Below are 116,564 nucleotides of genomic sequence, written 5' to 3' on the forward strand. Positions count from 1 at the left end.
CAAAAGTTATCAGACTGCAAGTTATCAGACTGCTCATCCCCATTCTGCCACGCAGGGAGCTCTCAAGCCCCAACAGCCATAACCAAAAGTGTTAAGCTTGGACTATTGCAAAAGCAGCACAAAGCTGGCGTTTTCATGCACGATCAATTACCAGCTTGTCTTAAAATTGCTTTGCACACCTCAGGCCCAGGGCAGTCTCTACTCAGGAAGCAGCAGGAGCACAGCACTGGAGTTGGAGGCAGTCCCTCCCTTCTGGCAGAACAGCCTTTTGTTCACCCATCCTGCTGGGATTCAGAGCTGTTCAGGAGGCTTGCAAGCTTCTAGAAGCACTGTAACATACTGTAAGGAGCTGCTTATAGAAACTCTAACCCAGCTGTGCAAAGTTTAGGTTGTATAACTAAAACCACACCTGGAATCAAAAGTCAAAGCACTCATCTCCAGTCTAGACATCCTGGAGAAATCTCACTGCTCCTGTGAGCCAGGTGAAACTCCCAGGGGGTGCTTTGCCCTTTCAGCCCTTCCTGGTCTAAAAGACATGAGTAATAAAACAGTCATCCAGTGGCCCTGAATAGCAAACAGGGGCCATTATTCTCCAGTGCTATCTTTTAGCACAGACTAAGGAAAAAAGCTTCCTTCACCATCCAAACAGCCCCCACATCCACCACAGGGAACTAACTGGAAAACAGCATTTCTGTAGCTAAGCCTGAAGCCATTCCTGCTTTACTCAGGAAACAAAGCACACCTAACAATTTCTGTCCTTTCTGTGAACCGAAATGCTTGGGCAAATACAAATACAATCCAATCAGCATCAGTCCTTCCCCATCCTTTCAGCTGTGGCCCCAGCTCTAACACAATTTCAAGACACTAACCCTATTAGAAGCCAGAAAAGCTTTTACAGTACCTTGCCTCCCAGATGGAGATTTAATTATATTATCCCCTGGACTGTTTAGACGTTTCATAATGAATGGACTAAGGGAAGCAAGATTTACATTTTTCTTAAAAGCAGTTTTATAAACAGATCTCCTGATTTTAATGTAGCTTTATTTAAGCATCTGAACATCAATAAATCCAGAGTCCAGTTAACATTGTTCATGGTTTCAGCATATTTAGTATATATATATTTCATATCTTACATCTGATGAAGAGAGCCACACTGTGCCTTATTGCCCCAGCATCCATGGGATCACCACAAGCCAGGTGATAAGCCAGGGCATTCACTGGCAGATTGTCAAGAATCACTCTGGAGCTGGATGGAGCTTCCCCCTTTGTACACATGGGAGGCCTCCAAACTTGTCATCCCCCAGCTTGCAGCACTGCACCTTGGAGCCAACCTGTTGGTCTGATGCAGAATGTTACAACCAGGACCTGTAGGTCCAGGCATCTCCTCTTCCTTCTGATGGAGGAACAAAAACCTTTGTTTCCTAGAGGCATCTCAACCACCCCACCTTAAGGACATGATAATCAGTAACTGTTACACATTATCTACCTCTGCCAGCCCAGAAGGTTGAGGGGTTTTTTGACAAATACCACCAAACAGGTTGAACTTGTTTCAGTAAAGGCTGCCCTGTTTCAGGAAGTCAGAAGAGCTCAGTCCACAGAGGATTCTCATTCTCCTCCTTAACAATGAGGGAATGAAAAGGGAAGGAACAAACAAGAGGACAAGATTTCTTTTCCAGCACCAGGTTCAATCGGCATTAGCCTCTTATTTAGGTCAAGAGGTGTAACAGGAACTGACAGCTGTTAAAGTGAGGGGAACAACAGAAGAGAACAATCAAGCAGCTCTCTAGACTGCGTCCACGAAAAACACTGGCAGAGCACTCAACAACTTAATTTAACAACTTAATTTTGGGGGAAGGCAGAATGGGGGACAAGAGGTGCAGAGGAAGCCCAAATTTCCTCTCCAGCCTCATGTGAGCCCCTGACACACTGGCCAGTTGTACATTTCTACTTGATATGCAACAAAATACCAGCAATTAAAAAGTAACTTGGAACTAAAAGCCAGAAGCAACTCAATGCTTCTGAGAGAGTAGATTAGACAGTCCAACTGCTTTTTATCCAGATCTTCCACCTGCACTATAACCATCCATTTCAGAACAGGCTAAAGCTCTGGAACTGTGTCAGTTAGTGCCTCCAGGACATCAGCTGGAGAAGGATGCTGTGATCTACTCACCCAAGCAAGTGACTTGAAACCATTACAGTAGTGCAATCTTAAAGATTTGGTTCCTTCTCCAGGGACAGAGGAGAAGGTGGGGAGTGTGCAAAGGGGAAAGAAAATTAGTAAAAAAAATTCTGCCTTCAAGCAGCTGCGAGATGTTTATCTCCCAAATCCTAATGCCAGCATCTAGATAAAATCAGCTGTCTGTGTCCTATCCCACCCCAGTCTGGGGGCTCACTGACTGAATCTGAGTCCGAGGGGAGCAGTACCAGCTGTCACAGAGATGGAGGTTCAAGAGGTTTCCTTGTCTCTTGATCTTTGCTTGCAGGACACTGGACTCCCTCGGCCCCTGACACACATAAGCCCTATTAGGAGCAATGCAGCAATCCCCACATTCATTTTCTCCTCCGTTCAAAGGTCATTTCTTCTCACCAGCACCATCCACCTCACCCCAATTCCTGTTCAGCAGAACAGCAACCCCTCTAATTCCCCCTGGGCCCTGCTCAGAGGCCAATTAATCTGTCTTGATCCTCATCCTGATCCCAAGCCTCCCCCATCCTGCATCTGAGGCAAGAAGCTGACTCATTCAGAGTCATGTTTGTCAAGTACTCCTCGGCCAGTTTCATAGTGACTGGAGTGGAGAAAGGGGAGCATCTGGGTGAAAGGGGACTGAAATGGCCTTTTGCTTCCTTCTAGTTGATCAGAGGCTTTCCCCTTTTCTCAGGGGTTCAAGCTTGCTCTTTGTCTGCCCTCCACAGGCGCTCTTTGACTTCCAAGGGCAGGGTGTTGAACAGGTCCTCCTCCACCACGAGCCCACTGCGTTTGAGCAGCGGGCACTCTCCCAGCTCCACGGGCAAGCACTCCAGGCGGTTCCCCCGCAGCTCAATCTGCGACAGGTTGGTCAGCTCTCCCACCCGCGAGGGCAGCGACTGCAGCACGTTGTTTCCCAGGTTCAAGGTTCTCAGCTTCCTGCACTGGAACAGCTCTGGTGGGAGACTCTCAATCTGAAAAAAAGAAACCAATAGCAGGCAAAGTCACCAACAGACACAGACACACCTTCACAGGTGACCAACAAGCCAACACGAAGCTCCAAGGTTTACAAAGTCATTGTTTTCAATCGTCCACTTCTCCCTTGAGCGAGTTCCTGCTTTCTGAGCTTCCTGCTTTGGGTGCTCCCAGTGCTATGATTGTATGGATTCCTCTTTCAGACGCTGCACTAGTTACAAGAGATCACCAATGATGGTGGCTAAAGTAGATATTGATGTTCTCCAAAGCCAGGATTAGAAGACCAGAAACCTGCTCACAGCTGGCCTACACTGTCAATGCTTTCATCTGTATTGGCTTCTTTCCATCACAAATCCTTTATTTCGTCATTGGATCTTAGCTCCTTTGCTTTAAGATGCCATTTTACTGCTGACATTACACTGAACAAAGACTGGATTTAATCAGGACTTCTAGTTTGGCTGTAAGGTGGCAGAGATTATATGGGTACAACCTCCTGGCCCTGAAAACTGCCAATCTTCTTCCATCATTTCTGTAGGGCTGCAAAATGTTGCAAAGACTTTCTAGGCTCTAGGGGCTTTTTACAGTGCCAAAAATAAAACAACAAAGTCAGCAGCTGTTAGCTTTCCCAGCACCACCTTCAGGTAACCATGAATCACTTATTTAGTAAGCCTTATTTCTAGCAAATCCTTGTAATAGTCCAGTCTTCCCAAATAATTTCTTTCTATGGCTAAGGTTTGCAAACACTAGGCTAGAAACTAAATGCAGCAACTCAGGATCCTCCCCTTAATACAAAGTCTCAGCTTGGAGGCTATAGTTTGCCTTTAAAAGCAAACATAACTTTTCTAAACTCAAATTATGTAGCATATCATTTGTGCTAAATTAGCCTGTAATCCATTCTGAATGAGGAGGAATCTAAGAAAAAGCCAAGATGAAACCAGACCAATTAGAAACAATTCAATGCAGTCATTGTTACTGGTACTGGAGTGTTTTGCAAACAGCAACATATGATCACAGACTCTTGAAAATAATAGTTATTTCAGGGACAAGTATTGATTTAGGAAGGAAGCAATGTGTTAGAGCAGCCTGCTTTCCAGTACAGGACAGCAGTGCCAGCCAACTCCAGAAGTCTCTATTTACTAAGACTGCTGAACTAGGAGAGGACATTTGAGATAATTCCTGGTCTTGGGAAGTGCCAGTCTCCCAGTCCTTGTGTTTCCTGCTGTCACCATTTACTGGGAATAACCTGGCTATCAGTAATTCTGGCTTGCACAGGTATCTAGTACAGGCTGGCTGTTTCATGGGGTCGTCACCACCTTTTGTTTCTGAACCCACTGGAGCAAAGGCTGCTCCAGCCTTCCTGTTGCATGTTGGTTTTTTTTCAGAGAGAAATGGGTGGTGCCACACTGTGCTGCAGGAAATGGAACTGCCTCTAACTCCACTCATCCAAGAAATGCTCCACCCCAAAACTGCAGAGGATACACTGCAGATTAACCCTTGGGAAGCTGTGCCAGGAAGGCTGCCAGAAGGCAAATGGTGTAGAATTATCTGAGTTCTGAACAATAACATACCACAAAGTTTACCAGAGCTTGGCCACCCACACAAACAGATGCATAACCCTCCAATGCCATGAAACCCCAGTGAGCAGATGTTCAGCTGGAGTTGCTGAATGACTGCCCCTTGTGTGCCCTTACTCTGCAGAGGCACAAGCCTTCAGACACCAACCTCAAATTATGGCTGCAGTTTTAGGAACCCTGTCTAATACTGAAATACACTAGCAATTAAATACTTGATTTGAGAGCACTTCTGTGAAAAGCCAAACCACACTCAAGCAGTTGTGTGCCTCTCACAAGCAATCTGGCAGTGTTCAGCCAGGAACAGATCTTGCCAATAGTAGGAAGGACCTTGATGTATGACAGTGAAAACTAGCACTGCTCCAGGACAATCCTGCTTGGTCCCAGAAGAAACCAGAAGCACTTAATTATCTGTCTGCAATTTGTACTTATGTTAGAGGCTCTTTCAACGTAAGGTGATAATAAACTCAAAGGGAAAAAGTCTCTCAGGAATTTGCAGACAGAATGAATAAAAGCTTCAGCTTTGTCAGATATGGTAAATAAAGTCTCCTTAGTCTTAAACAAAGAACTAGACATGGGTATAGTTTGCTTTAAGCAAATGAACACCCTCCAACACAAGCCAAGAAACATCTTATGGTAATCAGGCAGCAGAGCACACTTGGTCGTCCTCTCTTATCTGCCCTGCACTTAGACTGAAACAAAAAGAACATTTTATGAGACCAAACTATGGAGTACTCCTTGCAAATGCAAACTACTCTAAGGAAAGCTGTAAGCCAGACATGTATTCCCTACATGGCTGCTCCCACAGTGTATGTACATGTTTGAAGTAGACAGGTTTAAACACATAGTTTTAGATTAAGACTACAGTTCCTCAGATCTCCATTTTAAACCCAAAATTGATGACAATTTAGAGACTACATGCTTCCAACTGCAGAGAAACAACTGATTTGAAGGGTTTCTAAACGGCCTCTAATTGGCACTCGGAAGCAGCCTCACTGTTAAAGAGAGGAAAAGCAACAGGACAAGGACTCTTGGAAGACAGGCTTGCCCTGGAGCTATCTGCAATGTTTGGCCTTAGATAAACCCCTCAGAGAGATACAAAAGCAGTGCCAGTTGCATCCACAGACCATTGTAGCATGTTTAATCACACAGATAACAGAAGTGCCAGCACTATTTCTTCACACAGCAACTCAGCTCTTTGCTCACTTACCCTGTTGGCTGTCACAGCCAGATTCTGCAGGTTTTGAAGAAGTCCAACGTCTGGTGGTATGAAAGTTAAGTTGTTGTGGCTGAGATCCAAGTACCGAAGTTTTCGGCAATAGAAGAGCTGGGTAGGGATCTTTTCTATCTTGTTACGGTTCAGGTAAAGGCGTTCCAAGTTGGTCAGGTTGCCTATCTGCATGGGGATGTAGGCAATGTGGTTGTACCACAATTTAAGGCAAGTGAGACGATGTAAGTGCTGGAAGCTGATGATTTCCTCAATAGTCTTTAAGTTGTTGTCCTTCAGGTCTATTTCCTGCAGATTGTGGAGGCTAAAGATAGAGTGAGGAATGCGTTCCAAGTCACACCGGATCAGCTCAAGCTCTGTCAGGTTGACCATCTTCTTAAGGCTGTTGAGGACAATGAGCTTGGTACCCTCATTGTTGATGGAAAGCTTCTGAAGATGGACACCAACATCTGTCACCACCTGTGGCAGTTTGGTGAGGTTACTCTTCATCCTCAACACCTTCAGCCTCTTCAGCTCCCTCAGTCCATCTATCACAATGTACCGGTTGTTCTCAGCACTCAAATTCCCTGTTAGGTGAAGCTCTTCTAGTGTCTTCAGGCTATAAATCCAAAGAGGAATCTCCTTAATGTCTGTGAACTTGATGTGGAGAGATTTCAAATTCTCCCTCAAGAAGGCAAGGGCTGGGGCCTCGATTTTGGCAGCTGTGTGGTAGAGCCACAGTTCCTTAAGGCTGGTGAGCTGAGCAATGCTGGGGGGAATAGTGACATCAGGGATAAGCTCCAGCTTCAAGACCTCCAACTCAATGAGGTCAAAGACTGTGTCAGGAATGCCACTCAACATGAAAAGATGCAATTCCAGCTTATCCTGAGAGTTTTTGGTGATCCTCTGGCGTAGTTTCTCCAAAGTCCACTCATTGTTGAGGTTCAGCTGCCGCAATTTGTTCTCACTCACCTCTGACAGAAAGACAGCAAAGCGCTTGGAGTAGAGGGGGTCGTACTGATCAATCAGATGGAGCATAAAAGCAAAGTCATTTTTCACATCAGGAATGTCACTGTAACTGCTCTCCTCCCGGATGGACTCAAAGGAGTATTTCTTGAGTGACCGCCTCAACATCCACCACAGTGTGTACATGCAGATCAAACCATAGAAAATCACCAGACTGATGTAGAAAGAAGCCAAGATTTTGAAGAGAGTGGCCAAAGGATGAGCACAGCGGTACATCCTGTAGCCAGTCAAGCTCTCGATGTCCACTTTACAGTCTACATCAAACGTTATGTTGTTGACATAGTACACAGTATAGCAAATTATCAGAATGAACTTGATTACTTTGATTATGGTCTGTCTCATGTACAAGCGATAAACTATGTCTCCCTCTTCCACATGAGTACGGAACTTTTTCACTTTCTCAAAGAGTGCTTTGGCTTGCTCACCTTCCTTTTTGTCCAAGACACCAGTCTCAGACCTGTCCACAATCCCTTGCTCAATTCGAGACTTTGTTCTCTGCAGCATGGGAACGGTGGCTTCCACATCCTCACTGACCGTGGAGGATTTCTTGTCCATGGAGCCATTCATTTTTCCAAATGCTGGTTTGGTATCACTCTCTTCCACCACTGTCTCAGACAATGCTCTCGTTGTCCACGGAGAGTCAAAACACTTAAGCAAAATAGACACAAAATGCTCCAGCTTGGAGCTGGTCCTTGGGAACTTGAACCAGAAGTTGCTACAAGCCAGAAAGATGAGGGTATGTAGCAGCACCAGATAAGGAAAATACTTGGCAAACCAGTGTAGACGGTTCTCGTAACACACCGCATCCACATAGTTGTACTGGTGCCGGTCCAGATCGTATCGGATCCCTGTAGGCCCCGAATCAGCAGAGGGAACAAGACTGGTGTTGTAGTAGGGACGCTCCGGAGCTGCCACGGTCCATCCCCTGACAGAGTCATTGCAAGAGTCTTTGGTAACCCATTTACAGGGCAAACAAATCATTTTGTCCTGGGTGACCTGCAGCGTCCCTCCAAACACGGCGATCATCAGCATCACGATGGAAATGTAGTCCGTGAAGACGTCCCACCACGGCTTCAGGATGCGATAGGCTGGCTGAGTGTCAGCGAAGTAGCGCAGCTCAGTGACTGGAATCATGATTCACCTGGAACCAAACCAGAAACAGCTTAGAGAGTTTTGTCCTGCTCTTCAAGAGGGCATGAGAAAACACATGTTAAGTGCTGGCATAGCAAAACTGGGATTAGCTGAGATGCAATTTCAAGTAACTGCGAGACAAATGAATGAGGCTGCCTCTGAGTCATTTGCTACAGCCCAGGCGGTGATGTTTGTTCAGCCTCCCGTGACAGACAAATTGTCACAAAACCTCAGAACTGGTACTTATTGTTAGCAGTCTGTGGGGTAAGACACTCAAAGAAAGCTCGCAGGGCAGACTTAACTCCCTTGACCAGACCAGTACTTGGAAATTTACTGTTTTATCCAGGGATTTTATTTCAGGGATGAAGGAATTTGCCAGCACTGTTAGAAGTGATAAAATCTACACACAGACCATATTTATCATTGGTTTGTTACTGCTTCTACATAAAATTCTGCATATGGCTGGTTCTCAGATTGAAGGGGCAAGGAAAAATATCTACATACAACACAGTTATGTTTCCTAGAACCACTTCATTGATGCAAGTCATTATAACATTCATAAAGCAAGCTGGAAAAGAGAAAAAACATTGCTCAACATCATGACTTTTCCAAATAAGTAATTTTGGCTTCCTTCCTTTGTGTTAATTCTCCAAGGAAAGATTAGCTACTTGCCTTCTGAGAAATTCAGTACTGAAATGCTGTAGCAGCTGTGTTTTTGCCTTACTTACTTCAGAAACAGAAGAAGGGGGAAACATACTTCGAAGAATTTGCTTCTCTGACCAACCTAGAGTTCATCCCAGCAGGGATTTAAGCGTCACAAGGGAAATCAAAAGGTTCTGGGAAGCACAGGCCTGATGGCAGAGCTTATTCTGTCCTTTAGACTTGCCGACGAAACTTTGAGCAAGCTCTTCAACAAGCCATAGAAAGCCCCAAACCTGACTGATCCATGGATAATGGAGCTGACAAAATTCCCCTATTTGAAAGGTAACACAGAAGAACATGGAGTCACTGTAACTCATTCTAATGACAGTGAAAAAGCAGTAATACCACAGCATCCTTTTAGCAGAGTTCAGGAGCAAGACAAGCACTAGTCTTTCAGCCGTTTTGAAACTCACACAATTCAAGTATAAAGGAGAAAACAAAAATTCAAGCATGCTACCCCAAGACATAAGATTTCATTTGTACAGACAGTCCAACAAGTCCTGGAGGGCCAAAAGCTCAATATCACTGGTTGGGACAAAGCCTTCTGTGACAAGGGGGGGGTGCCCACACCACCTGCTTTGGTAGAATTCAAGTTTTTATTTCAAATTAATTTCCACCACTGAACTGCAAAGAAAGCCATTCCTAACACGAAAGCACCACATTCCCTAGAGATACTAAATACAGAACTCTATTCTTTGGTTTGCTGTTTACAACAATAAGTGGTCAAATGACAACTTTGGCTCAGTGCTGCTTGGGAAAGTTTCAAGTAACTACAGGTGGTAGATTGATAGATGAAAACCATTCCTGAAGTAAAATTTTTCCTTCTGCCCATCCAGGTCCAACACTACATTAGTCCATCACAAAAGCCAGACTGGGGAAATTCCACTTTCTTTTTATGGGTAATTTTGAGGGGAAAAAGTGGTATTACCTGTTCTACAAATTCAGTAAAACAAGGAACAGCAAATCTATAAATGATCAACCAGCAAAGTCACAAACAAGGGATGAAAACAGTGATCTAGAGCACTGTCAGAGGAAAAAAACGTCCTGTAGGACTGCAGATCCCCTGAGAAGTGTGCAGAGCCCCTGCTGACACACCTCTGCAGAAGGAACTGCACTAAACAGGGCAGGAGAATTGTGCATCCAAAGGGGAGGGAGCAGCCAAAGCTGAACGTCTTCTGGACAGCATCTGAGCAGCCAGAGGAGACTGACAAGGTGTTGAAAGCCTCCCTCCCAGCCCTGTGACTGCCTTGCTGCAAGCCCTAGGCAAGGCATTTCAGCTTCCTCCTTGGAATACATCTGCCTCAGGGAGAGGAGAGCCCACTAGCGAGATACATTTAGGAAAAGCTGTCTGTGAGTACTACAGAAATAATAATTGCAGGATAAAGCAGAAGCTCTCTCTACACATCAGAACACCTGAAATGAATCCAGCAGTTAAACAGCTATTCATGAAAGAACCTACTCCTTCTACTCCATATCAAAGGGAAAAAATATGTTTATCTCTTTCCTCTTGCCTTGATACCACTTGTCCTCAAAGGTCCTTCCTGCTTCCTCCCTCTTGGTAGAGAAACTTGTAGGAAATATCAGACTCTCCATGGTAGGATTATGAAACTGGGATGATCTCTTTTCAGGAACTGGGGTCTCGTGACACTTGCAAAAGTGTTGTAGTGCTGGGTTTACTCAATTTGCTCAATCCAGAAAATGCCTAATTCTTTCTCGCAAGAAATGAACCTTTTACTCACTTTGATTTGTAGCTCAGGATACGTAGGAAGGAAATCAAAAAGAAATTAGCACAGCTGGCTCCCTAATTCTGCTTACCAGTCACATGGGGTAGGAAATCCCCCTTTACACTGTGCACTTACAAGACAGCTAAAAAAAATCATGAGCATCCCTTGAAACCTATTACAGTTCAGTGTCAGCAATTAACAGGGTGGAGCAGGAAATCTCCTGCCTTCCAGGAACAATGACAGGGGCACTAGGGGAAGAAAAGAACATTGACAGCAAATTCCCACTTCTGGCAGCAGTGGAGACGCCATTCAAGTCTCAAAGAGGAACAATAAAACTAGGGCCCACCTTTTCAGGAGCTGGAATTTACTGTCTTATCTAATCTTATTCCCAGTATCTGCAATGAAAGGGAAAAGTACCCAGCAAAAACTTGAAAAAGTAGATGGGGAAAGTCACATCCCTCCTCAACAGATTCTCTGTGCATGCAATTCAATTCTAACTCCTGATAGTTCTACATCAAGAGATGTATCTTGTCATCAAATGTCATTTTTATTTTGTGAACTGCATCCTGTAGTGATTTTAGAACACGATTCTTGCTGCAACATTCTCCATGCTGGATCAGAACAGTTTTGCTGCTAGGGTGGATGAGAACAGCAGACTACAAACCACATTCTCAGGCTCATCTCTGTCACTTGATTCTCCCATGCACAGAAGGATTCTTACCACAAGGACTGGGATTTCCACCACTCTGTAGGGAGAAAACATCCAGGTAGCTGGAACACCAACTCTCCCAACATGGGCAGTAGAACAGAGGGATTTACATGGAGGGTATTACTCTGGCATAGGACTGGGAACAATCCTTGCATGAAAAGAGCTGGCCAGAAATAAAGTTACCTCCCTTGTGACCAAGAGCAAACCAAGATCCCCAGGACCAGAACACTGGAGATTTCAAGCTTCTGCTCTTTTTAAGAGTTGGATTCCAGGATGGTATGTCAGCAGCAAAATATTCACTGTGAAGAAGCTTTATTTGCCAAGTCACTTCTAGCACACAGCCTCACCAAGGGCTGAGCACAGAACACCTGAACTGAGTGAATGAGCTTATGGACAGGAACAGCTACAGAAAAGGAAGTTCAGTGTCAGGGCAGTGTTGGTGAAGAAGAGTCCAAGCTCTTTCATATATACTTCAAATTGCAGAGCCTCCACTTGGAGCTCAGGAACAGGCAAATTTGCAGTGTAGTTACCTCAGCCACAGAAGTCATCAATACTGAGATTCTGAAAGAGTGCTTAAGTTTAAGGACAAGTTGACTTTACTAAATTTGCATAAGCTGATACATAAAACTTCTCAGTCTAAACTCCTTGTCAACTTACCAGCCACAGTCCCTGGGCAGTCCCCAACCACTGCCCCCTTAGAAACAACTTTAACATTGTAGGGTTTCAGCTACATCAAGCAACACTACTTTGAGCTTCTCTATACCCAATAAAGAACCACCTCAGGACAGTTTAGAGCAGCAACATCTGAGATTGTTCAGTAAAAGATCTGTATGCTAAAGCCCCATTGTTATATAACAGGATCAATACAGCCAAGATAAACATGCTCCTGAAATATTTACACATTCCATGTTTGGCTACTAAATACCTCTTCAGGGCCTGCAAATTCACCTGGATCCAGATTTGCATCCCACCAGGAACCATCTCTGCCTCAGCCTGCAGGGCACAAACCTACAGCCTCCCCACTAATGCTGAACAGGCTGTCCCAAGTGAAGAAACAGCAGTTCCAGACTTACATAACCAGCCTGCCAAACCTACCCAGCCTTCAGCCAACCATAAGCATCACCAAGTACTAATCCTATGTTTTACCAAACACACCTGGAGGAGAAAGATAATCACTCATGTTGGAATAACAGGGACATTCTGAACAAACCACACCTACACAGTAAAACCAGTCAGAAACAAGATTAAATGCATCTAGCTGACAGGTATCATAAAAGCAGCAAGCACCTTAAAGGCTGACAGAGCTGAGAGCATGAATGCTTCCCACAAACCACAGGTATTAACAGAGTAGCTATTCTCTGATTTTGACAATTCCTCTATCCAAAACCATTTAATTTCAAAAACGGAAGATTGACCTATTGTCAACAGACACCTAGCTGAACAGTACTTCAAATTCCTGCCTGCAGCTGCTGGCCAGCACATTCAGCTCAGGACAGAGTGAACAGAAACAACATCACTGCTCTGTTTCACTGGCCAGTTTGTCAGCTTGACTCACCATTGCTGAATACTTTATCCAGCCTCCTCTTTCGTCCTCTTCTGTCGGCCATTCTGTTACTAACAAAGCTATTGGCCAGAAAGCACTTATATGCACAACCTCAAGACACATACAAGAATGCACAAACCCCCCTGATTTGAAGAAAATCCTCACATTTAGTCTCACAAAACAGTTCTGGGTAAGTAGACATGGATGAATTTTTATGTTGAATCTTGCAACCCTTTAGTTTCGTCTACACATTTTTAATTACCAGTTGATTTCATTTTAAAATTGTGGACTGCAAAGCACAAGTCAAACCCCACTGACAGAATTTCTTACCTTTCAGAAGCCCAGAGAAAGAGGGAGTTGTTCAGGTGCTGACAGCATCAGAGGTAGATAGAGGAAATAAAAACCTTGATGCTTTCAAGGCTACAGCCCTGATTATTAACGCGCTACAACACGTTACAGTAAGTTTTCAACAGAGCAGAGCTTCCCTCCTCAGCAAGCTGCCACCTGAAATCCTAAAGAAGGGCATGACACAGAACTCTTTGTTCAAAAATCAGGAAATGCAAGAGCTTACTAGGCAGAAATGGGACTGGGAATTTATGTTTCTCCTCCCCCATGTTTATTAGGTCCAGAATTAAGGGGGGGGGGGGAAAGGGAGGCTGAAAACAGAGCTGCTTTCAGGCACCCCTCAGACAACCTTCCAAGCTCAAGAACAGCCACATGACCATCTGAAAAAGCCCAAGACATGAGATGGAACAACTGCAGTTGTTTTGTCCTTTGCTGCTTAGAACAAAACAGCAGTGAAGCCAGATACCAAAGACCTAAATAACCATTATTCCTGCATCAGGCCCCTTCTGCTTTAAAAAGATAAACCCCTCCTGTGGGACAAAACATCTTCTGAGGCAGAGAAATCAACATGATCACTAGATGATCTTTAAGGTCCTTTTCAACCCAAACCACTCTATGTCAAGTTAAAAGGGTCACTTATCATTTTGACAGGGTGGAACAGGTAGTGAACCCAACACTGAAAGGAGGGTAAGGTGGTTTTCACAATGTTCAGCCCCACCCAAGCCACATGACACAGCAGGATAAAGTGAATCCACTGCATCACATTGTCTTTATTGAAGTTCATTAAAAAGAATAAACCACCTACATTAGGGGTAGTATTTTATCATCTTTACACCTAGCCATTAATTGACTCTGTCAGATGCAAGACTGTCAGTCTCAAGCTTAGTGCAACAGCTCCTGTTTACCATCACACAACCACGCGTGTCCTGACAAGTACAGGGAAGAACAGCTGCACCACCAGAACAATCCATGCTAGACTTAGCTTGGCCTGCCACATTTTCTGCCTCCTGACAGTGTTTTGCTCCAGCTGCACAGAACTGAGCACAGTCTGTAGTTCCCAGCATCACTGACACTTGGGGCAGGGACTGTGTGCTGGTGTTGTAAATTTAAGTCCATCAGATGACTTGCAACACTGATGTAAACCAGAGCAAAATGGCTGTGTCAGCTTATAAATTATGAATGTACATGGCCACAGGCTTCCTATCCAAAATTAATTTTCTATTTGCCATAACAAAAATGCTTCAAGGACAGGGCATTGAACCTGTCTTGGAAAAGCACAACTGACTTCCTCCAACACAATGAAGCAGTCCCTTGTGCTGCCTGATACAAGTGATTGAATTAATTCTGCTAGTAACTACTTAAGAAAACCAGACCAGCTCCAAGCACCTCACCAGATGCAGGAGAGGGCTCTTCAGCACTTAACTCCAGCACTGAGAGCTGGAAGAACCAGCTGCTCTCAGTTCTCTGTAGGAAGGGTAGACAGAGCAGAGCTTTGGCATAACTAACAACAGATAAGAAGTCAACACTAAATTCCAAGTGAGTAAAAGCAAGGATAACTTAATTCATTGATGACAGACTGTCACAACATGCACAAATCCATGGGTGTTACCACAGCTATTTTCAAGCTCCAAGAGATGAGCCAGTCAAGATGAAAGACGACACAGACAAGAGCAATGCAAGACAATTAAGACATCAACTATCAGCACACTAATATTTTGCACCAGTCTGAACAAAGAGGAGCAAGTACCTCTTCATACATTCCCTACAGGGTTTGCCCTCAGGACCACCAGCTCCAAAACTGTGACTTCCAGCTCAGAACATTTTCTGACTATATTAGTTAATAAAAAACAGACCAACTCACCCTGCATCATCAAGGCTGGATAAATCCACAACTCTAAAGGAGAGCCTGTTAACTAGTCCAGCGCACATCTTTACTGTGCACAGAAGAAGGCTGAAGCTCCAGGAGCAGCAGTCACTAGAGGAGCTTTGTGAATTGCCAAGGTAATTTTATAGCAATGTTAACAATGTTTGGTACACAAGGTGAGGGCAGCACTGTGACGTCAGCAAGGGGGCCAGGACTGAATTCACCTTTTAGTTTCAAAAGCAGCTTCACAGCAGCAGGAAGGGCAGAGATAACCCAGCTATAGCAACTGGATTTCAAGCTGCAATACAGGACACATGCACCACATCAACAGTTTAAGAAAAAAGCTGCTTGGAAGCATTCAAGAGACTTTCTCCAAAGCATATAGACTGCTGAATGCCTGTTCAGTATTAGTGTGCATAGCCTAAACTGAGGCTGGGTTTGAAAACACTTGTAGAAATGCATAAAGGGAGAGTCACAACATGGCAACTGAAGACTCTGAATTTTAACTGTTACCAAAACAATAGATGTACACATCTCTCCTCACTTTAAGGAGCCCCACACAGAAATCCTAATAAAGCCTTCTCCAGCACGACTCACCAAATAGTGCCCCTCTATTTTATGAGATACCAGTTAAGCTCAGTTAAACACAAAAAGACTTGCTTCTGAAATACTCTACTGAACAAAAACCTTCTTTAGTATCTGGAAAAAGCACATGAAGGCTTCTAAAAAGCCTGCTCTAATCAAACAGCAATAATTTCATACATGTGACCTCCACTGCTTATTTCATTTATTTTTTTTAATAGCACAAGGAACTCCCAAACCACAGACCATCTCTCTTGACTGCCTGCAGCAGCTACTATAATGTAACCAGCTTCAGAAAGTCATCAGTGGAAGGCTTCAGGCACTCACATCTCAAGCATGGCAACATTAGCTTTTAAAACATGGCTTCTGGCATGCTTTAAGGAAATATTTATGCATGTTGTCTTTGACCTACAAGAATTAAAAGAGTTTCCAAATACCACGACAAAGTTAAAAAAAGAAAAGGGTCAGTGAACTGCCAGAACACCAGATGAGCCTTAGGGGCTTCTTCTATTCTGGAATGAACACACTGCACATCCCTGCTCAGAACACAGCCAAGCTGGACAGAATTTCCCATCCTGAAGATGGGAACAGAACTCTGCAAAGCCTTTAATCACTGTCCCAGGGCACAACCAAGGAGGCTGGGAGATTCCTGCAATGAGTTTCTGTCATTGCCCAACTGACACCCACACAGGTGACAGGTGAGTGCACTGGGAAAAGCTGCCTGGAGACGCCTATACAGGAGGACAAACATCAGCCCACGGGAAATGGAAGGGCACCCACCAAACCAACAGCTCCTCCTACTTCTCAGCTGCATTCCTTTCAAGCAGCAGTCACCAAAACATTTACCAGGCAGCCTCTGTATTTATTGCTAAGTGCAGTAACAAGTCAGGGTTAATGTGGCCAGGATTTAATTTTATGAGCGACTATATACTGTTATATTCTACTTTTTACAAGGCTCAGTTCCTTTGTCATCTCCAAGCTGGCTAAGGGCTCCCAAAATTTAATTAACACTACTACAATTAAACACCACCGCTGTCTGACCAACCACCTATCCTCAATATCAATTATCTCATGCACTGTGCTTTGCATCTATGTTTAAGCAGGCCCCTGGTTTTTTTTTTTTTTTTTTTTGGCTTGACCACTCAGAGCTGGCCCAGAGCCCTCACCTTGCAGCAGGGTTCTGCTATCTGCACGTCAGTTCTCTGTGCTGGAAGTGGCTGATATTCCTACGTGCTGGACGCCGAGCGAGTGCTGAAGCGCTGCACTCCCCACAAGCCATGGGAACAGTTTCCCTGAAATGAAACACAGATTATCAGCAAAAAAGAGGGGATCAAGTTCACAGAGGGACATGTAAAAGCTCGGCAAACAGTATCTAAGAAGCAACAAACAACTCAGAGGGTCACTGGGAGCCAGAAAGAGACATGCTGATACCTAGAAATATGGCAAGAACACTAGGAGCCAAGTAAAACTCAGCAGGAAGGAATTTCCAGCATCTGTGATTCTAACAGAAGTCACCAAAAAGCAGGTGTTGCAGACTAAGCCAAAAGAGATGCTGAATACTAATATCACAACTAAGTCTACACAAGTAGAGGCAGAATAACAAATCATTGTCAGATAGGGAAAGAGATGCCTAATTTCTAGTTTGAAAAGCCTGATCCACTTTTAATGCTACTGTCAGAGTATCCGAAAACACAGATCACACTCCTAACCACTCCAGATTCAAGCAACTACCTCCTTCGCTCACAACACGGATCTTCTTGAAGTGGAAGCAGTTTAGCACCATCAACAAAAATTACAACAAGGGCTGGGTTTTTTTTCCTTGCTTCCTGCGTGTCAGCGCGGGGCATGGGAAAACAGGCAAGGGAGCAGATCTTTAGAGGATCTCTCAAGCATCCAGCCTCCCAGCCATGTAGGAGAGGACTGCAGAACATCGGAGAGCGTTGTGTTAACAACAGGGAGAAATGAGAAAGAATAGACATCATTGGGAGAAAGTCCAACCCCATAATGCTGAAGATGTCCGAGGGTTCATTCCTCTTGATCCCAAAGTTGCCATTCGGGCTGACAGATTTTGAAGCAACACCTTGCAAACCATTTTAGCCGTACCACGGTGCCGCAAAGGCAGCACCGGGAGGAGAGGACTCTCTGACCTTCTCCCCGCTCCAGGCAATGGGTACCAGCCTCAACCCAGCACACCTCGGCACCAGCCCCCGCCACTCCACCGCGGCTTTCCGGACACAGAAAAAAACATCTTCTGGGAGATATAAATAAATCCCACCGCGCTTCCGTCCGCAGGTAACAAACAGCGGCGTCCTCCCCTCGCTGGGGGGACACTGCGCACACCCCGGCCCTGCCTCACCCCACAGACGGGGCGAGGACCCCCCTGCCCCGGGCGCTGTGAGAGCAGGGACGGCGGGACACGGAGGATCCGAATCGCTGCCCAATTACTCAGCAAATCCTTCCTGCTCGCCGCTTCCGAGCCCCCTCAGCCGCGCCCCCCCCGACCCGGCGTCCCACCCCATCCCCTCCAGGACATCACCTCACAGGGGGACACATCCCCACAGCCCGCCCGTGGCGTGAGGGGAGCGCGGCACACCCACCTGCCCGCCGCGGCCGTGCCGGGAACCCACCGCACCCACCTGCCCGCGGCGCCCACCCTCCCTTACGCCGCCCCGGCGCCTTTTGTCCGCCCTGCCCGCAGCGGCCCCGCCCCGGATCTGACCTCACCCGGCCGGCGCTGCCACCATCGCCTCGTCCCACCGCCATCTTGGGGGCGGGCATGGCAATACGGGCGCGGCGCCATCTTTGTGCAGGGCGCGCCCCACAGGGGAGCGGGCAGGAAGAGCGGGGAGAGTGAGGGCGGCGGCGCCATCTTGGTGCCGGGCAGCGCTCAAAATGGCGCCAGTCTTAAAGGAACCGAAAGCATTCAGCTGCTGAGGAGTTTGTGGTGCCTGAAAAAAGTGATTCACTGGTAGTTATTTTTTACTTGTCTGACGCAATGGAGAACACTATAATTCATAATTATAGTGCAGCATAATTTCTTTTGAAATGAATAAAGGATGGTTCAAAGGCATTAGTTGTAATTTTATTAGTGTACAGCAGGCAGTTCTGAGTAGTTAAGTGCAGCCAGTTTTAACTTGTCTACATCAGTGATGTGTGTAACAATAAAGTGAGTGCATCTGTGGCTTTCTAGGAATATTATAAGTCTTAGCAACTTCCTGTAGCCACAGGCACAGGACCTATACTAGAGGAGCTGGGATCGCAGTGCCAGGACATAGAGCTGTAGACTCTTGTCAGCCTAGTGCAATAGCTAATTTTTTTTTTTAACTCAACACTAGTTAAGAATTGCTCATGTCCCAATGCCTTTGTTAAATTAAAATTACCTGAAGAAAACAAAGGTTGTGACTTTCCTTGAGTTTTACAGTTAATAGTACAAGGTCAGATGTGTCCTTTACATCACTGACCTCATCCAGAAATTTCTGCTGAATTTCAAGAGGGCATTAAAGTGAAGTTTCATTATACTGTTGGACCAATATAATGCCTAAATCCTGACAGAAGTTGGGGGCTTCTGTCGATCTCTTTTTCTCCCTACTCCTCCCTGCCCACATCTTTTTCCTTGCAGGACCTTTTGCCCTTATATCCACCCTGAACTGCTTCAACTCATGGACCTGACAGAAAATTGGCCATTTTTCTGCAAAATTGGCTTTTTGCTAATATATCTAAACAAACAAGCTCAGTTCAGGGACAAACAACAACCAGGGAAGACATAAGGCTGGTGGAGGACAGGGCAAAGAAAGCACAGGAAAAAATGCCACTAAGCCGTTTGAAAGCTCCAGATCTGACATGAACATTCTACAGAACCAAATTTTCCTTCCATCTGTTTGTTTCAGTGTTTGATTTAAAGAGAAATCTAGACAACAGAGTTTTCCTCTCCCTGCAGACATTCCCTCCTGCTTAATCACCTCAGGGATGCCTGAGGGGTGTCGCATTGGGATTGGGAACCTTTGGCACAGCGGATGCAGCCGCTTCCTTTCCCCATGGCTCATTTTTTCCTGCTGTGAAAGGGCGACAGAAATTATTCAGGAGACTTACAGGACCTGACTCATGGGTGCAGGTCAGGCCTTGTCGCTAAAGAAGAGGGAAGAGAGGCCAGTTTTCTCTCAACACCTCACTGCAGCAGCTGTCAGCTCTCAAGCACTGAGGGAGAGCTCGGCTCCCACCCACAGCCCGGGGCCGGGCAATGCCGCAGAATCGTGGCAGGAGGACCTTACACTTATCCCTTCCTTTCCCAAATAATATTCAGTCTGCAGGATGAAAGTTTTGGAAGGATTTTGACTTAGAAATTCATTTTCCAAAATGACCCAAGGCTTCGCTCAAAGGGAAATTCCCTGCCATTGCCACGCTAAAGTATTTACAGCCAAACCACCAAAAATACGCCGCTATGGTTATGCCAGCATGAGCTTCCACCTGAACACAAGCTGGGGTATTTTCCCAGGCAGCCGAACCCCCAGAGCCCGCAGAGCCCTCAGAGCCCTCAGAGCCCTCAGAACGCTTTTCCCCGCCAGGGCGGCAGCTCCACTCCCGCCTTCCTGCGGCCTCAGCGGCTCCTCCCAGGAAGTCCCAGCCGCAGATGAAGCTTTTCAGGCAGAGGAGAAGGCAAGATGTGTGCCAGGGCAGCCTGCGCGGCTGTGCCAGCCTTTGTCGCCTAAAGCAGCGCGGCCCAGCTCGATGTAAGTTGTTTTTTGTCCCCGCTGTCCCTCTGGCAGCTCCTTTGTCCCTCAGTGTCAGCTCCTGCTGGCGCTGCTGCTGCTGCTCTCGCCTGCACTCGCCCTAGTCCCGCGCCCCTCCTGGGGCACATCCAGGGACAGCCGTGTCCCCAAAGCCTCCCGGGTGCACCCCTGAGCTGCCAAGGGGGAGATCGAGGAGCACCGGGATGGAGGAGACGGCTGGGACCCGCGGGTTGGAGGTGGTGAGTGACCAGTCCCCGAGGTGACCTTCCCGCCTGTCGCCTGCCAAATCCTCTGCTCAGCCCAGTTCACCCTTCCAGAGTCACCGGTGTCCCGGTCAGCTGCTCCCGGGTGCTGCCCTCAGTCCAGTGCACAGTGCACAGCTCTTACACGGCTCTGTGTTTGCTGCTATCTGATAAAGCCTTTTTCACTGCCACACTTTGATTCTGTCCCCTGCAGGGTAGGTCTCCTCATTCCAGGACTCCTTTGCTTTGCACCCCAAAGCAGTGTCTCCCCACATCTCAGTGTCATGCAAGCACAAGGTGGAGATTTTACAGTCATAAGCAATATGATGCTCTGGCTTCCAATTTTCCATAAATTGTACTATTTTTTCCCACTTGGCGAACAGATGTGAAACTCCACTGGTCTCAGCTGGCAGCTGCTTCACACTTTTTTTAGAAATAACAAAAAATGCAGACACTGGGGACTCACATCCTGCATGTAAAGATGGAAAGTGTCCTTAGGAGTATTGAGAGCTCACCTGTGGGCTGTTCAGCTTCAAATCTGTTTTAATTAAGTTTTTGGCAGATGGGTAAATTAATTCATGGCTGGCCATAATAAAGCTGCATACATCCTCCAGCCTCATTGCTTTTATCTCAAGTACCCAACAAAACATTTACTTATTTAAGCTTAAATACTGCATGTTTAAGTAATGCTGTAGAATAGTTGAAGAAACCTGAGGTGAAGGAACAGGCTGCATTTTACACACAGAAATCAATTTGTTTGGGGCCTTGAAGGAAAGATAATCACCAAAATCACTTTAGAGATAGAAGGTGTTTTATTCCTGTTAATTGGAATAAAACTTGTAACTAAACCAGAGCTGCAGCAGCTGAGAGGCCTGATGGGCCAGGAAGGTGAAAGTGTTGCAAGGGAGGAAGGGCAGAGGCAAGAGTTACCTGGGCTCAGTGACACTGGATGGGGAGCTGATGCTAAGTACCAAATTCCCAGAGGATGCCCTCTCTGTGTCCATAGCACTCCCTTCAGTGCAGAAGAGAGCAGGGGAAGCCTGGACTGGGAGGGAGGAGGCAGAATTCATGGTTGCCCTTGTGATCCTGGTCCTGTGTGTCATGGCCACAAAGTACAGCCCCAGCACTGTTGGACATTGCAGTGATGACACACAAAGCAGCTCGCATTGCCTTTTCCTCTCTGTGGCAGAACAACCTCTGCTTTGGGTCTGGGCTTGCCTGATCCCAGCTACAGGTGTACTTTAACCCTGTGCAGCAATTGTCTCAGCCCTGTCCTCTGTCTGGGAATTGCAGGTGTGTGCCTGCAGGAGTGAGAGAGCAGGAGCCGTGGCATGCTCAGGAGAGCGGGACCGTCCCTGCGCCACTTCTTGCTGGAGAGGAACAGCAGTGCTGGACATAGCTCGTGCTCCAGAGAGGTATGGAGTGCCCAGTGGCACTGTTCCTGGCTGGCAGCCTGCCCAGGGCAGCTCAGAGCAGGCAGAACACATCAGGAAAAGCCACTCTGGTGCAATTTCCTCTATATCTGCTTATTTCCAGGGAGCGTTTAAAGGACCCTCATAAGTAAGGGGATATCCCTCATAGAGGAGAAGGCTCCCTGCTGGTGGGGTTGCTTCTTCTGATGGTCCATACTAGAGCCTCTTGGCTTGCAAAGTACTTGGAAAATATCAGCATCCCACTCAGAGATCCCAACATGCAGAGCAAGGCAGTCACACACAGCAGAGAGTCAGTGGTGGAAGACCATGGATGCCAAGTCTTCTGCACTGGCACCCAGCTCTCCTGTGTGGCTGCCAGGCAAACTGCACCTTCTGCCTGGAGACAGAACAGGCTGAAACAGATTTGAGGGCTGCATGGTCCTGAGCCTGTGTTGCTCTCTATGGCAGCATCACACACAGGCTGGGATAGGATGGGATGGAGGGGATATCAGAAAAAAAAGGTATTTATTTCTGTTCCTGAAGCAGACAAGGCCTTTCCTCAGAACTGGGAATTTCAAGGCTTAAGGCACCTTCTTCCCTCTGATCCTCATCACACTTGGTCATCTATTAAATTCTCTGACCTGTGGCCTGCAGTAGCCCCACCTTCCAAGACCAGCACTGGAGCTGTTAATTTTACCTCCAGCTATCTTTTACTTCCCAAACCATAAATCCTTCTGCTCCCACCCAAATCAGCTCAGGCACCAGGTCTTGTGACTGTAACAGCCATGAGCTTGTGCAGGGAGAGGAGAGGGAGAGAGAAAAGGGAGAGGGAGAGGCTGCCATGGATTCAGTGACTTCTGCTTGTCATTGGCTGCTTGCCTGGCACCAGCGTGGAACAGAGTCCACCTGGTGCCCTCTGAAACACAGAGCTCCTCGGCTGGGTGTTTGCAAGGATCTCCAGTAAGGGCTGAAGCTGTATAAAAATCTAAGGACCTCAGCACAAAGTATCCTTGGGGCACTGCCCAAATACTGGTGCAGTGCTGTGGAAACAGCAGAGGGGAGCAGGTAAGTCCTGTGCAGCTGAGTGTTGGGAGGAGGCTGACCTGGTATCCCCCCCACTGTCCTGGCACGGCAGAGCACAGACCCCTGCACATCCCCTCACCTCAGCTGCTTTCACATGCCTTCCTTGTGCCAGTTCAAATGTATTTTATTTGCTGTGGTGACAATGGCTTTCTTGACTCATTGCTTCAGGGCTGCCCTCCTCCTGCCCCCACACTGGCTCTTTCTGGTGCACTGAGCATCATTTGTCTCCAGTTTCCAGCCCCTTCCCTGTCTGGTGCCTTTTCCCTGCACTGCTGAGTTACTAAATTCTGTCTCTGCTGCTTTTCATCATCCTCGTGATGAATTCCCCATAAAGCACATCTAACTTTCTCCCACTGTGCTTATCCAACTGGAAGGAGGGTTTTGCTTTCAGTGTTTCCTGCTGTCTTTCTTTCCACTCCCCTGAGCCATGATGTACATGGAAATGACAAACCAGTCACAGCTTGGTACCTCAGTGTCTCTGTACATCACTGACCTCTGTGCTGTGCTCTCTCTTGCCTGTACCTAGTTACTGCTTGGGTTTAACATGAACTTTAAATAGAAAACTGTACATTTTATAGGATTTAGAGCAAGCCCCCTCACCAAGCACTTCATCAGGACAGAAGAGTATCTACTTCTGCTACTTCATAGAGCAGCATGGAATAAAATAGTTTGTTCTTCTAGGAAGAGGGGGTATTTCATGGTTTGTAGAGTAAGGAGGTCCTTCCCATGAAGATAGAGAGGTTATAGAAGGTAAAAGCCTGAGGTCTGGGGTCCTTGACCTGGCTGTTACAGCCTGGCTGAGCTTGACCCCGTGACTAATCCAAACAGGTAACGAGGTTTAAGGCACTGCTGCCTCCCCAGTGAGTGTACAAAAGCTTCTCTTGTTCATCTGTTTTCCCAATTCTTGTTGAAACTTGCAAGTGAAAGCAGAAACCACTGCAACAGTTATTACTGCTCCAAGATCAGTCAGGAACAGCCCATGAAGCAATACTAAAGGGCACACCTGGTGGGAAAAACTTCCCTGGAGAGGCCACAACCCCTTTGTGGCCTGGTTTAAAAGCTTCAAACTCACTTTTATTTTTCACTCTCTGCAGGCAAAAATGTCAAGGCCAGTGCAAGCTCGGAGGCTGGAGGGAATAGATAAAAATATCTGGTGAGTTAAAAGAATACCTGGTTTACCCAGGTGGTAGATGTGGTTTTAAGCATCCTAAAACCATATTGAAACCACAGTAGCCACACAGCACAGAGCAGAAGTTTCCCTCAACTGCTTTGCACATGTTCAGGAAGCACATCAGAGCAAGTTTGTCCCAGAAGACTTTACCATGAGTCAGTGCTGTACCTGCAGCTCTCACTTCAGCATGTATCAGGTTTTTTGCACCACTGGGCAGGCAGAAGCACCACCCTCCCTCTGACCCATCCACCCAAATGATCCCAGTGGCACCCAAATCTGAGCCAAGAGTTTGCTGCGCACTGGCTGCAGCCTGGCACCTGCTCCAAGCTCACCCTGGGGCACCACAAGCAGAGAGGCAGGGCAAGGGCTGCTGCAAACACTATTCCCATCCTGCCAGGCACAATGTGCCATTGGGAAAGTTGTGTGCTGGAAGAAGAGATTTAAATGGTCCTTCCCCAAGGCCCTGCTGTGTCTGGGCTCAAGCCACAAACTGCCAGTGAGCTGGCTCTGGTTTGGTTTGAGAAGAGCAGCAAGTTCAACCCACCTTGCCCTCTGCAGAGGCCTTCACAATGTCTAGGTGCTAAATTTTGCAGAGCTGGTATGAGCTTGAAAACCTCCAAGTCCCCTCCTGCTCAATCCAGTGTGATCTGAAACACCACAGGCTTTCAGCTGTGACTACACACAGACCGCAGGAGCTGTTTCCTGGGAGAATGAATTAAAACAGTTCCTCCAGTGCAATAGTTCATCTTATTGGCTAAATTGCAACAGGTCTGAAGTGACCTGTGCTGGGTCCTGCCTGCCTGTGAGCAGCAGGATGGCTCTGCAGGAGGGACACCAGCCCCACTCCTTCCAAAGGGATGCTGCCAGCAGACCTGGGGCCAGCGCACTGCTCACACCCTCTGAAAGTGCTTTTGTTTCCCTTCTCTCCAGGGTGGAGTTTGTAAAACTGGCTGCTACCTACTCCAAGGTGAACCTGGGCCAGGGCTTCCCTGACTTCCCTGCACCAGACTTTCTGAGAGAGGCACTGACGAGAGCCCTCAGCGGGGGGAACCACATGCTGCACCAGTACACCCGTGCCTTTGTGAGTGACAGATCTCCCTCCCCAGCACCACCCCCTCTGTCCCCACCAGCCCTGGCTGCTTCAGAGCTCACCAGGCAGCAATAAACAGCAAAAAACATGAGGCAAAACGCACATCCAGCCTTGATCCATGCCCACTGTTCCCAGTAACTCTCTGGGATGTTTGAAGCAGCCAGGCTGGAAGATCTCACAGGGCTCTTGGCTTCCCAGTCCCCTTCCAAGGGTTCATCCTTGGTTTAGGAATCTTCTGCAACCCAATTCCCACCCTCCTCTCACTCCACAGGGCCACCCACCTCTGGTGAAGGTCCTGGCCCAGTTTTTCGAGAAGCTGCTTGGACGAGACCTGGATCCTATGACCAATGTGATGGTGACTGTGGGGGCATACCAGGCCCTCTTCTGCTGCTTCCAGGCTTTAGTGGATGAAGGTGATGAGGTAACCCAAGATAAGGGCTTGTATCACTGGCAGCCTTCCCCCAGGGGACCTGCAGGCTGGTCTTCATTGTCCTTTTCCAAAGCAAAACCAGTTTTATCCCCATTCTGCAGTACTTGCGCTTCCAAAGGAAGAAATTATTTGCTGCAGGGCACTGCCTCATTTCTGCATAGAGCAAAATAACCCTTTTTGTCCTGAGTGGTGGTGTCCTTCCTGACACTCCCCACAGGCAATGCAGGTTCTCCATTACAGTAATTAGGGATTAAAATGTCCTGTCCCTCCCATTGCTCTCTGCACTCCTCAGGGAAGGCCTGAGCAGGACCAGGAGGATGCTGACATGTCCCTTTCTTCCAGGTGATAATCATTGAACCCTTCTTCGACTGCTATGAGCCAATGGTGAAAATGGCTGGTGGGACACCTGTGTTTGTGCCTCTGAGACCGGTGAGTGGGTGGAGAAGGGAAGAGTCACAGCAGTCAGCAAAGAGGTGAGTGGTAAACAAGGTGTAGAGGTAGCAAAGCAAACCAAGATTCCCATGTTCTCTCTAGAATCCTCCAAAAGATGGAAAATTGATGTCTAGTGCAGACTGGCAGCTGGACCCAGCTGAACTGGCTTCTAAATTCAGTGAACGGACAAAAGCCATCGTCCTGAACTCACCCAACAACCCTCTGGGCAAGGTAACACTGCTGGCCATGCTGGGCCCTGGAAGCTGCTGGGGTGCCACATTTGCAGGGCAGCAGTGACTCAGCCTGCCTTGCACACAGGGGAAGTGGGTGCTGTGGGAGCACCTCATGATGTGCACAGTCTCCTGGTGGTTTAAAGCCTTGTCTTAAGGCTTAAAGACAACTGTTAGACCACTGCAGCAGCTCCTGCCCCTCCCTGGCATGGGAGATGGTGCCAGGAGGACACTCACAACCTGCAGGGACAGGCAGGGGCTCAGAAATGTTCCTGCTGTGCCTCTGCTGCACTCCGTGCCTGCTGCAGGTGTTCAGCCGCGGGGAGCTGGGGCTGATTGCAGAGCTGTGTGTGAAGCACGACGTGCTGTGCATCAGCGACGAGGTGTACGAGTGGCTGGTCTACGACGGGAAGCAGCACATCCGCATCGGTACGGGGCAGGGCGGGGCTGGGCGGGGCTGCAGGGCAGGGAATGGGCATTGCTCTGGCGGCCCCTGGAAATCCCAGGAGCTGCCTGCGTGCACAGCTCTACTAGGCATGAATCCCCCACTGGGGGTATTTTGCTGCACTTCAATCTCAGCTTCCAAACCAGGTCCTAAACAGAAGCTGTGACTTCAGAGCCAGAGGGGAGGTCTAGAACGAAAAGCCACTTGGCTCCAGTGAAACTGATTTTTTCCCATGCTGTGTAAAGCCACAGTTTTCTGAGTGTCTCTAGTTCCAGGAAATCCATTTCAACACAGTTTCAGCCTGTTCTTCCAGTTGTAGTAACATGCCATCACCTTGATGCAGGGTGCTGGTGCTTGGCATCTCTGAGAGCCCCTGGGGCTGGGTACATGCCTGTGAAAATGCTTAATTAAAAGGAGATGCTCTTGAGAAACCTGGCTGCCTGCTTGGGATGTGCTTTGAGGCTGATCCAGGTGAAAGATGTGCAGTGAACACTAAAGATCACCATGGATTATGGTGACAGAGGGCTCAGCCCAGAAAGGAGCATGAAAGCTGAGCTCTGCCATTGGGGTTTCTCTCCTTTCACTGCCAGCCAGCCTGCAGGGGATGTGGGAGCGCACAGTGATCATCGGGAGTGCTGGGAAGACCTTCAGTGCCACAGGATGGAAGGTGAATATCCCATGTGGCACCTCATTGTGTCCCCATCCCTGTCCCTTTGCCACAGCACAGCACTGGGGACACTGCCCATGCTCAGCTTTGAGCCTCGGGGTCTGAAAGTACCAGAGGTGCTTCATGAAATTTCTGTCTGTAACATACAATGAAACCAGCACAGGCACAGAAAGGGAGCCTGAGCAGGCAGCCAGACTCACCATCTTCCTCCTCCTCTCCTGGCTGCAGGTGGGCTGGGTTGTGGGCCCTGACAGGCTGCTGCAGCACCTCCGTACTGTGCACCAGAACTCCGTGTACCACTGTGCCACCATTGCCCAGGTAAGGCAGCTCCCTGCACCTGGCCTTGCAATGCCCAAGCCCTCAGAGCAGGGGTAAGAGATGGTCCTCTTGCCCACAGCTGACCTGAAAGGCACACACAAGTGATTTGTGGTGCCCTGGAGAGGCTCCTTCCTCTCTCCCTACAGTTGTTCCATGTCTGGGAGGGGAGAATCCAGCCTGGGTTATATTCCTTATCTTGCATTGACAGATCTAAGGGGCAGTTCAGAGGGGCTGGTGGCAGAGAGCTCCCTAATCACCTGTGAATTGCAGGAACTTCAGTTCCCAAGAAAGCCCTGACCATGTTCCCACTGGGCACTGGCCCCTCTCTCCCTACAGGAGGCTGTGGCTCAGGGTTTCCAGAGGGAGCTCATGCTCTATGGAAAACCAGAGAGCTACTTTGTCCAGCTGCCCAAGGAGCTGCAGCAGAAGAGAGACTGGCTGATTCAGAGCCTGGATGGGGTGGGGATGAAACCCATCATCCCAGAGGGCACCTACTTCCTGGTGGCAGACATCTCCCCGTTCAGTGAGTCACCTGCAGTCCTGCCCAGGTGGGCTGGGTGTGGGGCGTGGTACTGCTGGCAGGGACAAGAACCTGCATAAACCATCATCAAAGCAGGGATGGGCTGCATGTTCCTCATCCCAGCTGCAAGGATGTGGGCTTGGGGCTCAGCTCAGGCACCTGGCAGCTGCCCCATCCTCTGTCCTGCTGTGCTTCTCCTGCAGAATCTGATGTCCCTGATGTCCCCAACTCAGATGAGCCCTACGACTCCAGATTTGCAAAGTGGATGGTCAAGAACAAGGTAAAAGGGTCTGGCCCTTCCTGCTGCCTTTACCCTGGGTGGGTTTGTGCCCACCCAAGCTCAGGGCTGGGGCACAGCAGGCTGCAGCCAGCCCAGAGCAGCACCCTCAGTTCCCCGTGCTCCCTCTGCCCAGGGCCTTGCTGCCATCCCGCTCTCGGCTTTCTACAGCGAGGCCCACAAGAACAACTACACCAATTTCATCCGGTTCTGCTTTGCAAAGGTGAGATATGGACAGCACTGAGGAGGGCAAGGTTGGGAGCAATAATCAGGGCTGGTTTAATGAGAGAAATGCCAACAAGAAATGCAGGATGCCCTGGGCATTGGAGCCTCACCATGGTGTCCCAGCTGGAGCAACCACTCCTGCAGACCCATGAGCTGAGCTGGGGGCAGCAGATGTGCCAGGGCTATCCTAAACATCCTAACTTTGTCCCATCAGCATCCTACATTTCTTGGCCAAGAAAGGGACTCTCTAGGGACCCCCTTAGCTGCCCAGTGGCTGTGCCTGTCTCAAACTGAACCTGCAGTGCTCCAGAATGAGAACAGGATTTTTGTATGAACAACGGCTGCAGTGAGGGGAAATAGGATTTTGCTGGGAGCCACTGACCAAACCTGTGGTATTTTTTAGGAGGAAGCTACACTGAAGGCAGCAAGTGACATATTGCAAAAATGGAAACAGGAGAAAACCAGCTCCTGAATACACTGAGAGAGCCAGGCTCTCCTTGGTCCTCATCTCCCCCAGCAGCTCTTCTTCTTCACTTGTCTACAAACTTTGGTATGTTCTTACTTCAGTGCTTTCAACAGCATTTTCTGACAGACAAATGGTTACGTTTTTCCAGGCCCAGGGTCTGGGGGACATTTTCAGTCACTGTGAAATTATTTCAAGAAGTGAGACTTTGTGTGCACTGACAGCATTTGACATTTCTTACATGTGAAAACTTTGCTAATCAGTTCTGGGATGCATCCAGCAACACACAGGATGAGGATGGCTCCTGGGCTCTGTCTCACCACCAAATTCTGAAAAAGTGTTTCAGGACTTACCTTTAAGGCTGTGCTGGAGGATTAGTGTGGCTTGTCTTGCTCCACATTCCCACTTAGGGCAGCATTTCACTGGCACCCATGTTCCCACAGGACTAGACAGCATCACCAGCCATCAGTAAGGTGATTCCTATGATCCCGATGATTACAAACCCAGTGAAATGACATTTCCCATCATAAACTATTTTCCCACCTTTTTCTGTCCATCTCTGGAGAAGATGACCACACAATTGGTTTTCCCCAGGAAACAAGATTTCAGCAGTAGCCTGGCTATTGTCAAACCTTCCAAATTACTCCTGGCACTTTCTCAGGGCTTGGCAGCATCGTCCAGGCTGCAGAGCAAAATCTGGCCTTTGACAAGTGCCCACAGTGGCTGGGGAGAATGGGCACCGTGGCTTTGGCTGCTCCTACTGCTGGTGGCCACCACAACCTCCCACCCAATGAGCTGGTGGGGTAACATGAGCAATTCTGGAGAGGTAATTCTTGCATCAGTATTGATTTCAGCCTGGATAAGATGTAAACCATCATCATCAACCACCTGGGAGTTGTGTGCAACAGACTGTGCGATGAGTGTTTGTAGCAGTTAAATTATTAAAGTGGAATTACTGCAATCATGGAAGAGTATCTCTGTAATGACTGCAGGACTGATGGAGCTCTCCTTGAGAGCTGCCTCATCTGTGCTGGGTCCTGTGATGGTGGCTACTTGTCCCACTCAGGCTGGTGAGGAGAGCTCTGTAGGTTTTCTGTATTGGGCTGGAGCTGGTGATGCCAATCCCCTTGGAGCAGAGCTGCGTGGGCCAGCAGGAGGGAGGGAGAGAGGGAAGGAGGCAAAGAGCCACCTGCCCTTCCTGGTGTCCCATCTCACCCGCTCAGCCTGGGTGGGTGAGGGTGCTGCTGAAAGCCCTTTTGCACCCATGTAAGTACCAAACATGGGGAGAGTCGCAGTCGCTGAAACAGAGAAAGAACCGAGCAATTAGATTGTTAATATGAAGATTAATTACAACACCCTCACATGCGTGGGCTCTTATCTGGGCCATGACACAACCTGCAAAGGGCAGGGTGCATCTACATATCGTCCAGAACACACACAGAGCTTGTGCAAAGACTCACAGACACGAGTACTCGGATTTTACACATACAACCACGCGGGAATCGGGATCTTCCTCGGCGCCCGGGCGCAGCGCCCCTCTGTGCTTGGGGTCACCCATCTTCCCGCAGAACGCGCCCGACCCTGCTTAGCTCCGCTGCCGCGCGGGCCGCTCAAACACCAACCACATGACCTTAGGCTCCTCCCTTCCGTGGGCGGAGCCTGCACCCTCCGGCCAATCAGCAGCGCGGGGGCGCAGCCGGCAGCGCGGGGAAGATGGCGGACAGGGAAAGCGGCGTGGGGAAGCGGCCCCGGGGCGCGCAGGTGGGCACTGAGGGGGGCCCGGGTCCAGCCCGCGACCCTGAGGGGAGCCCCGGGCCTTCCCCAGGTCCGGCTCTGAGGGGAGCCCGGCGGTAACGCGTGCTGTCCCCCGTAGGTTGAGGACAGGAAGGTGGACTGGCGGCGCTGGAAGCAGGAGAGTAAGGAAGGCCGGGTATCGAGGGGGCTGCGGCCGCTCGGAGCGGTCACGGCGCGGTGTTTAACGCCAGGGGCTGTTCTTCGTCCCAGGGAAAGCAGAGACGAAGAAATGGAAGGAGATTAAGCTGCTGAAGAAACTGGACAAACAGCGGATGCGAGAGCTGGCAGAACAAGAAGCCCAGACGCAGGAGGAGCAGAAGGAGGACAGAGGTGATGCCGCTGTGACCCAGTGGGGAGACCTGGGTGGAAAGTGCTAGAAAACCTGGCTGTTAAAAGGCAGTCAGTGTTACCTATCGATAGGAAAGGTGTTACTTCACAGATCCGATGTGGATCAGTCCACATCCCCAAACAGGCACAAACACTGTGCAGCAACCACTGCAGCAGAGATCCTTCTGAAGAGAAAACCAGTGATTAAGAAACAGAAGTTGCTTTTCCCCTAGCACGCACGAGCACAGCTGAAGCAGCAGCTGTGACACTGCACATCGCTCTCTCGTGTCTCTGCTCCCCAGGCCGGCCGCACACGCTGAGCGTGGCCCTGCCCGGCTCCATCCTGAACAACGCGCAGTCGCCGGCGCTGCGCTCATACCTGGCCGGGCAGATCGCCCGCGCCTGCGCCATCTTCTGCGTGGATGAGATCGTGGTGTTCGATGAGCATGGAGAGGACGTCAAGTAAGGCAAACACTGAAGGAGAGCACGCTTAGATTAGGTTTCAGGAAAGAGTTCCTCCCTGTGAGGGTGGTAGGCCCTGGCACAGCTGTCCCAGAGGAGCTGTGGTTGCACTGTCCCTGTCCAAGGCCAGCTTGGATGGGGCTTGGAGCAAACTGGGATAGTGGAAGGTGTCCCTGCTCATAAAAGATCATCTTGTTCCACCTCCTGTCAAGTTCCCTTCCAAGCCAGACCATTCTGTGATTCTCTGAATGAAGAACCATCTTGTTTTGCATGATATTTTCTCTCAGCTTTCTCTTCCTTCACTCTTCTATTAAGCTAAGGCCAAGAAGGAACTGCATGTCACTCTTCCCAGTGCCAGGATTACAGGGACCACTATACCCCAGGGAAAAAGATGTTGGCTGAACTGCCCTGGCAGCTCAGATCATTTATCCCAATGTGGGGTTGACAAAGCAACAGGAGGCTGAGTTCTTGCTGTGGAGGGACAGGACATCTTCCTGACATCCTGACACATCACATTAATACATAAAGATCAAAATACAAATCTGAAAAAGGTACTTGGCTTGGAGAGAGTTATAAGGATGATTTGTTAAGAGATCATCTCTGGAGCAGCCCTCTTACAAAGGTTAGAGGGGAGGGATGCACTGGTGTTGTCAGATTAAGAAGCAAGGCTTGGTCTTCTGGAGATCTAACCAATCTCATGCTGAGTTAACAAGCTGCTTGCTTTCACTTTCAGGAGCGTGGAGGGGGATTTTGAAGGAATTGGGAAGAAAGGCAAGGCTTGTGTGCAGCTGGCTCGGATCCTGCAGTACTTGGAGTGCCCTCAGTAAGTTTGCTTTTCTCTATACTCAGCTCCTTTGAGTCAGAACAGGGCTAGAATTGAGAGCCAGATGCCATAAACATACCTTTTCACATTTCACCTTTCTCTGGTGACAGGTACTTGAGGAAATCCTTTTTTCCAAAACACGAGGACCTGCAGTTTGCAGGTAAATGGAGTTGTCTCTCTCCTTCCTGAGCTCTGGCTCCTTGTGTGTGGGACAGCCAGGGCTTTTCCCCAGTTCAGCACTGGACCTGAGAGGGAAGGAGCAGGGGAGCACCTGCACCTACACCTGTGTTTTGCCCCAGCACCTCTTTGCTCTGTGCTGTTCTAGGGCTGCTCAACCCCCTGGACAGCCCCCACCATATGAGGATGGACGAGGACTCTGAGTACCGGGAGGGCGTCGTGCTGGACCGGCCCACCAAGCCAGGCAGAGGCTCTTTTGTTAACTGTGGGATGAGGAAGGTGTGTTTGTTACCCACAGATGCCAAAACAACTTCCCTTGTCTCTCTGGCAGATTTGCAGCAGGCAGGGTGGGCGCTGCCGGGTTTCTGAAGGCTGCAGTGGGCTGGTGGGGTGTTTAAGGCTGTTGCTGTCTTGTCACTTCTGACTTGGTAATGTTCGTGGCTTCCCAAGCCCCAGCAGGCCCCAGGCATTCCAACAGCATTGCTTTACTGCTGCAGCTGAACCTTTGAGTAGCAAAATAAGCTTCAGACTGATGAGCAAGCCCCTGAGCCACACACAGAGCTCCTCATCCCAACTCCAGGCCAAAATAGACCCCCACTTCCTCAAAGGATTCCCTTCCTTCCCCACCTTCTCCAGTCCTTCCAGAATGTCTGGTGCTGATGGTGACTGTCACTGCAGGAGGTGCAGATTGACAAACAGCTGAACCCTGGTCTGCGAGTCACCGTGCGCCTGAAGGAGCCCCAGAATCCAGGTAATCCATGGCTCCAGGAGCATCTGTAAACTTCAGTCCTGCAGGAGCTGATCCTTCTGTATGACAGGTTTGAAGGTACTGCATGTTCCCTTCACTCCATACACAAATCTACTACACCATGCCTCTCAATAACTGGAAAGAACTATCAGCTCTTCTTCTCAAGCCCAAACACACTCACAGGCTTTCCAGAACTCACCAAATTTCCAGAATACTTTTTCACATTCTGTAAAAAGAGAGGGTGATGGCTGTTGCTGGTCAAATCTCACCAGATCACAGGGGCTGTTTAACCTCTTTGCTTTCTTTCAGAAGCCAAAGTGCGGAAAGGCACCGTGGTGTCCTCGCAGCACCCCCGGGCAGTCTCAGGCTTGTACTGGGGCTACAGCGTCCGCCTGGCCTCCTGCTTGAGTGAGTATCCAGAGATCTCTGCCTGGGTGTCCACACCAGTCTCAGGCCTACTGGCTGCACATATCTCTTTCCTAGAGATCTCCTTGTCTGAAGGAGATGTGCATGTTACACGTGCAGCCAGCAGCCACGTGGCAGGCACATTTTAGGGATGAAACAAGACATGAACCACCCCAGTCACCCTCCAGGACTGTGCCCTGTAACCTCCCCTCACCATTGCTCCAAATGGCTGCACAACAGCAAGAGATGAGTTGATGCCCCTCTCCATTTCCATAACTACATCCCACTCATTCACATCACAGCCAGCAATCAAACTTGAGTTCAAGAGCCCTGGAAAATTCTTTTTGTATCTTCTGGTTGATTGGACATTGTAGGAAGACTGTAAGCTGTTAGGGGGTGGTTCCTGGCACCTGTCTTGAGCTTTGAGGAAAAGGATGTGGGAGACTCTTGCAGAAAGGGAATTATGTGGGAAAGAGGAGTCATTCTGACTCCAGCTGCACTTTTGGCACTGAAAGCAACTCTTGCTGCCACCACTCAACCATGGAGTGTTTCAGCCTGTCCAGAAGGCACATGGGTGAGGACATGGCAGCAGTAACCCCAAACTCTGTTTTCCAGGTGCTGTCTTTTCCGAGTGCCCATTCAAGGAAGGTTATGATCTCTCTATTGGCACCTCAGAGCGGGGCAGCTCCGTGGACCAGGTCACTCTGCCCTCCTTCAGGTTTGTGTCCTGCCTGCTTAGCTCCACTCAGAGCTCCCAGTGAGGCTGGTGCAGGCAGCAGAGCAGGGGATATACCTCAGAACAAGACCAATTCTTTTCCTTTTTCTCTGCAGTTGGTAGCAGGGACTGTCACATTGGCCAGATGCTGTGTGGCTCTGGTGGGGAGGCAGCTGCAGTGGGCACCATCAGCAACAGACACAACTCCCTGCTTCAGCAGCACACAGGAGCCTGGATGCAGACCTGGACAGTCTGCCCTCTCACCCTGTCCTTGTGCTCTCCCCAGGCATGCCCTTGTCGTATTTGGAGGCCTTGAGGGCTTGGAAGCTGGGGTTGATGTGGACCCAAACCTGGAGGTCACCGACCCGAGCGTCTTGTTTGACTTCTACCTGAACACGTGTCCCAGCCAAGGCAGCAGAACCATCCGGACAGAGGTAGGGCTGATGGTGCTGGGTGTGCCCAGGGCAGTGCTGGGTGTCTGCCTGGGCAGTGGCACATGGCCCAGGTGTGCTCTGACTGCCCTGGCTCTGCTGCAGGAGGCACTGCTGATCTCTCTGTCTGCGCTGAGACCACACATTGAGGAGGCTGTGAAGACACCCAAAGACAGCTGAGGGAAGGGAAACCGGTGACCTTGCCCTTGGGGAGGCTGCTCTTCAAATGTGGGGTGCTGGGCAAGTCACTCCAGGAGCCTGGAGGGACCAAGGCACAGTGTGACTGGACCTGGCTGCACTGCCCAGCTACGGAGACCCAGGGTCAGAGAGAGACACTCTGAATACAGTGGTCTGGCCCATAAGCAGTTGCAGACCCATGTTAATGCCACAGGTTATATTGGTATCACCCAGTCCAACTGCCCTTTTTTCCTTATATGGACTCTCTCTAGAATGTTCTCCCCTCTCTTGTCTCCTATTGGTGCTGGTTTATTGCAGTGCCCCACCCCTGTTACCTCATTGGTTCCCCAGTTGGCTGCCCCTCCTCTGTGCCACTTGCACTCAGTTCCCATTGGCCCTTGGCCCTCAGATCCGCCCCTTTCCCCCTTATAAAACCCTGTGTACTCAGCTCCATTTGGTCTCAGTCCTTAGACCCTGTTCATTGCAATAAACTCTGTTTGGAGCTCCACACCAAGACCTGTCTGTCACCTCTTTCATCAGCAGTTTAAGCAAGCGTGCTCTGGGAGTGCAGGTGGCTCACAAGAGGCTCATTGGGGACACACCACAACACCCAGCCAGGCATTCAGTGCTGCTGGGAGCCCAGGTCTGTGTCCTCCTGCCTGCGTGGTCCAGCCAAGGGCTGGTTGCTGCTTCCCAGCAGTTGGTATGAGCCTGGTAGCAGACTTGGTCTCAGCAACTCGGACATCTGGGGTGGGAATAAAGCAGTATGGAACCTCAGTTGCTGTGAAATCCAGGTGTGTGCCTGGATTCCAGCCAGTGCCTCTGGAGTGATATGGCCTTCAGACTGAAACAAAGTCAGAACTTACCCTTATGCCAAGAAGCTGTTCCTGCCTCAGCCTGACTTCCCCCAGCCCCCCTTAAAGGCTTCATCTTTCCCAACAGCAGGAAGGGCTGGAGCTTCAATTGAGCCCCAGCACTAAAACACATCATTACAGTCTGGCTCTGTCTGTGATGCCTTAAGCTCTGCCTACAGTGAGCTCAGACAGGAAAGCAGCTGGAAAAGTTGGCTCCATCCTCCCCTCCTCCTGCTGAGATATTCAGAGCTTTGGTGAGAGCAGATAAGAAACAACCAGTACCATGGGTATTCAAAGCTTTACTGCTAAAACCATCTTCTGAAAGAAAACAATTGTACAGTTCTTTGGCCTCAGGAAGGCAGGAACTCCTCCTCCTCCTCCCTTGACACCCACCTTGCTCCCCTCCTTCCCTGCTGAACAGCAACAGCTGACTTCCCTTTCTGCCTGAGTGAGCCTCACACAACTCGAAGGCAGGAGTGGATTAGGGGCAAATCCTAGAGAGCTACTACAGTGTCAGGTGCCCCTGAGCCTCCTGCAGGACCACTCTGGAGCCCTGCTGTGTGTCTGTGTTTCAGTCAGACACAAGGGGAACAGTGGAGAGAAGCACAGGTTTGAATCTTAATTCCCACATTTACAACTGCACAAGGAATTCTGCAGGTGACTGCCAGTCCCTTGCCAGGGGTTACCTGTATTTGTTCTAGTCAGGGTTCACTGCTTTCCAGCTGTGATGGCCTTCAGGTTACTTGTTCTCCTGAGGATGTTTGGGACAAAGAGGAGCCCTGAGGCTCTCTCAATGCTCTCGATGGGAACCAGGAACCGTTCCAGGGGGATTTTATCATCCACAGGGCTGTTGGGCATCACGTAGGAGCGCAACTCAATCTCCCCACTCTCCTTTTCCAAGATGAGCACCTTGAAGAAATGGGTGGGGACAGCCACGTTGTTCTTCCCAATCACCTGGTACTTCACATACATCTTCCCATCGGCCTCCATCCTGCACCAACAGCAACATCCCAGGTTAGCTCCTGGTTTGGTGTCACTCCACCCCCTCAGTCCTCCAACACCCCTAATAAGACCCCACCCACAGCAGGCAGCAGCTCTGCCTCTGCAACAGGGCTGTGCAACAGGGCTGTAAAACAGGGCTGGGGCAGAGGCTATGTGACATGGTGAGGGTGAGCTGAACACTGGGGCTGCTCCCAAATCCCCTCCCTACTGGCTCTCTTTAACAGACTTTCCAAGCTATTTCCTGCTGCTGAAGAGATCTCAACATGAGACAGCTGCTCTTTGGTGCTATGTGGAGATCTTTGAAAATAAAGTCATGTCCTTAAGTGGAGAAGCAGTCCATGACATTGAACCTGAAAGCTTTATTCTGCAGGGATGGGGTCTGCAGTCTAATCTGGTAGTCAGTTAATCTACTAAATTGTTAAGGACTGCAAACAGAAACAAGCCGGTTATACTGCAGCTCAACAATCCCACTTGACTCATGAAATAATCATCTGGATGGGAAATACATAAACTAATCCTAATCCTAAGAAGGTACCTTTCTACAGAACCTCTGTGCACAGCTGGTCTCACCTACTGAGAGGGCCCTTAGTAGATCCCTCCTGGTCCCTCAGCCTGTTTTCCTTTGCCAGCACAATACATCTTTTGGGTGCCAGTCCAGCTCAGCCCTTGTGTTTACCTGGGCAGGAAGAGGGGTCCTGTGCAGACGTAGACATTCCTGTTGTTTTTTGCCAAGCTCCTGCAGTACTTCTCAAGGTTATTCCAGGCATTCTGGTTTAAATGAGGATTCTAGAAACACGACCAGTAGAGTAGTCAGTTGGTGGGGTATTTCCTCACTGTTTAGAGTAACACATCTCACAGAGCTCCAAGCACTTTCTATACCAGATCTCCACTATCACCTCTGCTTTGGGAGCAGTGATGGCCTGGTTTGCACACCCAGGACAGGACCCATTGCCTAAGGCCACATTTTTTAGCAAGTGTGTATCTAATTGTTTAATTCTGCTCCTGACAGGAGCTGCACTGAACGGGGCGTCTCTTGGCAGGCACACACAGGCAGGTGCCTTTGCAGGATCCCTGCTGTTAAATTTAGCAGGAAATCGGCACCTCCGAGTGACTTTGGCCCCTCTCTGCCTGAACTGCTGCGGACACAAACACAGCGGCTCTCCCGGGGGTTTCCCGCACGGAGCAGCGTCTGCCCCTGAGCGCGGGCAGCTCCGGCTCCCCCCGCAGCCTCGGGCCGTACCTGCGGCGCGATGTTGCTCAGGTAGAACGTGTCCCGCATGGCCTTCTGGCTCCACCGGTGGTTGGCGGCGGCGGCCAGGTGCCCGCGGTCGAAGCCGCTGCCGCGGTAGTCGGCGTTGGTGGCGCGGTGATATTCGTGCACCGAGTCGTCCTCCTGGAAGTCGCAGGCGGAACGGTCGGAAGCGCCGCTGAGCGTGTCCCGGTTGAGCTGCTCGATGACCCAGAGCGCGCTGCGGCTCCGCGGGTCGTAGCACAGCACGTAGGACTCGCGGCTCCGCAGCTGCGCCAGCCCGGGCAGCCCGTACTTGCTCAGCTCGGTGCGCACCGAGCCCGGCGGCGCGGGCAGGCTGGCCGCCGCCACGGCGGGCAGCACGGGCAGGCGGGCCAGCAGCCCCTCGGCCGCATCGCCCCCCTCCCGGTGCTCCCCAGCGGGCGAGGGCCGCCCCCAGCCCCGCGCCCACCGCCAGCGGCAGCACCCACCGGGCCCGCAGCATGGCCGTTCCACCGCGCGGCCCGGCCCCGCCTTAAACGGGCCGCGGCCCAGCCCCCGGCGGCCGCGCTGTGCTGGCGGCATCGCCGCTTTAAGGGGGAGCGCGCCGCGATCCCGGAGCCGCTGTCTTGGGAGAACGGCCCCGGGCCCGGAGAGCGGCCGGGATACGGACACCCGGGCACCGGGGACACCTGGGGACACGGGCACCGGGGACACGGGCACCGGGGACACCTGGGGACACGGGCACCGGGGACACGGACACCGGGGACACGGACACCGGGGACACCTGGGGACACGGGCACCGGGGACACCGCGGTCAGCGAGGCGGAGGACACCCGGGACACGGGCACACGGACACCCGCGCCCACCGCCACCCCGAGCGCTCGCAGGAGCGGTGGCACCCGTGCCGCGTATTCCTGGGGAAGGCAAAGCAAACCCATGGCGGAAAGGAGAAGGCGGTGGAGGAGCCGGGCTGGTTCCCCAGAGCTCTCTGTCACACCTGCGGACACCGCAGAAGGAGCGGCCCCAACTCCGAGTCACAGCGACAGGAGAGGTTTGCACAGACATCCGTTTAGTTAAAGGAAACCTTACAAAAATAGTGCTTGAAAAAAGAAGCGTAAAAGAAGGAGTTTTAAAGTGATGAAATGCTCACTACACCATTTTCTGGCAGTTCTTCGCAAATAAAGTGGGGGAAAAAAGTGTTATCTGTTCCTTTCTTTGGAGAAAGGGCATTTTAGAAGACTGCTCCAAACAGCTAAAACAAAGTCACTGACATTCCTTCAGGAAAACCAGCCTCTGATTCCCAAACACCCCAGATTCCCCCAAAACAACTTCTGGCCTTCACTCTGTTCAATGCCAAAGTGTGAATAATTCTAGGTGGAGTCACAAAATTCCAACTCAAAATCAGTCTCCCCAGTGACCACCACCAGCAAAACTTGATCTACCTCAATGGCAAAGCCACCAAGTTCTACAAAGCTTGAACTCCGGTGAGGTGCAGGTAGAACAGACCTCTCCTTCCCAGGGAAAACTCATCTCTTAGCACATCCAGGAGTTTTCCCTCCCAGCTGAAGGTGATTTCCCTTTCCCCTGTCTGGCAGTAGTCCTGCCTGTGAGGAACACATGGTAAGACCTATTTAAACATCCTCTGTTCAAGCCCCTGTGAGATATGGGTCCCCAAGGCACCCCAGACTAACACCTCCCACCCCAAAGATCAGCTCTTTCAGCAGGTCAGGATTGTAAGAAACCAGAAGCAGAAACGTCTCAAGGCTGGACAGGTGTTACTTGGCCACACAAGTAAGGAAACACCAGTTAAGTATTGTCTCACTTCAAAAACAACAAAAATAAATCACCAAAAACCTTTGAGGAATGAAGCCAAGGGCAACATGAGGAGATTAAAAGCTGGTAAAAGGTTAAGACTTTGTTTTGTCCCCTCAAAAATCTGGTTTTGCTCTTAAAGAAAGGAGAAAGTCTTGGAATAAAGAAATAGATATCCCAAGACAATGAGAAGTACCACTCCTTTCAACAGCAGGACAGAAGTTCTACCACACAGGAAGGCAATAAGCAGGAATATAAAACAGCTTTTTATGTATGGAACAGCCTGTCTGGACGTTTCAAAGTTGTTACAAGCTCTCCCCACAGAACTCAGTAGGTTTGGCAGCCATCGTTTGGATAAGGCTACAGAATTTATCCCAGAGATCCTTTCCAGCAGCCAAATCTCTCGTTGCATCCCTTTAAAGCACTGCAAACTCCTTTCAAAAGCACTCACTGTCACCTCCTGAAGCAAGGTGACAGAACATGAGCCCTTGGACACCAAGGAAGGGAGAAAGCACCACACCTGTGCTGCCACCCCCCTGTGCCTTCCCAGTGGGATGGTCACCCCCAGGGCCCAAAGCTATGCTGAAAACGTGCACAACTTCGTTTCCAAGTCATGCTTTCATCCTGATTTGCCTGCTGCCTCCTCAGGTTAAGGAGATTTCCAGCTGCTCAGAGCAGGAACACTCATGGGTGGTCCCTGTTGCCAGTAGGAAATTCCAGCTAAGGAAACCCTGTAGGTGCCAGGGGAACCCAGAATGAACAGCCCAGCCAAGGATTTAGGGTGATGAGAGCAGGGTTTGTGCATGGAATGGGAAAGCTGCAGTATTTATAGCAGTTCTGAGGCAGAAGTGTTTGGAGCAGGTACAATTCTGCCTCCTAGGAGTGGGGCCCTCTGGTTCTACATTTGTACAGAACCTCCCAGGTGGCTCTTTGACCACACCAGGTCTGGCCAACAGCCTCCCTAGGGCAGGTACCCAAGAGCTGAGAAGACCACCTGGAACAGCTCAGAGAGAACATACATCCAGTGGCCAGAGCAGCCAGGATGCTCCACCACACTGCTGCCCGGCTCTACCTGTCCCATTTTTCTGGGAGGAAAACCATACCCTCAAGAAAAGATTGCAGCAGAGAGGGATACTGTTGCCACAGGTATTAATTACAGATTGCTTTAAACCTTAAATTGCTCTTGCAACACAGCAGCAACACACGGCTGCACAAGTGGTACTCGAGCATCTTCTCAAGAGGCAGAGATTGCTTGGGATTGCCAATAAGAACATGGGAACGTGCACCAACCTGTCCTGCCATCTCCCCACACACCCTGGTGAGAATTACAGCAGCCTGTGAAGGCCTTCAGTGAAGGAAATAACACCAGTAAAAAAAGCTGAAGGCTGCCAGCATCCCTCCTGCTAGGGCAAGTCTAGGCCAGCAGCAGCTTAAGCAGATCTTACAAAGACTGACTGACCTTTAACAAATCAACACCCATAAATACCAAAGACTGCAGTGTCCAACAGCAGAGGTGAGCCAGCACAGCACAGAAAGAAAGGGAAAAGCATGTTGGATTAGTGTTCACTCAAGAGCTTCTGCACCACACAAGCACCTGGGTGCTGGCAGTTTCTCTCTCTGAGGATCAGGGTTTCTGCTCAGCTCAGCACTGTGCCAGGTCAGCAGTTCTCCCTGTGGTTTGTCTCAGTCCCTGTTCACCTGAGCCCACTGGACCATATCTGAAGTGCAGCAGTTTCCCTTTCAGGAGAACAAGTGTCCAGCTCAGGACTGGGACTCCAACAGGACCAGGACAGAACAGTGGATCAGCCCCAGCAGTCAGCTCATGACAGATGCCTCTGTGCCTGCTGGATTGTGCTAGAGAAGGACTCTTATTGCAGATCAGAACTGCCTCTTCCTGGCAAGAAGTACTGTGAGACAATAGCAAGGTTACTGTGACCAGACCTTGATGGGAGTAGTATTTTTAAGCCACTGAGGCAGAAAACTCCAGTTGTGTGCCTGTATAAATCCCTAAATACATCTGTCTTCATTGCACATGATTAGATGTCCATTTCTTGTGTTTCAGAATCCTGATTGTAGCTGGATATGCTCCAGTTCAGAGCAGCATGAGGCCTCCCTGCAGCAACAATCCTGCTCTAAGGCTGTGTGTAGTAAGGCTTGACTTAGAACTACACTTCAGAGGGGGGTTAAAACCACCACAGTGTTGCTTTCAAGGACACCTCGTTGGTAAGGCAGTTCTGGATTCAGGCAGTTTGAGTGCACAAAGCCACCAGCTGTCACCGTGTCCTCCCACCTCAGCTTCCCAAGTCTCTTTCCCAGTCAAAGGAGGGCAAACTGCCAGGTGACCTTCACCAGAAAGTGATGCAATCTTCTTCTTCTTCACAAGCCTCAGGGATGGCCAAGTGCAGACACGAGAGAGGAGAATCCAGAATCTACTTGAATGGCAGAATGTGTGACTTCACTGGAATACATTCTATTCACAGGAGGAAGATCCTTCTATCCTCACCCACCAAAATTCACTGGACTTAAGTCTGTCCTTTCCCCATCAGAAGTTACTCCATGTGTTACTTCCACAATACAGGAGTCCATCCCTTCAGGGATATGCAGACAGAAGGTTTCTTTCTCCCCAAACTCAAAGTCATTAAAAAAAAGATACAAAGAACTGCTTTTGGCAGCAAAGAGGCATTTGAGATGTGGAAAAATCTGGAGTGCAGGACCCAAGTAGATAGGGAAGTAATCAGTCCTTGACCTAATAAATAGAGTAGAAGTCTTCAAGGTGGCCAGTAGTTCTAACAAAACCTGAAGTCTTGCAGAGACCAGTAGGAGCTTTAGTGCACCACACTGCAAGGGGCCATCTCCCAGGATCCACTGCCACACAGTTCTCTGACACCTTTCTTAGGCCCATGGACTATTTGGAATCTTGAAGTTCCTTTGCCTTCTTCAAAATCAGATGAACATCAGAGATAGGATAATCCTATGGCAAGGAAGCAAAGGAATTTCAGTGACTTCCCAGCATCCTTGATACAGATTGTTTTGTTTAAGCAAGGCAAACCTTGACAACAAAGTTCTTGGCCTATTATAACATACAGCCATGTTCAGTTACCCTATTAACAGCTACAGTTTCCTGTTTTGTAACTGATCAAACCTCAATAGCCTTCCAGAAGGTTTGTTGTTGGTTTTTTTTTTCCACTTTGTCCTCCAAGGGCACAGTAACCTGGCCTGACATAGGGCTCTGTCTCATGCCAGAGAGCCTTATCAAAGCCAGTATCTTGCACAGCCCAAAAGCAGGAACTGGCAGAACGTGAGATATCCAACTGTGCAGTGCAGGCATTTCCAACCTAAGGCTCTCACAGATCTCAGAACTGAACAAAACCCTCTGGCCAAAAAATTTAGCAGTGTTACATAAGGTTTTACATATTTGCTTGAAATTATTAACTTTTTTTTTTTGCAAACCAAAGGAACATTAGAAACCTCCAATCTATGATAATTTCTCTGTAGGGTAGAAAGGGTGCATGTGCTAAAGACTCCCACTTCCAGCAATGAGAGTGCTGTAAGATCCCTGCAGATTTTCCTGCAAGCAAACATCACAAATGTGATACTTGTCTTGAACCAGGCATACCCTCCCACCCTCTCACATACTGTCATCCTCTCTCACAGAACTATTTTAAGACTTTTCCAATTGCTCTCTGCCCCCACTCTATTTAATTCTTACCTGTAGCAGCCTCATGTTCAGAGTGAAGTCTCCTTCCAGCAACTGATCCCGGATGAGTCTGAAAGACGGAAATTATTCCAGCTACTTTTGACTCTTTACAAAGAAACTTGAAACCTGATAACCTCTTCACCAGATGCCCTAACACACGCCTAGAGAAGACTCCTGGATCCATGGAAAAGAAGAAGAGGAAGGCTGTGTGTGTGTACTTACGTCAGCATGGCACAGCAGACGAGCAGGAGGAAATCGAAGCGCTTGTCGTCAGCAAAGAGGGAGTCCCAGATGCGGATGACATCTGGCAGCAGGAACTCTTGGGACAAGAGCAACGTCAGCCAGCGGAAGGCAAAGAACTGGGGTTTGATGTTCTGTTCTTGCTGTCAGACAGGCACCAGGCAAACAATGAGTACGTGCTCCTGGTCAGTTCCCTACAGGCAAGAGATGCACCCCATGTTTCCATCCCTGTCTCCTCCCCAACGCTGCTCTAAGCTTCCAGCTCATCCTGCAGCAGCAGGAAAACCTCTGCATCCTTTGGAGACTCTCCCATTCAACCTTGACTGAGAGATTTTCAGTGCAGCCACACTCTATACCTACAGCCAAGTCAGAAAATGCTCCTCTATCCACAACATGGAGTAGAGGAAGCTTTTCTCCCTAAAGGCTCTATTTGTGTTCTGTTAAACCTGCCAAGTAATTTTTAAGTTCCCATTTCAACAGCATTTTATCTGCAAAGCTGCAGCCCTCCCCCGCTAGCACAGGCACTGTTTGTCAGGATTTCCTCTCCTTTCCAGAACCCTTGTATTTATGAAAAGGTTTACTATTCACAAAGATAAACAAAGATAGAACAGAGTTCACACTGATGGTCGGTAAAACATGCTGTAAGCACCTTTAGCCTCAAGTTTTCCTGTTTTCTGATGTTAAATCCAACATAGCCTAAGTTTAACCAAGGTCAAACAAGCTCAGGATTCTGCTGATATTCTTAAGGACCAGCTGCTGCATGGCCAAGACCATTTCCTGCCAGCCAAACATTAAGCAGTTTTTCTCCCCACTGGATCTGCTACCAGCCAACACTGTGGGCTGTGTCACTGTGCTGACAAACCATCTTCTGGATTATAGAAGAAACATATCCTGACTTTTCTAGATGGAAAAAAACCTCATTGTAATTTGGTCAAGGTTGCAGTAACAAGAATAGCTTTCCCTTCCAAAGTCTCCTTGGACTTTCACACCAAATGGACTATAAGACTGGAGATGTTTGTAATGAGAGCTGCCTTCTATGTGTTCTACAAAATTCACACAAAGCCAAAGCAGTTGAAAGCCTTTGGATGAAAGGGAACAGTATAATTTGGCCAGTGGGATCATTGAGCTCACTGGATTTCACTTCTCCTTTGGAATGTGCTCCATGGAGTTTAAGTCAGTGCTGTCAGGGCAGCACTGGAAATAGAAGTGTGTGTGTGCAGCGTGGGGATGTTTTTTGTTTTGCTCTTAAAATCAGAAACAATTTCTGTAGCCTGGAATGCTCAAGAGCTCTACAGCAAAAGTCATGTTTTGATGTCTACAAGAGAATAAAAACTCCAGCTCCAGCTATGCAGGTGACCAAGGATCATGGCCAAGTCCCTTCAGACTCCCAGCTGGCAGCTGTGCAACAACCACAGTTTGCTTTCAGAGGCAGGCAGGGGAGGAAGCCTTGCTGTGTCAGCTCACTCTGGGCTCACTCCAAGGAGAGGCTGTTTCAGCTCTCTCTGCCCCACAGGCAAAGCCCTTCATACACTCTGTGTTCTACTCAAGCAGTTGAACAAAACTGACATTCATGTGCACTGTTAAGCCACTCCTCACATCCCACCCAAGACCCAGAGAAACACCTGGCTCCTCACCAGTTTCAAATACAGCTCCACATCTTTTTCTTTCAGGGTGGAGTACACCTTCTCCATTTTGTAGGTAATACCACACTGAGAATCATCCAGGCTCTTAATGAAGTTGTCCCGAATTTCAGCCATTAGATTGGTAAAGCAGAAAAATGTGTCTGCTTCAGCATGTTCTGGGGAAAGAAAAGAACATGGGAGAATAGAGGAAGCCTCACTGAGAGAGGTACAGAGCTGTAAAATTGTCCTTGTTCCATAATGTGGTTGCTGTATTGGATCTGAGGAGCAGATCCCACCAGATCTTGGCTTGCTTGGTCTGGGTCAAAACTAGACAACCATTTTTTAGGGTTTTTTTCTAAACTAGAAACATCTACAGAGCCACAGCAGATACTAACCTTGTGTCCAACACAAGGTCTTCATGACATGAGGTCACAAAACAGTTATCTATGCACAAGAACATAATCTGCCACCAGCACACACCCTCAGAACTCCTGTGAAGCAGAAGCAACAGGCAAAGTCCTCCCTTTCAAATTTTTCCTTACCATCTATATAAAGTACAAGGAAACAAGAGCTTTTAAGGTGATTTTTAGTTTAATAAACAAACAAAAATTGCTCTAAAATCCTCACTTCCCATGTCCTCACCACTCCCAGCCCATTCAGCACCCACCAATACCCCAAAACTCCTCATGTCATGCAGAGAAGTTGCAGTACCACAGCCACTGCTGAGCAGTCAAAAGGCTTCCTCACCTTTCCATTCACTGTTAGGGTCTGTAGCAAAGGTGTAGTAAAGAGGCCCCACGATTTCATTCATGCCCTGGACATAGGCTATCCCAGGGTTCAGCTTGGCATAGATGAACAGGATCCTCTCCACCACTTCCCAGTGAGCTTCGCAGCCGTTGGGCAGAACTTCATACTCGCTCAGAGAGCTGGGGGTGCTTTTAAGAGGGGAGCTCACCTGGAAAACAAGGCTGAATCAGGATAACCAAGTGGCACAGATCCCTTAGCACATGTGCCAAGCTTGGCTTTTAACACACATAGGCCCCCCCACAAGATCTGGGCTGTTTATACCACATAAACCAAGACAAGCAACTCTGGGAGCACGCAGGCAGAGACGTCCTGGTGCTGGCTGTCCCTGAAGAACAAAGTCTGTGCAGCAATGCACAGTTCCTTCTGAATCATTGCACCACATGATCTCACACAGTAAAAACCACAGCAGTTCCACTTCTTTGTTACTAGTATGAGGGAAGGGTATTGAGAGTTGTGGGAGAAACCACCTTCCCCAACAGCACGTGTGCTGTAACAGTCATGAAAGGGGAAAGAGACTACACATTTTAACAGATACTCCCGATTCCAAGTTTGAGATCCAGTTCTGGAGGACTATGGAAATTTGTAATAAATTCATAGTAAATTAACACTTCAGTGTTTTGTTGCCATACAGGAAGGCATATGTCAGGCATAAAATAACTTGTGATTACAAATTCTACCAGAAGTCGGGTAGAAACAATCTTTAAAATTAAATATACCTATAATTCCCTACAGTCTGTCAGGCTGATTCTACAACGTACAGCCCCCAGAATGCTCAGTAACTGCTGGGGTGTTTCCTTAATTCCACTGCACAAGCAGAAAGAGAAACAGAGAACAGCCCAAGAATCGTCCTTCCCCTTCCCAACCTGAGACCTTGCCCTGTGACAAGGACAGCCCCAACCCAGAGCTCACATTTGTCACCCCACTGCGGTTTCGTGCCACTGTCTGTGACTTGAGCGTGGTCTGCTCCACGCGCCTGCGCAGCGTCTCAAACTCGTTCTGGGGGTCCAGGATCAGCAGGCAGGGATAATCCGTGGGGCGCTGGAAAAACGCCATGTCAGGGTACAGCCTCCTAGGATGGACACAGCAGGAAATCAGGGACAAGAAGGAAGTTCGTGCCCCATGTTGAGTGGGAGGCTCGGTTTAATATTAAACTTCCTTTTCAAAGTACAATTTCTTGATCAAACTGCCCGGGTTCAGAATCTGAGTGGTTGTGCCTCACACACCTGACATCTTTGTCTATCTGGAGGAGCACTTCGTTATCCTTGAAGTAAGTGTTCCATCGACTGTCTGGGTTTGGATTGAGAGGCTGAAGAGAGAAACAACAGAAACAGAACAAGCGTGTTTCACACATATCAATATCCTCAGTAAACATACAGTGATTTAACATTTCTGCTGTCACTCTGCCATCAGCACAATCTGAGCATATCAGGGTCATTTTTCTCTCACATTTTAGATCCTCTTCACTCATCTTTTCAAGAGTTTGTTACCAAATCAGGTTTTTTTTTTTCCCTCTGTTAACAAGATTCCTAACTGCAGCTCCAAACCTGTACCATGGAGATGGTATTTAGACTTGGGGTAAGAGTTATCCACCCACCCAGCACTTTGATGTTGTGGTTCTTCTCTCCACACCAAGATCCACACAAAGTTAACAACTAACCAAGGAAAAAACAACAAGCTACATTCCAAGGGATTCAGAGATCACTGTGACCTGCCTGTGTGGTTTTACAGACATGCCAGTTTTACACCACCAAGGCTCCAGAGATCACAGTGGGGCAGGTGACTGCAGGGGAGTGAACGCTCAGAATGGTCATGGGAGCAGCTGTATCATTTTACAGTCTCTTCTGATCAGTTACTTCACTCACTCCTCCCACACACACACTCCTAACAGCACTTTCAGAGAAGGAGAAAGCCAAGGAATGCAGGAAATAGTCTGTTAAAAAAATAACAACCCAGCAGCATTATCAGAAATAATCAACTCTCCTGCCTTCCACACCACAGCCCAGCCTGACTCTCCTGCTTCTTTTCTATCCTCTGCTCTGAATCCACTCATGGACCCAAACTCCCAGGGGAGCATCTCACGGCTCCAGGAACCTCTTGTGAGCCTCTCCCTTTCCCTAGGAGACCCATGGCCTGGGCAGGCAGCCCCAAAGGGCAGGAGGAGGGAAATGCACAGCTGGAAACAGCTCTCTACAGAGCTATTGGTGCTTTGCCAGTAATTCACACTCAAGGCAAGCACAACAAAAGTGCCAGGCTGGCACTTGGGAACCATCCCCCCTCCAGCAGGGCAGAACAGTTGGGAACAGAGCCAGGAGCAGCCCAGGGGGCCAGAAACTCCCCAAGGAATTTTCTGCAGCACAAAGGCTTAACAACACTTACATGATCCTCTAAGGTCACATCTTCCCTGGAAACACCCAGGTTGGCCTTGGCAATCCCAGGCTGGATAATCATTTCTTTCAGGAACTGGGAATACAGATCCCTTAAAGAAGAAAAGAGGAATTTGCAATGAGGAAGATAAGGTCAAGGTGAGCACACAGACAGAGCTCAAACAGATGTTTCTGTCCCACCCTGCCCAGCCAGAAGGCATCTGATTTTCTCTTCAGTGTAATTGAAGGGGTCAGTCCATCAGGCAGAAGGGAGAACAGCACATTACTCACAAGAACAATTTGTTTTATGAAAGTACTTAATTATTTAAAGCCTATTCTTCTCTGCAGATATCTTTGAAAATAAAGGGACAAGTACCAACAGCCTCACCTCTGTTTCTTCAGCAAAGAGCTCCATAAGGCTTTCTCTAAAGGGAGGTAGTTCAGGAGTATCTGCACAGGAAACAGGTGAACAGGAATTAGTGTTCAATGAGGTGTTACACCTGCAAGATGAGCGAAGCAAACCCAGTAGCTCAAACTGGGTCTTGGAAAATACTGGGATTCCTCTCCAGAAAACCAAGTACTTTGCTAAGCAACAGTCAGGAATATTTCAGGGACTGGCTTTCCACACAGAACTATTTGTAGGACTGATCAATAGCTAACCTGACCGAAATGCACGGCTTGCTTAAAACAGAGGCTGTTCACATGCAAAGTGCTGATCTGCACAAATTACTGCTGACTTCTAGTGGCTTTTAAGCTCTGGATTTATTGTTTGTTTACAACTTTAACCGCCAAAAAAGCACTATGTATACTCAATCAACCCAAAGCATCACTCTCAAGAAAGAAAAGGGCCCCAAGCAAAACCCACCTTCCAGCACAGGCAGCGCAGCCCACCATCAAAGGGAATTCCTGTGGAACACCAGGCAGAGAAACAACCACGTTAGCCCATCTCTCACCGCGGCTTGCTGATGTCACCTCACAAACAGGCCTGGCAACACTTTTCCTCCCCGAGGGGCACGAAGCTCCCCCAGGGACGCTGCTGGGGCTGTCCAAGGGGTGATCTCCCAGGGGACAGCCCGTGCCAGGCGGCACAGCCCGGGGCACCGCCGTGCCCGGAGCCCCCTCCCCAGCCCGGGCCGGTCCCCGCGGCACTCACCGCTGAAGCACAGCTCGCGGAGCTTGCTCAGAGCCACCGTGGGTTCGCCGAGCACCTCCTGGAAGTCCGCGATCCTGAGGGGAGCGAAGCCGCGGGTGACATCAGGGTTGGTACAAGCAACCCGAGACCCCCCAGAACCCCCAACCCCGCAGAGCCGCCGATTCTCGAGAGCCCCCAGCCCGCGCAGCGCAGCCCCGGCAGGGTGGGGAGGGAAAGGACCCCCGTCCCCACAGAGACCCCGGTACCGACCTGCTCTGGTGCATCCGCGACATGGCGGCCCCGGCGCCCCTTCCCCGCGCGCCGCATAAACGCTCCGGCTGGAAACGCTGCCCGGGGAGGGGGATGCGGGACGGGCCCCGCCCCGCGGGGGCGTGACGGAGCCGCCCGCTCCACACGGACCCTTCCCTGCGCTAAGCCCCACCCCGCGCGCCCCAGGGCGCCTTTCCTGAGCGCCTGGCCCCGCCCCGTCCGTAGCAAAGCTCCGCCCCGCTCCGCCCCGCCCATAGCGCCAAGCCCCGCCCCCGCCCCGTTGCATTCACCGTCCGGTAAGCCCCGCCCCTGTCCGGTAAGCCCCGCCCCCTGTCCGCCTCGGGGCGCTGCCGAAGCCCCGCGGGCCCGGTCTCTGCCCTGTCCTGGCTCCCCGCGCCCCCCGGCCTGCCGGACACGGCGTCTGTCCCTCCCCAGGCACCAAGCGCCAGGAGAGCCCCCGCGGGCTGGAGCAGCCGGTCCCCCAAGCACTGAGGAGACACGCGGGGTGGTCGCGCTGTCCCGGGCACGTTCCGGCCCATGCCAATGGCAACCGTGAGCGGGGCTCGCGGGAATGGCCCCGCTCAGTGAGGAGGCGCGGCGGGACCCTGGCTCTGCGGCGGCGGCAGCCGCGGCCCCTGAGCGAGGGACAGCCCGGGCTGCGCCGACCCGTCCCGGGGAGGCCCTGCCGGGACGCCGCGGCCAAGCTCTGCCCCGCGCGGTGACGTCAGCGCCTCCGCCGCGTGGCGTCACGGTCCTGTGACGTCACTGAACGTCCCCGTCCCCGCCGGGTCCCCGCTGACCGAGCGTTCCGGCCGGGCCGGTGTTTCCGGGGAAGGACTCGCTGGCGCTTCCGGCGCGGGCGGAGGAAGTGACGGCGGGTTTGTTGACAGCGGAGGCTGCGGCGGGGGGAGCGGGCCCGAGCAGGACGCGGACCCCGGCCCGCCCCGGGGAGCCGGGACCAGCCGGGACCAGTCCCCCATGGCGCCAGGTGAGTACCGGTGCCTCCCTCCCCAGCCCGACCCGGGGCAACAGGCCTGCCCGCCCGGGCGGGGGGAGGAACCGCCGCCCCCGGCAGTGCCGGACGGTGCCCCCGGCGCAGTCCCTATCCCCTCCCCGGGACTGCCGGGAGCAGCCGGGCCCCGGCGGGCAGGGCTCCGGCCCGCGGCAGCAGCTCCGGCGCTGCACGGCGAGGTGACCTCTGAGTGCCTCGGGGACGAGGGAGGGCTCGGGTTCGGGGCCAGCGCTGCCCGCGGCGTTCACAGAGACCATCGCGGGCTGATGGAGCCCCAGCGCCCAGAGAGCCGTAACCAGGGACTCCGGGTAGGGTCCTTGGGCAGGTGACCTATGGAACGAAAATCCGTGATGTAATTTAACTCGGTGAGCTGAAGGAACATCTTTACTGCAGGCAGGTAAAGATCAACGCATTCCCCGGCAAGTGAGAGCCATCTCATTTAGGATGTCAGTCTGGCTGCCTGACAAGTTTGGGAGTTGCAGGCTTTGCTGGGATAGAGAATAGTTCCATCTTCTCCTACTTCACTTTCCCTAGTGTCAGAAGGGATGGTGTTTCCCCACAGAGGCAGCAATGACCCATCAATTAATGAAATCACAGTGATTTACAGCTGCAAGATGCCAGCTAAAGTGACAGTGCAGTTTCCCTTCAGAGCATAACCTGTGCCAAACTCTGCATTTACATTACATTTGTAATTCTGAAGTCACTGTAATCAGCTCATGTCAGTGCATATTGTTTGCCCTCTCCTTGGATGAGTCCCTGATGCTGGAACAGTCAGCTTTGCCAATCATTTTTGTAGCAACAGCGTAAACGTTGTGTGGTTGGCGTGGAGCCACGGTGAGTCAGGCTTGGCTTGGCTCCGGGCACTGCCTGGAGAGAGGCTGCGAGAGATGATGGGTCTGAAGTCCAAGGGAGAGGATATTGGCAGTGGCAGCCCCAGGAGAGGTCCCCAGCCTCACGTGCCAGTGCAGCAGGGAATGCTGTAACAGTGCAGATGCAGCCTGGAAAGAAGCAATATTTGCAAAGAGCCTGGGGGGTCCTGGATGCTGGGGAGGGGGTAAGTAGAGCTGCTTGTGCTGCTCCTGGTTTTGGGTCCGTGGATAGCAGGAGGGTGCTGTTACTGCACATGTGTGCCCACAGAAAGGGCTTTTGTGTGCCTGCTCCCGAGGCTCTGAGGAATTCAATTCCTTGGTGCACTAAGATGGAAGCAAACCTGTCAGAGAAATAAATTGGAAAAAATACTGGCAGCTGAAGTTCTGGTCACTTTTCAGTTCTTGAATTTTCAGCATTTTTCATGCATCTGTCTTTAACTCTACCAAAACCCACGTGGCACCAGGAAGCTCATTGCTGGAAAAGCACTGGTGGCACTCACTAGGCAGCTTCATCCTGTGTGAAGAACAGTTAGACAAATGTTAATGATTTTTCAGCCTCACCAGTTCTTTTCTTTTTGTCACACGTGGAGGTTATGACTAGAGACAGTATTGATCAGGGCAGCTATTGGCACTTTTACTTCCCCCTCTGCTGCTAAGGTGTCATGTCTTCAGTCTAAGGAGGGAGAGGCCAGCGTGTGTTGTCTCCTGGGAGAAAAGGTCAGAGCAGCTGCTCAGATATCCGTAATAAATCAGGAGGTTGAAAGCTTTTCTTTGCTCTTATTTCAGTGGGACAGTTGAACCATTCTTGATATTAAACTTCTGCATGGGATTGTGTTGGTAGATCACGGGGAGCTCAGAAGTTGAAGGGCAGCTGATTTCTTCAGGGCTGAGATCAACCAGCTGCATTGTGCTGGTCTCAGCAGAGAGGGAACAGAGGCTTGTCAGAGCCACAGGAAGGCAGTCCTTGCCCTCTGGTGCTCTGAGCTGCTTGGCCAAGTCCCAAGCACTGGCCTTTTCCAGCTGCACGTGACAATAGGTTGTCAATGGGAATTTGTTTTCGAGTTCTCTGGCCGTCTGTAGTAAACAGTGGAAGAACACTGGCTGCAGGGACCTCCTGTCTGATGGCACAGGGGAACTGGTAGGGACAGCAGAACACGCTTCCCAGCTGGTTCAGATCTTCCTGTTGATCTTGCCTTTCTGGAAAGATTCTCTCCAGCAAGCTTCAGGCAAAATCTGCGAGAGGGACTTGTTCTGGAGGTGAGGCCAATTCATCTCCAAAGCAGACACAGGACAGCTTCCTCCCACCTGCATTCCCTTAGCCAGGACCTCCCAGCCAGGGAGACAATACTGTGCACTCAGTATTGTCAGGCACATTTCAGCCTTGACTTCTCATCTTAGTTAACTCCAAAGGTGAGAACTGTGGATTGTGAAGCTCCTCCTTTATCAAAGTTGAAAACTCTCCATTTTCATTGATTGGACCTCGTGCACCTCAATGGAGCTATTGTGGCACTATTGAGAAGCCTCAGTTTTATGTTCTTGTGACCCCCTGTCAGCACTTAGTGACCAAAAGAGCAAGTTCCACCCTTAACACCATGATTGGAGAGAGTTTAAAGTATAATTTTCATGATTGCTGAAGTTTTGGGGTTTTTTTGCCTCAGCATTACCTTTTAGAGTGATTAAGCTGAGGAATGGGAGTTAAACTCTTCTGTCTTGTACTGATACCACAGAAATGAAGGAAAGAGAGCAGCAGAGGCTTTAGAGGAGCGGAGAGCTGGTGACACACAAGTGTCCTGCTATTTGCAGCTGCAGGATAAAGATCAGAAACAGAATATGGTTCAGGACATTTTGCAACAACTTCTCCAGCAATGGCTTCTCAGCTGTGGTGCAGAGAATACAACTACCTCCACAGCATCAGTGTTCTCAGGGCTAGCGGGGACAGACTTTTGATAAGACATAGGTTTAATATCAAAAATAAACATTTCAATGCAATTTTTTGTATCTGTGGAAATATTTAGAAAATTTTAGGTTTGCTTATAATGGGATTTGATCCTTTGAAAGTGAAATGTCACTGTTGGTCTTCAAGCTAGCTTCTCTGAGAAGTCCCTTGGGGCCCCACTGAGCAAGTCTTGATACCAGAGCAGCCAGATCATTTCAAATCAGAAAACAGGAATAGCTTCCCCCAGTTGTCTGCCTCACCCATCCTTTATCCTGTTCTAAAAATGAAGAAGGGCAAAAGCACTTTGCCTTTTTCCAGTTTAGTCGCTCTTTGTGACAGATTTGGGGTGGTGAGGGTGAGCTGGATGTAGAGGTGTCCAGCACAGTCACAATCCTTGCCTTTGCACTCAGGGGGATCCCAGACCAGTCTGTGTTTCCCTCTGGCTTCTGATCCACTTCACCCACTAGTTCAAGGATTTGCATGAAGTTTCTGGCTTGGCACTACAGAGAAACTATGACCTTAAAAATGAAACTTGACTTGGAATGTTGGCAAAGAGAATGACAGGCAGGAGATAGGGGCCACAGATCCCACCAGTGCCTTACAAAGGATTATGCTGACAGTAAATGTTCTGCTGGTTTATCCAACCCACCCTGAAGGAAACCAAGCAACATGGCTTCTACCACTTCCCTTTCTGAGGGTCTTTGTCAGCCAGATAACCCTGCAATGAGGAAACATTTTGCTGTGTAGTCTGATTTCCAAACACATCACACAAACTCATTCTCACAGTGTCCCCTTGGAGTGGGAATATCAAAGAATTAAGGGCACACTGCCAGAGGGGTCAAACTGCTGCAGGTCCTTTTGAGGTCAGCCAGTGATGATCTGTAAATACAACATCCTGCTGCTGTGACAGCTTTGTGGGACACTTGCAGTTGTGCCTTTCTCAATGCATCTTTTTCCCCTTCTCTGCTTATAGCTATCCTGATGGCCCCATAAATTCATCCCAGGACTTCATTTGAGGGAAGGATCTCCTGCATCAAACGCTTCCTTCTGCTCTTCCCTTTCCCATAATTTCCCTCAAGATGGCATCTGACAGTCCTGAGTCTCTGATGACCTTGTGCACTGATTACTGCCTTCGCAACCTGGAGGGGACTCTCTGCTACCTCCTGGACAACGAAACGCTGCGGCTCCATCCCGACATCTTCCTGCCAAGCGAGATCTGTGACAAGCTTGTCAATGAGTACGTTTCAGGCCTGGTTTGGGAGGGAGCTGGGAGCTCAGAGAAGGGGAGCATACAGTTCTCCAGTTGATCATATTGGCAAATAAGGGTTTGCACGAACTTCAGAAGGAAGTGTTCCCTTTTGTACTGCTATCGTTCTAATTTCTGTGGTAGTCACCCTTTCTAAGTTAGTCAGAGCTCAATGTGATGCTGTAAAAAGGGAAATGAAAAGAGTAAACCCAGAGTGAAACAGTCACTGCTTCTTCCTAGAATGTCAGTGAGCAGCAAAGAAGCTTTCCCATTTCCTATCACTGAAGCGTTACAACACTCCGTCCAAGCAGAGAAATAAGAGTCCAAAGTGATAACAGATGTTAAGTTTTAAGGCTGCTGCTCCCATAGTTTTATAAAGCAACTTGTTTCCAGGATTTATGTAATTTGGCTGTTACAGTCTCTCTTGGCTGAACTTGTGCTCACAAAGTCTGGCAGAGAATTCTGGCCAGCTAATTTTCTGAAAAATGGTGGGGGGGGAAATCAAATTACTACATTTAAACAGCTAGGGAAAAATGCCTGGAGTCTGTGCCTGCCAGAATCCAGTTTGCTCACACACACTGAGTCCTGCACAAATCTTTGCCCAAGATTTTCCTAGGGATTCTTGGTTCTGTGCCAGAAGAGATGGGTGAGCTGCTTTGCCCCAAAGGCTGGTCTGGGTGATGCTGGGAGGGGGTGGGTTGGTGTGTGCTCACAACTGTCACACTTCTTTGTCACCAGTGCAGGTTCCAGAGCTGTGGCTGAGCCTGTGCTGTGCTAACACCATTGCCCCACACAGGTACGTGGAGCTGGTGAAGACAGACAGCATCTTTGAACCCCATGAAAGCTTCTTCACCCTCTTCTCAGACCCAAGGAGCACCAGGCTAGCTCGGATCCACCTGCGGGAGCACATTGTGCAGGACCAGGACCTGGAGGCCATCAGGAAGCAGGTGGGGCTGCACAGCTGCCACATCACATAGCAGCATTGCTGCACAGGCACTGGATTTCCAGACACCCAGAGGTTCCCAAGGCTCCATCCTTTGCCGTCCAAGTCTTCTTTGGACTAACCTCAGCTTCTCCCTTCTCACCTCCCAAAGCCAGTGTTGGGAATGGCATAGGACACTGGTCAAATTGGGTGATGCATGGTTTCAGGCTGTCCCACTGGGAGATGTGGAGCAAACAGGGTGGGCACTTTATCTGTGAAATATCTCTAACCTTGAATTCCCTTTTTTCAGGATCTGATTGAGCTCTACCTGACTAACTGTGAGAAGCTGACAGCCAAGAGCCTGCAAACCTTGGTGAGCTTCAGCCACACACTGATCTCCCTGAGCCTCTTTGGCTGCAGCAATATCTTCTATGAGGAAGAGAACCCCGGGGGCTGTGAGGATGACTGCCTGGTGAACCCCACTCGCCAGGTCTTGGTCAAGGACTTCACTTTTGAGGGCTTCAGCCGCCTGCGCATCCTGAACCTGGGCCGGCTGATCGAGGGGGTGAACGTGGAGACGCTGCTGCGGCCCCTGGCCTCCCTCGCAGCTCTCGACCTTTCTGGGATCCAGCTCAATGATGTGGCATTCCTGACCCAGTGGAAGGACAGTCTGGTTTCCTTAGTGCTTTACAACATGGACCTTTCAGAGGAGCACATCCAAGTGATTGCACAGCTTCGCAAGCTCAGGTCAGCAGATCTGTTCTTCCTTCTTTATTCTTCTCAGGTCTTTCAGGAATGGTCTTCTTGCCTGCTGTCAGAGAGGCACTCACTGCTGGGTTCAGCTTATAAACCTTCCTGTGAACAGACTCACTGATTGTACTCATCACTGTACATATCTGACATGTGTAAAGCCAGCCTGAATTTTGCTGGTAAGAAGACACCACTTAGCAGAAACTTCCCATCGGAAAAACAAAAAAACAACTTATATGTGACCCCATCACCCCCACTTGGTGTGCAAGAGGTAAAAGACACCTTTCTGAGTGGGATGTTTGCTCCAGTCTTCAGTACGAGCCGGCAAAATCTCTCTGTCCTGTAAGGAACCCCACCTGCACAAAATGCTGGTCAGTTTGTCTCACCACCCCCTTAGCAGCAAGATTTCCTCAAAGGTTAAGCATTTAAATACCTGAAAGAAATCAGGATAATGTAATAGCCTGGGGTGGAAAAATTATAAGATGGGGGAAGCAGACAAAAACCTGTGCAACTTAATTTGTGGGATGAGACAAGATATGTTTCTGGGGATGCACAGATCTTCTGGTGCATCTAAATCTCCAGGTAGAAATGCTCAGGTGGCTGCTGTGATGGAGGTTGGAAAAGGCAGTTTCTGAGCCTGGAGCAATTTCCTTTGTGATGTGTGGCTAGATGATTCACTGTGGTCCATTCCAAGTAGCCCTCTACCAAATACCTATGTGCTTTGGTTAGACACAGGGCCAGCTGCTGCTGCCAGAACCTACAGAACCACATTCCTGTATCTTGGGAAGGAAATAATGATAAATAATAATCACACTTGGCTCTGGTAGGGAGGCAGAAGCCCCAGCTAATGCTTCCCAGGCTGTGAGATTCTCTCTATCACTTGCAGGCACCTGGATATCTCCCGAGACCATCTGTCCAGTTACTACAAGTTCAAGCTGACCCGGCGGGTTCTAAACTTGTTTGTGGAGAACCTGGTGAACCTCACTTCACTCGACATCTCAGGGCACACCATGCTGGAGAACTGCACTATCCCCAGCATGGAGGAGAAGATGGGCCAGACAAGGTAAGGGAACAGCAGTTCCTGAGGCCTGCTTGGATGGATAGATCAGTCAAAAATGAATTAAGAACAGTTGCCTCTTCTGAGTTCTCAAATTCTGTAGGTCTTATCAGTACTAAAAAGCAGGATACAACTCTTGCCAGGTTCCCCTGACAGTAGAGACTGGTGTGAGAATCAGCTGTGATTGCTGTGTGCAACACATGTAAGGACTTGTAAGAGTAATAAAGAATTCATCCCATCTGCCTGCCATGCATATCTGAAGTATTTCAGTTCTTTTCCCCACACACATTCTCCCAGGGATCTTCTGCTGGATTTTTTTCTGAAAACACTCCAAAGCCCTTTACACATTTCCTACACAGAATACTCTTACTCTTGTGGAAATCCAGGCTCTTCTGACAGAACATTTATACACTGAGTCAATATACATCAGCACTCATAGGAGGGCTGTGTGTTTTAGGACCTTGGATTCTAAAGGCCCGTTTCAGATTTGACCTGAATACTGGGCAGATCAACCCTTGGAAACCCTGGTGCCCCTCAGCAGAGGCATACCTAGAGCTCTGGTTTTCCACATCAGCCAAGAGCTCTGCCCTTCTATTAAGCACTTGCTGAACAGAATCAAAAAAGTGAGACAGTACTGGCTCCTTTTCAGCAGAGCTGGTGAAAATGCACTGGCCCTTGGTCAATAAGGAACATGGCAGCCAAAACAGTGTTCTTGCATGCTCACAGAAGCAGACTTAGCATGTCTATCACATTACAAATACATTGGATGAATGAAATCCACAGCCTTTTAAGAGGAAATTTTCACCCCAACTAATGAATTTCCAGGACAGATTTTACCTGGGAAATCTGCATCCTGTCTGCAGTAATTCTTACTGCTGGTTCAGTATGAACATCCATTCAGCATGTTCACCTTTCACTCAGGATCACCTTTCACTCAGGATGAGTATTTAGAGTTATGTTCATAAGCATCTGCCTCATATAAAATGAAGTGTAGCTTTGAAGCAGTACAGTCAGAGTAAATGGAGGGCTGGCAGCCATCTCTGTGGCAGGAGACACCTGAAGAAACATGGTACCAACATGAGCAATCTGTTGTGTTTTCACCCCAGCATTGAGCCAGCAAAGAGCAGCATTGCTCCCTTCCGGGGTCTGAAACGACCGCTGCAGTTCTTGGGCCTCTTTGAAACATCCCTCTGCCGCCTGACCCATATCCCAGCCTACAAGGTAAGGAGGCTGCAGGAATATTGGCAGTAGGAACTTGTTAGAAGTTGAAAGAACATGAGAACCCTAGCTGCCAGTAGGGTGGAGTTCTGTGGGTCTTAGGTGTGACAGCTGAGCTCTGACCTTTCAATAACTACTTCATAATGCAAAAAAACTGCCAGAAAGCAAGACCTGTACCCCACATAGTTTTTATAAGGATTGAAAAACATTGGAGAAAAGCATGGAGAAATCATCCTTCCTGGAGGATGTCTATGACTACAGAAAAGGATTTAAGACAGTAGGAGTCCTACTTTTGAATAGCATCCTCCTGCCCCAAAGGTGCCCTTTCTCATCCCTCTGGACTGAAAAGTGACTCAACCTCTGTCTCATCCTGGGCTGAATCTACTCTCAGGGCAGAGGGGAGGTACACCCTTTGACCTTTCAGAGTTTCCTTCTTGTGTTGGTTTTCCTCCTTCACAATTTCTTCCCTGACTCTTCTTGCTCTTCCATGCCAGGTGAGTGGAGACAAGAACGAAGAGCAAGTCCTGAATGCCATCGAGGCTTACACCGAGCACCGGCCGGAAATCACCTCCCGGGCCATCAACCTGCTTTTCGACATTGCCCGCATCGAGCGCTGCAGCCAGCTGCTGAGAGCCCTCCAGGTAAGCCTTGGCCTCACCCTGCCAAAGGGAATTTTGCATTCCCAGTCTTTTTTTCCACCCAGGCCATTCCAGAGGAAGTTCCAGTAGCGCGGTGGAACTGGGTACCTTCATTTCCTAAGCGTGTTCCTGCAATGCCTGGGTCACGCTTTCCTTGCGGGCTTCTAACAATCACTCCAAGAATCAGCAGCAAGTCTGTGGCACTGAGGCTCTGCGTTGCTTCTCTGCAGCTGGTGATCACAGCCCTCAAGTGCCACAAGGATGACAAAAACATCCAGGTGACGGGCAGCGCCGCACTGTTCTACCTGACCAACTCCGAGTACCGCATGGAGCAGAGCGTGAAGCTGCGGCGCCAGGTCATCCAGGTGGTGCTCAATGGCATGGAGTCCTACCAGGAGGTCACAGTAAGAGCACCCCAGGCACCTTTGGTTCCCACAGTCCTCTCTCCCTGTATCAGTTCTTCAGCCTGGTGTCAGCATTTGGGTTTCCTCTGCCTGCAGGGAGTTAAACAAGGCAGAGAAGTTACTGCCTGCCCAGGTCTGCTCCTGGTCTCCGCTCAGTGGTGGGGATTACGTGCAGGGTGCTCCTTTTTATACATGAACAGTGGTCAAAGCATGTGTGTGACACACAGATACCCAGCACTGACTGTGGGGTGAAATTGTTGTGGGTAAAGGGCATGTTGAGTCAACAGAAAGAAACATCTCAAGTCTCTGTGCTGGAAGTCAGCTGTGTAGAGAGCCAATAGGCAGTGAGGAACTGGCTTGGAAAGCAATAGGCCCTGAATAATTGGGTGGTCTTGTGAGACTGGAGTGGCAGTCATGGAGCATGGCTAAAGCACAGCACAAGATCAGAAGGTAACAGAAATCTCAGCAGTTGTAGTCAGGCAAGAAGATGCTTTCAGTACCAAGCAGCAAGGAAACATGAGATGGTGGGGTCTGTGCTTTTGTAGCCACTTGGCCCAGTGTTTACTTCCTTTTGCCCCAGGTGCAGCGGAACTGCTGCCTGACACTGTGTAACTTCAGCATTCCCGAGGAGCTGGAGTTCCAGTACCGCCGAGTGAACGAGCTGCTGCTCAACATTCTCAACCAGAGCCGGCAGGACGAGTCCATCCAGCGCATCGCTGTGCACCTCTGCAACGCCCTGGTCTGCCAGGTGGACAACGACCACAAAGAAGCTGTGGGCAAGATGGGGTTTGTCATGGTTGGTATGGTCCCAAGGTGTCTACTTATCCCTAACCCAGGCCGGACAATTCCCTTACAGCTGCCCATCAAATGCCTCCAGCCATGATCCATCCTCACAATATCACAGAAGGGAACCAGTGTCCCAGCAATGCTGACCTCTCCTGGAACCCACCCCTTTATCTGCTTAGAAGCACTGGAGGTTATGATCTCAGAGACAGGCTGGTGTGAGGGCAGGAAGGCACTGTAACCTAACACCTGACCTCACCACATTATTATTTCTAGATCTGGGACCACCTTGTGACTGTCTCCTTCTGCTTCTCCCCAAGTTTGCATCAATTTCCCAAATCAACCCCTATCCCCCACTTTTTCCAAGAACTGCAAAGGCTGTTGCTTTGGTGCAGTTATGGCACATCCCAGACCTTGTCGTACAGCTCAAAACTGACTCACCTGCAAACTCAACAGCTCAGGGACTGTGGCATATTTCAGCTCTGTGAATACTTACAGCTTGGAACTTGACCCAATCCCACTGGTTTAGATAAAGATATATCAAGTAGGTTCTCTGCAAATGATGAAAATTGGCCATAACTGCTGTGATACTGCAGGGCTGGTTAAGTTTTAGGTCTGTGATTTTTGAACTGTTTCTCACTCTTCCCCTTTCTTTCCCCACAGACAATGCTAAAGTTGATTCAGAAGAAGTTGGCTGATAAAACAGTGAGTGTTTCTCAAAGAAAAACATATACATAGAGTATTTTCTCTTCAGTCCGACTTAGGCATGGAAATCAGCCCAGACTGCCAGCTCAGCTTCTCTAACAAACATAAGACATCTCAGCTGATGCTGCAGAATTTCTTGTTCCAGGGTGAGGGCAGGGGAATGTGACAGGGAGGCAAAAATATTAAACAAAAAACCCACTTACTGACAAGTTGAAAGTGAACAACAAGGTTTTCTTACCTCTGAAGTCATCTAGGGTGATGCCAGAGAGGAAGCAGGTGATTGGTTTGCACCAGGCTCCTGCATTAGCAAAGCTCTGATTCTGTCCTTTTCCCTGTAGTGTGATCAGGTGATGGAGTTCTCCTGGAGTGCCCTCTGGAACATCACTGATGAGACCCCAGATAACTGTGAGATGTTCCTTAACTACAGTGGCATGAAACTGTTCTTGGAGTGCTTGAAAGTAAGTGTCTGATTGTCTCTGGAGAGATGCTGACAGGAGCAGTGGAGATGCAGGTGCCTGGGCAAGATCCCTGGCTCTGCTCCTCTCCAAGCATTACTTCCTACACTTCACAAACAAGAAAGAAAAAGCTTGTGTAAGTTCTTCTTTCTCACATCATTCCACCCAGCCAGTAGAACAGAGAAACTGATAGTGAACACATCTTCCCCTTTGCCCATCTTTGCTCAGCCTCCTCAAGCAGAGCAGCAGTGAACAGTGGGCCTGGTTTTGATCCTCCCTTTTCACACATACCTTCAGCACCATTTGGCACCTGCCAAGGGGCCATTGCTGACTACCCAAAAATATTGAGCTTTTCTAGATGTGCTGTACAGCCTTTTCCCAGGGTTGCTTGTTCTCAGCATCACCAGAGTCCTACCTGTGTATAATCCTGTTCCTTGCCTGGCCAGGAGTTCCCAGAGAAACAGGAGCTGCACCGTAACATGTTGGGCCTCCTGGGCAACGTGGCAGAAGTGAAGGAGCTCCGCCCACAGCTCATGACCTCCCAGTTCATCAGTGTGTTCAGGTGAGTGCCTGGCTGGTGACCAGCTGGGCTCTGATCTCTTCTCCTGAATCACCTGGAGACTTGTGAATCTTTACTGCATCAGCAGCTCTAAGTGACTCTTTTCTGTTGGCAGCAACCTGCTGGAGAGCAAAGCTGATGGGATTGAGGTATCATATAATGCCTGTGGAGTGCTCTCCCATATCATGTTTGATGGTTTAGAGGCCTGGGCGATCAGTGAGCCTCACAGAGAAGAGGTTGTGAAGAGAATGTGGGCAGCCATCCAGAGCTGGGATATCAACTCCAGGAGAAATATCAATTACAGGTGAGAAATGGAAAAGATTGGCCCACTCACAAGGGAGCCAGAATTGTCACAGGAAGGAAACACCAACAGAGAGAAAGGAAGAGAGAGAGCCTAGCAGGGAGGCTTGTTCAGAGTGAAGGAGAAACATCTTCAGGGACATATTTAGCGAGGGTTTTACATCTTCCTTTGAAACATGTTAAATAAAATGCTGAAATTAGACACCTTACCTGGCAATTCCTATGGGAGAAGTTTGGCAGCCCAGCAGAATTTCTCCTGCAAGTTTCTGCTGAAATTGAGTAGTGTCCTGGTTTAGAGCAAATTTGGGAGAGAGTCCCCAAAGGAGCTCTGGTAGGAAAGTAAATTCAATTGGCTCCTTTCCCCCAACTGGTCCAGGAGAAAATACCTCCTTGGAGAAAAGTGGAAAAAACCTGTTTATTAAACAATAGAACCTAAACAATATTAAACAATAAAACCCCTTGCCGCTCTAAAAGAGATGACAAACTGAGAAACCCCCCATCCCCGGGTTGCAGCCTGGCTCACTCAGTCTCGGATCAGTCCCTCTGGTGCTGGAATTGTCGCAGGCCAGGCCCGGCCCGGTGGCCACAGGTGTGAGCTGCCGGTGCTCCCCTGGCTGTTCAGTCTAGAGCAGGTTCCAAGGGGTCCAAAGGAAAAAAACACAGTCCAGGGAACTTCTTTGCCTCAGCCAGCTAAAACTAACTAAAAGCAAAGGAGAGCCCTGTCCTGCTGTCTGTTCATCCACAGACAACACAGTCCAGGAGAGGAATGTGTAGGGGTGAGAGCAGTGTCTGAAAAAAACTGTGTGCTTCTTCCCTCCCCCCTCCACTCTCTGCAACAAGTCTTAAAGGTGCAAAACTTATTATTCAGCATAAACAAATGAGACGATTTGGGGATAAAAGCATCATATAGTCAACCCAGGACAAGTAGTCCAGGAAAACCATAGTCTGTCTGGGACTGCCTAAGCATTTTCCTCTGATACTGCTGTCCTTTGCAATCTGTCCTTTTAAGTCTGTTTGCTTCCCAAAACCACATGCTTTCACTCTTCTCTGGGGCATATTTAGACAGAGGTACCAGAAATCCCTTCAAAGGTTAATACAACTGCTGGAATCCTCTAAACCCCTTCCTGTAAGAGGTTATCAAGTACTCAGAATTCCCTTAGTGCTTGGCAGGGATCCAGAACTGGCATTCCAGTGCCTGTTTACAGTATAGACAGTAAAGTATCATTGGCAGAAGAAACAGAGGAACCCTTGCACATGTGCAGCCAGCTTTGCCTGGGTATATTTTGGCTTTGTCTCTCCTCAAACTGATCAGTGCTGCTGGATTTCAACTCTTGTGAGGAAATGCCTAATGGAGATGGAAATCAGTACCTGGGCTCAGTTGCCTTCATTGCAGCTATTTCTCTGAGCAGTGTGTCTGTGCTGAAGTGGTGGAGCCTGTAATCCTGCCAGCACTGCCCTGGGACACTGACTTAGCCTTGGTGCCAGAATCTTTGAAATGCCAATGGATTTACTGCTGTGGTATCTATGAGCAGATCCCTTGCTGTATTGTATTGCTGTCAGTGGCAGAGGTGTTGAAAGAAGCAGCTCTTGGATTTTTAACAACTTCTGTAATATTTCTGTGCAGGTCATTTGAACCAATCCTTCGACTTCTTCCACAAGGGATCTCCCCAGTCAGCCAGCACTGGGCCACCTGGGCACTCTATAACCTGGTCTCTGTCTACCGTAAGTTCTCTTTTTGAAATCATATTCCCTGCGCTGTAGAAGTTGAGGGGGTGAACCTGAGGCTGTCAGCAGAAAAGGTCTTGCAAGATAAACTATGTAGGTAGAGAAAATTTTTGAATGATGCAGGAATGTCCAGGCAGCACAACCAAATAAAGCTAATTAGACTTGGTGTGTAGGAAATTCCTTCACTCTTTTGATCCTTCTCCTTCCCCTCCTGCCACCCTTTGTACACTGATGTGAGGGTTCACAAGGACCTGATTTATTCTTTTCTCTGCAGCTGACAAGTACTGCCCACTGCTGATCAAAGAAGGTGGGATTCCTCTCCTGAAGGACATGATTAAAATGGCCTCAGCACGACAAGAGACCAAGGAAATGGCCCGGTAGGACACCAGTGCACATTGCAAACTCTCAATTTAGCCTTAGTTTAGTTTTTAATTCTTCCACTAAAGTGAGGCTACCAAAGCAAGGCCTGTAGTGATGTGTACGAGAGGTATGAATTGAAGAGAGGAGAAGCAGAGGAAAAAGAGGATGAAAACAATACTAGAGATGTTTATAGGTGGGCAGTGCACAGAGATCATTACCAGGCAGCTGGGTTGTAGATTGGCTTGTTGAGCAAGGGAGCCACATGGCTATTTGCAGTTCTTAGGCCAGTAGTCTCCAGTTATCACTTTTCCCTCTACTTGGGTAGGCTGCCTGCCTTCAGAATCATACTGGCCTGTCACTGAACTGCCAACTGCACAGTTACAATGAGAGCATTTTGCAGAAGGTAGAGTCCATCACCCTTGCGATGCCACCTTTCTTTGGAGTCATCCTTTGAGGGTTGTAAGAGCCAGCTGATCATTGGCAAAGTGAGAGCTGTAATTTCATACCTGCAGGATGAATAGAAGAGAGAGGTAGAGATGTGGGAATACATACCTGGTGAGTGGGCAGCAGGTATTCCCACAGCTGAGGGTTCCTAAATTCTGGAGGGCACTGGAGCCTGCAGAAGACAGTCACAGTTACACACAGTGTGTGGGATGGGACAGGTGACAGCACAGTGAAGGACAAACATTTGTATTAATGTAATCCTGGTGGGATTTAAAGGCATCTGAGGTTTTGGGTGTGGGGGTAATGAATGAATGGTCACAACTGGATCTGGATATGCACTACCATAACTTGACATTCCAAACTGGGAGGTGCTTTTGTGGAGTTTGCTGGTTTTGACACAGTTTGTGTCTCAGATACAAACAGGACACTGTTAACACAGAAATCAACTCTGGGACAGTTCTTACCTTACTGTCCCACAGCTGAGGTGCATTTAGCTTTAAAGTAAACCCTCTCTCCTTGTCCTTGTTTTATCCATAGGAAAGTTATAGAGCACTGCAGTAACTTTAAGGAGGAGAACATGGACACGTCCAGATAGAGGCAATCACCCAATGCCTCTTGCCAGCACTGTATCCAGCTTCTCTCTAACTCACTGTACATAGGGAGGACTCTTTCTTACCAACTCGCCCGTTGGAAGGAAACTTTATGTGTGTGTGTGAGACCCTCAGTAGATGAAGGTGAATAGGGGAGGGGGGAGGGACTTTTGCACAACAAAATGCTTTCCTTAACTTAGTGGACTTTTTTGTTATGAAGTTTCAGGTTGAAGTTCTGTGTGTATGATTTCTGTATAAAAAGAAAACAAAAAACAAAGACAATTACATTATGTATCTTTTAACCATTTATTTTAGACCACACAGAGAGCCTCAAATGACCATGAGCTTGAAGACCTAGTTGTGTGATCACTAGTGTGACGTTTATTTCCCACTTTTTAGAAAATTCCCTTTTGCTGTACTGCATGAGGTCCTGTGATGTCTGCAAGAACACCAGTCCTGAATCAGCATTGGCTGCTCAGTGGGGCAGGGATGAGTTATTTATTTGATTAGAGAGGTTGGGGGACACAATACCAGAGAGATAAACCAAAAGAACTTTTTAAAAAAGAAGTTTTAGTGAGACTTAGAAATGGAGAAACTAGAGAAGACCTTTCAAGCTAATTCACTCCCTTAAGGGCTTTTTAATAGAAGACTCACATTAATGGAAGCATTGCTAATTCTATGTGGGTCATTTGGAAGTAAGACTTCCCCAATAAAGTCAAGAGGTCTGTTTTGTCCCCATTGGCAGTACAGTGGGATCTGCCAGCCCACCCAGCCTCAGAAGGTCAGGGATGATCAGTAGAACCAGTTATACCTTCTTGGCTCAAAGGGAGCCTGTGCAACAAGGCACAAGGTTTGTTCACAAAGGGCTACACATCTTCATTCCAGTCCTTCACCACCTTTTTCAGTAGTGTTCTGTTTTGTAGGGAAGGGCTACAAAGACAGAGTATTTCCCTCTGCATACTATACTCTGCTAGGCCCTGGTCCTGAGCAGCTGTACCCCCTCATGCAAGTCCCAGGAGGAGACTGGAGCTGTTCTGCCCTTCCTTAGTCTGTCATCACAAGCTGTGCTCAGTAGCATCATAATCTCCCTCCCCAGGAAGCTCACTGCAGCACAACTGCTGGAATTGGAGGTGGGGAGTCTCCAGGCACCCTCTGAAGGGCAATAGCACCTTTTGTTCCACCCCAGCATCTTCCCCCTATTCTCAGAAGCAGAAGGCCCTATTGCTGTTGACTCCCAGAAGCACTTACCAGTGCAGTCCCAGTCCCATCAGCAGCATTACTCCAGTCTGTGTGACACTGGTGAGAGGAGAGTCCCACTGAGCTGGTCTTCCCCTGTGACACTCCAGACCAATAATGACTCAGAAGGCCGTGGTTTGCCTCACAGCCAGGCACTCAACAGCACAGTTGTCTATGTCACAGCCCACTGCTCATCACAGTTCTTTGACAAATCTTGCCTTAGAAGGGACTCAGAAAAGATGTTGTGCCTGGTAAAAGGAAGATGAGCCCATGGCCATGCAGGCTGGGACATTTCAGGCCTCACAGCACAGTAACTCGCTGCTCTCTTCCCTTGTACACTTTGCTCTCAGATTTGAGTCGCTGCTATGAGGCTCTGCTAATGCTCAGAGTTCATATTGTCCTTGTGAGCACGTTAGAGATGGATCCTTGATCCACAAACTGACACTTTAACTGACAGAACACAACTGCCTGGAGAGGTTTACTTTTACTGCCAATACGGTGTTATTCAATGTATTTTTTTTTTCTTTTTAACCATGCGTCAATTTGTTTTGGTATTGTGAGATCTGTACTTTTTTCTTTTAAGTATTTTTCAAACTTATATATATTTTTGTGTCACTTTTAAATTGTTTTCATAAGATTGCAAAACTTGACAAATTATACTTTTTTGCAGTCATTTGAAATGTATTTTTCTCTTCTTCCTGTTTCCCAAGAATTTGTGTCCCTATGAGCTTATTTCAAGATCTGTTTGCTGTGTAACATTTGCTAATCTTCCTTCTAGATGCAAAACTAAGAGGGGCTGCAAATACAGCCTTGGTTGTTAGGGGAGTCAGGCTTTGCTCTTTAAATCCCCATTTAGAGCTGCTGTCCTTGGGAAGTTGTTTCACATGGCAGTACCACCCACCACATCTATTCCCTTTCCAATGCCCATGTAGTGAAAGCTCCTGTCACTGAAATCTTGAACCAACTGACAAAAAGCACTCAAGATTCTGACCATGTTGGCAAGGTGGGAGAAAAGCAGAAGGGGGCAGATGACAGATGTGAGGTATCAGAAAGCCTTGTCCCCAGAAAGCAGCTGCCACACTGGGGAGACAGTGGAGCTGGGGAACTCCCATCTGAGCTGGAGCAGATCCCAGCCTCTCACTGCAATCCAAGCCCAGGAGTTGGGCTCTACTCTGAGACTTTGGCACAACTACATCAAGGCTAATGACAACCAATGGCTTGGTTTTATCTGAGACCTTGAGACCCCAAAAGTTTGGGTTTTCCAAACCAGTGCTTCCACAAGTTGAGCAGTTTCTGGAGTCTCACCTGCTGCATCCCAAACTAACAAGATCCACACTGCATCAAAGCTGTTTCACACTGCAGAGGTAACCTCTGTTCTCACTGCTCACAGACCCTCAGCAAGCTGTACCTCAGCCCAAACCAGGATAAAAAGATTTGAATTTCCCAGCAATAAGGAGATGAATGGAAGCAGGCCAGGCTGACAGAAAAGCTCAGCTTGCTGAAATCTGTCACCATTCCCAGGTGAAAGAGGGAACTCTTAACTGGGCAATCGCAGAAAGCCTCACGTAAGATTTTGAGTCAGGCCACCAGCAAGGTAAATGCCTAAGGCAGCACATGAAAAAGAATAACAGCCCTGTTAGAGTAACATGAGCTTTGCCTATAAGCTTCAGTGTCTTGAAGATTTTGTAAGCTGAAAAATAACATTTTCCCTTCAGTAAGGATCAAAGAGTTAAAAGTATCCTTTGAGCACCAGAGCACAATCCAACAGTTCCAGTAATTGAAAGTCTGAAACCAGTCGGGGCCTCAGTTTCCCTAACTGAAACAACAGGCATAATGCATGACCTGAAAACTGGTTTTGGTGGCAAGGATTTAACTGGTGCCATAGATCCAGAGCTGGGGACAGAACAGGAGTTGCCTGCAGACATCACATCAATGTTCTGCAAAGGAAGGGAGGGCAAAGTGGCAGATTTTTTATGAAGGTTTAATGTAAAAAGGGAAGTTAGATACCCTGAAATGCTTAACTGCTCCAAGGATGCCTCTCAGGCCTTCCAGCTTTGCTGGATCAAAGGAACAAGCCAAGAAACTTCAGCTCCACACAAAATCATACAGCCAGTGACCAACCCTGCTCAGAAAACAGAATGGGGTTCTATTTTTGAAATTAAAATCCAGCTGTAGAGAAGTTCACAGCATGTAAGGATATTGCAGAGGGGCTCCTTGTGCTCAGTAGCTGTTGGCCCACTCAGACTCTTCTTGTTTTCACTACTACATTTCCTTTAATATTCCAAAGCTTGGCAAGCAGAGCACGAACACAACTCAGTAGCTCCCTGCAGAGACTGTGCCAACAAAGGAACCCTCTACCTGAACTGTGTGTGGTTTCCTTCCTGGCTGGAGGCTGCCCTGTCCTCCAGTGGCCCTTGTCAGTGAGCCAGCAGTGCCAGGTGTCCATGTTCTCTGGAGCAGATAAGAGCAAATTGGTGAACAACTTCCCACCAGTGCTTCCATTTTACAAAATCTGTGGGAGGAATTGCTCATAAGGATTGGCATCTACTTGGATGATGTTTAACACCCAGAAGCACCAGACTTTCTCATCTAGACCAAGCCAAGAAAGTTTAGCACTGATATTTGTGGCAATCAGAACACTGGAGATAATTCATCTGCACCATGGCTGCTGTTTCCCTGCACCTTCCTACTGAAATTATCCTCTTCAGCACTGAATCCTACCCAGCTTGTCACCTTGGCTGGGCTTCTGCTGCTGTCACTCTGGTCTCTGCAAAAGATGAGTGGGAAGAAAAGTCTTGGAGCTGTGAGTCAATTCCCTCCCATTACCTGAAGAAGGCAATTAATTACCAGCAGGGCAAGAGCTAGAGGGCAGTGCAGTCAGGCACTACCCATAGAAAAGACATTTCCTTGAGACTGTTTAGGGAGGAGTCTGCCACAACTCAGGTGTTAGAGGACAGCTTGTGCTGGAAAAAGAGAATTAAAAGTGGGGAAACAGCTGGTCTCCACGACAACCATGTATGTGGATGAAGCACAGAGGGCAATAGTCATCAGGAATAAATGAAAAGCAACATAAGGGCTGAAGGAGAAGAGAGCACTTAAGGAATGAGGGAGATACTCTGCTGAACTGAAACACTTCTCCTTTAGCAGACTGTTTTGATTTCATGTAATTGTCACTGATCCTCTCTGTAACTCTTTCCTTGTTTTAAAAAAAAGTTTTTAAGCTAATTAAATATGTATTTCCTTGTTTTGCAATGAAAATACCCTCAGTTATAATGAGCAAGCATCTCCTTTTACTCTGTCCATGGACCTGCCTGATGCTGAGGCTTGGTTCAAATGTTTGTACCTGGTGAAACTGAGCAAAAAAATCAAAATGCACAACTGTTGCTTCCTTACAATTCTGAATGAATTAACTTTTCTGTTGTATCCGTTGGATACCCGCTGTGTATTAAACCTAGTGCTCAAGAGTGTCTTCTTCCTTTGTTCTATGAATGTGGTTTATTTAGGTACATTATTGGTCCATTGGCTGTCATATATTTAATTAAAAATGAAAGGAACTGCCACGTGTTGATGATGCTGTTCAGTGCCTTTGCCTTTCATCACTCCAAAAGACACAATACTGCTTGTCAACAGAAGAAAGCAGTGGAGGACGAGAGCATTGTTAGGAAATTGTGTGAGAGGAGAAAAAAATCAGGGCAATGTTTGAGTGTCCAGATTGCTCTGAACTCTGTGATCTATCTGCAGTTCACACTCCACAGCCTGGGCTTTGTAAGGGGCAGGATCTGAGCAATTAAGAAAAGCCAATCTGCTTTAAGGCCAGCCTGACTTTCTTCATAAGACCCTGGTCCTGGAAGGGCTCAGTGCCAGTTAATTCAGTGGTCACTGTAAAGGAGCAAGGTGAAAGGATGGGAGGAGCATTTGTATGAAACTGAACTGCTGAAAACATGCTATGCTGTAAGAGCCCAGAGAGATACCTTAGCTTGCCAGCAGCATGGCTGGGATGCCATAGGGAACCAAGATTCTCCTCAGAAACTTTCTAGTAGAGACTTTCTGTAACTGAGCCTAATTTCAACCAGTCACTGAGGCTGAAACCCTTGAGACAAGAGATAAGCCCTGATCTCTGCAAGACAGGTTTCAAAGCTGAAGGAGAAGATAAAAAGTATAACATGCACACAATTATTTTAATCGCAAAGAGAATGAGAATATATTCCTTAGGACAGATTATTCTAGAACATCAAAATTACTACTCAATTTGCTTTCATTAAGCTTTAAAATTTACACCTCTCTGTGAAGAAGGAAAGACACTACCCACCTTTTTCTGAGCACCAGTACAGCCTGAGGTGTCTGAGGGAAGAGAGCCATAGGCTTTGCATTTACCTAGAATATAAAAAAAAAAAAAAAGAAAAAAAAAAGAGTTTGAATGATTGCTGGAAATTTAGTTGACAATTTTTGTTAACATTTCAACCCAGCTGTCTCAGGTAAACCATTTAAGTGACCCACACAACTAGGTGCTTTCCTGGCACCAGCACTGACTCATGAAGAGACTAAAATAATCAATTTGTGGGCAAACAATACCAAGGAATCCACTACCAGGTGCTGGAGGGTAAACTTATAAAGAATATGATATTTCTTTCGAAATTTGTATTGGGAAAGAAGGTAACAAAAGCAGCAAGGTATAGCTATGTTAAAACGGAAAGGAATTAGAAAGCACTGATTTTGGAACTTTTACAGATCTGTGATAACATTCATCTCCCTTAGACACTTAAAGTGTAAATATATATGTGCTATAGTCACCTTGGTGAGTTTTTTTTTTTTTGTTAGCAAGAGACAAAAATCAAAGGTGCAATTCAAGGTGCATCTCAGGTGCAATTCAATTGCTTTTATGTGTCTGTGTCAGCTGAGAAGAATCTGTACACACCTGCAGCCCTCGGGGGTGTTCAGTGACCCCACCCTGCCAGGAGCCTCTTGACTGCAGCCATCTCAACCAGATCCAATCCCTCCTCGAGTTATGTCAGACGTTCTCCAGGCTCTGTTTTGTAATGGGGTCGTGTGGCTGCTTCCAGCAAAGCACAGCCTCTCCGCGCTTCTTCCCGGGGGCTGGAAACCAACATATGGAATAACCACGTTAGCAAGGGCAGGATTAAGGCAGAGCAGCACCTTGGGCATCACCTTGAGGAGCCTTTGAACGGCACCTGCTGCCCGAACCTTCCCCAGCTCCATGCACCCAGCAGCGCCTCCCCGGTGTAACGGAGGTTCTGAACAGTTTGCCCAGCCCTGCGCCCCAGAGCCCGGGCTGAGGGCGGGAGGACACGCGGGAAGGGCTCAGGGAAAACATTCCTCGAGGAAAAGCCCCGCAGGGCCGGGTCAACAACGCCGGGGCGGTGTGGAGGACGAAAGGAGCCAGGGACCCGGCTCACGGTGTCTGCCGAGTCCGAGCCACCAGAACCCAGGCCCGCTCTGGGAGTGGAACGAGCCCAACAGCCCAGCGGAGCCTCCCCCGCAGGGCTGGGCCGCCCTGGCCCCGCCTCGGGGCGCTGCCCGTGTCCCGTCCGGCCCTGCCCGCGCTGTCCGGAGGCCTTCCGGGCTGGCGGAGCCCCGGAGCCGGTGAAGCCGGGGGGCCATGGGCCCCGGCGGGCGCTGGGTGCGGGCGGCACACACGGCCCTCAGCGCGGCCCTGGCGCTCGGGCTCCTCCTGCACCGCACGGGTGAGGCGGGGCCCGCCCGAGCTGTGGGGAGGGGGCGGCCGGGGCCGGGCCGGGGCCGCTCCGCCCCCGGAGGCAGGCGGAGGACGGGAGTGGATCACGGCTGCGCCGTGCAGCCCCCGTGGGACACGGGCGATCAGTGCCCGACCGCGGCCGGGGGGTGCCCCGAGAGCGGGGGGATCTGGGAGCCCCTTCTCAGCGTCTCCGGCTGGTCTCTCCCCATTTCCTCTTCTTAGATTCGGGACCCCTTTGTTGAGGCTAGAGAGAAAATCCAGGACGCTTCACAAGGAGCTGCTGCTCTCTGTCTTTTATGGGTACCTTTCAGATCTGCAAAAGCAAGAGGAGCGCGGGGAGCTGCTTCAGCCGCTGATCTTCGTTTTGCTGGTTTTATGCTCGATCCTGCTGTACTTCAAGGTGTCTCTCATGGATCCGGGTTTTGTTAAGCCTGAAGAGGAAGTGAAGGTAGATCCCTTCATGAATAGAACAAAGTGGAGTAGCTGTAAAGTCTATAGGCTTTTCTACTTTTTCCACTCTGGTAGATAAGAACAATGTGAAAGAGTTTCTGTTGTGCTGGCATGAAGGACACATGCACAGACCATTAGAGATGAGGACAGACAGTCTCACACTGGTATTTGGTAACAGCAATAGGGTTTACAGGCTTTTAATGTGCCTTTCACGCCACACTTCCCTTGTACGTAACTGTGCCATCTGAACTCAAGTCCTCTCCTAGAGCAGAGGCTGCAGTGCTCTGTGGAATGTATATATGACCTATTTTACAATAACCACTGCTAAGTGGTACAAGTGCAAAAAAAGCCCCAAATTGAAGGGCAGGCTTGGCAGACAGTGCTCTCTGCAGTTCTGTTTATTGAACTCTTTATGGATTTGTTGCCCTCTCAGAGGACACATCCACAAACAAGTTACAGTGAAATAAATGGCGATGCAAAGTTTCAGTAACTGCTAGTCTGCTCAAGGTTCGCTGCCTTATAGACTGTAGGACAAAAGCATTATCAATCTTAGTCATCCATCATTAACGTCAGTGTTGGCTGTGAATGACTAATTAGCACTGCTCATACCAAAAAGACACTGTTGTGTTTAGAAGTGAAGTCTAACCTTGTTTTTGTCCCAGACTGTATCTTGTCCACAGTTATTTCTGCCTCTCTACAAACATTCTTTGGAGGGTTACAGTAACATGTTCTCTCTCACTGTACCCTAACTGTCTGCAGATGCTGTAGGTATTCTAATGAATTATTTTGTCCTAATGATAGAGATAACAAACACTGTGTAACTGTTAAGTAAAAATATGCAGCATGACAGCTCAGTCAGACAGGAGCCCAAGAACACTCCTACATCCCTTCCTTTCTCTTTTTTTTTTGTAGGAAGGTGAAGATAAAGGACAAGGTGTGGTGATCCTTCAGCTTCCAGGTGACATTAAGCTGCGGCGCTGTGGTTACTGCCTGGTGAAGGTGGGCATCCAGAACATGCTGGAAGAGGAAGGGATGAGTGATTTGAAAGCTGATATTGTTCTTCAGCTGCTGTTGGTGGTCTTTAATTGCTGCTCAGAGGAGGCTGGGCAGAATGTGTAACTACACAAGTAGTAGTGATGGAGTTTTCCAAGGCTGAAACAAGTCCCTGCTGGCTTATAGAAACAATAATTTTTTTCTGCCATGAGAAAATTGTATTCCACATTCTTACTGCCATGCCAGCCAGACCTTGCAGTACTGTCAAAAAAGTTGTTTTGAAAATACCTTGATAGTCAGAAAGGCAGCTGAGTGTAACTTGTGGGAACTGCTCATTGTTGTGAACTTGTTCAGGGCCTTAAAACAACAAAACATTAGCCTAAATGGTAAAAGACAGCATGAAGGAGAAATTACAGCAATAAAATTAGCTCTTAAAACAGTTTGCCTAAGCCTAAAAAGGCTCATTTTCAGAATGATCCTTATCAGTTTAATGAAATTAAGCACTACCCCAGCTCCCATAAATGCCCGAAGAGTATCAACCAGGAGGAATGAGCTTATTGCAAGAAGAAAAGCTGGCAAAGCATTTATACACTGCAGGGGACAAATCCTAGAAAGCACTACTTCTCTCAGCCAGGTCTTTCACCTTCTCTGTGCCTGCTAATTGAGCTGTTTTCTGTGCAAGTGTCTTGTACTCACATGGAGGCACTTCTCTGTACATCCCCAAAAAGTATCACATCCCTGCCCACTCTATTTGATAGTAGTGGTTCTAGTATTTCACCTCAATACTCTGGCTCATGCTTTCCTGACTACACTGATTGCCTTTGTCTCCCTCCTTGGCACACTGGACTTCCTGTAATAGGTGGATAATAAAGAAAATGTGTAGATAGGAGGAGTGTGGGAGAATCACTTAATTGGAATGCCACCCATTTGGGTCTTGACCAGGAGAATCACAATCCCTTTGATTTGTCTTAGCAATGACCAGGAGAATCACAATCCCTGTGATTCGTCTTAGCAATGTTGATGTGCTCTTGTCTCACAAGCAAGTGTTTTAGGGACAATATTGTGGGGAAAGACAGATTTGCATGATGTTCTCTTCTACCAAATGGGAGTGGGACAGCCATGAACTATAGCCAGTGAGTTTTTTTCTTTTCCTGGTTGTGTTTTGCAGCAACCCATGCGAGCCAAGCACTGCCAGCAGTGCCAGCACTGTGTGCGGCGCTACGACCATCACTGTCCCTGGCTTGAGAACTGTGTAGGAGAAAGGAATCACCCCCTGTTCATAGTTTACCTGAGTGTGCAGCTTGTGGTTCTGCTGTGGGGAGGCCATGTTGCTTGGTAAGGCTGGGAGATGGCTTTTGGACCTCTGAGATTGCTGGAAGTTGTAGTGCTCCTTGGGCTGGCATAGAACATAGACTGGCTCTGGATCTTCACCCTCTTTTGCATCCTGGAGCTCCCTAATCTTGAGCAGTCTCTGGTAATTTAGGTTTCATTGTTCATTTTGCTTCGGTCCCTGTAACACAATCTTTGTTTACACATTCAAGTGCTGGAAACTCCAACAGGGTTCCAGCTGTTCAGGAGAGGAGTTAACCCAGGGTGATTGTGTCTCACAGCTGTCAGGGAAACAGAATCTTCTAAATTTAGCTTCCAATCCCTGTGGTGCAGTCTCTCAGGACTTCATAGTATATTAACTCTCTGTAGTCAAGGATGATTAGCAGCTCATTAGTTATGAATCAAACTTAAATGTGCCATCAGGTTTGCTTACTTTATGAAACTAGTTCTGCTTCTTTAACTACAGATTTATTTCTGTTTGAATTGAAAGGTCAGGCCTCTACTTTGAACAATCCCGGGAGTGGCTTCAGCACAACATTTTCCTCCTCGTGTCCTTCCTCCTGATACTCATATTCACCATTGTGGTCCTGCTGCTGCTTGTTTCCCACCTGTACCTGATCTCATGCAACACCACGACCTGGGAGTTCATGTCCCACCACCGCATCTCCTACCTGCGGCACTCCCAGCTGGAGAACCCCTTTGACCAAGGGATAATCCTCAATCTCTGGAGATTCTTCTGTTCACGCCACCTCACTGCATGGGAGAACATCTATTTTCACAAGAGCAGTGAGCCTGTCTAGTCCCAGTGTGCCAACACCCCTGGCAGGCTGCTGGGTAAAACTTTGCTAATGCAATGGCTGCTGTTTCCTTGCACTGAACTTCAACACATCATGGACTATGCAACCTGCTCCACAACCTGTTCATCTGCAAATTACATTTCAAGGATAGTCAGGGTTATTTTTTTATATATAAACAACACTGTTAAAGGCAAAGAATACAGCTCTGAGAAGGCCAAAGCCAGCAGAGCTGATTTCCAGACTTAGCAAGGTATCTCTCTAAATTTATTTCCTTTTGTTAAGTGCATCCACGTCTCTCCAGAAGAAATGCAAGATTAGTGACTATTCATGTTCTCTTCTCCAAGGTCTCCCTTGCCTTTTGCTGCTAGGGAACAGCAGCAATTACAGATAAAACCAGCCAGGATCAGTGTAATTCCTGTGGCCTTTTTTCAGCCAAGTTCTGACTGTGAGAACTGCAGTGCCTTTTGGCAGTAGCATCAGGCATGTAAGGGAAATATTTGAGTAAATATTTAGAGAGCCAAAAGCAAATTTTATTTTGTCCACATGCCTCAACTTAATGCTTTCCATGAAGACTTTAGGCTTAATACTGTTAATGTGCATAAGAAAGAGCTGTAAGACATCCAAATAATCTTATGAGATAATTAATCTGTATTTTGTGATGCCCTGAGCAGCTTCCTCACAGCTTTTTAAGTTGATGATGCTGCTAACAATTCACTGTTTTGAATCAAGTCAGTGAAGAATGATACCATCACTTTCCTTTGGACAGAAAAGTAATCCTTGGCTACTGAGTTATTTCTGCAGATAACATTGTGCTCAGGCTTTTGCTGTAGGGAGAGAAGCAGGAGCAGAGGTGGGTACCTCATGCCTAACTAAAGTAACACTGTTGGTAAAACTACTACTACCTCAACTCACTAGTGACATTTTAATAAAATAATATAATTTCAATGGAAGAGAAAAGCTGCTAGGTCCTGAGATGAGAAATGCTGACAGCTTTCAGGACAACAGCAAGAGGTTCTGTTTTCCATTGAAATAAAAGGTCATACTTCAGATTTCCATGGGGAACGAAAAGGAAGTTTGGGATGACTGATCTTAGCTTTAAAACAAAAAAGGCTGTGGTGTGAAACTTAGTCTTGACCCTTTTCTGTTAAAACAAAAACAAACAAAACAAGAAAAACCACCACAACAAAATGTTAGCTAAAAGTGTCTTGTGCCTTAATTGTCTTGGCTCAGGAATTAACACCAACTCAGAAGCACTCAGGGTTTAAAGTTGATGAACACTCATGAAAAAATAGTGTAGTTACTAACACAGCACGACAGTCCAAAAGCAATTTAAATGCAGCAAAAGATCCCTTTTTTGACCAGCTCCAGAGTTTGTAATCTCTGCAGAGTCTGCTTTGTTCAGGGTAGAAGCTTTATCAGAGGGATATCAGAATGCTAAGGATTGTTTTTGTAAAGAAGCGTACACCATTCAGAAGTATTCTGCAGGTTGCTTGTGTTGCTGTGGTACCTGCTGAAGTGTGGATCATATGTCACACTGCAATTCCTGGTTCTTCAGGTATCAGTCAAGTGAAAGTTTATCAGCAGGTACAACAGCTCAAAGGAGTTTTGCTCTATCTGGTATTTCTTTAAAATACACCTGGGTGTTAATTTACCTTTTTTTTTACTCAACCATAAATTATAAAATAAAAGATGAAATATGCATTTTGAAATTGTCTATGACTTTTTCTATGAACCCAAGTTCTAGGCTTCACCTGTGCTAACAATCCACTGTGCTACCTCCCACTGCACAGTGGCCTTGAACTAAAGCCACAGAATACACCACAGAGGCCAACAGCAACTGCCACTCCAACAAGAGTGAGGAGAATGTGTATCCTGCTCTAAACAGGCCAGTGCACTGCCAGGGTGAGCGGGAGGTTGAAAGGATCTTTGTACGTGGGAATTTTCAGAAGCAGCTATAGTTGGCTCTGAAAATAGGAAATCTAGGCTGAGTGTGAAATATCCCTGGTTTGCACAAACAGAGCTCTTACCTCACTGAATCCTGAATCACTGGGACCTGCCTTGGCTTAACAATTTCCTAGATCCTTGTCTCCAGCTACAGCACAGTTGCCTTAGTCTCACTCCTGTCTCCATCTGGTGAAAACACTGAAAGAGCAACGATTGTGTCCTTGTTTGCATCAGATGCCTTATCTCTAAAAACCCTTCCCTTTTTGCCCAATGAGCTAACATTACGAATTTAAGACAAGAAAATGTATCTTATCAAGTATAATTACAAGATAGATTACGAGGCAATGAAATCACCTTTAACTCATTGATTTTCCAGTACTGACTGTCATTACTTAGCTGTCCCCAAAAATTATACAGGATGTACACACTGACAAAATCTGTGGAGACATAAACTGACTGCAGTCATTGGTATCTCTCAGTTGATGACACCATGCAACATGTACAGAAAACCTGAGTGAGAAGGAAGAAAGAAAGAAAATATTACTACTGGCATTTATGGAGAAAACAAAAGTCCTGCCTGTTGAGCATTTTGGTCAGCCCTGATCTGAAACATTCAGCTGACACAAAGGAGATGAAAAGCTGGATATTTATTATATAGAAAGGTATCTTTATTTTCAAAAAGGAAAAAAAACATGTGCAAAGCTGTGGAGTTTGATATCATTATAAACAATAGCTAAGAGTTGGCATCCTTAAATAGAAAGATTCATCTTCCTTCCAATAAATCACTTGGATCATTATCAAACATCATTGTCTTGGTAGTGTTAAAATCCATTCCTTGTCTGGCATACACATTTTTATGAGTGGGAAATGGCATACAATCATTACCAGGAGGGAATGCTGCATCTCTAGAAAATCAGTGAGAAGTGGCCACTCCCCTGCTATGCTACAACTTTAAAAATCACACTACTTACTTAGGCTTTTTGCAAAGAGCAACCTGGGTTGCAGAGATGATTTGATTTCAAGTCCAGCTTAAATTCCAAATTTCATCTACGTTCAATGACAGAAGATATACCCCATCAAATGTTAATTATTCCTTAAAGGTAATTGACATCCAGGATCCTTCCTACACATGAGGCTGGAAAACCCACAGCAGGTTAATTCAGCTTGCAGGGCGCCTCATCCTGGGGCCATCAGCACTACCTGTACTACGAATCCTGTTGGCTTTTCCACTGGCCCTGCAATGTCTTCTCTATGCTCTCTCAAGGTGGTAACAATCTCTTCATGTTTTTGTAGCCCAGGAATCACACATCTAAAAGATGTCTGGAAACAAAGTCAAAGTCCTTGAAGACAGTCTGCTCCTTCCGGGTTAGGACAGAAACCTCCTCAGGAGGAGTAAGGATTGGCTTTTGGGAAGTGAACTCTTCATCAAAGTTGCTGATGTCGGTTGGATCTCTTAGTGTGGGCACAAAGGGGGGCTTCAGCCTCCTGGCAAACAAGGCATTCCAATCAATTCCCTGTAAGAAAAGGAAGGCAGAGATGCCATGTAGTGTATTTCACAGCTACAACTCTATTTAAGAGGGACAAAATTACAGCTCAGCCGTGGCCAGGTGGATCTGTGGATCCCAACAATGTCTGGTGACATCCAAGTTCTTTTCTTGCTCCAGTGCAAAGCCAGACAAGGGTTATAAGGCGAAAAACTTTTGTACAGATGAGTAATAATGAGGAGGGGTGGCAACACCTTTGCCTGGAACAAACACATACCCCTGATACAAAGCAATTTAACCTCTATTTCTCTTAAGAGTCGTGTATCCTGCAAATGCAGGTGATCAAATATACTGACTGACAATCACTGTCATCACTAGATAACCTCTTTGATGCTACAGTTTAATTTTAAAAGGAATATTTGTTCATGTCTCTAAAGTTAAGTATATTTGTACATAGAAGCAGCACGATCAGAAATAAACTGACTCTGGAAGCATAAAGATCCCAGAAAACAGACTTGGGAGATGTCATTTCAAGCCAGACTTGAAACACATATTCCTGAATGGACCAATAAGGTGCAACAGAAACTATCACTAAGATCTCCCTGATAACAAAGGGAAATAAGCCTCGATACCAACAGAGAGCAAATCACTCTCTGCTCAAACACAAGAAACAAAGGAGAGGTTTAAACCAAGTTCCTACCTTAAAAAAGGGCTGAATTTTAATCTCTTCTGCATCTTTTTCCCCTGCTCCGAGTCTACGCTCTGGACATTTCCGAAGCAGCTGCAGAGATATCAGTTCAAAATTAAACAATGGGAACCAGAATGGACAGAAATAATGTTCCAGAGAGAAAAACAAAAGAAAGGAGGTGGACTGATCCCTCAGTGTTTCCTCATTCTCACTTTGCACCAAGGTCATCATCTGCCAAGAATAACTCAGACCTAGTTTCTTGTAAACAATTTGCCAACAGCAATAAGATACCTGCCATAAACTGCATGAAGCATCTCAGCTTAATTGTGCACCTGTGACTATGGGGTCACATTCAAAAACTGAATCCAGTCATCTCCACTGAATGGCTCTGACATTCTTGTCCTTGAATCAACACTTCTCTGCGCCAGACTTAGCAGGAACAGTAAGCAGCCTGCTTAGTCATCCTTACACAGAAGAACTGCATTTACGTAAAGAGAAGGGAGGGAAAATACATCCAAATTTTAAATATTTCCTTAGCCTATGTAGGCAGCTCCAGATTACACACACAAATGCTGTACAATCCTAATCAAGTCCCTCTGGATCCACGTACACAGTAAATGCAAATTCCTCAGGCTCCCAGAGACCCAGCAGCCCTTTACCTTACGGATTATGGAAAGTGCTTCAGTTGAAAGGAATCGTGGATACCGAACTTCATCATTGACAATGCTGTCAAAGACTTCCTCCTCATCATCTCCAGGGAAAGGTGACTGCAATTGGGACATTCTATTATTCAATCTACATAGCACCCATTCCTCGCTATTAAATAAGCATGAGACTAGCAGGGAGTTGTATGGATTAATTAATTACTGTTTGGCAAGCACTGTGAATGAGAAAAATGTAACTGAAGTACTAATAAATAGTTGGCTACATTTAGCAATGTTTTACCTGGGGTGGTCAGGTCCCCAAGCCTGGTTAGTGAGATCCCCTGAGGAAAGCTGGCCTTACCTCACCAACAAGCATCTCATAAATGAGCACACCCAGGCCCCACCAGTCCACTGCCCGCGTGTACGAGATGTCTGTCAGCACTTCTGGGGCCAGGAACTCAGGGGTGCCACAGAAGGTGTTTGTCCGGTCTCCAAAACCTATTCCTGTAGGAAAAGGACACTGGTAAAATCCAGCACAAGTTACTGAATGGATCTGATGCAGCCTCACCTCCTGAAAGCTGTAGTTTGTCACCTGATGTTGTTACATGGGCATGGGGAATTGCCAGTGAGAGTTGTGAAACCTGAGGCCCCCAACGACTCCAAATAACAAATATACAAACAATGTTTAAATAAAGAGCAAACCCAAGGAAACTTCCTGCATGTTCCATTGCTCATTTACTCATCTACATGTTTTATATGATCCTATATTCTGGCTCCTTTGAGCAAACAAGCACATTTTAAATGCTTTCATATGTTTCCTGAAGATTACACAACAAGGTATTCTTCCCAAATTCATCATGGCCAGACAGGTGAGGAGTTTTTTGTTGTTTGGCTTTTTTGATGTTAATTTTTTAAATGGGGATTAATACAAGTTACAAACAAACACCTACTAAAGCCCAGATCCTAAACTGATCCTGATGGCTCAATTTAAGCTTCTCCAGTTACTCACCTTCCTTACACAATCCAAAATCTGCTATCTTCACAAATCCTTCAGCATCTAAAAGGAGATTATCCAATTTCAGGTCCCTGCAAGCAAAGGAGATGAAAGAAAACAGTGGATGAAGACTGAGGATTGCCACCCAACACAGCTTTTTTGCAAGAAGCAGAAGGTAGGTGTTAATAAAGAGAATAAAATCTAGATTGAGTAAAGTCTACATTTTATTTAATCATGCATTATTTGGAAGATTCCCCTTAACTGATTGATATTTTTCCCTAAACGAAAGGCTCAAAAAGCAGCATGGAGCTGGGTGGGGATTATTCATCTGGAAAAGAGCTCCCACAACAACATGACAAATTACTTTTTCCAGTGAAAATAAAGCAGTGACTTACAGGTGCCCCCCAGAATGTATTGACATGTCACAGAGGATTAATCACCTGCAACATGCCAGATGAATAGCTTCTAGGTGACTTTCTCTACTGTGAGCACGATGAACATGCTGATAGTGACAGGGAAAATAAAGACAGGCAGAAAGATTAGAAACCCCAGCAAGAAAGTGAGCTCCAGACACAGCCACAGGTAAAATCAACCTTCAAGTTGCTGAACTGTCTTGAGTCTCTGCTGCATTACCTATAAACAATTTTCTTCTCATGCAAGAACTGGAGCCCCAAGACTACACAGGCTGTATAAAACCTAAAAGACAGAAATAGTTATCAGGCAATATATGAGATTCAAGTTAAAAATTTATAGTGCCTGGAGACAAGAGTAATTCTAACTCACTGTGCCATATGCTCTGGAAAGACATCTTCGTGTATGCGCATCATCAGATCCCCACCTGGAGTGTATTCCATCACAAAACAGGCATGGTGAGGGGTCTGGAAACAGGCAAACATGTTCACAAGGAATGGATGATCAGAAGAATTGACCACCTCAAATATTCGCTTCTCACAGTTCAAGCTGCCAGGATTCAAAGAATGAAAACGTCAGTGCTAAACAGACTCAGCAGAAAAGCCTGTTTTGAGAAAGAGGATGAAGAAGAAAATCTTTACATCTGAAGTTAGAGAAATAAAAAGTGAGGGGTAATATATTTATCTTATATACTTCCAAATCTTGAGTTTTAGAGTATTCTTCAGGTGTCATTCTTACAAAAGTTAGACACCATTCTAAGTTTCCTTATTTCTGGTTTTAGTTATCCAAGTCTTAAGGTCACATTTAACCTTAAGAGTACCACAGCCAATACCATACCTCTAACATTTGATTACAGTTGTGGTAATGTAGCCTCTGGCAATAGTACCATCTCTAAACAAAGCTCACCTATCAATTTCATCTCTCCTAATAATGTCTTTTTTCTTCAAGGCTTTGATGGCATACAGCTTCCCAGTTGCCTTGTATTGGGCCAGCAGTACCTGAAAGAAAACAGAAAAGCTAACTTTAACTCAAATTGATGCCAACTACTTCCATCCACTCTAAACAGTCATCCTCAAAACCAAACTCAAGGAACTCAAAAAACACAGCACTTCTGTTTTACAGCAGTCCAGAAGGATGTCAGTGTAAGTTATGTCCTTCTCCCAGCCAGCACAATCACAGCTGGCCCAGTGCTTTAGGAGCACCTCAGAGATCTCACAGAGGGAGCTATGCAAAATTTTGGGAATGAAGTGATCCTCATAAAAGAAATGGTAATGGTGTGCCTTGATTTAGCATTCTCAGGACAGCCTTCTCCAGGCTTTGAAGTCACAAGTCTTCAAGAATTTTGACTGTTAACAACAGTTACCAGCTGCTTATATGGCTGGGCTGGGTTTGTTGTTCCATATCTGCACTGCAACTGATCTCTCCTGTCCTGCAATGTTTCTATTCAGACCTCCAGGCAGAGCCCCATTGTCACAACCACTGCCCTCCTCCACAGTGGACTTCTCTACTACCTTCCCAAAGTGGCCACGGCCCAACATAGCAATGCAGTGAAAATCCTCCAGCTGAACCGTCCTTTTCCTGCAGAAAAACAGAGGAGAGACAGTACCCAAGAGAAGCATGAGCAGATATCAGAGTGTGTGTTTGTGTCAAGGAAAGAAGCTCTGTATAGCAAAAAGGAAAGCAAACAACTGTGCCAACCACCACTCACCTAATCCTGACAACTAAAGCTTGTGCTGCTGTTCTGGCACTTAAGAAAGAAGAAGGTAACCCTGATGTAAGGAAATTGTCTTTTTTCAACAATAGTAAATTGGTTTTTTACTTGCCTGGGTATATTTACTGCTGTGTATCCCTGTTTTAAACAAAATGTGTCTGTATAAGTGCCACAGACTATAATCAACTTCCTGTTTTATGCCTCCCATCATAATAAGAGACAATGTACTGCAAATCAATAGAAATAGATGAGTGTGAGGGATGCCAAAAGTAGTTCTGGAATGTATTACTTAGCACACAGACACATCTAAATATACTACACCACAGCACTTCAAACACAAGGAAGCCCTTGAAGACAGCTAAATGACTTTACCTTGTACTAATCACCTCTTACACTGCAGTGCACAGTGTACCAACAGACTCAGTATTTGGCTTAATGAACAGATAAGACACAGCAGACATTTAGACAAGTGAAGCTCAGAGCAGATTTTTCACTGTATTGTCCACACTCAGCATTAAGAATTTGTTGCTGAGAAACCAAAGCACATATTGAGCAGAATTTTAGACTTCATGCTCAAAAATTTGAGCCCAGTGACTCTTTAATCTGTGACCTGAGACAGCCCATGCTATCCACCGTTACCTTGGAGACGCTGGGATTGGAAATCCTGTAACAGGAGAGCTGCAAGTCTTCTCCTCAACATGTAGCCTCTTCAGGCACTAGGAAGAGAAATAAAACCACAGTGGGTCATTCTCTGAAATCAACAAGACTAACTTGAACACCCATATGCAACTTTTCTCCTGGATCCAGCATGACCACAGATATGTTCTTGCAGATGGTCATTGCCTCTGCTTGGATGTAAGTAGCATAAAAACAGATTATCTATGAGCACACAAAACTATCCCCATGTACAATAATTTTTATAGGGTCAAATCTTTTAAAATAAACACTTCTAAAAGTCTAGGATAGAACATTTACTTCCTAGATGTCAAGAGTCATAATGATCAAAGAATGCAGTTTCCTCTATCACAAAAGCCAAATGAGAAAGGGTACAAACAGGTGGCAGAACAGGTCATTTTACTGCTCAAAGAAATTTCCTGCTCATTCCTGTCAGAAAAGTAGAGCTGCTCTTGGTTTTGCCCAGTTTCTTTAATGACAAAGAACCTCATTTGCTTCTGAAAGCCTGCTGACCCTCCTTCCCTGCTTTCTCTGTGCAGTCTGTTCTGTACTTGCCCTGAACTCCCAATGCTGACCTACCTCCCATTTTGCTTCTCCAAGAAAAGCAAGTTATCATTTTTTTAAAAGAGGGGGGAAAAAACCTGTGCAACTCTTTTTGAAGACTCCATGCCAAAATGGTTCCCTGGATTCTGAATTCCTGGAGATCAGCCAGCTAATGAGGCACCTGCCTAAAGTATAGCAAATTTCTTCAGTAATAAATTAGAAGAACAGGGTTTGAAAGAACACCAAGCAACAAAAACAACATTCCCAATTAGCCCAGATGGTTACCGGAGAATCTGCAGGGGATGGAGCTGATTCCTTGGAGTTGGCCATCAGAAAAAAACGTGGAGGCTTGGGTGGTGCTTCATCAGCAAGTGCAAGCTTAGCCACAGGGAAATCACTGCGTTGTGAGACAGAATTGAAGGAGATTTTGCCTTAGGGCAGAGCATTGTACAGAGACACCTTTGCATCACCTCTGCTGTGTTAGTTCAGTCCAAATCACCGCACAACAGGACTCCCTGGCTCATACTGTTAGTCTGTGAAGTACCAACAAGACATATTCTCTCCTAAATTAATTAAAAGTTGGTTAGACTCACACTCCAACACTGGCTCTCTGATGCTATAAAATTAATGAAACACAGGTACGTACAAATAAGTCAAGAATTTAAAGAAATCTTGATTTTAATAGCAACACAGTAACTGAGTAATTTTTTTTTCTTTCCTAGGTCCTGTGCATCAGTGGGAATAATCTCTTTAGAGAATAACTGATTCAATTTAAAAAAAATATTTTGGGGGGAAATTTTCTTCTATAGCGCATTCAAAATCTCAGCTATGTCCCTTCTGAGTGCTACATTACTCAGGAAAGCAGAGTGCATTTTTTATCACAGCAATCACATGGTGACCTTGCATAGCTCAGTTACTGTACTGGTGAAGCCATTTAATTAATGGAATTTTCTTTCCTTTAGAGCACAGAAACTATACATCTTTTTTTTTAGACAGATAAATTTTTCTCATCAGTGTCTTCCTCCACCTCAGTAAGGTGCAACAGAATTTTCAGATATACCCTACACCCATTCCAACACTCAGGACATCACTTACCTACTCAATTTGGACATGGAATCCCCATGACTTTGTGGGGAAACTGGAGGAAAGTCTGTGTGATTGGGATCATGAAGTGGGGGACTCAGCGTGCTGATGGAACTACAGGGAGGGAGGAAACTCATCATCAGGCGACCCCAAGCTGCAACATTCATGTTCATTTGAGGAGCTCGGAGAAATTCCTTCCCTGGAGGGGTCAGAGTCAAATATCAGTAAGATTACAACACATAAATTACAGTCTCACATACTGTTAAACGCTAGTTTTCTACTAAACACCTGGGGGTTACCCCAAAAGGGCAGCTCACCCTTGGGAGAATGGGCTTTTCTTCAGGGAATAAAATTAATGATGATGATGAAACAGATCTGCTATTTCAGCTAAGTTAAGCTCCATATAATATCATAACAATCTTCTGGTTGAAACTGAATTGAACATTAAAAATTGATTTTACTTCAAGTCAGGTTTTCTTCTCTTTCAACACTACATTTTAATTATGCAGCCTGCTAACACATTCTGAAAATGTGTTAAAAAGAGTAAATATTTGGGATATTTTCATTATTTTTACTACTTCCTGAAGAGTGTAAATATAAAATCTCATTTATCCCCACTGCTACAAAAGCTCAGTATGTAAAGTTTTACCTTATTCAGCTTCACAAGAAAGAATTTGCAGAGAAATAAGAAAGTATGCAAGCTATTCCATTCCATAAATCTCATAAATCTGAGATGCCAGCTCTAGAGACTTGATAGTCAGTAGCCTGTTCATGCTACAGTGTTCTGTCATTCAGAGTTTTCCAGAAAACCTTCCAATATCTGTTCATCAGTAACAGCATGCCTGGTTAAATTAGTACAGTTTGAGTCCTGGATCTTCTCATAGAATCATGGGATGGTTTGGGTTGGAAGGGACCTCAATGACCACATAATCCAAACCCCACGCCATGGCAGGGACACCTTTCACTATCCCAGGTTGTTCCAAGCCCCATCCAGCCTGGCCTTGGGCATTTCCAGGGATGGCACAGGCACAGTTTCTCTGGGCAACCTGTGCCTCACCACCCTCACAAGGAACAATTTCTTCCCAATATCCCATCTAATCCTGCCCTGTCAGTGGGAAGCCATTCTTCCTTTGTCCTGTCACTCCAGACCCTTGTCCAAAGTCCCTCTCCAGCTTTTTTGGAGCCTCTTTAAGGCACTGGGAGGGGCTCCAAGGTCTCCTGAGAGCCTTCCTGAGCTGAGCAGCCCCAATTCTCTCAGCCTGTGTCCAGAGCAGAGGGGCTTCAGCCCTCTGAGCATCTTGGTGGCCCTCCTTGCTGCAAGAAGTCCACATCCTTCTTATGCTGGAGGTCCCAGAGCTAAGTAGTCTGTAAATAACTAGCAATTAAATCATCCTAGCAATGTTAATTGTGAGTAGCAGCACCACAACAATATTACATTACAGATGGAGCTGCAGCAAGACTGCCTGCATTTCATGTGACTGAACAAACTTTCACATACACAGTAATTAGAAAGAGTTAAAACATCTCTCAGATTGAGTAGGACAGCAGAACCTGCTTGTGCAAACCTCTGCTCTCATCCTGGACAGTCACTTCTCCAGCACCTCACCTTTCTGTTTGGGGAAAATGCGCTTCTGTCGCTGCAGTTTTGGCTTCCTCTCAATGACAGGATTACAGAACATCACCTGTCAGAGAAGCAAAAGAGATTTGTCAGGATTCTCCATTTAAATTGTAAACCCAGATTTTCACACATGCCTTTTTTCTCATCCAAATCTCAATTTCTATCTGTTTGGTAAGTTTCGAGTCAATCCCAGACTCCAAATTTGGTTATTCCAGATTCACCCTCTAATCAGCTGCTACTTCAGTTGTGGGTTTAGAGACTGCAATTATCTGTTACCTGAAATTGAGAAAATCCCCAGAATTAAGACCAATTTGTATTTCCCAAAAACTTTATCTAATTTATGAAGCCATGCATAAAGAACACGCCCATTTGTAGGGTAACAAACACAGTAGTTCACAGCACAGAAGTAAAAACAAAAAAAAACCAAAACCAAATGCCACAAACCAACCACAAAAAACAAGAAGGCAGGGAGAGAAGGCAAATTTTGGTACATGAGGTTTAGATCTTACTTTGGAATGATAACTACAGGAACTTTCATCAGAACACAAAGGAGAAAATACTGCGGCTTTTAATGGATTATCGAGATTATCTCTACATTGATGGTACTTCAAACTATTATTAGGCTCAGAAAGATGATAAAATAAGCATAGCCAGAGGGAGTTTGGATCTCTGATTCTACAGTCTCTGTGATTCAATCCTGACCATTAAGCCATATGTTTAATTAAAGTGCCACCAATGACTCATAATGAAAGCAAATAAAAACGAACGGATTTCACAGCACACACACACAGAGTTACAGTGGAGCAGCTGAAGAGTCACTCCAGGCTATGGATGTGCACATCTATTCTATCCTGTTGTTCCTTATTCTTATACAGGCTATTGATGCAAGAGGGTTTCAGATATCACTCTGCCCTTCTAGATTATTGCTCCTTCCATTCCTTGTACTCTGGGTTGAACAACTGCTTTCAGGGCAGACACCCTAAAGAGACAGAATTCTCTGAGAAAGAAACAAAGCTTACATTTATACCTCTGCAAAAAGCATTCCTTGGGGCTCCAGCGAGAGGCACATCCCATGACGTTCATTATCAAGAAAATCATCCAAACGTAAAAACTTCACTGCACAGAGTTCTCTCCAATCTCTCCAGTAAATTGCAATTTCTAGCTCACGAGACTGGTGGGATGGGTGAATGGTGAGGGAGAAAACAAAGGCAGAGTAATTACATATTGCTCCATGCTCTAGAAATGGCATGTGTGTTTGTGAAAAAATAATAAATAAAATAAAATCAGTAAACTAAAGAGTATGCATAAAATACTTCTTTAGTGCTTCTGTTCCCTGCTTTTGATGGTTTTAGATATTCTTAGCTACAGACCCTCTTGGAGTCCCCATTTAGAAATCCCTAAGAGCCACTTTACTGATAAGATGAAATAAAACTGCTCAGATAAGGAGAGAAGGACAGCAGATGCTCTTCAAGCTGAATCTCTGGCAGTGATGCTCTGCCTCCAGGGGAAGGCCAAGCTAACTGGCAAATCAAAGGACATGGGGACAGCAGCAATACGGGGTTGAGCTAAGTGGAATGACAGCTAAACAAGCAAATCAGGTAAGGTTAAATGGAAAAATAAACACCACATGAATCTGAGGCAGACTTACCCGGTCCAGCTCAATGGCAAAGCTCTGGTCCCATGCCTGGTTATTAACTGGTCCCCAGTTTGTTTGGCCAACCACTTTATTGTCCACTTTGAGCACAGCAAGGACCTCATCTGGACAAAGGAGGAAACATGGATTATAATGTTTAACTTCTCATGCTGAAGGTGGACATCCCAACCAATTTCCAGGAGAGTCCTAGGAGGACCAGGCATAATGCAATTCATTCTCTCTCTTAGTTTTGCAGAAATTGGGTTTCTTATAACAACACTTGTACCAGGCTGAGCCGGTGAGAAGCCCCTTGCTCTGATATGCCACCAGCAGGTCCACAGGGAACCCTGTACTCACTACTTGGCTCTTCATTCCGGTATTTTCCTGCAACACCACGGCCATGGATGCCCAGGCCAACTCGTGTCCGGGAAAGGGACCTCAAATCACTTGGGCTGCCACAGATGGGAGAAGAACTTGTCATTCGGGAACGTCCTGGAACATTTTCCAATAGATCCTGACACCCCATCAGTCTCACTTCCAGTGTTCCTGAGGAATTTTAGGAGAATAAGGAATATTATTATGTAAAAGATAAAGTGATTCCAGTCAGCCTGACCTCAAAGAGGTCCCAGAATTTCTCAGATTCATGATTTCTTGGTTAATAGCTTAAATTGACTCCAGATTATTAGACTGCAAATCTGTATGCTCAGAAAGCTCTGCCTGACCTTGAAGACACAAGTCCAGCTGCTAGAAAATCCAATGTCCATATGACAACGAGAAAAAATAGAATTCATTTTTCTCTCTGTCCTCCTCACAACATGTGATGCAGGATCCCTTTACCTGTAAGGGCTGTAGGTTTGATGACTGAAGTGGGTTGCATGCTGCCATGCCGGGCTCCCAGGGAGGAAGTGTTTACCAGTTCCTGTTTGATGAGTGCTCTTTTTGGGTGATCAGGAGAAAGCTCACTGAGCTGACGTTCCAGGGAGAAGCGCAGCAGATCAATCTTCTGAGAGGACTCTTGCAAACGACCCTGAGCCTACCAGTGTGAAGGAAAACAGAAAGCAGGCAAAAATTTTCCATGTAGAGCCATGTAGACCAGGTATGATTAACTGGAGTAAGCTTAAGAAAAACCCAACAAGACAACATCTTGCTAATACAGGATACAGATAAATTAAAGATAAAATATTTTCCCATAGAGCTTGAACTCCCACCAGTGTCACTTCTGATGTTCCTGAGAAATTTCACCAAAGCAAGGAATGCTATCCCTAGAAGGGGAAGTGATTCTAGTCTGTCTCCACAGAGAGACAGGAAATTCCTAAATTAGTAACTTGATTAACCCTGCTTGTTCATGCTAAATCACTAATGTGGAGGCATGAAACCACCCTCTCAAGAAGGCCTGAGCAATGTCTGCTTACCTCAGCCAAAAACTTGCGATCCTGTACCCGACTCCCCCCCAGGATCTTCAGCACATTTTTTGCTCCCTCCGCTACAGCAGCTTCAATGCGCAGGTGATGCCTCAGCTCCTCAATCCGCAGCTCCAAAGCACTGATGGTGCTCCCCATCCTCACTGGCCATTCGGGAGGTAAAACATGGCAAGGGTGAAAATCAGCCAAGTACTGTGGATCTTAGAGCTCTGTCTGCTTCTGTTGTGGGCTGTATCAGTTACTTAAAGCATGTTACCTGCTGGATCCACTGTATCTTCCATCCCTCCTGCTGACTGAGATACTTTCACAATGTGCATGCGGATTATTTCAATCTTTGTCTTGCTGTCCTGAAGCATCTGCTGAGCTGTAGCCAACAGCTTCCTCTCCTGCCAAAAGGAATCAGATGCAGAGAGAGAACCATGATCACTAAAAATGGGTGACGATGGTGTGCTCGCATATGAGGGTGAGGTGGTACTTGCACGAAGGGTCATAACTGATTCTGACATGGAATACACAAGTGGTTATGTAAAGGAGGCACCACTGAGGATCAAGGACTCTGAGATCACGATCTCCATTTGCAGAGGGAAAGGACAGGTCAAGGATGTGCCCAGTTAATACCAAATCCTGCAGTCACTGAGACTCCTTGTTCCCTGGTTAACTGCACTTACAGTGTTCTGTAAGCAGAGCAGAGGTTTTGAACACATAAAAATATCACAGCCCTCTTACACTGCTGGTCTTATTGAATTAAGCTTCATAATAAGCTTGGATTTGAAATGTTTTAAATTATCTTTTGACTTTTAAATACGATTATGCCAAACTCAAAAAATGAGATGAATACGAATCCACTAAACCTCTGAAAATTTTTCTCACATAAAGAGAGAGCACATGCTGTGCTTACTGATATCAAAACATCACATCAACTAACTCAGTTACAACACCAATGCTTTCTTAGCTTTCTTTCCTCATCAGAGACTTAATGTACCTCTTACACCACCCTTATGTGCTGTCATTATGCTAAGACTCAAAGTACAGAGATAGGATTCAGGCAAGCAATCTCTGCAAATTAATTTCTCTCCCAAATCAATTATCAGAGAGATTTGTGTATAGACTTAAAATACAAATTTTGATCCAGTAATCCATGCTCCCAAATGGCTCTTTATTCCTGCTTACCTTGGATGCTGAATACATTTGGATCATGTTCTCAGCTCCTTGTTTCACTTTCATTTCAACATGCAGCTGCTTTTTCAAAGCTTCAACCTTCCTTGCCATGGGGTCTGGGTTTCTTTCCCAGAGACAGGGATCTGGAGACACAGATCCATCTGCACAAACAACACAATCAATACCATTAGTCATCTTGCCTCATTTCATTTCACCGAGTTACAGATGGGTGACTCTGCAAGGGAAAGTTAGCCTATAAAATAAAGTACAAAAAGGTCTTGTCTACAAAACTGATTGGGAAACACTTTCAAATGAAACTCAAGCTCATATCTGTAAATATTTCTTAATTTATCAATGAACCTGTCATAACAAGCACTCTTCCAATTTTATACTCATTATCCTACAAAATACTTGGATGTTGAACTGCCCAGAAATTCTATTCAAATCTTTTCAATTCCACCTACAACCTATTCCTGAATATTGCCCATGCCCACCACTCTCAGCTGGTGTTCTCCCTATACCCCCTTTCACCTTTACAGCACCGTTCTGAACTTTTTATACCACAGATAATTTCATCAGATAAATACCAAGACGGTCCCAATACTGATGAGCCCTCAATAGAAGACTATATCAATTCAATATCTCTAGAGATTGAAGCACTCTAAGAGAATGTTCCAGTCAATCATGACCCAAGAACTACCTGTCGTACTCCTCTCTTTGTCTGGTATCAAAATCCTTGCATTGAGCTCCTGAAGCTCCCAGTGCAGCTGCTCCAGTTTTCTGTTGGAAGATTTCAGCACGTGCTCGATGTGGACAAGGTTCTTTCTGTCTGTTGTCGCTTTGCGCAGGTTTTCTGCTCCCTCTTTAATCTTCAGTTCCTTCTGTATGGCCCGGCGGAGCAGCTCCTTCTCACCTTCCAGTTTCTGCTGGAAGCTTGGATCCATTAAGTTCACATCATTGCCCAGCTGCAAGAGAGAGCTGCCCTGCAGTCCAAGAGCATTGAGCAAGAGGATTTCAGAGAGAACACCATCCAACCATTTTTATGACACTGCAATACTCACATTAGATTCCACTCCTTCATTTCTTTCAGAAATTCTCAAGTCAATCTTTTCACCAATTTTTCAAGAAGACAAACCTACATTTCAATTGCGGAGGACAGAACACAGCTTTGATCTTAACATGCCTTAATTTGATTTTAAACCATAATGGAGAAAAACCTTCATTTTATTCATCCCCTTGCTATTTAATGTCTACACACATCTTTGTTCTTCAAGAATCAAAGTTCAGCCAATATTTGCTCTTGTTCCGATCAACATTACCTTTTACCAGTTTGATGTTTTAGATACAGATTTTTATCTGATTATGCCGTGATGCTGACTGCTCAAAGACACATCTCAGCTAATCTGTTAGAGCTCTTAGGAATGCTACCAGCATGTGTTAGCCCTCAGCTGTTGTCCCTGAAGAAGAAAAACGCAAGCTCTACAGCTGTTTCTACAAATGAACAAGCAAAAGAGTAAGTTTGACTGTGTGCTGTGTCTGAAAAGGTGAGCAGACTAATGTCTCAATCTCTATTCTCTAAAGGCCACATTAAACACTGATTATTTTGAGTAGCATTAGTGGCATTCACTCTTGTCCTGGGCTTTGTTTTACATCATTTCAAATGCCACTTGTTCCAGTGAGATATGGTTCAGCAACATCTCTGAACAGAGCTGCTCTGTCACAGACTCTGGACATACCCAGTTTGGGCAGTGCAGAGGTTTATCTCACTGCCCAAATAAACACTGGATCCAGACAGGAGCTGCAAAGCATCCCTAAGGGTGTTACCCAACACCACAACACATCCAAGCAAGAGCTTGTGCTTCTCTCTTCAACAGGAAGAGCAGCTTTAAGGCATCCAAAGCAATTAATGCATTCATAACCTCCCATTAATGACTCACACCTATGGCTTAAATGCAAAAGAAGTGGTCAAGTACTGCTACAGTAACTGGCTTAACATCATAGAGCACATCAGTGCCTAAAGACAGGGCTCAGGAATCCCGACTTGTTTTCACACTCTGTCACTGGTTGACCACATTTCCAACAACAAACCACGCTGGCTTTGTGTTACTCGTGTACATTAATACACTTTCAGAGTGTGCTGTGCATCCAGAGCCTCCTCCAGAAACAATTACTTAATCAAAGACTCAACCAAACATTGCTCCAATTTCAGTCCAATAGCACAAAGAAAAAAGAGAAAAAAATCCATTTGAAAAGTTGGCCTAAATCCAAGCTTTGGCTGCAATGGCCAAAATAGGAGTTGTTCAGATTGGTAGCAAAACAAAAAGGTTCAGACCAACATCCTGATTTCAGGAAGTTCTCGCCCAATTAGTAAAGCCAGGAACTAAGCCAGAGCTTTGAAAGACATCCAAAGTTTTGTGAGGAAGAATTTGAATCATGGAGTTCCTGAGTCACAGGCAACCTTTACCAGCCCTAAGTTGGAAAATCAAAAAGCTCTTTATCCAGTCTGTAGCAAGTTATTAAAAGGAGTTTGATGGTTACAATTTTTATTTAAATAACTAATAAAAGCACATAGATTCATCTTCTATCCAAATTATGCAAATGGGTGTAAGAATTTCCCCCCTTGGATCCACTCAGAGGAAAGGAATGAGCAGTGGTACTACAGTAATACCGATAAAAGGTGCTGAATATGAAGCTCTGGGTATTGATTCAGAGAACAGGTACAGTCTCAGCAGTTCTCTGGTCAATTTTCCTCTACATCAGTCTCTGACAAAAACTAATCTGAATATCAGTTAATGCATCAGGCTAAATTTCTATATTTAGAATGTAACGTGTTTCACTTCCCCATCTTCCCCTCTGTGGATCAGAGGGTGCCACAACATGAACATTGTTTGCACCAGGAAGATAAAACACTCCACTTTTGAGAAGCACAGGAAAGACAAATTTGCATTTGGGTTGAGCCATTTTGCCTTCTGGCTCAGGAATTTCGGTGGGGTGTCCTGACACTGCCACAGCCTGTGCTGCAGCTGTTGTTGGGTTCTCTAGAAAGGTCAGTCTCCAACACAGTCCTGAAACACATTTACAGCTTGCAGAGAAATACCCAAAGTAGCTGAAATTGGCTTGCTTTTGGCACTTGTAGTGGGGATGCTGGACCTCACCCAGAATTTCTGCCAGGCTCATGTCATACCCAAGTGTCCAGACTGCTTTCTAACTAGCAAAAATTTCAGCAGTATGAGTTACACTTAATCCTTTGGATTGCAGCCAGGAAGATCCCATCCCATCAATTATGCCCAGCTTGGAAATGAGTTTCACCTGCACAAAGCCCAGAGCAGTCCTGGCCTTTACACTTTCACCACTAACACAGAAATTGATTTATAACTTGATTTAATAAGCCAGTGGTGAGGCTGCCATCCTCCCTGCAGCCCAAACATTCCCAGGACATCTTAAATCCCATCTTTCACAGCAAGTTCATACCGTAGGGATGAGACGCACGTTAGGGAGCCTCATACCAGCTACATTCATGTCTTACAAGATGAAGTCACGGCTAATTTAGGAAAAAGACACTTGTGGTCCTGCCTGGAGCATTCCCAACTCCAAGGCTGAGGGTTGGAAGGAGCGAGCCCAGGAAGCATCGGGATGGGAAGAACCCGGGCGGCAGCCAGCGCTCTTTGTGTCGGTCACTCTGTCCCTTCTTTCCCAGACTAGGCTTGAAATTTCGTCTCAAGGGAAGAGGGCAGAACATCTTCCCCACTCCGGGGAGCCTGTTCCAGACACGAATGTTTTCCCAGCACGGAGCCTGGCTGCCCTCCCGGCCCCGCGCCAGCCGCCTCGCCCCCCAACCCCTCCTCGACGCCGAGAGATTCCCTCAGCAGGCACCAACTTGGCCCGAACCCCATTTCCCTGAGGCGAAGAGGGACATTTTTAGGGGATCCCACCAGCTTCCCACACCCTCTCCCACCTCCTTGGGGCGCGGCCATGCGAGCGGAGGGGGAGCGGCGCGAAGCCCCTCAGCACAGCCGCCTCTGCGGGGGCTCCCGGCGGGGCGGGACACGGGATTTTCCCGGCGGGGGATGGATGGAGGGACCCCCAAAGGACACAGGGACGCCCAGAGGGCGCAGGGCCGCAGTGCTTTGCCGGCGGGGACATGGATGGAGGGACCTCCAAAGTGTTCAGGGATCCCCAAAGTGTCCAGGGATCCCCAAAAGGCGCGGGAACCGCCTTCCCCCCAGGCGCTGCTCGGCCCGCTGCCACCCCCGAGCCCTCAGCGCTCACCTGCGGGGTCGCCATTGCCGCCATTGCTCCGCCCGGACCGGCACTTTTCAAACTCGGCGGTCCCGGGGCCGCCGCCAGCGCCCTCTCGCGGGGGCGGCCCGGGGGAGCTGCCGGCGGGCGGCCCTCGGGAGCGGGAGCGGGACGAGGAGCGGGAGCCGCCCTTCCCCACACGGCCCCGGGGCAGCCGCCGCTCCGGGCCCCGGCTGAGGAGGCGCCGCCGCCTCCGCCCGCCCCGGGGGGAAACGCGAGGTCGGGGTCCGGTGAGGCGGCGGGAAGGAGCGGGGACGCCGAGGACGCGGAGGTACCGGACCTTGCCCGCCGGGGAAGGAGAGGCTGAGAGAGGCTGGAGGGGTCAGTGCCCGCGGTGGCACAGAGCTGCGGGTCCGTGCCGAAGGGAGGGGACGGCAGGCACGGTGGCGGATCCCTGCTCCGTCCCTCTGGAAGCCCGGAGCAGAAAGCCCCGCGGTGGCCCCAGCCGGGCCCTTTGTGCCGGGGCCATCGGGTGGTTCCCAGTTTCAGTTCTCCACAAGGGCTCGTGACCGGCGCTCGCTCGAAGGGGAAGCGGCGAAGTGCAACTCTGCTTGCGACGGCATCCCTGCATCCCATCCCTGGGACGGGGCGATGCTGGGCTTTGGGGAAGTTTTCCCCTGCAGAACTTCACACGCAGTTTCTGCTGAATATTTGAGTGAAAAAACGTCCCACATGCATTGGCGAGGCTGGCAGCAATCCCCTGGCTACCGTAGTGAAAAAACACCGTGCTGCAGTAGTGCCACAGCATCACACAGAATAGACTGTGTGTCACAAGTCCAGTGCTTTAAAAAAAATAAAAATATACTTGTTGTTTTCAGGTGTTTAAAGACGCTTCTCAGCAATATTACATAATGTGTCTATCCTGCTAATATGCTTTTCAATCATGGAGCAGTGCACAGCTGAATCAGAAGGCATTTGGAGGTGATAGTATTCCCACATACAAATTTAGAAATATACTAATAAACAGAAGTATGTTCCTTTTACTTAATTAGAAAAGTTTTTCTAGCCTAAACATTTTGTGATTTGCAACTGAGTAATTAATAAAAGGAACTCATCATAAAATTAAAAATTTGAACCTAGCTGAACTGACTTGAATTAATAAAGCCTTAAACTAATACAAAGCCTTTGAATATGCTCCTGTTGTTAATAAAGCAAGTGCATTTGATTAATATAAACCCTTCAGAAACCTGATGCTATTTAGAACATGGTCCAGGCTCTGTTTAGTGTTTAAGCAATTATTTTAATTTGACAGTTCATTCAGTGGAAATACTGGAAAGGGGAAAATCAAACTAGCAAGTGTAGACTGGGTTCCAGAGGAGCAGGGATGTTTCCACACCTCCAGCAGATTGGATCAAGGCTGTGTTTGGCTGTCTCTGGGGACGTGCTTGGGGGGCTCTGGCCTGGGGTCCTTTGCCCACCAGGCAGTCAGGGTTCCTACAGTGGCTTCCTCCTCTTTCCTTCAGCTCTCAGACCCTCCAGGGGAGGCAGAGGAAGGGCAGGGAGCAGTTCAGGGATGTTGGGGAGCTGGAGTTCCCCAGCGTGGAGGGAAAGGGCTGGCTCTCACCTCTCGGGTGACCCCAAGGCAGCGTCCCTGGCTACCCAGTATCCCAACCCCTTCCCCGGGCATGGCTCAGCTGTGTCCCGCAGTTCCTGCCGAGAGAGGGGGCCGGTACGTGGGACCAGCAGTTCCTGCCCATTCGGCAGCCCCCTGTCCCGCGGGAAGGTGAATGTCACTACTGGGAGCACGAAGTGCCCGTCCAGCCCCGGAGGATGATCCCGGTGAAGGTCCTGCCCAGGAGCCGGCAAGGGGCGGTGGCACCGGCCCGGGAGCTGCGCGGACTCTCTGGGGGTTCCCGGGGCAGGGCGGGGGCTAAAGGCGCGTCCCGACCTTGAGCCGGCAGTCCCTGTCCTCCATTATACCCGAGAGAGCACGCGGAAAAGGTGATGATCAAGAAAAAGTCTTAAAAGTTTCAATTTTTAATCCAGGAGAGGGAGAAAGGGCAGTAAGCATAAATCTGTTTCCCGCAGGAAGCAAGTGTTGTGTACCAGGCACCTGCGACCTCCCCTCACTCTTCTCCATAAAGGAAAAGCAAGCACTGTCCACATCACCCGTGAAAGATTGTGTTTGGGACTAAAGATTTGAGTTTGGGACTAAAAAACTTGATTCTTTTGAAAAAGACTCTTAGAAATGGTAACATCAAGTAACAGTTAAATGTATTTTAATTCCTTCAAACAGAAGGATAGCTTGAAGGTACAGCAGAGAAATTATTTCATTGATTTAATTCTCTTTAAAAAAACAAAAAACCAAAACAAAAAACAACATGGCTTCAAAATTCAGGAACAGTATCCAATAAACAAAGAACTATCCTTATGCACCTGGTTTAGTGTGGTACAAAGAGCTTACAGATTCAAATGAATATCATAAATGACTGAGAAATCGATTCAGATAATGCTTGTTTACAGGGACAGAAACTATGTTGACAAGTATGAATAAGTACACAGATAATCTCTTTAAAAACCCCAAACCTTCCTGGCTGTATTTACACACTCAGCTGTATTTGTTTCCTTTGGCACGAGAAATTACAGACAAAAGATTCAATTTTATAGCAATTAAACTTAAAAATAACCTTTGAGATAGTTAGGCCATATAGCCCCAGCACAGCAGCTTTACTAAATTGCTGCCAACTGTTATGTTCTAGCCCTGGAAATTCAAGCCAAAAAACCTGAAGTCGTTCACCACCTGTGACAAATTTCACATGGTGGGATTAACTGTATGTGAGGAACTCAAGCAGTGGGGAATTAATGATATTTAATAAGAATGAATCTTCCATTATTATCCAAGGTAGATGTCTTTTAAAAAAGCTCTTTATACACATATAAAATAAATCCAGTAAAAAATGGACACCCATTACATATATTCAGCCAAATTAGACATTAAGTGAACAGTCAGAGCACACGATGGCCAGCTGTAGTATTTCTTGAGCATTGCAGAGAAATTGTTAATCCCTAATCATTTCCATGCTAGAAAAAAAAAATTAAAATAACACTTAACTAATATGGTTTATTCTTTTACCATGTCAGTTTACTCTTTAGCCATTGCCAGGAGTAAACCCTCAAGTTTCACAGCAAATTCAGTATTATCAGTACAGTAGCAAGAGTATTTTGGCACCCTGTAAAATCCTAAAGAATGCGCAAGAAAAATCTCTTAAGTAGCATTTAATTATCCAGACTTCTCATTTCTTGTTCCTGCTATTTGACTTTACAGAGCCTGAAGCTTTGATTACTTTCAAAACAGTTTTTATAAGTTTTCTGCTAGTAACCAACAGGGATGGAACAACAATGCCACAATATTTTTCCTAAAGCATTCAAGACTAGCAAAAGATTATTTTCCTTGAGGAACTACAATTAGGACTACATAAAAATTAAGTAATGAGGCATCATGGCAAGAAACAGCACATCGACCCTCTACCACAACAGGAAGCTAATTTCAATCTTACAACAAAAAGGAATCAAATTAAAAAAACACTAAAATTTATAGGACTTCATGGGTTTTGTTCCTTCTCTCTCTAGATGGTAAGAAACCATTACTGATCAACGTTGTACTTGGCTCTGCAAAGCAGGATGAGGGCAGAAGCTTTTGTTGAGATGGAATAAAGTACATGGTTGTCTTATTTTTGCATTGATCACATGAGACTGGACGTTGCATTGTCTCTGATAACTGGATTGAATCCAAGCTGGACCACACACTTACAGAATGTTTTCCCTCACACGTTATTTGTGCACGTCTCAACCAGACATTGATCTTGTTCTGCCAAGTGTATTCTTAAGCATCAAAAAAAGCTGAATTTGACTACAGCAAATTCTGTGAGGAAAAGGAATCAGAGAATATAACAAGTCTTCCCAGAAGACAGTCTTTTCTACACATCCAAAGAGCTGTTTGAATTTCAGATGAGCTGATAGAACATTTTTTCTTAAATATTTCAAAAGCAAAGCATGTTAAAACAACTTCCATTACATTTTGTGGAATACCAGTTCCAACACCCTCTTATGTGAAATTGTTACAAGTTTCTCAAATGCAGTCTCTTAAAATGAGAGTACAGTGTATCTAAAGCACATATACATGCTACCAAGGAAAAAAAAGCATTGAAGTAGCAACTTTTTATACATGAACTTTACTAAGAATCTTGCTCTTTGAAACAGCCCCCAAATTAGCTTGCAATTAAGATTTGTTTTTAACTGAAAACTTACAAAATCACCCAAATATTTTAAAACCACCCCTTGGTCTTTTTATTCTGAGCTTGCATGGTATTTTCATGCAAACTGATGTACTGGAGATACAGTACTGCAAATTACTAAAAATTCTACAAATCAAATGACTTTCCTTTTTGCAAAACATGAATATATACCTGTGTCCTCACACACAGCACATGACCCTACAGGGAACTCAAGAGTCAGTGTGCAGTAGGAACTACCACAGGCAACACTTTACAGGTACTGAAATAGTGGGAACTACATGAACTGGTTCAGTCCACACAACCACAAGGCTGCACTGCACTACAGAAATACTGACAAAATGCCCCCAAAAATGCCAAGAAACTACAGCAAGTTCTAAATAGGATATAAAAGCTGTTTCTTTCAGTGAAGACCAACCAGTCCCTTTGTGTACACATTTAGTTTTATTGTAACAAAGCAACTTGTACACTTTAACGTTTAAAACTGAGCATCTTTCTTTCCTTTCCAGTGAAACAAAAAAAAAAAAAAAAAAAAAAAAAAAAAAAAAAAAGGAAAAACCACCAAAAAAACCAAAACAAAAAGAAATTTTAAAAATAAACAAGAACAAAATTACAATAGAGAATGTCAATTCCAAATAAGATCCTACAGGTTCTGCTGATTCTCCATCAAGTGGCAGGGCTCAAAGTCATCATTAGGAGAAGATTTTATTTTAAAAGTGTCATCTTAAACTGCAAGGATGTTTGTTAAACATCACAATTAAACATGCCAAAGGAGAAGAAGCCATGTTGTCAAAATGCCCACTTAACCCACCCAAACTTCTGAAACCCACCCCGGCTGACCTTCTATAACCCCATTTTTATTTTTATTTTTTTGTCGTTTTTTCTTTTTTTTTAAACAAGAGAAAGTAGACAGATACATGTTGGTAAATGCTAACTGTCCATATTCACATAGAGACACAGTGTAATCTCTGAGCCCAATATACAGAGAAAGAAGGAAAAAAGCTAGATTCTATGCACTACTACACAGGGGCCTAGCACTCTTCAGCTTCCAGCAGAGTGAAGGGAGCAGAAGGTTTTCTTTTTTCCCACAGAACATGGTGTGTTGAATTCATAAACAGTTTTTGTTTTGAGACAGAAAGGGATAAAAATGAACTTGAAACAGAAACTGGTAGATTTTTTTCCACTGTATTCTGCTCAAGATATTTCCCCAAAAGAAATCGTGAACCATGGTGTAGAGGAGAGAAAAAGAGACCTCAAGAGAACAAGGCGACTGAGCACAAGAAAAAAAAGACAGCAACTTGCTCCCAGGGACTGGAGAAAAATTAAAAAGGTAAAAAGGGGGTTTGGAATCCATCAGTGTTCAATTAGTCATCTTCTCCTTCATCCTCCTGTTGAAAGATAAGCAAGAATTAAATAAATCTAATCACTAAACTTCAGATAGCAAATGCAGTGACCAGAACTTTTTACAGCGCTACTCATGGTGCTCTATGATCATCTCTTCCCTCGCTAAAGGATGGTAACACTTGCCCTGGGTGCCCAACTACTGAGCACACATCACTCACTCCCTGGGTGTCCCAAGGAAAACACATCAGAGGTTTGACAAACTGTGACTTAGAATCACTACAAGCACTGCCGTGAGTTTAACATGTGGAAAATGAAGGATCATCTTTTTGCCCTCATTTAAAACTGCAAAGAACAAAATGCTTCACCTTTCACATGCCAAATTCTAGGTTATAGAACAGAGCCCAGCACAGCCCTCCTCTCACTGCACATGGTTTGTGCTGCTGGAAGTCAGACACACCACACCCAGTTTCAAGAAACAAAGACATTCTAAACTAACTTCCCAACACCCTGGATGCTGAACTTGAAATCCCACTTACTACTAAAGCAAAGTTTTAATTCCTGAGCCCAACAGAAAGTGTTAGCTAGGCTGGCCATAAGCAGAAATAAACCAACAAGTGGGAAGGATGACTGGATGCAGCAACAAAAGCCATTTATATGTAAAACATTGCTAGAATACTCAATAATGAAATAAGAATTTTGTCACATTAATATCCTAGTTCTCCTAGAGCACTTCCCTTACAAATTTACTGAAACTATATACTTCCACTGTCTCTCATATACACAAACAGTTATTGCTACCTGAAACCACTCAAGTTAATGCAGTCACAGTTCTCACACCTCTGGGGTGCAGAAAAGAGCCAGTTCACCTTTGCCACAATTGGTATTCTTAAAAGATCCCTCTCAAACACCACACAAATGGCATGAAGGGCAAGATTACTCACCTCTCCTTCCTCTCCCTCATCATCATCTTCATCCTCCTCCCCCTCATCTTCATCTCCTTCTTCATCAATATCCTCTAATCCTTCCTCCTCTTCATCATCGTCGTCATCCTCCTCACCCTCCCCTTCTTCATCATCCATATCAGGAACCTTAAAGACACATTTGCAACATCAATACAGTGATGAAATTCCCTCTTTCCCAGAGCTGCTGTGGGTGCAATGCCCTGCTCAGGGCTGTACCTACCAAGTAGTACTGTAGGGGGTTTGGCCAGATGTCATCCTTGATGACTTCTCCTAGCTCATCAGCCCCTGCATCAGAGTGGTCAGTGAACCAGGTGAAGAAGCTTTCTGGCTCTTCATGCTGCCTCTTCCTACTGGCTTTGTTCTGTGTCTGGCTTGAACGTTTTGTCAGGTCCTGAAAAGAAAGTTAAGAAGTTCCCTAAAGTTGTCCTTCCATGACATTTTTTTTCCTATAAGCACCATTTAAAAAATGCACTTGTCTAAACAACCCTAAGAAGTCACTTTCCCCTCCCTCTTCAAGGGTAAGTCTGAAGCCCAAACAACTCACAGAAGATACTGCATTTCTCATAAACATGAGAGAACAGTAAACCCACTGGTTTCTTTCAATGGCCTCCACTGGAACACTGAAAACTCACATAATCTCAGATTTGATTTACGTTTCCCTATCTCAGGGAAACACAAGTAGGACAAGTATTTAATGACATACTGAACTTACAAGGTCTAATTGCCACTCAGAGTAGTTGTAACTGCAGCAACTACTACATACAGCCAATTTAAAGTCTCCACACCTCTAAGCTCTTTCAGCATTTGGATATAAAGACCTGCCTAGGCCTTTCTGCCTACAATTTCCCACTCTGAAGTCTTCACACCACTCTGTAGTAAGTGCAAAAAAACTCCACAAAAACTGCTAAAATATGGTCACAAGAATACATGTAAGAGATGTATCTATCACCTTACCCTAGAAAAGAAGTAGTAAGTTTGTAGTAAGTTTGCAACAATATTTTCGTTAAGTCTGAAATTAAATAAATTATTTCTCTGACCATAGGTTACACCACACTTTCAGTGTTTTTTTTCTCCTGACAGAATGACAACATTTATAGGTTTAGACTGTTTAAGAACAAAGTAGAATTCACACTGATTTTGTGCAGTATTGTAAAGATTACACAACTGGTCTGTACAGGAATGCAATTTCTGGTACAAGAGGAAATGTTCTAGTTCTCAATATGAAAAACATTAAATTTTCTCCTTGGTCTGAGAGTGACAAACCAAGCTGCAATTTAACTGCAAGCCTCAGCTCTAATTTTATAAACTCTGATCAAAATCTTCAGGATAACACTGAAGAACTTCTACAGAAATAAACTGCAGTAAATTAATGATTCTTGAACACTGCCTGGGGGACAGGTGTGCCCAATTATGGCTGCAAATTCCACAAAAGATGTGGCATCTGGAAATGAAGTCGAAGAAATAGAGGAAAATATAAAACAAGATCACACGCTGCTATCTGATTCCCTAAACCTGTTGTCCTTGGAATTCTTCATTTAGTAGTTTTTTTAAGTAAACAACACAACACAGTCTAGATTCTGGCCAAGGAAGAGACAAGCTAATGCACTTGGTAATGTTTTCACTTGGTCACACTTGTGCTCTCCCAGATGCAATACTTACCTTTCCAGATTTCCATTTGATCTCAGTCGATTTTGAAGATGGGTCTCCACTTTCATTGAGGTGAAACTCTTTGGAGAGAACTTTATTTTCAAAGTAGGGATTCTCATCAAAATACTGCAAAGTGGAAAGCAAAGAGTTAGAACTCACAGAATGGAAACACACATAACAAGTCAAACCTGGCACTAAATAGATAACTGTAGAGATTTAAGTTATAAACTACAACCCAACATGCAATTACATTAAAAAAAACGACAGCAAAATCACAAGTGAATGAACTATTTAAAGTACTTACAAAATCTATTCTGTAACCTGATTTGATGTCTTCAAATTCTGTCACCTCAACTCTGGTCAAGTAATGCAGTGCTTCCTCATCTTCTTCTCCCAGCAGTGCAGATACTGAGAGAGAAGGAAGAATCCCACATTAACAAAGTCATGAAACAGGCAGGTAAAACACAGGAAACTGACAGCCAGGAAGATCTAAAAAGCAACACATCTGTCCAAACCAACTCTTCATGGCTCTTTCTTTTCAAGTTACCAGCCAACAGCCTACCCACACATACCCACCCTTCCCTCTCAAACAGATTTTCATACATGTAGTTTGCTCAATCTAAGCAGTCTAAAAACTGTTTTGTAGAAAGTTTATTATCAGGAGTTCCAAGGAGCTCACTTCCCATTAAAAACCACCCAAACAATCTAGAACAATTGTTTTGGTTGTTTTTTTTTTTTTTTTGTTCTAAGTTCCCAAAGAACTGAATAAAGTGGAAAACTTGCAATTTAAAATGCAGAGAGAAATTTTAGGATTGAAATATTTTAATAAACAAGATGTTCCTTTGGCAAACCAGTGCAAGAAAGAAAAAGCTTAAAAAATGAAATCTAAGACAGAAAGGAAGTGTTTTGTATGCTTAGTAACAACTCCACAAGACCCTTGGAGCTTTAAGGCACTCACATAACAATCAAGCAAACACTGAATTTACAGGGGGGGAAAAAAGAGGGCTGTTAAGAATGTACCTTGTGGGTGGTTGACAAATGTTGTTACCCAGAAATTCGGGATTTTGGCGATCAATTCTGACCTCTTCTGGAAGAATGGTTGGCGGAGTTTGTTGTATTTCTGTTCTACTTTCAAAATTTCCTCACTGGCTTGTTCATTCAGTCTGTGAGAGAAAGAGCCATGTTAACCACAGGAGACAACTGGGATTTAAGGACACATCAGAGCAGTTAACTAAAAGTTGAAAGTGTTTGATAAGACCAGTCTGCCATATTCTGCAGATGAAGTGTCCCAAAAACCACAGAAGCTCAGAGCTGTAACAACTCTTAAGAAACACTCTGCCAGAAGCAATCTCACTGGTCTGAATGGAATCTTCTAAACACAAAGCAGTGTTTTACCTCTTGAACATTTTGCCTGCACAAAACCCGTAGAAGGGTAACACAGCCCTATCACCTGCCCCCTAAAACTTTTAGTCAGGCAAGGAAGCTACAGCAACAAAATTCTGCACCTGTGCAAGTAAAATCTGAAGACTTAAAACTGAGCTGCTCTCGTAAAAAGGCAAAGCCCTCATACTGCAACAGCTTCCCACATTCACAGCCCCAAGAGCCACCTGCAGTCCCTGTAGGACACTGGGCATGGAGAGAACATGCAGGCAGGGACTGACACAGAACCCACACCACCAAGAGCTTTGGCATACAAAATTAACACCTCAGAGACATTTTCTGTGTATCACTGCACAAGCCCGTGAATATTATAATAAAAACATATAATAAAAGCTGACTTTTCAGCCAAGTGTTTGGTTCTGCTTGCTAACAGGGAAATACTTTAGCCAAACAGCTTACACATTAACTTGAGAAGCCACAGCGAAATACATTTCTATTATCAAAAATACCACAATTAATTAAAAATTTTAAACTCAAGTTCTACCTCTTTAATTATACACAATTAAGCAAGAAACCAGGACACTTCTTTGTTATTTTAATGTCTCTAATCAAGTCAGAACACAGGTATATCTTGACAGAGTTCAAAGACAGTGAGCACTACCGAGTGCTCACTTTATACTAAACACTTTCACTTTTGTCAGCTACATTTCAATTTCTGCTAAAACATTTTAAAAGTTAGATAACGTTTACCTGTCTATTTCATTCTGTACTTCATCAATGTGTTCAATTGCTTCCTGTTGCTCTTTTTCTGAAAAACAGATGAAAATGTGTCAATATCCCTTCATTCACAAGCCTGACAAATCACCTGGGGTTTCTCTTTGAGAAACTCTCTAGTGACCTACTGTAGAAGTTCTCGGGTATTTCTATTCAATGTCACAAGAGATACAAGGCCTCAAAGCACCAGCTTCACAGGGCGTGCTGCAGCTGAAGTGCAGCAAAGTTTGATAAAACAGCCCTTAAACTGAGTTCACCCTTAGAAACCACAGCTCACATCCCGCTACACTGTTTTACAAGCCAACTTAAATTATAAGCCAATAATATTTTAATTAAAAAGTTGTAAGCCGCATTTGCTACGACCAACACATCTGAAGAAACACGAAGTTATTTACAGAGCGCTAGAATATCAATAGAAATAGCCTATCTGGGCACATGCCACCTTCCAAAAACCGAAAAGAACGGTCAAAAATACAGTTACAAATGAAAGAGACGCGAAAACCGCCGTTTGGCAGGTATTTTCTAAAGGGCACTTCCCCTGGACCAAGTTTGGCCGAGGCCGGGCTTACGGAGCGCTGTTTACCCACCGCGCGGGAGATGAATGAGCGGCAGCGGGAAGCGGCTGGAGCGGAGCAGCGCCCGGTGCGCGTCCCGCCCGGCCCGGCCCGCGCTGGGGGACAGCTCTGCCTCTCCCGGCGCGGGGGACGCACGTGGGGAAGGCGCCGCGGCCGGGGGCAACCCCGACCTTTAAAAGCCGAGATCGCACGTGGGGCCGGCGCGGGCGGCCCCAGCACCGCGTGTCTCCGCCGCTCCATCCCCGCGCGGCCCGGCAGCACCACGCGGCCGCGGCCGGCGCGGGAGGCGGCGGCGCATCATGGCGGCGGCGGCGGAGCACAATGAGGCTCCGCGGATGCTGCTCCGGGAGGGGCGGCGGGGGGTCCCGCTGCTCCGCCGAGCCGCAGCGCCCCCCGCCCGGCCCCGCGGGGAGCGAAGCCGGGCCGGCAGTGCAGACAAAAGGGCGCTAACATGGCCTCCTCCCGCCGCCGCCGGGCCTGCACATCCGCCCGGCCGGGCCCGCGCTCCGCCCGCCCCCGGCGCGGCTGCGGCCCGTGCGGCGGGGGAAAATGGCGGTCGGCGCGAGGCGGAGGCCGCGCCGGCTGCCGCCATTCCCGTCCCGCCCCCGGCGCGGCCTCACCTGAGGTCTCGTCGGCCCCATCGTGGTTGGAGTTCAGCTCCTTCTTACTGACTTTGGCCGCCGGCGCCGACATGTTGGTGGCTGCGGAGCGCGGAGGGCGGGAGGGAGGGGGGGGGCTGCAACGGGGCTGCGCGGGGGGCCGGGCACTGACTCCTCCTGCTGCTGCTGCTGCTGCTGCCGCCGCCACTCAGGTTCCTCCGCCGCCGGGGCGCTCCCGCCTCCTCCACGCGGTCCTGCCGGATACCGGGGCGGCAACGGCGCCTCTCACTCCCCTCACGCTCCCTCGCCCAGAGCCGCCACCGCCACCTCCTCCTCTGCTGCTGGCGAGGGGCGGGCACGCGGCGCGCATGCGCGGCCCCCCCCGCCCGGCCGGGCCACGGCGGCCGCACCGCGCGTGCGCACCGAGCCCCCCCCCCCCGGGCGCGCTGTGCCGCGGGCGGTACGATGCGCAGGCGCACTGCTCTCCGCACACACACACACGCCGGGGAGATCCCGCGTGCGCAGCCGTGGAGAGGCCGCGCCCCCCGACCGCCCCAAGCCAGGCGCTCATTGGTCGGGGAGCGTTGTGGGGGCGTGACCGCGGCGCGGAGACACAGAGGACGGCGCGCGCGGGAGGGCGGGGGCGCGCGCGGGGTGTGTAGGAGAAGGGGCGGCGCAGGCGCGCGCCGCACGTGCCCGCGCGCCCTCGCTATGGCGGCGCGCGCGAGGCCCCGTGAGTTCCGCCCCATCCCCTCACGGCCCGCGGGGGCACCGAGCCCTTGGTGCGGCCGGGATGGGCCCTTCCCCGACTGGGGGACATCGCGGGGCAGGAATGGATTTCGGGACCCCCGACCCCCAAACGGTGCTCAGAATGCTGCGGTCCCGCTCCGTGAAGTGTTCCCCCGGTTGTGGGCTCAGCGCGTCCCTGCCGGCAGTGAGGTCGCGTTTCCAGTCTGCCGCGCTCTGGGGATGTGGCATCCACGTGTCCCTGCGCTGCCTGCCTTACCTGGGACATGGCACAAAGCAGTCATGGAATCACCAAGGTTGGAACAGACCTTTAAGAACATCATGTCCAATGTTCACCCAGTACAACCACTGTAATCCCCAAAGCATTAAAGCACATCACCCAGAAGCAGATCCAGACACCTGAACACCTCCAGGGATGGCGACTTCACCTATTCCAAATCATGGCCACCCTGGCAGGGAAAAATCTTTCTCAAGTATCAGAATCTCCTATCTCAGCTTAAAGCCTCTCACTGCAGGCAAGGCAGAATTGACCAGCCCCCATCCCTCCTTTCAGGTGGTTGTGAGAGCAATGAGGTGCCCCCGAGGCTTCTCAAGACTAAACAAACCCATATAAATAACTTGGGACATTCTGTGTGGAAGGCACAGAGCCCTGTCAGTCACATCCAGCTCAGTTACTGGGGAGCTCAACTCCAGAAGGTCACAGAGCTGCCTGCCAGCACACCTGCCACTGCACCAAGAGCAGGCAGACTTTAAATAACCCTTTTTGTCCCTTTCCTGTCCACCTGTCATGGAAGAGCTCAGTGCCGCTCCACAGCTACAGCTCGCCCGCATTTGCTCTTAAAGGAATAGCCAAGTCACTCTTTTCTATCAAAAGCAGCAGCATATCATTCACAGATGAGTGTTAGGACACAGGTCGGGTTAAGAAACAAGTACCGTTTTGATGAAGTAGGAATTTGCTGTCTGTATTTGCTTCCCCAGCCATACAACATTAGCACGGTCTTCCGGCTTGTTTCCTGTTTTGCCTCTTCACGTGGTTCTTCTACTGGACCTACTCAATGAGGCCTGGATTAGTTCCTGCCTCCTCAGAAGTCCTGACTATACTTTTCTGAATCTTGCTCCCACATCCCCATTGTTTTTTTCTTTTGTATTCCCAGCTGTCACTTCCCACCAGCTATGTCCTCACTTCCACTGCCACCCACAAGGGCTGTGGCATGTGCAGGGTTTGTGTTGTGCTTCCCTGTGCAAACAGCAGGAGAGAGGAGCTGCCATCCCTTACTTCTCTGGTTTCACATACAGCAATTGTATCCACTGGGCATAAAAGGTAAGCAAAGCATCACAACTTTATAAATGCAAGATTATGAAGTACTCCCCAAAGGGACGGATGTCTCAAGGCCTTCCTGAAGCCCATCACAGCAAGATGACTCTTTATTCTGTCTGCATCTCCCAAGATTGATTAATATGGATATCTTCCAATTCAGACAAGGTAAACTCATGTGTGCAGCTTGATTTTCTTCCTTCTGTTTCGTTTGGGTCTCTTGACTATGCAGTTGTATCTGCTTGGGGTTTTTTCCTCTTTTTTCACCTGTAATTTACTATATTGTCTTTCTCTAGATTAGTCTTTGAAGGTCTATAATTTGAAATACAGGTGACAAGCTTGAAAGATAATTCCAAGCAGGAACAAGTGGCACCTGTCAGTTCTCTACTAGAACCCCTTGTTTAGTCTATAAATTACCAGGTATTCCTGAAGTAAACAATTGTAGTAATACTCTGATGTATCTAAACCCAAGTAATCATGAATTTTAACTGCTGTGCAGTTTAAAAACATTTCCAATATATGTTTTTACTACCCTAAAATTAGCTATTATCAACAAAAAAGGGTATATTGATTATATATAAATATTTAAAATAATATAAATGCATGTAAATATTAAAATAATATGAGTTTAATATCCCTGAAACAGTAACAAAAGAACCCCCAAAAATGTAGAGGGCTTATTGATAAATACTCAGTTACCTTCCTTCGAATCTTTCTTATATTTTCATGACCTGTAGCTAATCTCTAAGGCAGTTTTAGTCCTTGAATAACTGTTGAGGGTTTAATTGTACAGTTATAGTTGCACATTTTCCTCAAGAATTGACTAAACAGACTCAATTTCCTTTATTTGTAAAGAAAATTTTGTATTTGCTCCTAACGGCTCAGCTCTCCAGTGTTTCTTTCCTTGGTTAGATATGTTACTACAAGACAGAGACATAATTGGTAATCAGGTGTACTTTCTGGACCGTCAAGTCAGCTGTAAATTGTAAACTTGAACCCCCAATTTGGCAAATAAAATCAGAAAACGTGTTAAAATCCTCTCCAGTATAATGCAGTGATGTGTGAAAAAAAGAAATGTACCTCTCCCCCTAAGTATTTCTGCAAGGCAAAATGGGCATATATACATTCATGCAAGTAAGTCAGTGTGAGTAATAGCAACTCATGGTTTCACAGCCTTCCATCCCAAAGAATTGGAAATTATTGTAGAGAAATACAAAAGAAGGATCATTTTACCATTGCTGAAACTGTTTAACAACTGTCCCTCTATGCTGGGAGCCTGGTTTTCCACAGAGAACTTGCAGGCTTGGGCTCTGTATTAAGAACAAAGATTTCCCCTTGGAGTGCAAGACAAGTTTTTAGAGTATATGAAAGCTTTCAAGTTACTGAGTACACCTGTGAGTTGAAGGCACATTTCAAGAACACACAAGCTTGTACTTGATAGCAAAGCCTGACTGGCACATCAGGGCTTGCTGGGAGCCACAGGCAGAGACACGAGGCTGCTTTGCTGCGTGTGATCAGTCTGACAGCCCCCAGGAACTGCTGAGCCTCCCCAGCTCTACACACACAGCTTGGCACACACAAACACCAGCTCCAACTGTTTATTCATCTCCACTAGTCACAGACCTTCCCAGTCAAGCATTCATGTTAGAACTGAAGGGTGAGATAATGACAGAGGAATCTTCCACATGTCCTCACAGTTGTTGCAGTTTAAACCTTTGGATGAAAATATTTTGGGGCTGATAATTGCCTTGAAGCAGGACAGCAGTTCAGTAACACAGACAACAGGCAGTGACTAACAACATGTCACTGAATAAATACAGTGATCCTATTTGAATTAGTTTTTATTTTTATTTTTTTATAAAATATCCATTAGACATCGTTGCTAAACCTGACTTTTATTTTTTTCTGCACCAACATCTCTAATTTACCAAAGCACCTGCTTGTAATCCACGAAGAGATGTATGGTTACATAACACCTGTGCTTGTTCACAGATACTAGAGGCAAAGAGGCAGTCAAAATACTCTTTAAAATATTAAATTGAAAGTCAATGGAACCTTAGACATTTCTGAACATAAGGCATAAGCTTTTCAGACATGTTGAGGACGAGATAAAACTGTACCTTGTGCTTCTGCAAGGAGATATACAGAAGATCCTCTCCATCTTCTCCACTCATAGGGAAATTAAAAGGGAGACAACATTTCTACAGAGTCATAAATGTTTGCTTTCCAGGATTTTAACTCTGGCCAATTCTTAAAACTCTTATTTATCAACTCCTCAGTCCTCCAGCAGGAAAACTCTTGCTGAATCCTAGGCAAAGTTGACTATCAATTCTAGATTTGGTCCCTTAGGAATAGCACCAGAGGCAAAAATTTTACACTCAGTGTATTTCATCCATTGTCTTGTTACCAAGTGGCAGCGGTTTTTGTGGGAATCATTAAAAACTTCCCTTGTTATGTAGAGCACTATTGATATTTGAACTCTCAGGGGGAGTAACCTCTGTCTCTATCCAAAAATTATCAGATAAAAATAAACACACAAAACATTGCTCAACAAAGAACAAATGCATTAATTACAATTCATTAGTTTGAAGTTGGCGTTACTCAAACATTTACAGTGTGTATTGAGTCCCGTGTAGGAGTATGGTGACAGGAAAGGTGACAAAAAAGATAGGAAAACATGTAGGAATCTGTCATATACAGTTTTTGTTATAATAATACATTGTGCACATTATTCTTTTCATCTGAGAATGTCAAAGCTCATTTTAAAAATCTGGTTAAAGGTAAAAAGCTCAGTGAGGAAAGGAATTCTTTTACTGGTAGGTGAACTGAATGCCAGAGTATTCAGAGTTATTGCTCATTAGAGCCAGAGATGGAACTCAGGAATAGAACTGGTCTCCAACTTCAGCTACATAAAATGCTGCATGAGTTGCCAACTATGATCTGTGAGTGGAATTTGGTTAATTGTGTCAGTCTGTAGGAACAGTTATTATTTTTTGGTATTACAATAGCTCTGAGAGTCCTGCAACTGTAATCCCTGTGTGTGAGGTTCTACCTGCACACACAGCAAAGAGTGGTTCTGGCTTGGAAGAAAGTAAAGTCTTTCAGGACATGGTTTGACAAACGATTTTTTGGTAGAAGTTCCTACTTAAGCATTTGCCACCACACATCCCTCCCCTCTTCCCCTTTACATTGTTCCTGCATTGTGCCAGTGATTTTCTTTTTGTGTGTGTTTAATTGAATCGGAATCTGATTTCAATTAGAAATAGTCCCCACAACCCCCTTTTTTTTTTTTAAACTCAGACTAGTACTCTGATCTGGTTCCCTGGTGCAGATGCAGGAACAATGTTACAAGTAAGAGAGTCCCATGAAGGCAAGAATGAAAGAGTGAGGAACCCACTGCACCAGTTTCACTTAGCAGAGGTGTTTGTCAAACAGTGCCCTTAACTGAGCCCAACCATAACAAGGTTCTAACTGCAACTGGTGTGAAAAAACAGCAATTTGGTTTTGTAAGGTTTTTTTTAAATTAACAAACAAGTGGAATAGATCAATAAACAAAAGAGCAGCCCTGCCACCTCAGGTGATACTGTAAAAACTTTCAGAGTAGAAATTGAGGTCGTTGACAAAACTTCCTTTCCCCTTTGGAGTCAAAACTAATGTCTCTCAGAAACACACAAAGGAAATAACCTTTAAACTCCATGTTTGTTTTTGCAGTGGTATGACTGGAAAATAATTTCATCTGCCTTTGTAAAGGGGGGGTGGGGTGGTATAAAACAAAGTGGAGACCATTTCCCTCCCACCACAGCTGTACATCTATTATCTGACTCACCACTTCTGGGACTCCTTCTGGCAGCTCTGGTTTTATTGCACTGAAAACTCAAGCCTAAGAAAATATTCCCTATTTTCAGGTTTACTTTGTTCACTGCTTTGTTCAGGTCAGTATTCCTTCCTTTAGGGGTCTGGAACTCGACATTCAGCAAGGGCTGGAGTTGCTGTTTTTAAGCCTTGTGAGAAGGACCAGCTCACTGGAAGGAAGGGGGGAGGGAAAGGAAGGGGGAGGAGAGTCCATATCTGCAGAGAGACTCCAGGCTGGGGAAATTTTACTGACATCCATTCAGTTTCCAGCGGGTCTCCTTCAAGGGCTTTTACTGAGCTCCGAAAGCCCCTGCAATTCACAGCAGCATTTACATGCAACGTTTCCCTCTGGGAGCTAAGGTATAACTGTACCCCTGGATAATAATCACAAAGAATACTACCAGACTCCCATTGAAATGTCAACCAGCCACTACCGTTGTAGAGAGTAACAAAGAGATGCTAATATAATTAATTATGAAGCCTCACTACCCTCATTAACACATCTTTAGTGCCTAGATCTTGAAAATCAGCTGTATAAAGTGACTGTCAGAGTTAATTCCTTATAAATTGCCTCCTGTCACATGCCAGCACTGCAGCAAGTTCTCTCAGGCCTTGATGCTAAGAAATCTGTGGTTTTTTAAAAGTTCTGATGCAGTTTTATTGGTGTTATTAAAGGTGTAAGCTGTTGCATAAGCAGTTTGTCAGGCTAGAGTAGAGAAAAATAAAAATGCCTTTAGTCAGCCCAGCTTACACAGTTGGTGGCATAAATAAGAAAAGTTTCAGTCAATTAAATGGAAAATTAAGGACAAAAGAAAAAACAGGAATGAAAGGTGTCACATAATTTGGCATTTAAATATTTCCGGACCTTTTTCTAAATTTGAGGACTGCAGCCAGTTTATAGCTCTCCCTCCTACTGCTGCCTTTACGACAGCATTCCAGCTCCAGGCCTCATTCCAGAGCATCCTCCTTCCCCTCCTCTCCCGCTCACAAATATATATTTCAATAGGCTTAGGCTACATGGAGTTCCAAAACCAGCATGTAATTGGTGCAATTGTCTTTTACACTTCTCCAGAGAGAGCCACATTCATGCTGCTTAATCCCTGTTTTGTCATATTTTCCCTTTTTCTTTTTTGTTTTTTTCCAAGCTGGACTGGGATCAGTACTTGTGTTGGGAACCCTACATATATACTGAAAAAAGAAGTTACAGAAACAAGCTGTATGGGTGGTTCATTCTGTTATTTCTCAGAACCAGACTGTCACTCTGCTACAAGATAAAGGGAGACGATAAAAAGAAAGTGATCATTACAAATCACTTGGCATTTTCTGCGAGCAGTTAAAACACTTGCACTGACATATCCAATTTGTCTATACAAGATACTCTGCTTCCCTTCATCTTCCATGTGCTTTTGAGAAGGTGATAATTCTGCAGTGCATAACTTTGTAAAGTTATCTCTCTGTGCTTGTATAATACGTTCCAGGATTCCTTGTAATCTCTGTTATACTTGGGATAAAAAAAAATCAAATTAGATATTTTTATTTGCCATTTAAGAAGTGGCTTTCACACTAAGTGCTTTTGCTGGTCTAGCTAATCTGGCAATATGCAAACTCTCTAAATGGAGGTGAAATTTATATCAGTAAAAGGAGTCCTTGCAAATCTCTCTTTCCTGCTGCATTAGCTAACGTGGTAGGAACATTATTTTGTTCTCCACTCTTAAATTACATATCCATACCCCACTAAAACTAAGATATATTACTCAGCATTCGGTGTTCATAGAAATAATGTCTCAGAAATTAAAGTGGCATGCTTTATATTAAATAAATATAGAGATTTCTGAAGAGCAACCCAGAACTACCATGCAAATTCTGCTGGTACCAAGTGGAATGTAACAACTTATTCTGAATGTCCTGTTTTGAAACCACACTTTTGCCAAGGAGAGCCAGTTCTGTTTAGAGGA

The 116,564-nt window shown here is 46.9% G+C and overlaps 9 protein-coding genes and 1 long non-coding RNA gene across 16 annotated transcripts; 4 read left to right on the forward strand and 6 right to left on the reverse strand.

Moving 5' to 3' along the window:
• Positions 1 to 582: 582 nt before the first annotated feature.
• LRRC8A (leucine rich repeat containing 8 VRAC subunit A) lies at positions 583 to 18,247 on the reverse strand. 6 transcript variants are annotated; one of them, XM_030961498.1, is made up of 4 exons: positions 18,162 to 18,247; positions 16,731 to 16,856; positions 5,942 to 8,105; positions 583 to 3,159 (listed from the first exon to the last, which is right to left on the reverse strand). In XM_030961498.1, the coding sequence occupies exons 3-4, from the start codon at positions 8,096 to 8,098 to the stop codon at positions 2,884 to 2,886; spliced, it is 2,433 nt and encodes an 810-aa protein (XP_030817358.1). In that variant the 5' UTR covers positions 8,099 to 8,105; positions 16,731 to 16,856; positions 18,162 to 18,247; the 3' UTR covers positions 583 to 2,883. The 6 variants fall into 6 exon arrangements, with proteins under 6 accessions (XP_030817358.1, XP_030817360.1, XP_030817361.1 ...); XM_030961500.1 differs by having other exon boundaries at positions 18,201 to 18,232; XM_030961501.1 differs by lacking the exon at positions 18,162 to 18,247 and adding an exon at positions 18,101 to 18,142.
• Positions 18,248 to 20,172: 1,925 nt separating this feature from the next.
• On the forward strand, positions 20,173 to 30,260 carry KYAT1 (kynurenine aminotransferase 1). Its single transcript, XM_030961679.1, has 14 exons — positions 20,173 to 20,291; positions 21,827 to 21,948; positions 24,123 to 24,181; positions 25,130 to 25,280; positions 25,561 to 25,710; positions 26,062 to 26,148; positions 26,254 to 26,382; positions 26,690 to 26,810; positions 27,417 to 27,493; positions 27,722 to 27,811; positions 28,148 to 28,334; positions 28,535 to 28,611; positions 28,745 to 28,831; positions 29,237 to 30,260. Exons 2-14 carry the CDS (start codon positions 21,865 to 21,867, stop codon positions 29,303 to 29,305), a joined length of 1,368 nt encoding a protein of 455 aa, XP_030817539.1. The 5' UTR covers positions 20,173 to 20,291; positions 21,827 to 21,864; the 3' UTR covers positions 29,306 to 30,260.
• A 724-nt stretch (positions 30,261 to 30,984) lies between these two features.
• SPOUT1 (SPOUT domain containing methyltransferase 1) lies at positions 30,985 to 36,285 on the forward strand. Its single transcript, XM_030961376.1, has 12 exons — positions 30,985 to 31,057; positions 31,170 to 31,212; positions 31,301 to 31,420; positions 31,720 to 31,879; positions 32,613 to 32,702; positions 32,813 to 32,862; positions 33,028 to 33,158; positions 33,558 to 33,630; positions 33,937 to 34,035; positions 34,648 to 34,750; positions 35,034 to 35,181; positions 35,284 to 36,285. The coding sequence occupies exons 1-12, from the start codon at positions 31,010 to 31,012 to the stop codon at positions 35,356 to 35,358; spliced, it is 1,140 nt and encodes a 379-aa protein (XP_030817236.1). The 5' UTR covers positions 30,985 to 31,009; the 3' UTR covers positions 35,359 to 36,285.
• A 214-nt stretch (positions 36,286 to 36,499) lies between these two features.
• ENDOG (endonuclease G) lies at positions 36,500 to 38,944 on the reverse strand. The gene is given in 4 exon segments (XM_030961419.1): positions 36,500 to 37,200; positions 37,888 to 37,997; positions 38,452 to 38,877; positions 38,879 to 38,944. Coding segments are annotated over 4 exon segments (885 nt in total). The 3' UTR covers positions 36,500 to 36,917.
• Positions 38,945 to 39,494: 550 nt separating this feature from the next.
• Positions 39,495 to 50,557, reverse strand: TBC1D13 (TBC1 domain family member 13). Its single transcript, XM_030961656.1, has 12 exons — positions 50,386 to 50,557; positions 50,137 to 50,210; positions 49,849 to 49,889; positions 49,372 to 49,433; positions 48,997 to 49,096; positions 47,844 to 47,926; positions 47,530 to 47,689; positions 46,561 to 46,768; positions 45,826 to 45,989; positions 44,174 to 44,334; positions 43,964 to 44,021; positions 39,495 to 43,225 (listed from the first exon to the last, which is right to left on the reverse strand). Exons 1-12 carry the CDS (start codon positions 50,406 to 50,408, stop codon positions 43,160 to 43,162), a joined length of 1,200 nt encoding a protein of 399 aa, XP_030817516.1. The 5' UTR covers positions 50,409 to 50,557; the 3' UTR covers positions 39,495 to 43,159.
• A 187-nt stretch (positions 50,558 to 50,744) lies between these two features.
• ZER1 (zyg-11 related cell cycle regulator) lies at positions 50,745 to 71,155 on the forward strand. The gene is made up of 16 exons (XM_030961313.1): positions 50,745 to 51,373; positions 55,176 to 55,439; positions 56,245 to 56,395; positions 56,681 to 57,117; positions 58,007 to 58,183; positions 59,284 to 59,398; positions 59,890 to 60,036; positions 60,264 to 60,437; positions 61,018 to 61,233; positions 61,884 to 61,925; positions 62,264 to 62,383; positions 62,827 to 62,942; positions 63,055 to 63,243; positions 64,864 to 64,961; positions 65,239 to 65,341; positions 66,306 to 71,155. The coding sequence occupies exons 2-16, from the start codon at positions 55,282 to 55,284 to the stop codon at positions 66,361 to 66,363; spliced, it is 2,301 nt and encodes a 766-aa protein (XP_030817173.1). The 5' UTR covers positions 50,745 to 51,373; positions 55,176 to 55,281; the 3' UTR covers positions 66,364 to 71,155.
• On the reverse strand, positions 65,208 to 73,271 carry LOC115910834. 2 transcript variants are annotated; one of them, XR_004061218.1, is made up of 3 exons: positions 72,510 to 73,271; positions 71,904 to 71,968; positions 65,208 to 65,830 (listed from the first exon to the last, which is right to left on the reverse strand). It is a non-coding gene; the product is annotated as an uncharacterized LOC115910834 (long non-coding RNA). The 2 variants fall into 2 exon arrangements; XR_004061219.1 differs by lacking the exon at positions 65,208 to 65,830 and adding an exon at positions 65,907 to 65,940.
• On the forward strand, positions 73,007 to 78,579 carry ZDHHC12 (zinc finger DHHC-type containing 12). Its single transcript, XM_030961314.1, has 5 exons — positions 73,007 to 73,296; positions 73,619 to 73,755; positions 74,670 to 74,756; positions 75,919 to 76,085; positions 76,570 to 78,579. Exons 1-5 carry the CDS (start codon positions 73,212 to 73,214, stop codon positions 76,877 to 76,879), a joined length of 786 nt encoding a protein of 261 aa, XP_030817174.1. The 5' UTR covers positions 73,007 to 73,211; the 3' UTR covers positions 76,880 to 78,579.
• Positions 78,580 to 79,487: 908 nt separating this feature from the next.
• On the reverse strand, positions 79,488 to 97,203 carry PKN3 (protein kinase N3). Its single transcript, XM_030961638.1, has 22 exons — positions 97,153 to 97,203; positions 93,584 to 93,866; positions 92,896 to 93,044; positions 91,982 to 92,111; positions 91,717 to 91,868; positions 91,142 to 91,337; positions 90,662 to 90,850; positions 90,320 to 90,429; positions 89,699 to 89,842; positions 88,660 to 88,735; positions 87,066 to 87,252; positions 86,256 to 86,367; positions 85,392 to 85,468; positions 84,553 to 84,619; positions 83,948 to 84,039; positions 83,414 to 83,590; positions 83,264 to 83,326; positions 82,646 to 82,722; positions 81,998 to 82,140; positions 81,652 to 81,759; positions 81,005 to 81,085; positions 79,488 to 80,334 (listed from the first exon to the last, which is right to left on the reverse strand). Exons 1-22 carry the CDS (start codon positions 97,174 to 97,176, stop codon positions 80,122 to 80,124), a joined length of 2,850 nt encoding a protein of 949 aa, XP_030817498.1. The 5' UTR covers positions 97,177 to 97,203; the 3' UTR covers positions 79,488 to 80,121.
• Positions 97,204 to 99,974: 2,771 nt separating this feature from the next.
• On the reverse strand, positions 99,975 to 109,076 carry SET (SET nuclear proto-oncogene). Its single transcript, XM_030961348.1, has 8 exons — positions 108,717 to 109,076; positions 107,498 to 107,555; positions 106,388 to 106,530; positions 105,672 to 105,775; positions 105,380 to 105,493; positions 103,941 to 104,111; positions 103,700 to 103,846; positions 99,975 to 102,802 (listed from the first exon to the last, which is right to left on the reverse strand). Exons 1-8 carry the CDS (start codon positions 108,787 to 108,789, stop codon positions 102,779 to 102,781), a joined length of 834 nt encoding a protein of 277 aa, XP_030817208.1. The 5' UTR covers positions 108,790 to 109,076; the 3' UTR covers positions 99,975 to 102,778.
• Positions 109,077 to 116,564: the final 7,488 nt, after the last annotated feature.

This window comes from Camarhynchus parvulus, chromosome 17 (genome assembly GCF_901933205.1).
Source record: "Camarhynchus parvulus chromosome 17, STF_HiC, whole genome shotgun sequence".
Classification (NCBI taxonomy): Eukaryota; Metazoa; Chordata; class Aves; order Passeriformes; family Thraupidae; genus Camarhynchus; species Camarhynchus parvulus.

Coding starts and splice junctions, on each gene's coding strand:
- LRRC8A (XM_030961498.1), bottom strand. CDS start 8,098: ATGATTCCAGTCACTGAGCTGCGCTACTTCGCTGACACTCAGCCAGCC. Junction 3,160..5,941: donor TGGCTGTGACAGCCAACAGG/GTAAGTGAGCAA, acceptor TCTTTTTTTCAG/ATTGAGAGTCTCCCACCAGA.
- KYAT1 (XM_030961679.1), top strand. CDS start 21,865: ATGCTCAGGAGAGCGGGACCGTCCCTGCGCCACTTCTTGCTGGAGAGG. Junction 21,949..24,122: donor ATAGCTCGTGCTCCAGAGAG/GTATGGAGTGCC, acceptor CACTCTCTGCAG/GCAAAAATGTCAAGGCCAGT. Junction 26,383..26,689: donor CCAACAACCCTCTGGGCAAG/GTAACACTGCTG, acceptor TGCCTGCTGCAG/GTGTTCAGCCGCGGGGAGCT.
- SPOUT1 (XM_030961376.1), top strand. CDS start 31,010: ATGGCGGACAGGGAAAGCGGCGTGGGGAAGCGGCCCCGGGGCGCGCAG. Junction 31,880..32,612: donor GAGCATGGAGAGGACGTCAA/GTAAGGCAAACA, acceptor TTTCACTTTCAG/GAGCGTGGAGGGGGATTTTG. Junction 32,863..33,027: donor CGAGGACCTGCAGTTTGCAG/GTAAATGGAGTT, acceptor GTGCTGTTCTAG/GGCTGCTCAACCCCCTGGAC.
- TBC1D13 (XM_030961656.1), bottom strand. CDS start 50,408: ATGTCGCGGATGCACCAGAGCAG. Junction 49,890..50,136: donor CCGCGAGCTGTGCTTCAGCG/GTGAGTGCCGCG, acceptor GGTGTTCCACAG/GAATTCCCTTTGATGGTGGG. Junction 45,990..46,560: donor CCCTAACAGTGAATGGAAAG/GTGAGGAAGCCT, acceptor TTCTTTCCCCAG/AACATGCTGAAGCAGACACA.
- ZER1 (XM_030961313.1), top strand. CDS start 55,282: ATGGCATCTGACAGTCCTGAGTCTCTGATGACCTTGTGCACTGATTAC. Junction 56,396..56,680: donor TGGAGGCCATCAGGAAGCAG/GTGGGGCTGCAC, acceptor CCCTTTTTTCAG/GATCTGATTGAGCTCTACCT. Junction 61,234..61,883: donor GCAAGATGGGGTTTGTCATG/GTTGGTATGGTC, acceptor CTTTCCCCACAG/ACAATGCTAAAGTTGATTCA.
- ZDHHC12 (XM_030961314.1), top strand. CDS start 73,212: ATGGGCCCCGGCGGGCGCTGGGTGCGGGCGGCACACACGGCCCTCAGC. Junction 74,757..75,918: donor GTGGTTACTGCCTGGTGAAG/GTGGGCATCCAG, acceptor TGTGTTTTGCAG/CAACCCATGCGAGCCAAGCA. Junction 76,086..76,569: donor TGGGGAGGCCATGTTGCTTG/GTAAGGCTGGGA, acceptor TTGAATTGAAAG/GTCAGGCCTCTACTTTGAAC.
- PKN3 (XM_030961638.1), bottom strand. CDS start 97,176: ATGGCGGCAATGGCGACCCCGCAG. Junction 89,843..90,319: donor TTGCCATTGAGCTGGACCGG/GTAAGTCTGCCT, acceptor CCATCCCACCAG/TCTCGTGAGCTAGAAATTGC. Junction 84,040..84,552: donor GCCGTGGCCACTTTGGGAAG/GTAGTAGAGAAG, acceptor GTTTTCTTTCAG/GTACTGCTGGCCCAATACAA.
- SET (XM_030961348.1), bottom strand. CDS start 108,789: ATGTCGGCGCCGGCGGCCAAAGTCAGTAAGAAGGAGCTGAACTCCAAC. Junction 107,556..108,716: donor TGGGGCCGACGAGACCTCAG/GTGAGGCCGCGC, acceptor TCTGTTTTTCAG/AAAAAGAGCAACAGGAAGCA. Junction 105,776..106,387: donor ATTTGTCAACCACCCACAAG/GTACATTCTTAA, acceptor CTTCTCTCTCAG/TATCTGCACTGCTGGGAGAA.